We start from the raw sequence: 144179 nt of genomic DNA, 5'->3' as shown, positions 1-144179 counted from the left end.
AAAGCTTCAGTTTCCTCATTTGCAAAGTGAGGCTGAGAATACTTTCTTCATAAGTCTCTATATAAGATCTAAATGATTCAGGAGGAGCAGTCACCATCTAGCCCCCTTTTTAATCCACTAATCTGCCCCATGCAAAAATCAAACTGCAGTCACTGTGTTGGATGAGGCAGCTTTACTAGACAGATTAACATAGCTTTAAGTTCATGGTATCCAACCACTGATCTGGCTTATACATTCTTTTTCATCCCCAATAGGAAAACAGATCCCAAAACAGTTCACTGTTACATGGGGCAGACAATGATACATGTTCACCATCTACCTCCAGGCTGTGTTCTCTCTCCTGCTCTCTGTCATAATAAAGGCTGAAGGAACTGGACCATCCGGACCTCGGTAAAACATCACATTGGTCTGTTCTGTTAGTGAAGTAGGGTTTGTAGGACTGGATAAAGAGGACGTGGCTCTATAGATGCAAGGACTCTAGAAGACAGGCTATTCAGCCTATTAAGTTTCAGGGGCTCACCACATTGGTGTGGTTTTGAAGGAGTGGTCTGGGGCCTGCTGAGATAGTCCCTGCAAAGTAAGGAACATGTGATCGTATCTTGTACCTCTCACCATTCAGAAGGAAGCGCAATACCTGGTAAATTTCTGCAGGCGGGAGTCAGCATATTTTACCCTAATGCAGCCTATTTTCTGAATGACATGGAAGGCTGTCATTTCCTGAGCAGATCCTCGTGGAAAAGGGCTCTGTAGTAGATCCAGGCCGGACTGCCGGCTTCTCTGCCTTCCAGGTCACATGGCCCAGAAGATCCTATGGTATTATATGTATCTGTGGTGGCAAAAGGTACCACATGTTTATGGCAAGCCCAGTGAAATAAACACGATCAGGACCCCTAGTGCTCTGGAGCAGAGCCATTCAATCAGCAACAGAGAATTATTGCCTTTTGAGAATCTCCTTTTGGGGTGGGCACTGGTAGAGACCTGACTGTGGAACATGAAGTGACCCTGTAGCCAGAATGGCCCATTACAAGCTGGGATCTGTCAGACCCCCCCCAAGTCATAATGTCAGGTGGACTCGACAGCAATCCAAAGTAAGATGGTGCGTTTGGGATCAGGCACAAGCAGGGCCAGAGGTCACAAATAAGCTGCACAGGCAGGTGGCCTAGAACCCATGTCATCCACCAACGTTCCACCAACACCTCTCCTCCATCTCACACCCACTGCTGCATGAGGCTCCCTTCTGGCCAGCTGACAAGGAGGGAGAAGGCCACGCACGATTCACAGACAGGTCTGTTTGGTAGGTGGGGATAAGCTGAAAATGGAGGACAGGGACATTACAGCCTCACCCAGAGGTGACCTTTAAGACAAGAATGAGGTGAATCCTCCCAATGGGTAGGGCTTGGGGCAGTGCACTCGGGCATCCATTCTGTGGACAAGAGAAGTAGCCTGAGGTAAGAATAAATACAGACGATGGGCAGTGGCAAAAACAGGAAGGATAAATATTGAAAGACTGGGGACAAGGCAGTCTGGGAAAGAGGATTGTGTGTGGGCCCATGGAAAGGGGGACAAAGTGTGAAGATCTTGCATCATATGTTGACACCAGAAAGTATCCATCGTGGAAGAGGTACTAAACAACCAAGCGGGCAGCATGACTCAGCCAGGTCATCAGTCAGTCTGTGCCACCAGCTGTGACATAATAGGCTCACAATGAAGAAGCCATGTGGCAGGAATAGAGGTCCTGCATTCACTAAGAGTGATGTAGCTACTGCCACTGCTGAGTGTCCAATTCTCCAGCAACAAAGGTCAACATGGAGACATCAGTGTGACACCAGCCTTCAAAGAGCCCCACCAGCCATTTGGTGGCAAGTTAATTAAATTGGACCTCTTCTACATAGAAGAAGAAGTAATTCATCTCGACTGGGACACATATTCCTGATGTGAGTTTACCTTTCCTGGCTACTGGGTCTCAGCCAATCTAAAGACTTGCAGAGTGTTTGATCTACTAATGTTTGGTCTCAGAAAGTATCACATTAACTTGTTGGGATGAGCACTGGGTGTTGTATGGAAACCAATTTGACAATAAATTGTATTTAAATTTTTTTTTAACGTTTATTTATTTTTGAGACAGAGAGAGACAGAGCATGAATGGGGGAGGGGCAGAGAGAGAGGGAGACACAGAATCCGAAGCAGGCTCCAGGCTCTGAGCTGTCAGCCCAGAGCCCGACGCGGGGCTGGAACTCACGTACCACGAGATCGTGACCTGAGCTGAAGTCGGACGCTTAACCGACTGAGCCACCCAGGCACCCCAAATTGTATTTAAAAAAAAAAAAAAGAAAGAAAATATCACATTAGCCCAAAGGACTCACTTTATAGAAAAGGAGGTGTAGGGGGTGCCTGAGTGGCTCAGTTGGTTAAACGTCTGACTTTGGCTCAGGTCACGATATCACGTTTTGTGGGTTTGAGCCCCATGTCAGGGTCTGTTCTGACAGCCTGGAGCCAGGAGCCTGCTTCGGATTCTGTGTCTCCCTCTCTCTCTGTCCCTTTCCCCTGCTCACACGTGCACTCGCTCTCTCTCTCAAAAATAAATAAACATTAAAAAAAATTTTTTTAAAGAAAAGGAGGTGTCGTAGTGACATATGACCATGGTATCCACTGAACTTAAGACATTCCACATTGCCCAGAAGCTGCTGGCCTTTGGAGGACTTTGGGGCTGAAGCCTACATCTAAGCTGGTCAAACTTGGGCTCAAGGGAAGAACAGGTTTGGGGGCTCTCCCAGTCCCAGCCTAGGAGTATCTCTACTTCACAGACCTCTAAGAAGCAGGTACTTTAGTTCTTAATTTTTTCTGACTTCTGTTTCTCTCCTCCATATATTCAATAAAGTCTGCCTAAAAGCCATGGTACCATCATGGTGTCTTGAGTACCACTGGCCGTAAGCTGCTTCCCACAGACCTCCCTCGTCTGCTTAGAGGCTTTCTTGGTCAAGAGCCGGCAAGGTTCCAGCCCTTTTGGGCCCAAATCTCTGTCATTCCTTCCTTTTCCCAAACATCTGAGCAGATCCACGACTCCAGCTTTCTAGAGTCATAGGCAAGGAATCTTGGTAGGAGGTAGGCGCAGATTCAATTTCTGTTCTTTTCCCACATGCATTTTAGCTCTTGCCAACCTAAAAATCTCTAGAAAACTCTATTTTATGCCCCAAAGTTGTGATGAGCAGAATCCGGAGGAATGATAAGGGTCCTCTCAGTAACAACCACTTTCCTGTTGTCTCCCAGCTGGATCTGGCAATGGATCTACAGATGGCAAGGATGTCATGTCAGAGGGGCCTACCGAACTGAGGCCAACTTAGAGCAGGCTCAAGGCCCCTACGCCTCTGGCTACTCTGACTCGTCCTCTGCTAAGACCATGTTCTCACAGGCAACATGCGGGACTGTGGGTGAAAGAGGCAGTTAGGAACCTGAAAACCTGCCCTCCCCCCTCTTCCCCCTTCTCCCCGACTCCTGCTGTCCTGTGGATGCTGTTGTGATCCCAGTTTGTATATTAAATTTTGTTATATTTAAAACATTTGGTGGATCTAAAAATAAAAAAGTACTTTAGCTAGAAAAAAAAGAGATGCGTCTGAGGCACCAATTTGGAAATGATACCCTGCAAAGATGCAGTTCCCACGCTATACTGATGCCATTGATGGGTGCGGTCTACAAGTAGAATAAATGGATTGGGGAATCAGGGGGTGGGAGTAAGAATGACGACTCTCACCATGCTCCCAGTGAGCCACTGGGAAAATATGGGCTCCCCATCCTCACAGCTCTGGGCTCTGCAGGTCCACAGGTCCTGGTTCCTGGCAGGGGGTGGGAGGTGCAGGCATAGGGGGTGCTTCCATCAGGAGATATGAGAGCCCCATTGCACTTTAAGCTATAGCTGCTACCTGATCATTTCAGGCTACTGGTGCCAAGAGGCCAGCAGGCAAGAAGAGGAGTCACCCGGGGTACCTGGGTGGCTCAGTCAGTTGAGTGTCTGACTCCTGGTCTCTGCTCAGGTCATGATCTCGTGGTTTGTGAGTTTGAGCCCTGAGCTTGGAATTTTCTCTCTCTCCTTCTCTCTCTGCCCCTCCCCTGCTCGTGCTCTCTCTCTCTCTCTCTCTCTCTCTCTCTCTCAAAATAAATAAATAAATAAACTTAAAAAAAAGAAGAGGAGGAGTCACCCTCCTGGCAAGTGAATTGACTGCAACATCAGAAGGAAGCAGAGCTGTTGTTACACAAAGGACAGAAAGAAATACATTTGACACTGGAGGTGACCCACTTGTGCATTTCTTGATGGCAAATAGATGCAGCAACCATGAGGAAGACGAGCACGGTGACCAGGGCCTTGGACCTCTTAGAGATGGAGGTCTGGACCATCTCGCTAGGTAAGCCACTTAGACTGGCACAGGCATGAGCTCAGGGCTAGAGAGTCTAGAATGGGTAGTTAAAGGAAGGAGACAAGTAGACTAGCTGCAGTGTGGGAGCTGTAGCTCATTCCACCAACCTGCTAAAATTTCCCCAGGAAAAGAGAAGAATCAGAATCCTGGAGGAGTCATTCTTCAATGGCGTTAGCATATTTTACAAAGCAGGGCATCTAAATGGTACAGAAGTGTAGCGAATAGTGTAGTGTGTGTCCACATCTCCTCTATCAGGACCAGGCACACACTCTCCAGCTGCCAGGAGTCTTGCCCTTTAATGGACAGGACTGCCTTGTCCAATGTTATGACTCCTCCTTGGAGATAGCCCTAGCCAGTGATTGGCCAATGTAGGGGTCTCTTCCATCAATTCAGGACAGCTGTGATGAGCCATCCATTTTTAGAGCTCCCAGTGACTAAGGTCTCTATTACAACTCCCTTGCAGTTCATCTTCTCACCGTGTGAAATTCTGCTGCCCTCACCCCTTCACAAGTGTTGATCCCGAGAGTACTCCAATAAATCTCTTGCAGACAAGCCTCCTCTCAGAGTTTGTTTCCCAGGGAACCTGGCCCAGCACACTGTGCACATCCTCAACCACACTAGTTAATGTCCAACCATTCCCAAGATGGTTGTACCAGCTTACATTCCTACCAACTGTGCATGAGAGTTCTATTTGCTCAACATCCTCGCCAAATCCTGGTATTGTTAAGCTTTTTATTTTTAGCCAATCTGGTGGGTGTGAAATGGAATCTCATTGTGGTTTGCATTTACATTTCCCTGATGACTAATAAGGTTGGGCACCTCATGGGTTTACCGGCTACTTGGGTTCACTCTTTGGGAACAGCTCCCTTGCTTTGGCAACAGCTCCCTTGCCAAATCCAGTCCCACAGACCCATTCATTTAATGCTGTCTAATAAGGGAGGAAGGCTACCAATCTCAATGAATCCTTCTGCCCTCTTCTGACTTGACATCTGAGCAATGTGACATTTGGTAGACCACTTTGTCCACCCATCACTTTCTTTTCTTGGCCTCCTTGACATTACGTGGTCCTCATTTTCCTCTACCTCTCTGTCTGCCCTTTGTCTGTCTCCTTGGAAGGAAAAGGCATGACTGTTACATGTTGGGGTTCTCAGGGCACAGTCCATGCTCTTTTCTCACTCACTCTGACCCCCTCTGCAGGTAAGCTCATGTACACCCTCAGCTGCAGTTACCATAATTACACACCGAGCATTCCCACATTCCTCTCTGTTGACCCTGCCACATGAGTGTCTCAAAGCCTTTCCACCTCAATTTACACAAAACAAAAATCGTGACTTTCCCTCCCAAACCTGGTTGTTGGTCAGCATTTCCTGCTTCGGTAAAGGTGTTGCAATCCTCCTGATTCTAAACATCAAATACACAGGAATCCCCCTCTCTCTCATCCAATTCAAGCCATCATGTTCAAAATTGGTTATCTTTGGGGTGCCTGAGTGGCTCAGTTGGTCAAGCATCCGACTTCGGCTTAAGTCATGATCTCACTGTTCATGAGTTCGAGCCCCACATTGGGTTCTGTGCTGACAGCTCAGAGCCTGGAGCCTACTTTGGATTCTGTGTCTCCCTCTCTCTCTCTGCCCCTCCCCCGCTCGCTCGCACATGCACGTGCACGCTCTCTCTCTTGCTCGCTCTCAAAAATAAGTAAACATTAAAAAAAAGCCAAAATTAGTTATTTTCAGTTTACTCCTCCAGATCCACTTTCCACCCTTCTCCATTCTACTCTCTGCCTCAGGAAGTTGATTATATGGCCACCATGAATGAGCTTCCTTGTTCTTTGGTTTCAGATTGGGTTGGGCCAATGGTGTTTTACTTACAAGCTACCTCATAACTTGGTGACTTAAAAATACCACTATTTTATGATCTCTCATGATTCTGTGGGTTGACTGGGGTCATCTGGGGTCAGTTCTGCTCCACCTGATGTCAGCAGTGGTGGCAGTCCCTTGAGGACTCAATTCTGCTGGAACATCCAAGATGGTGCTCTCATGTCTGGCCAACTGGTGGGGATGGCTGGAAGTCTGGACTGAGCAGTAATGGGCAGGCTGAAATTCTCTCTTTCCAAGTCCTTTCATGGCCTCTCTCTCTCTAAGGCCTTTCCCTGTGGTCTTTCCAGCACAAGGTAGACAGACTTCTAATAAAGCAGTTCAGGGTTCCCCAAACTGCAAAAGCTGAAACTGCCAGGTCCTCTTAATCCATAGGTCCAGAGCTGGCACAGTATCATTTCTGCTGCCTTCTGTTAGTTAAAATAGATCACAGATTCAACATGGGAAGGGACTACAGCCCAGATTCAACATGGGAAGGGACTGCACAAAGCCATGAACATCAGGAGGCACGGTTCATTAGGGCCCATGCTTGGAAACTAGCCACCTTAGTCTACTATCTTGTCCCCAAGTTCCCTCTAGCATGCAAAATAAAATCCCCCCCTTCCCATAATCCCCAATTTCTTATCCATTACAGCCTCAGGCTCAGGCCTGAAGTCTAGTTTTTCAACAACTAAATCTCACCCAGTTGTTGAGGAGGCACTTGGGCATGGTTTCTCTTGATCTGAAGTCCTGTGCACTGAAGGGAGAAGTTATCTGCCCCCACATACTCAACTTATAATGAGACAGGAGCTGAGCATCACAATATACACTCCCATTCAAAAAGGGGAAACACAGAGGACCCATGGGTCCATCGCAATCATGAAATTCCTCCAAGTACAGTTCCCTTTGCTCCAGGGGTAGGAAATGTATGTTGACTAAAACTGAGGTCAGCTTGCTGGGATTGGTTCTATAGGCACATCTTATTTTATTGCACTTAGAAGATATTGCCTTTTTTACAAATTGGAGGTTCCAGACTTGACTGGAAGAAGTCACTGCAGCTGTGGTGGAAACAGCAGGAGAACCAGAATTAGAAGTGGATCCTGAAGATCTGATGGAATTGCTGGAATCTCATGATCACACTTGAACAGATGAGGAGTTGCTTCTTATGGATGAGCAAAGAAAGTAGTTTCCTGGTGGAGATGCTGTGAAGACTGTTGAAATGACAACCAAGTATTTAGAATATTACATAAGGCTTAGTTGATACAGCAGTGGCAGGGTTTGAGAGGATTGACCCCAACTTTAAAAGAAGTTCTGCTGTGGGGAGAAAGCTATCAAACAGCATCGCATGCTACAGAGAAATGGTTCGTGAAGGAAGAGTCCATCAATGTGACAAATTTTATTGTCTTATTTTGAGAAATTGCCACAGCTACCCAGCCTTCAGCAACCGCCACCCTGATCAGTAAGCGGCCATCATCATGGAGGCAAAACCCTCCACCAGCAAAAAGATTACGATTTGCTGAAAGCTCAGATGATGGTTAGCATTTCTTAGCAATAAAGCATTTTTTTAAGTTTATTTATTTTTGAGACAGAGAGAGAGAGAGAGAGAGAGAGATCATGAGTAGAAGAGGCACAGAGAGAGACACAGAATCCAAAGCAGGCTTCAGGCTCTGAGCTGTCAGAGCCTGATTCAGGGCTTGAACTCTCGAACTGTGAGACACGACCTGAGCCAAAGTTGAACTGACTTAGCCACCCAGTCACCAACCCCCCTTTTTTTCTAAGCAACAAAGCATTTTTTAATTAATATACATTTTTTAGACATGTATTGCACACTTAAAACCACAGTATTGTATAAACATAACTTTTATATGCACTGGGAAACCAGAAAATGCACTCGACTCGTGTTATTGAGATATTCACTCTACTACAGTGGTCTGGAACAGAACCCACCATAACTCCCAGGTATGCCTGTGTTTGGCTCTTGGCTCCACACTCAGAATCATCCTTCTTTTCCATAAGAAACACCCCACCTTTGCCTGTTTTCTGCTCTTAGGAAGCTGGGGTCACAAAGGCTACTTTTCTGTTTTATACTGTCTCTGTTCTTTTCAGTCCAAGTTAGAAAAATAAAAATTTGTGAGTTTCCTGTGTATCAAATTATCTACTCCATTAGACAAAAGCCAGACTTCTATTTCTTCTTGAAATAGTGCTTTTCTACTTTGGGCCATATGCAAGCTGCTAGGGGACAACTCCTTCAGAGATTGTCAGAAGCCTTTCATCTAGCTGAGAGGATCTACCTGATATACTCTTAAATCCATCTGAAGCCTCAACACAGGGTTTTATAGCTGCATCCTTGTTCTAACCTTGACCCTGAGGCCACATTTACCATCAACACCCTAGATTTGATTCTTGCCCCCAGATTCCTTCCCTCCCTTTTGGTTTTTATTTTCTTTGAGAATCTTTTTTTTAAAGCTTATTTATTTATTTTTTAGTAATCTCTACACCCAATGTAGGGCTCAAACTCACAACCCCGATATCAAGAGTTGCATGCTCTACCAACTGAACCAGCCAGGTGCCCCTCCTTGAGAATCTTTATTGGGCTGCATGGGGTGGGAATGAGAAACAGTTTTATTTTCCAGCCCAGCAAGCTGGAGGTTAGAAACTTTTCCTTTAGAGTCACTTGAATACCAAATAGTTCTTTCTTTAGTTCATCTCTCTCTCTCCACACCTCAGCTAAAATGAACCATTGGCTCTTTCAACATTTTGCCTTGGAATCTTCTTAGCCAAATCAACAAGTTCATGAACTAAATTTTCTATTTTCCACATTACAAGGAACAGCTTAACTAGATTGTTCTGTCAGTACTTAACTTATGTTTCCTTTCCTCGGCCTTTTATAATAATCTCCTCACAGTCCTTCCAGATTCCAATAACAACCTCATCAAGACCCTTTGAGCCTCTGCCCACTGCCCTGTCCTGAAGCCAACATCCCATGCTTTTGGTGGTGTTTATTGGAATCCACCACTTCTCGTTTTGGCTAAAGCTTAAAACAAAAACCATCTATGATCCTTCATGATTCCATGGGTTGACTGGGCTCGGCTCCACACGACGTTGGCCAGGGCCATGGTCATACAGGATCTCAGCTGGGCTGGAATTTCCAAGATGGCTCACCCTCATGGCTGCGCCTTATGGGGACAGCTTGAAGGCTGGGCTCAGCTGGGTACTGGGACACTGGGCCTCTCTCTTTTCATGTCTCTCTCTTTCTACTTGCCTTCTCCATGTGGTCTGTCCTGGTGGTATCTTCAACAGGGCAAGAAGACCTGGGACAAGTTTCATAAGTTCTCTGCTCCTCGCTGTGTGTATTCCTCACCTGTCCCTGTTCTCCTCAGGAAGGCTCTGACTCAGTATCCTTCTGACAGAGCAGATGTCTTGTCTGAGCCACCATTAACTGGCCCCTTGAGATTGTTCTGTCTTGTGCTGAACCTGCTGGGGACTTGACATATATTTTTTGCCTTTAAGCCTCAAGGCAATCCCTGTTAGGCAGGTGTGCTTCCTCATTTAATAAATCAGAAATGTTCTGTGACTTGCCCAAGATCACAGGGCTAGGTAAGGAGCAGAGCTGAACTGGAATCCAGGTCCATCTAACTTCACAGTCTCTATCCCCTTCAGGTCACTGCCTAGATGTTCAGGGTCAGTCAGGGAGCCTCAGGACTCGGTCACTGTTGGTTGAGGAGCTTCTGGATTTTTTAGGTACGATGTACATGTGGTGAAGTACACAAAGAGCACTAACCTTCTGCATACAGCTTAGTGATCTCTACATATATACATGCCCATGCAACAACTATCAAGATCAAGGTATGTATATAACACCTCTGGCACCTTAACAAGCTCCCTCATGCCTCTTCCCAGTCTATACTCTGCTGGCTTCTATGATCATCAATTAGTTATGCATGTTTTTGAACCTCAGAGAAATGGAATGAATCATAGAGTATGGGCTCTTTTGTCTGGCTTCTTTTACTCAACATAGTATCAGCGAGATTTGTTCTTGGTAGGCAGGTAACCCTAGGTCCCTTCACTGCTGTGTGCTGTTCCATCATATGGACAGCAGGTATCCTGTGGATGGATATTTAGGTTGTCTCCAGTGCAGAAATATTATGAATAAAGCTGTTATGAACATCCATGTACATATTTTCGCAAGGACTTAAGCACTCCTTTGCGGAATACAGATAGGAATAGAACAGCTGTTTCATAGGGTGGGTATAAGCTTAACCTTATACAAAATGCCGGTTTTCTAAAGTGGTTGCTCCATTTTATACTGCCACTAAACATGTATGAGCACTCCAGTTAGCAGATTGAGATATAATTCATCTACCCTAAAATTCACCCTTTTAAGGAATACAGTTCAGTAGTTTTAGTATACTCCCAGAGTGGTATGACCATCCCCGCTAATTCTGCAACATCTGGTCACCCCAAAAGAAGCCCCATATTCATTAGCAATTACTCCCCATTCCTCCCTTCTGCCTCCACCACCCAGCCCGCCCCCTGCACTGGCAAACACCAATCTCCTTCTTGTCTCTATGGATTTGCCTGTTCAGGATATTTCAAGTTAAGAGAAGCATACAGTCTGTGGCCTTTTGTGTCTGGCTTCTCTCCCTTCGCATAATGTTTTCAAGGTTCGTCCATGTTGTGACATATGTCAGTACTTCATCCCTTTTCATTGCCAAATCATATTCTGTTATATGGCAATATCACATTCTGTTTACCCATTTATCAGTTATGGACATATGAGTTGTTTCCACATTATGGCTATTATAAACAATGCCGCAATGTAACTCTGTGTGCAAGTCTCTGTGGGGACATTTGTTTCCAATTCTATTGTGTATGCTCCTAGGAGAGAAATTACTAGATCCACTTGGGTCTTGTAGATTCAGGGGAAAGGATCCCTGATGGAGAAATTTCCAGCACGAAGACAGTCCACTCATACATCTGAGCCTCCATCGTCCACTCTGCAGAAGATGATTCACAGCTGGGAAGCACCCAGTCTTCTCATGACCAGTAGCAAAGTTAAAATCTAGATTTATCTCAGAGATAGTGTGTAGAGCAACCTCCTGGGGTTATAAAGGAAAACAGACCTGAAATCACAGTTCAGTATTCCTTAGTTATGTGAACTTGGGCAAGTTACTTAACTTCTCTGAGCCTCGATGTTCTTATCTGCATAATGGGCACCAATAATTTCTACTTTACAGATAGCATAGCTCCTAGCACTTGGGTGCTGACCAGCAAGAGAAGCATGGATCCAGTAAGCTCTAGTTTCCAGTAAGTTCTATTCCCTTCCCTCAGTCAATTCTTCATGCGTCTGAAAAATGTGCTACTCAGAGCAAAAAATAACTTGCGGCAGGAGCACGGGCTCTCTACTCTGCTTGCATTAAAATCACAAAGAGAATTAAAAAAAAAACAAAAAACATACCAGTTCCCATATCCTAGCTCCAGAAGTTCTGATTTAATTCACCTGAGTTAGTGAGAGGGCACCTGTTTTTCACTGAAGCTCCCAGGTGATTCTAAGGTGTGGCCAGGGCTGAGACTTACTGTGCTAAGTAATGAATTAAATGTGATTGAGAGGCTATAAGGAGGTTATAGTGGCCAACCATCTGGTTTGCCCAGGACTGCCCAAGCTTAGCACTACAATTTCTGTGTCCTTAGAAACCTCTAGATTCTGGGCAAACTGGTGTATTTTGCCACCTATCAGGAAGAAGATAGACAAATGTGGATGTGTGGTCTGGTATTTAGGATCCTTTTAAGTTTCAGGTTTAAAGCCAAAACTCTTGAATTTAGAGCATAAAGACCAGAAGACTGCTTACTACACCCCAGCTCATTTGGGGCATCGCAGCACAGAGTTGGAAGCGCACAGGGAAGCTACCAGCTCTGCAGCCCCACCACAAGCAGTGGGGAGGAGACAAACGTCAGGAGGGAAGGGACTCATTATGGCAGGACTTGCCAAACTTTAGCGTGCACGAGAATCATCAGAGATTCCTATAAAATGTAGCTCGTGACCCAGCAAGTCTGCGGCCAGCTTGTGAGTATGCTCTTCTAACAGGCTCCCAGGTGACTCCAATGCTGGTAGTCCAGGGACCACACTTGGAGTAACGAGGGCTCCAGGGACAATTTTGGGAGTACAAACTTTGGATGTAAGATGCAACTTCTCTCTCTTACAATCCACATGACTTTGGAGAAATCTCTTCTTTCATTTTCTTCCTTCTTCTTGCAATTTATCAGCTATAAAATGGGGATAAAAATATCTACACTTCAGGGAACACCCAGAAGTTCCACAGTATTTAGAAAGTGGGTTGTTGGGGCACCTGGGTGGCTCAGTCAGTTGAGCGTCCGACTTCGGTTCAGGTCATGGTCTTGTGAGTTCCAGCCCCGCGTGGGGCTCTGTGCTGATGGCTCAGAGCCTGGAGCCTGCTTCAGATTCTGTGTCTGCCTCTCTCTCTGCCCCTCCCCTGCTTGCACTCTGTCTTTCTCTATCAAAAATAAATAAACATTAAAAAATTTTGTTTTAAAAACAAAAACAAAAAAAAGAAAGTGGGTTGTTATGAGGATCCCACGTGCCTTGCATATATTAAGAGCTGACTGAATATTTGTTCCTTTCCATCCCCATCTCCACACAATTTTAGCCTCTCCTTCTTGAAGAGCTCTGATCAGTTTCTTAAAGTGTATTTTTTTTAAGTCTGTTTATTTATTTTGAGAGAGACAGGCAGAGAGAGTAGGAAGAGAGAGATAATCCCAAGCAGGCACTACACTGTCAGCATGGAGCCCAATGCAGGACTTGAACTCAGGATCCCATGAGATCATAACCTGAGCTGAAATGGAGAGCCAGATGCTTAACCGACTGAGCCACCCAGGTACCCCTCTGATCAGTTTCTTAACACCACAGTTCTTTATGTAGCAGTGAGCATTGTATTGCCCAATGTAGAGTAGGCATTGAATTGCCCACTAAAAAACTATTGCTGAATTGTTGACAGATGCTGAGTAGAGGCAAGTGACTACAAACTAGTGCCAGAGTTGTGTGGCCAGCTGCACCTTTAATTTAACTATTTGTGTGCCACACAAAGAAAACCCTCTTTTCTTTTAGATATGATGTTGGTAGTCAACAGTTTTTATTTCAAAGAGAGAGAGAGGGGTGCCTGGGTGGCTCAGTCAGTTAAGCCTCCGACCTCAGCTCAGGTCATGATCTCATGGTTCGTGGGTTCGAGCCCCGCATCGGGCACTGTGCTGACAGCTCAGAGCCTGGAGCCTGCTTTGAATTCTATGTCTCCCTCTCTCTCTGCCCCTCCCCCTCTTGCACTCTGTTTCTTTCTCTGTCAAAAATAAATAAACATTAAAAAAAAAGAAAGAGAAAGACCATGGAAGACATTTTTTTTTAATTTTTTTTTAATGTTTATTTATTTTTGAGACAGAGACAGAGCATGAATGGGGGAGGGGCAGATAGAGAGGGAGACACAGAATCGGAAGCAGGCTCCAGGCTCTGAGCCATCAGCCCAGAGCCCAACGCAGGGCTCGAACTCATGGACCTCGAGATCGTGACCTGAGCTGAAGTCGGATGCTTAACTGACTGAGCCACCCAGGCGCCCCGGAAGACATTTTTTTAAATTAGCTGTCTCAGAACGCTGAGGTTGGAGGAACTGAGAGGAAGTACTAGACTCCTAGATGGCCCTAGAAGCACTGGTTTTGGAATCAGAAATTTCTGAGTTTGAATCTGGTTGCATGGGTCGCTATGGTGTATGAACCTGAGCAAATCACCACCCCTCTCTGGGCCTCAGTTACCTCATCTGTAAAATGGAGAGAATGATCCCTACCTGGTTGCTAGTGCCCCCTCCCTGCAAAAACATGCATCTGTGACTCCTGCCCACCTCTCAACACTCTGATGCTGGGTGTCAAGGTTCCTCTGGGGAGCTAGTTGGGCCACTGGAGCAGGAGGCCCCTGGGAGTGAGGCTTCAGGCTGGCAGCCTGGGGCCAAAAGGCTCTGCATCTTTTTTTTTTTTTAATGTTTATTTATTTATTTCGAGAGAGAGAGAGGATCCCAAGCAGGCTACACACTGTCAGTGCAGAGCCCGACATGGGGCTCGATCTCATGGATGATAAGATCGTGCGTGACCTGAGCTGAAACCAAGAGTCGGATGCTTACCTGCTTAACCAGCTGAGCCACCTGGGTACCTGGGGCTCTGCATCTTATGTTGTTCAATTTGAGCCAACATTAAACCTTCAGGGACTTCAAATAACATTCTAGAGTTACATCTGCTGTGGAAAATGTGTTGGACCTAAAAACACTGCTGCCCCTTCCAGCCACAATTTTACACTCTCCACTTTGCTACAGCCCTTATCCTTCGGAGCACTGATACTCTGGCTTCTCTACTGCCTCCCCACACCCACTGGGCCCCTGTGGGCCTTTGTCTTTGCATGCCCTTGACTTTCCCCTACAGGCTGAGGTATCAGGGGGTGGCCGGCCCTCAGGCAGTCCTTACTGTGAGCCAGATATTGCCAAGAGCACTTTTTACACAGTAATCCTCATGCCCCTGTTCTGAGGTAGATGCTATTATTAGCCTCCATTCTCGGAGTAAGGAAACAGAGGTGCAGAGATGCTAAATGAGCTACCCAAGGTCACACAGCTGGAAGTGGCCGGTGCTAGGATTTACATTCAGGAGGCCGGGCTCCCAAGTGTGTGTGTTAACCACTGCCTTGCACTGTCTCCGCCAGGACGGTTCAGTGCTTGCTCCTACTTTTTCTCAAACTAGCATTTCTTTTTCTGCTAATAAAAAAATATATATGCTCATAAAAAATATACAGGAGGCTTTAAAGAAACAAGTGAAGAAAAAGCCTAACGTTTTCACTCCCCATCTCTCCCCAGACGTAGCATTTTGAGGTCATCTCTGCAGAGGGACACAAAGATAAGTTATTTTAAAAAAATGGGATAGTAGCCCCACAAACCAAAAACATACAAAGGTGAGAGAATGATCCGGAACTCACACTTAGGACCCATTCAGCCTCGGTTCAGCTGTCCCAGCTCATCCGCTGCCTGTGTGACCCCTGGGCCGTTCATCTAAGTTTCGGATTTCCTTCGGCAAAATGGGGCTGATGATAGTCTGAGCTCACAGAACAGACCTTAACATCCAATGATGATGCACGAGAAATACTTAGCATGGCTCTTGGCATCCAGAGAACGCTTAAAAAAAAAAAAAAAGCTTCAATTATGGTTATTCATGGCTTATGTATGCTCCTTAGGTCAGTAAGCCTCCAGCCCAAGCAAGATCTGGATTCTGGACACGGAGAGAAGCAAAGAGTGAAGGCTGCACACAGTCTGAGGGCTGAGGTGAGGCATCCAGCAGAAAGCCTGTGGTCAGGATCTGGAGGTCCAGGAGCAGTTTAGAAAGTGAGGTGAATGGGGTGGGAGGGGAGGGTGTGCAAGATACAGATTATGTAGGGGAGTGGGGGGTGAGGGCTGGAGATGCTCGGAGGGTAAAAGCCAAAAAGAGCCGGCCCTCTGATGGGGAGGATACTCTCTACTGAGTGTACTCGTTCTCCCGAGTCTGGAATAATCACCCAGCGCTGAAACTCCCCAGCAGCCTCCTCCCTCCAAGTAAATAGGTGTTGCTATTCCAAGCAAGGCCTGTGATAAAAATACTTGCTTTGCTTTGGAGAGATTTTTTTTCTTTTTTTTTTTTTAAGCCATGAAAATAACAGGGCAGTAGGCTGTCTATTTTAGGTTGGGGCCTTTGGCTGGCTTTCAAAGTCACAGCCCAAATGAGATCTATTTAGAAACAGGTCAGTGCACACACTCTGCACGCGTTGATTGTCCGGTAGAACCAGCCTGGATGGATGCACCTAAGAGACTCTGGGGCCTGTACCCGAAGGGCAGAGTTGGAGGGAACTGGATTGCGAGCCATTGTTTACGCCCGAACGTGACAGCGAACCCTGGCGTCTCCCCGGACGCGGGAGGGGGGGGAGTGGGGGGGATTGGGCAGAGTCCTCCCCACGCCCCGAGTTCTCAGGAGGCGGGGCCACCAGCCAGCCTCTCTCTCCACTTCTAGAATGCTGGGTCAGGGTGGGGCTGGGGTATGGGAATGCTCTCCACCTTCTCTATAAATCTTCGGGACACACAGCGGCCTTGAAGCCAAGCAGGCGCTCCGGTTGGTTGGGGCTCGCCATGTGGAACCGGGCTGAAAATTTTCCATCCTCTGTAGACCAAAAGGGTGCCTTGGGCGACGGAGAAAGACGCTCTGGAGAGGATGGCCTGAGATGGAGTGGAAAGAACCTGAGCAGATTGAAGTTTGAACGTTGGTTCTGGCACTGACTAGGTGTGTGACTTTGGGGACGTAACTTCACCTCTCTGATCCCTTGCTTTTTATTAGTGAAATGGAGGTAATAAAGCAAACCTTACAAGACGGTTGTGAGGGTTAAAGAAGAGAATGTATTTTAAAGCATCTAGTACATATAGAGTGGCCATCAAGTCTGGAAACACAGGAATTTTCAGAATAGATGGTTTATTGGTAATACATAACAAAATTCTGTACATTTCCAGACTTTAGAGTCACTTTGTGGTAATATTAATTTCTAGCATTGATATGGTACTTATCATGTGCCAGGCACTGTTCTAAATGCTTTACATGTATCAACTCATTAATTCTTCTTAATAACCTAGGAAGTAGGCGCTACATCATTTACATTTTACAGATGAGGAAACTGAGGTTCAACAGTCAAATGACTTATCCAAGGACACACGGCTAGAAAGTGGCAGAACCAAGAATCATACCTGGGCAATTAACCGTTGCACCACAGTTAACCATTATGCTATACTGGCTTTTTCTAATATAGTAGATGTCTTGACACTCAGATAATGCCAATAGGTGAAAATAATGTAATGACAACAACAATTATGGGTCCCAGAGTGCAGCATTGCAAAAAATCTTAAGAAGTCACCCAGTAATTGTGGTCTTAACCTTCTGCCTTTCCAGTCGAAAATATACCAAAAATAATTGGGAGGTAGTTACCAAATGAATTTTGACTTTGCCCAATCTGAGAGGTGAGAAGTGGTCTCTCAAAGCCATTTCTCTTATTATGATGGTGTCTATCTTTCTATATGTTGGATTTATTTGCATGTGCCTTTCTGTGAACTGTCTGTACATATCCTCTGACCATTTTTCTGTTGGGTACTTAGTCTTTTCTTATTGATTTTTGGAGCTCTTTTTATATGAGAAAAACTAACTCTTTGTGAATTGAATTGCAAGTATTTTTCCCCTAGTGTGCCATGTGACCTTTGATTTTGCTTAAGGTATTTATTACCAGGCAGAAACTTGACTTTTATGTGGTTGAATTTATTAACCTTCTCCTTTACAGCTTCTGGCATCTGTATCATGCTTAGAAATGCCCCTCCTATGCTGAAAAAAAAATTTTTTTTTAACATTTAGACGTTTTCCTCTGGAACATCTATGGTTTCATTTATACTTAAGTCTTTTAGTCATTTGCGTTTCATTTTGGTGTTTTGGTATTTTCCTAGATGCTAGGAAAACAGTATTTTTGGCCCCATTCTTCTCCACGCCTGGCATTTCCGTGTTCAGCATGAGATCATTTCTGTCCAGTTCTCCTTGGTTCCAATTTTGATAGGAAAATTTGGCCTTAGCTTGGTGTCTATATTAGTTTCTAGGGTTGCCATAACAAAGTCCTACAAACTGGGTGGCTTAAACAATCAGACATTTATTCTCTCATGGTTCTGGAGGCCAGAAGTATGAATGAAATCAAGGTGTCGGTGGGCCTGTGCTCCCTCTGAGACTCTGGATGAGATCCTTCCTTGCCTTTCCCTTAGCTCCTGGCGGCAGCCGGCAAGACCTGGCGTTCCTTGGCTTGCAGCCACACCACTCCAATCTCTGTAACTGCGGGGGGGTGGGTGGAGGGGTGGAGTATATCTGTGCATCTGTCTTCTACTCTTAGAATAAGGACAACAGTCATATTTGGCTAGTGCCCACCCCACTCCAGTACGACTTCATTTCTGCTTGGTCACATCTGCAAAGATTCTACTTCCAAAGAAGGCCACATTAGCAGGTGCTGGGGATGAGGACCTCCACATATTGGGCAGACCCAATTCAACCCGAGGCAGTTGGCTCCTCAGAATTATCTACACTTGCAGAGATACAGCTTAGAAGTTGTATAGAATAAATCATAGAGAAAAGCATCAAAGTAAAGATGATAGACATCTGTAGCTTAAAAACCTCTCAAACTACCACAACAGTAATAACAATTATGAAGACAAAATCATTACAAATAAGTGAAACAGCTTCAAAATGAAAAGGTGAACAAAAGTCTAGGAACAAACATTTGCCATCAATATTTCAGAAGTTCATTTCTTCACTGGAGCACCTGGGTGGCTCAGTCAGTTAAGCATCCGACATCAGCTCAGGTCATGGTGAGTTGGAGCCCTGCACCGGGCTCTGTGCTGAAACTCAGAGCTTGGAGCCTGCTTCAGATTCTGTGTCTGCCTCTCTCTCTGCCCCTGCCCTGCTCGCACTCTGTTTCTCTCTCTGTCTCTCAAAAATAAATTTAATAATAATAATAATAATAATAATAATAAAGAAAGACGTTAATTTCTTCATCGCAAACAATGATGCACAAATATTGATAAGAAAAAATGCCAATACCCCAACAGTCAAAGGTCATGAAGAGATAAATCAAAAAACAGGGAACATAGATGTGGAAACATATCTGACTACATGACTAATCAAAGAGATACAACTTAAAGTAGTGATAAAGTACTTTTCTTTTTGTAATAACCAACAGAAAAATAATTATAATATTTTGTGTTGGCAAAGTGATAGGGGAACTGGCAATCTCACATAGGGCTGGTGGCAGCACCCTTTTGGAAAACAAGCTGGCGATATAGATCAAGGGCCATAAAAATGTTTATTCCAGTTGGTCCAGTAATTCCACTTCTAGGGCTCTATTCTAGGGAAATAATCTGAAGTGTGGAAGCTATTTGAAAAGGTGGAGCAGAAGGACTTGTATTAAATCCCTGCTTGATGCCAAGCTCTTTACGTATCTTATCTCAATTCTCTCAATAACCTTGTGAGGTCAGTATTTGCTCCATTTACAGATAAGGAAACCAAGGCTCTGTGAGGTTAGGCCCCTGTCCAAGGTCACATAGCTTTTAAGTGCCACAGCTGGGCTTTGGTCAGAATTCTTTTTTTTTTTCCTTAAGGTTTTATTTTTAAGTAATCTCTACACCCAACATGGGGCTTGAACTCACGACCCAAGATCATGAGTGGAATACTCCACTAACTGAGCCAGCCATGCTCCCTTGATCTGAGGGTTGTTTTTTTTAAATTTTTTTAATGTTTATTTATTTTTGAGAGAGAGGGAGAGACAGAATCCAAAGCAGGCTCCAGACTCCGAGCTGTCAGCACAGAACCCAATGTGGGGCTTGAACTCATGAACTGTGAGACCATGACCTGAGTGGAAGTCAGACACTCAGCTGACTGAGCCACCCAGGTGCCCCTCCCTTGATCTGAATTTTAAAGCCACTGGGCTCTCAGCTGCCCCTGGCTGGTTGGGAGGCAGAATACATGGTCCCTCCTTCAGGCCAAAAGCAAGAGGCAGTGAGGTTGGCACCAAGTGTCTCTAAGATTTATCTAGGTTCTGAGGTTTTGCAAATCTTTTTATTGTCGTGAGGAAACTACAGGAAGGATAAATACAGAAACGAGTAAAAATTATGCAGACAATATTAGACACACTTCGTTTCCCCTATCAGCTTTGGGACTTTCAGCCAACATGGATTTTTGTTTTGGGGTATATTGACGTGTTCTTTTTTTTTTATTAGTTTTTTTTAATGTTTTTTTTTTAATTTATTTTTGAGACAGAGAGAAACAGAGCATGAGCAGGGGAGGGGCAGAGAGAGAGGGAGACACAGAATCTGAAGCAGGCTCCAGGCTCTGAGCTGTCAGCACAAAGCCCGACGCGGGGCTCAAACTCACAGACTGTGAGATCATGACCTGAGCTGAAGTCGGATGCTAACCGACTGAGCCACCCAGGTGCCCCGACATGTTCTTAATTAAGATTACTTACTCTGTTTGCATGCCTATTTATTTATTTAACAAATATATTGTAATGATTGAACGTATAGGTTCTACCTATGTGAATTCATTATAGTACTATTGCAAATTTTCTCTTTGAAATTACATAAAAATAAGTAGTTATTAACAAAAAATAAGGGGGAAAAACTTGAAAGAAAAGGAGGCACCTGGCTGGCTCAATTGGTAGAATATATGACTTTCGATCTTGGGGTCTTGAATTTGAGCCCCACATTGGGCATAGAGTTTACTTTGAAAAGACATTGAAAAAATAAGTAGGGGGTGGGGTTGAACTGCTTGAACTGCATCCAGAGCTCATCTGCTCTTAGCTTTGTGTCCTTGGCTCAGTTCCTTCATCTGTAAAATGGAATGGTAATGGTACCTATTTCACAGGATTGTTATGAGACTGAGATTCACTCTCATGATTTACTACTATATGTCTTATGACATTATGCTTGGTATATAGTTAGTTCTCAAACACTGTTAGCTATTGTTACTATAAATTTCCTTTCTGTGTTAAGCAACTTGTTTTGGAGTCGCTTGGCTTCTGAAATTGTTTCTAAGAGAAAATACTGACTTTTCTGATAGAGCAAATGTGGATGGGACACCAACATTACTGAAAGGATTCTGAGAAGGAAGATAAAACTAAAGTTGCCCAGAACCATAATGAGGAAATGAACTAACAGAAAACGATCTACAGTTTTAAATGTGCAAATCATATCCAAACCTGAGAAGAGGGTTCTACAGATGAGCCCAAACCCTATTAATCTAGTGTCAGAAGATTGACTTCTTGTAACATCTCTAAGTCTTTCCCTCCTAGAGAGGTAGGTGAAGGGGTACAAATTGAAGCTGGTTACCAGAGGACCCCCATCCTTACTTACTGAACAAACAAAACTCCTCAGTTCTCCCCTACTCAATGTTACGGGGCCAATGTCTACTTGTAAAGGATACAAATATTGCTAATAATATAATACCTAGATTCTCACAATGTACTAATCCTATTGCGGTGAAGGTGGAGAGGCCAATACCAAACTCTGAATCCACAAGAGCCTCAGAGTCCAGCAGGGTGACACAGGTCATTTGAGGGCACAGAACGGTGGAAGGAAGGCTGAAAGGCACTGAGCAGACCTTTCCCTCAGTGATCTTTGGAGCCTGGGACACTCTTCAGTTCAAAGACGCTGTCTCTGGAAGTGAGTGCATAGCTACCCCAGTGATTTTCATGTTCTAGGATATCTCTCTTCAGAAAAAGAAAAAGAAATGACCACAAGTAAACGTCAATATTGTCAGAGGAAATCAATATGTAATTGCTGGAACATTTATTAGGACTGTTACAAGTGACAGAGAAACTAACTCAATGGTTTTAAGTTCAGAAAAGGGGAATATCATGCTGCATGGAACTGAAAAAGCAGTTCCAGGTCTGGCTGGTTGCAGGTCTTGTTGGTTTCAGGGTTTAACAAATGTCAGCAGGACCCAATAAGACTCCAGGCTCAGCTCTCATTGTGCAAAGGTAGCTGAGGCAGGCCCAGCTGTCTCTCCCCCAACAGTTTGAGTCCCTGGGAAAATTCAGAAGACTCATTTGGGAGCTTCTTCAAAAAATCTGGCCATTCACTTCGATTGGATCTGGTTGGGTCATGTGTCCATCCCTGAACCAATCACAATGACGAGGGCCATGTGCCGCTAAGATTGACCAGTCCTGAGTCACATGCTCTGTGTAACACTGAGCGCTGAATAGATGAGACTATTGTTTGTTTAAGTTTGAGTTTCTCTCACGTGGCTGTGCTTAATTTGTTTCCCCCTGTGCTCCCCCCATCCCAACCTCTGCCCATTGAGCCCCTGGAAGGCAGGGACCATGCTGAGCATTTTTATATCTCCAGTGGCAGGGTCAGTGAGTGGCTCCCAGCATGGAGTAGTGCTCACTCAGTAAATGTTCATTGAAATAAACTGAATTAATTGCAGATAATGGAGAGTGAACTGGAGAACTGAGATGTGTGTCCATAAGGTTTATGCAAAACAAAGCAACACAAGCACACCTCTGGCCCTGATTATCTGGCTTTCATTCTCCCTTTGGAATCACCCAACCCAAGCCAATGAAGGAAACTGTACCCATTTTAGATTCTGGACATCGATGACAATGAAATAATCTGAAATTAAAGTTTTAGTTGTTCAGGGGCGCCTGGGTGGCTCAGTCGGTTAAGCGGCAGACTTCGGCTCAGGTCATGATCTCGCGGTCCGTGAGTTCGAGCCCTGCATCGAGCTCTGTGCTGACAGCTCAGAGCCTGGAGCCTGTTTCGGATTCTGTGTCTCCCTCTCTCTGACCCTCCCCCGTTCATGCTCTGTCTCTCTCTGTCTCAAAAATAAACATTAAAAAAAAAATTAAAAAAAAGTTTTAGTTGTTCAGTAAACCTTAGGATTTGCTTGCAAGCTGGAGCCAGAGTTTCTCTTCTGCCTTAGCAAATAGTGAAATAATTAGCAAATAGTGGTACATGCTGGGGAGATCAAGGTGATAGAATGTTGCAAAAATGAGTAATACGGCCCTTATTCTAGAGACTGAGAGAGGCCTGAGCCACTTCCATTTTTTGATGCTCCTGGTATATATTTTTTAATGTGGAAGTGCCAAAGTAGATATTAAAAAGTGGTGATGGGGTGCCTGGGTGGCTCAGTCAGTTAAGCATCTGACTCTTGATCTCAGCTCAGATCTTGATCTCAGGGTTATGAGTCCAGGCCCCATGTTGACCTCTGCAGTGGGTATGAAGCCTACTTAAAAAAAAAAAAAAAAAGTTGGGGCACCTGGGTGGCTCATTCGGTTAAGCGTCTGACTTCAGGTCAGGTCATGATCTCGTGGTTTGTGGGTTTGAGCCCCACGTTGGGCTCTGTGCTGATGGCTCAGAGTCTGGAGCCTGCTTCGGATTGTGTCCCCCTCTTTCTCTCTCTCTGCCCTTCCCCTGCTGACACTCTCTCTATCTCAAAAATAAACATTAAAAAAATTTTCTTTCAGGTTTTTAAAAAATTTTTTTTAATGTTTATTTCTGAGATAGTGAGAGAGCGCGCGCGCGCACACACACACACACACACACACACACACACACACACACACACACACACGAGCAAGCGGGGGAGGGGCAGAGGGAGAGGAATACAGAATCCAAAGCAGGCTCTAGGCTCCAAGCTATCAGCACAGAGCCTGAGCAGGGCTCAAACTCACAAACCACCAGATCATGACCTGAGCCAAAGACAGATGCTCAACCAACTGAGCCACCCAGGGGCCCCTTAATGTGTTTAAATCATAATCCCCCCTTTCCAGCATAACATAAATTAATAATGTTATTTACAAGACAGTTACAACATTTATTTGGAAACCTAATGCATAGTTGTGGCTGATTGTACTTTTCGCAGATGGCTGTATCCCACATGAGTTTTTGTCACCTTGCCCAGTCTCCCATCAAGAGATGGAGTCTGTGTTCTCTGCCCTTGAATCTGGGCGGGACTGTGACTGCTTCAAACAGCAGAGTACACTGGAAGTGATGCTGGGTGACTGAGTCATAAAAGACGGCAGCTTCTGCATTGTTTACTGGTGCTCTGCACCGCCATGGAGGAATTCTGACTACCCTGAGGCCACAATGCTGGAAAGGCCAGGTGGAGGTGCGTTGGCAGACTGTCCCAGCTAACCACTCCCCATTCCCCCACACATCCCTTCCAGCCATCTCCACGGAGGTGCCAAACATAGGAGTGAAAAACCATCTTGGAAGTGGACCCTCCAGCCCCAGGTATTCAGGTCACCTGCCATCAGAGTCCTTCCACCAAAGGCCCAGACATCGCAGAGCCAGCCATGCTTGCCAGGCCCTGTCTGCATTCCTGACCCACAGGAATAACATAACAAAATGGTTGCTCTTTGACACCCCTAAGTTTGGAGTGCCTTGTTACACAATGGGCGGCTGGAATAATCGTCTGCCACAGACAATGTGGTCCACTGATAAGGCTTCAGATTAAGTCGAATGATGAGGGCTTTCTTTTATTCTTGTTGGTGTAACCTCTACAACTTTGTTTGGGGAGAGCTGGCAAATTTTAACATGCTTCCAGGACTATATGGCCCTCCTGACCTCTCTCTGGGGTCACCTACATAATTTGTGGTGCCTAGCACAAAAATGAAAATGTGGGGCCCCTTGTTCATAAAGTAGGAAAAAGTGACTTTATAGGTATTCAAATGTAGAACTTTTCCCTTTCTCTCGTCTTGTCATGGTGTTTTGTACGTGCTATTTAATGCCAGGCTCCCCAGGTACAGGGACACTCACAGCTCAAGTGCAGACCCTGATGGCTGTGTGGGTCTGCTGGCTGCGGGAGCCCGACTCTGGTCTGGCTGCCAGACTGAAAGGCTAGAGCTGGACTGGAATTAGGAGAGTCACCCTCCCCTTCGCATGGACCTACCATCTCAACTCTGGGTGGATGGGGACCCTCCAGTTGTGCTCAGTACCTGGATCAATGGTGGAAGTGAGGCACCTCCCATGTTGCCTGCCAAATGTGCAATGGTACTGCCACCCAGGGGAGGGCACATCAAGATCAAACATGCCCTCTCCCTCACCAGTGCCTGGGCCTCCTCGGGGCCACAGGACGGCAAAGGTTGCTGGGCGGGAGTGGAGACACTGGGCAGGACTTGGCTCAGGTTGGGGGTGGAGGGAAGTGGCAGAAAGGAAAGGGAACAGGCAGCTGAAAAGCCCCAGAAAGGCAGGAGCACTTGTGACCAGAGATTCCAAGCCCCTAGGTGTATGCTTCATGTCCCATTGGACTTCACTTTAACAAAACACAAATTCAAAGATGAAATTATTACGCATCTCAATACAGAGACCACAGAGCATTAAACCCCAAGGGCTGGACCTTCTGAGTGCAGGGGCCCTGTGTGACTGCATTGATCTCATGCCATGAAGCCCACCCTGCATCTCCCCAACATACGATGATGTTTTGAAAAAAAATTTTTTATTTATAAGTAATCTCCACACTCAATGTGGGGCTCGAACTCAAAACCCTGAGATCAAGAGTTGCACGCTTCACTGCCTGAGCTAGCCAGCACCCCTCCCCAACACAAAATGCTTTCCTAAGGATCTCAGCTTCACCAGTCTTATGAGGTGGGTGTATTGTCCCCATGTCACAGATACGAAAATTTCTCAGACAGATGTAGTAGCCTGTTTGCCTGGCCCAGAGTTGCACAGCGAATAGAGTAAGGAGATGGAAATTCAACGTCTGCTTCCAAAGACTGTGCCTTTCCTGCCAGCTGAAGCAATGAAGGGATGAGAAAAGACTACATAATAAAGTGTGGGCTAACGCAGGAGATATATGGAAATTCGGAACAAGGACAGAACACTGGAGGCCACAGCTGCCAGGGGAGGCTCCGTGGAAACATGGCCCTTGAGTTGGGATTAAAAATAGGGAAGGGCAGGGCACCTGGGTGGCTCAGTCAGTTAAGCATCTGGACTCTTGATTTGGGGGTCATGATCTCACAGCTTGTGAATTCAAGCCCCATGTCAGGCGCTGTGCTGACAGTGCAGAACCTGCTTGGGATTCTCTGTCTTCCTCTCTCTTTGCCCCTCCTTCACTTTCTCTCTCTCTGTCTCTCTCAAAAATAAACAAACACTTAAAAAGTAGGCAAGAGCATTTCCAGCAGATGGAATAGCATGAGATGTTTCACCTGGTGGGCTGGGTTCCATAGGCCTGAGAGGAACAGGTTCTGTTCCTGGGACAGGAGGAGTCCGACCAGTGAAATAGGAGAGAATTTCAACAGGAAGAGGATGCCCTTTACCAAATGTCATGAAGGGCACTGAGGCCTGGGCTTGAGAAACCCTTCTGGAGGGATGTTTCAGTGAGAAGGAGAGACATTTTGAAGGTGGCTATGGGAGGCAGACGACTGGGGCTTAGTGGAGGGATGGTTGAGAAAATTGAGTTGGAGTCCAGACCATTTTTTGGACAAATTTGGATCCAAAATTTAGGGGAAAGGGGAAGAAAGAATTAGGGTGGTAACTGGAAGGGGGAAAAGGACATTTGAAAGTGCTGGTGTTTTTCTTTGTCAAGATTGGCACACTTTTCCATTTAGAACAGAAAGTAGTAAGTTGGGGAGAGGTGTTGGAGACAGAAGGGAGGAGGAGGAGTGCTCCCTGAACACCTACTGCGTGCCAGGGCCTGTACCTTCCTGTTTTATTTCCTCCCAATAACGCCCGATGGCAAGTCTTCCTGCTCCTACACCACCTGAGGGAGAGGCTACAAATCACAGCAGTGAGGGCAGGGCTATCATTTGGTCTTTTATTTGTCTAACTTTGGATCCCAAGCCTACCCCTCTGTGCAGAGGAGAGGTGAAAATTGGGTTTATCAAGGGGAAAAAATATGTGTCTGTGTGTTCTCAGCAACTGCTGTAGGAATTTGATGGAAAGGGGGCAGTGAACAGGGGCTCCGGCCCCTGTTGGGAGTGAGTCATCAGCCCTGAGGTGTGGTCCAAGGCTGGGAGGAGGCAGGTAGAGGTTAGCCAAGGAGGTGGTGGGAAAAGGCTGTGCATTGGCCACACCCAAGAGACGGGTTGGCCCCATCAGTTGCTGGAGTCAGGGTGACTTTTATCTCGGGGCTCTGTAGCTGAGGAGCTAGGATGAAAGGGAGATGGTTCTGGGAAGCATGGCAACATGGGTCAGGCACCAGAGGTGCCTTGGTGAAGGCAAAATTGAGTTGAAGGCTGGGGTGGGTAGTGTGTGTGGAGTGTGAACAATGGAGAAGGCGAGAGGGCTATGGGACAGACTGGATCCCCCCTCCCCCCACCCTCTATCTTTTGTTCCCCATTCTTTTTTTTTTTTTTTAAGTTTATTTATTTTGAGAGAGAGCAAGAGTGAGGGGGGAGGTGGGAGATGCAGAGAGGGAGAAAGAATCCCAAGCAGGCTCCAGGCTGTCAGAGGAGACCCTGACATAGGGCTTGATCCCAGGAACCATGAGATCATGACCTGAGCCTAGATCAAGAGTCAGGAGCTTAACTGACTGAGCCACCAGGTGCCTCTAATTTCCCCATCCTCAATCTCTGTTTCCAGTGTGGACCATTTCATTTGTTCTCCAGGCCTGTTTTTTTTTTTTTTAATTAAAGTTTTGAGTGGGTAACATATTCACATGGTTCAACAATGAAAAATTAAAGTTTAAGAAAAAAATTAAAAAGAATGCAAATAAGATATAAAAGTTTTTAAATTAAATTGAAAAGGAGGGGCACCTGGGTGGCTCAGTCGGTTAAGAATTCAACTCTTGATTTTGGCTCAGGTCATGATCTCATGGTTTATAAGTTCAAGCCCCACATCAGACTCTGCACTGACAGTGTGGCACCTACTTGGGGTTCTTTCTCTCCCTCTCTCTGCCTCTCCCCTGCTTGTGCTCTATTTCTCAAAATAAATAAACATTAAAAAATATATTTAAAAAAAGAAAACAAAAGAAACAAAAAAACCAAGTAAATAAAAATTATAAAAAGGCAGTACAAACTATTTTTACCAGTCCTATATTCCATAGTTCCATTCCCAGTTCCCACCCTCCCCCTAGCCTGTGATCACTGTTAGTAGCATTTTGTGTGTCCTTCAGACTTAAACAAATACTTTTCTTTCTTTTCCTGAAAAGTAGCATACTGGTCACACTGTTTTATCCCTAGGCTTTTTTTTTCCCTCCTTCAACAGTACTTCTTAGCTATCTTTCCATATCAGTACATAAGAGAGTTCATCTTTCACCTAATTGCATAACAATTCTTTGATTATAAGCAATGCAGCAAGGAATAATCTTGTACATACATCATTTCACGCACTTATAGGCATATTTATAGGATAAATTCCCAGGACACTTTCTTTAACAAAAGGTATGCACATTTATAATTTTGATATTGCCAAATTGACTTCCATAGAGATTGTTCCAGTTTCTATGTCCCAAGTAATTTCTGAGAGAGTCCAGGCCTTAATTTTGACTTGATTTCCAGGATGACTCTGCATTAGGCTTTTCTGCATATGACACCACAGCATGTATTGTGGCTGACACCCCAATAACTAGCCCCTTAACCACCACCCCACCCCCATTATGGACTGCCTCATTATGGCTTGTGGGAGATTGACCCTTGGTCAGACGTCTTTTTGCCCCTCCAGACATCCCCTTTACCATTCTCTCATGTTCTCTGCTCAGGGAGGCAATCTCCAACTGAGAACTACTGTTCCCCAAACCTATATGTTAAGTCACATCTCTATGCCTTTGCCTGTATGGTTTCCACCTCCTGCCCTGCCCTCCCACCCATCTCAGTATGGAAAATTCTGACTCCTCCTTAAAGGCTCAGCTTAAGTGTTGCCTCTGTGGAGGCCTCTCTGACAGAACCGGTCACTCCCTCCCTCCTCTGCTGTGGTACCACAGAACTCCTGTCAGCTGGCCCTTAGGGAACACTTGGGTCACCTGGTGGGGTAACTGTTTACAAGGCTCTGTCTCTCTCGGCACCCAGCCCAGGTCAGGCCCATCTTTCAAACTCGTCTGTAACTAAAATTAAACTCAGTGGAGAGGTAGGGTGGCATGGAAAGGCATGGAAAGGCATGGAAGTTGTGAGAGTCAGACTGGGTATGACTCCATCCTTTGTCCTCTTCCCACCTCGCCCTCCCTCATTCTCTGTGTTCTAACCACACTGGCCCATGTTCCTTTCCCACTTCATGGCCCTTCATGTGCTGTTCCAGCTGCTCTTTCCGTGGTTCTTTTTCATCCATCAGTGCCCAGCTTAAGTCTTACTTCCTAAGAGAGAACTTCCATGACTGCTGAGCCTAAAGATACACCCTTTTCCCATTCTGTAATTCTCTAGTCATTCTCTTCATTGACTGACCATGATCCTAGTTTTTATGTTGATTTGTTTACCAGTTTGCTGCTTGTCCTCCCCCACTGGAACTTTAAGCCCTTGAGGGCAAGGACCTTGGCTTGTTCACTGTCATGGGTCCGGTGCTAACACAGGAACTGGCACATGTGAGGCACAACAGAAATCTTTATCAACTGAATGATGAATGAACAAATGAACAGGTCCAAATCCCTGCTCCACCATTTCCCAGCTTTGTGCTTGGATTAATTGCCCTCTCAGAAGAGTTCCTCATTTGAAGATCGGGACTTATTGGTAGTGATGTGTACTGGTGATTGTACAAAACGCCTGCATGAAAAGGCTTTGTAAATGGTAGCTATCATTTGTTTTTGTTTCCTTCATCTAAAAAATGCATTCTTTTAGCCAGGCTTAAAGACCTTATTGTGTATCTTTACCAAAAAAATTTTTTTATATTGAGGTGTAACAAATGTATAGAGAGAACACATACTGATTTCTACACACACACACACATACACACACACCCATGTAACTACCCCCCAAATTAACTAGAACATCCCAACACCCAGGTAAGTTTCCACATTAGCCTCCCCCACTAATGATACCTATTCTTTCTCTCTGTGTGATCTGAGATTATGGCATGTCCATTCTTTCTAGCTCTTCTGACCTTTCCTACCACCAAGCCAGAGATTTCTAAAGTAGAGGATATGCAACCCAGTGGGGTATAAGATGATGCCTCCAATTCTACTCTTAGGTATATGCCTGAAAGAACTGAAAATAGTACATATATTTGCATACTCACAACAGCACATATATTTGCATACTCAACAGCACTATTCACAATAGCCTAAAGACAGAAACAGCCCAAATGTTCATCAACCAACTGTGCTATATACGTATGGTGGAATATTATTGTCATAAAAAGAAATGAAGTACTGATACATACTGTCATGTGAATGAATCTTTAAAACGTTATGCTAAGTAGAAAGAACCAGACACAGGGGCTCCTGGGTGGCTCAGTCGGTTAAGCGTCTGACTCTTGACCTTGGCTCAGGTCATGATCTCATAGTTGTGAGATTGAGACCCGTGTTAGGCTTCGAGCTGGGCATGGGGCCTGCTTTAAGATTCTCCCTCTCCTTCTGCCCGCCCCTTTTATTCATGCTCTCTCTTAAAAAAACAAAACAAAAAGAACCAGACACAAATGGTCACATGTTCTATGAAAGATCCAGAAAAGATAAATCCTCCGTTGTAGAATGCATATTGGGGGTTGTCAAGGGTTAAGTGGGAATGGGATGGGGAGAAACTGCTTAATGGGTAAGGGGATTTTCTATGGAGTGATAGAAATATTTTGGAAGTAGAGGTGCACAACACCGTGAACATACTAAATGCTACTGAATTGTCTTCTTTGAAATGGTTGAGTTTATCTTATGTGAATTTCACCTCGATAAACTGTTTTGGAAAAAAATGAAATAGCCAGTCTTACTGGTCAGCTGAGGGGTTTGAATGAAGCACAGGCTCCCTAAGCTGTGAAGTGCTGGGCAAATACCAGCTGGGAGCCGCTGAAGGAAGAAATGGCCTGGGGGTCAGCAAGTGTGGTTTGCTGCTCTACCCCAAGTAGTAATATTACGATAAGAGATAGCTATAATAATTACAGCTAACACTTCTATAATGTTTAACATGAGCCAGGCACTGTTCCAAGTGCTTCGTATTAAACTCATGAAATCCTTACAACTCTGAGAGGTGGATACTATCACGTTTTCATTACAGATGAGGAAACCGAGGAACTGAGGTTTAAAAGACTGGTCCCAGTCACAGATGAGGAAGTGGCAGAGTCCAAATTTAAAACTAGGCGATCAGACTCCAGGTACTGAAGTCTCAACCCCCAGGCTCCTGTGCTAAGTGCTTTCCATGTTTAATCTCATTTAATCCTGTGAGGTAGATATTATTATTACTCCTATTAAAAAAAAATGCACACACACACAAAACTGTCATGGACTTTCTATATTCAATGCCTTCCACTCTTTCTTCTGCATTTATTTTCATGTTAGTCCTCATCTTGCTTCATCTTCAGTTTTCGATATATTGCACATATTACTACATGAATTTATTATTTCTATTTTCTTTTGGTCTCTCATCACTAGAAGGCAGGGCTTCTGGTTGTTCATTTCCCAATACCCAGAACAATGTGTGGTACACAACAGTCATAACAATTTAAATAAGCGAATGTTGCACATAATAATTGGGCTATTTTGTATGCCTGTGTTTGAATAAAGATCATACCATAGTGTTCTACTTAAAATGTGATGTCTTGGATTTAAAAAAAAAGTCAGTACACAGATCTCCCTCATTCTTTTTAAGATGGATAATATCCCATACTGTGGACGCAGCACTGTTTCAAGTTTTCTACTTAATTAACCCACATCTTTCCCAGAGTATCTCTAATGCAAACAACATGACAATAAACATCTTAGTACATGCCTCTTTGTGCCCATATGAACATACTTCTCTAAAATTAAGTGCCTAAAGGTGGAATTGCTGGTAGGAGGGGTATACACATTAAAAAAAAAAAAAAAGTCAGTGGGCAATGCCAAATTGTCCTCCCCATAACCATTCCTGCCAGCGATGAATTAGGGGACACAATAGGTTTTCATGTACTTTGTACCAGATTAGCTACTAACAGTCTTTTTAACTTTTTGCCAACCTGAGGGGAAAAAGGACTCCGATCTACAGATGAGGAAACTGAGGCTCAGAAAACCTGAGGGACTTTCCCCACAACTGGTAAGTGGCTGAATCGCTTCTACGTGCTGGACTACCGATAGAACGCGCCAAAGTTGTACACAGCTTGCTGTGTCCTCCCGTACGTCTGCTTATCTCTAGGCCTTGTGATGCTGGCAGGCTAGCCTTCCCCTCTCGCTAGCCCTCAGACACCTCCGAAGAGCACAAACCCCGCCACTTCTCGATTGCCAACCCCTGACCCCAAGAGCCGCCCAGTAACCGGTCCTTCACTCTCCACTAGTCCGAAATGGCGACCAACGAGAAAGCAAGACCACGCCCCTTCTCTGGGAGGCGGGGCCTGAGTTCAGGCTAGAGTGATAGATGCCCGAGCCAAGTTTGAAGCCTGCTGCCAGGCGGGCTCACGCAGAAGCAGAGAGCCGGTGGCGCCGCAGGTCGGGAGGAGGAGCACCGAGTGGAGGGCTCGTTTGCCGGGGCCGCCCGAGAGTCTCTTCGTCGCGGGCGTTGGGGCCGCCATCTTAGATGGCGGGAGTAAGACGAGGACGGGCGTGAGACAGGAGGGCTTCTCTGCCGCTCTCCTAGGGCCCGGAAGAGGGCCAGCTGGCCGGGCTTTGGGGCGTGTGCCCCGAGGCGCGGAGCGCGAGTGCGACGATGCGGGGACTGCCCGGGGCCCCGTCCCCTGGGCTGGGGACACGCCGAATGTGACCGCCTCCCGCTCCCTCACCCACCGCGGGGAGGAGGAGCGGACTAGACGCCGCCACCAGACGACGGGACACGGAGGCGGCTCGGCTCCTTCAGGTAGGCGGCAGGGCCAGGCCCTGGATGCCGGGGGAGCTGGGCGGCGGGGCTGAAGGGGCCGGGTTCCTCGGCGGCCCGGCCTGGGCAGCGTTGATGGAGCGACCCCGCGGCTGCCGGGTCGAGGGCCTGGGCAAGGCCGCTGTCACCCCGGGTGGCGGTGGGCGGGCGGGAGCCCTGGGGCCCGGTGTCATGGCCGGCGAGCCGAGTTTCCACATCCCCACTCAAATTTCCTTGTGTTTCGGGGAAACGTGCTAGCGCCACCCCTGTACTCGGTGCATATTCCTTATATTTTGGCAATGGGAAAATCTGCCCAGAATTGCCCCCTATCCGTGTTGTCATTCAGACGGGCGAATTCCTTTTCTTTCTGGGCGCGGAGGGGTCCCGGGCTTGCATCCTCACTCAGAGTCTGTCACTCAAGTGACACTCTTACAGGGAGGACGAGAAGAATGGGGGACGAGAGGCGGAAGTGGGTCAGTTCCCCACCACAAAGGCATAGGGGCCTCGCCTTGGGTTTCGGGACTCCGTGGGTTACTAATGAAAGGTTTGGGATGCGTATGCTGAGGTTTGGCCCTGGGATGCTTTGGAGTGAAGATCCAGGGCTGTCCTTTGTGTGAAGAGAGAGCCGTCTGGACGCTTCAGTTGTGCAGCTGCAGAGGTTCTGCAGAGCTAGTCGATGCCCAGAAAGAGGAGTTTGGACATCTTGAGGGGAAAGGCGGCTGTGTTCATTCATTGTTCTCTTTCCAGGGCTCTGGGTGTGCCCTCTGGTATTCATTTCTCTGGTGGGAAGAATGTTAGTATCCCTCATGTCTCCTTGAGATGTGACCGGGTTCTAGAGGGTCAGTTAATCTAAGCAGGGATGAATTCAGCTCACGTTCTTTGAGTGTTTCTGCCTGCCTTGTCCTCTGTGGGCTGAGCGGAGGGAGCCTGCTCTTCATTCGCTCCCAAGGCGTGAAAACAATGCGCTGTGATGAGGATGGACTTACCAAGTGTTGTGGGAATTCGGAACGGCTAGTTTGCCTGGAGGAGTTGAGGTAGCTTGGACACCGGAGGGAACTTTTGCGGCCAGTTTTGGACTTGATGAGTAAGTGCTCACCAGGTGAGGAGGAGGGGAGAGCGTTCTAAGCTGAGGAAACCGCTGGTACAAAGGCATAGAGACATGCAGGAGTTGGGATGAGTTTGGGGTGCAGCAGAGAATCTAGGGTGCAGGAAGGAAGTGGTGAGAGATGGGTGTCTAAAAGAATATTTGTCTAGATTGTGAAGGCTCTTTGTTCCAGAGTGAACTAGTTGATATAATTTGATTAAAGGAGTATTGCTATTTTTTTTCTTTCTGGTAAGTATTTTTATCCCTTGTCTTTATATTGAAGCTGATAGTAATTGAAAAGACTTACTTTGTTAAAACCATTTAAGAACATTTTTGGTTAAGTGCTTTTATGTCAAATGTTTTGCACTTACACAATGGTGAATGAACTGAGCTCCTGTTCTAGGTGTTCCTGCAAGAGATTCTTCTGAGGTTTTGCTTGCTCACCAGTAAAACTTTATACATACAGTGCACACTGCTAATACTGCATTTTAAATGGCTGTTGGCAAGAAAAACCATGCTCCCTGGTCATGTAGAAATTGGAAGATTATATAAAAAAGCTGAAAAGTGTAGAATGCAAGTATTTTTAATTTATTAAGTGTGTTGTATATAGTAAACTTTCTTTGCATAGATTCCGTGGTTTCCAATTTTGTTATAAAGTCTTCAGCTCTGTAAACATAATTTACCCCAAATTGTTGTATTGTTGTGATTAATGCTTATGCTACAGTGATTATTATTGTCTTAACAGACTTCAGCTTGAAGTTCCTAAGTTTGTTGTCTAGGGTTGTGATGATTATATGCCACTGAAGAACATTAAGATACTTTTGGCTTGTTTTCACCCTTATCACTTCAAGGGCTAAGCTGTTTAAAATGCAACAGAAACATTTGACCCAGTTGAACATTGGATACTTGGGGAAATAAACCTGTTACTGTTTCTGCTGGAAAAGCTTATCTTTTAGGTATGTGGTGTTTGTGATTAGAAATTGTAGTGCAGTTGCTTAGCCTTGTTAATAAAACTCTTGTCAGTTGAAGAGTGTAAGCCTTCAAAGTAGAAGGCTTCAGTGAAATACATTAGAACATATTTTATCGGATTTGGTTTAGCAGAAAACAGGGAAACATTAAACTGGTCATTTGCGATCAAAAGTATCTAAAAGATGAAGTGGAGAGTGGGTAATTAAACATCAAGTATGGTATTACAACTGCTCTGAAACTAGTTGTAGTTAGTTTAAAACATGCCATTTGTGAAATCCAAAGTAGGTGGTTTGCTCTGAAGTTTAAACAACTTGTTAGAAGTTAAATTTGGCTTTTCCATAAGCAGTAGTGACTTATTAAATGGAAAATACAATTAGTAACTTTAAATTACTATCTCAGGTAGTTTGTTAGTAAATATATGATACTACATTTTAATTTCAGATAAAACTTTGTTAGTAACCTACTTCCTAAAAATAGAAAAATGTTACATGAGGGAGGGCTTTTGTTTGCATGTTAGGAACATAATAGGCCATACATAATAATCCTGATCTTGGGAGGAGCTTGTTAACCAAACAGCATGCCTTAATGTTGACTTGCAGAAGAGAATTTTAAATATTGCTTTTGAAAGGCAGTGGACTGTGTGACAGTAGGGGGTTATGAAACCACAAAATGGAACTTGCAAGGGTTTTTCGTTTTTCAAATTGTACAGATCGTGGAAATCATTTCTTTAAAACTATGGTTGGAAAATTGCTCACCTTGACTAAATTAATTAGAAAACCAAGGAATACTGGGCTTATTTAGGATGAGGTTGTGTAGAATTTTAGGTTACCTTATCTTGTATGTATATGAGTGTTTATGTATGTGTATCAATGGCGAAAAATTCCTATTTGCTAAACTGACTAGGTGCTAAATGTAACCCTAGATGTTTGTGTTACAATTTAGTTAGTATTTTTAGTATAAGGCTAAACTACCTTGCTTATCATCCTCACAATTGTAATGACTAAGGTATTCTTGCCTTAAAAGTTGAGTAAAAGTTCCTTAATTACATATTAAAGTTTTCGTTTTTTATTTTGCAGTGGTTGAATCATTTTGTTCCTCCATTTCTCCTATAATACTTGTGTAGCTCTCAATGATTTTAGTGTTTAACTTCACATCTGTTAGCCTTTCTTCTAAAATTGCTCCTAAAATCTCAGTTTAACCAAGGAAAATGTCAAGTGGGTGTTGTTTCTTTGTTATTGGTTTTGGCCCAGGCTATCTGAAGTCTCTTTGGCAAATCACTCACAAAGTGTTAATTGCTTCACATTCCAATCAGTGTACATAGTTTTTCTTGAGGAACAGTTGACACATAGTTTTATTTTTAGACCAGATTCTAAGGGATCTTATTTGGTGGGGATTAGCAATACTAAAGCTAGTTTCAAATTGTAAAATCGTTGTGATTTTTAGATTGTTTGCATTGGTTAAGGAATGGGAAGCAGCAGGCAAGGACATTGTTTTAGGGGAACTCAGTATGTTAATTGCTGGTGAGGACCTTGTGGACTGTACAGGTGTCCTCTTCCTCCTCTTTCTACCCGTTGGATCTCATTTATTGTCATAAAATAACACGCGTAAGAACATTTTGACTGTTGTAATCAAGGTGTTCTTTCCTATTTATTTTCTTTCATCCTGCTATGGAAAGCAAAAGTGATCTGATTCTTTGAAGCTGCCCAGTAGTAGGCATCACATTTGGACAAAGTGTTTACCTTTTTTCATCCATATACCTTTTTTTTTCTTTTTTAAATATTTATTTATTTATTTATTGGGAGAGTGCAAGTGGGGGAGGGGCAGAGAGAAGGGGACAGGATCTGAAGCGGGCTGAGAGGCTGACAGCAGTGAGCTTGATATGGGGCTTGAACTCATGACCCGTGATATTATGATCTCAGCCAAAGTCAGATGCCACCCAGGTGTCCCCATCCATGTACATTTCTGATGGAAGAGTCAGCCTAGTTAATGTTTATGTCAGTGTCTTTAAAATGATGAGTTTTCTTTTTTTTTTATTGGTTGTTTTTTAAAGTAATCTCTATCCCTAATGTGGAGCTTGAATTTACAACCCCGAGATCAAGAGTCGCATGCTTTACTGACTGAGCCAGACAGATCTTAATCTAGGTGTTTTTGAGGCATCCTTTTAGCCATGGGCAGCTTTTAGCATCTGCCCTTTACCTAGATTTGGGATGGATGAAATTCTGAATTTTCCCTGGAAGGATGTGACTTTTGTTTTCTGTAGCAAATCTCATTAAGCTCAGAGTTTCTAGGAGAGGCATTTCTCTGGATCCAGAAGATCATTCAGAAAGGAGCTATCATTTGCATTAAAGAGAATTTGTTACAATAGAAAAGACTGGAAAGAGTTCAAAAGCCCAACAATAATGACTAAGTTAGGGGCACCTGGGTGGCTTAGTGGGTTAAGTGGCTGACTTTGGATCAGGTCTTGATCTCCAGGTTTGTGAGTTCTAGCCCTGCATCGAGCTTTGCACTGATAGTGTGGATTCTGCTTGGGATTCTGTGTCTCTCTCTTCTTTGTTATCTCTCTCCTCCCCTTCCCCCTTCAAAATAAATAAACTTTAAAAAGTGATTAAATAAACTGCAGTACAGCCATTTGATGGAGCACTATACTTGTCATTAAGTATGGATTATATGAAACATTGATGACATGGAAAATGCTGAACACAAAATTACATATCTGGAATGATTACAGTTGTATATAAAAAAAAACAGTGGAATGTTATTCAGTAGTAAAAAGAAATGGTGTACTGATACATTCTCCAACATGTATAAACCTTGCAAACATGTTAAATGAAAGAAGCTAGTCATAAAAGTCCACATTTTGTATGATTCCTTTTATATGAAATGTCCAGAATAGGCCAATCCAGAGACAGAATGTAGGTTAGTGGTTGCCAGGGACTGGAGGGAGTGGGGAGTGGGCAGGGGCAGTGATAGTTGTTTTTGTGGGTTTTTTTGTTTGTTTGTTTTTGTTTTTGGTGGGAGTGATGAAATGTTCTAAAATTGATTGTGGAGACGGATGTGCAACTCTGAATATAATAGCCATTGAATTTTACATTTCAAGTACTTGATTTGTATGGAATGTGAATTATATCTCAAGCTGTTTTAGAAAAAATCTCAAAACCTACATATAGGAAGAAAATACATGTAGATGTTAACAATGGTTGTTAAAGAGTAGAAATAAGGATAATGTTCTTTATACTTTCTATATTCTCTGAATATGTTACTTTTATGATAGAAAAATACATTTAATAAAGTTAATTGTATTCATGGTCTGGGTCTTCATGTTTACTCCAAACATTCAGTCACTGTCAGATTCCATTCACAACTATATTTTTGAGCTTCTTTCAGCCATTTTCTGCTTTCTCCAGATTAATTCAGGCTTTTATTACTATTTGCTTTACGTATTGTTAGAACCTCTAAAGTAAACTCCTTTTTCTTCTTAATATGCCAGGGCTTTCTCCACATTACTGTCAGATTCACTTTCTTACTGTGCAGATTCTTAAAAATTAAAAATTTTAAAATTTATTTATTTTGATAGGGAGAGAGAGCGCAACAGAGGGAATGGAAGAGAGAGGGAAAGAGAATGCCAAGCAGGCTCCACAGGCGCTGTCAGCACATATCCCGAAGCAGGGCTCGAACCCATGAACCATGAGATCATGACATGAGCCTAAGTTAAGAGTCAGATGCTCAATTGACTGAGCCACTCAGGCCATCCTCTTAAAAACTAAATTTTATTAATTTTCTTGAATAGATAATACTGTCTCATGCCACAAAAGTCAAAGGATACAGAAAGTTAGGCTGAGTAAATAAAGTTGTGCAGAGTAATTCTACCTCCCCCGTTGTTCCCCAGCTACCCAGCTTTCTTTCATGGAGGGAAATAATGGGGTTTTTATGTATCCTATTTTGTGATGATAACAATATAGTGAAGATGTGCTGGTCTTACTTCCATTGCCTATTAGACTAAGCAGTTCTTGTTTTTATGTCTTACTAATAGAGATTCCTCATACTTTTTTTTATTTTTTTTTAAGCACTTACGTAGGTGCAGGCCATTGTGCTTCGTGCAGGATGAGTAAGGCAGATTCCTGCCTTCTGCGACCTTATCCTAATTAGAGAGTGACACAATTTCCTCACTTTTATCTGTTCCTCTTTTAAGAGCCATTTTGAACACCCATCTTCTAAATATTTCCTGATCTTTTTCTCTTTTTCTTTTTTTCTTTTTCTCACTCATTATGTTTCCTTCCTTGAGGCCCGCCATAAAACCCTTTGCATTTATTTTTCTTATGGCCTTTATCATATAACCATTTGTGAGCTCACCATCCCATTAGATTATAATCTGAAATTAATGCTTCCTACTCAATATGCAATTTCTCTTTTATTAATATTTGTTAAAAATTTTTCCCTTTCAGAGGCTGAGGAACCAGGCCCAGGTGCTTCAGTGAAAGTGTTGTGTCTAAATTCCAACACTTAATTCTAGGGTTTTTGAGAGAGAAAAAAAATGAGTGAGTGCATGAGCAGGAGAGAGAGAGAATCTTAGGCAGGCTCTACACCTAGCATAGAGCCCCCTGTGGGGCTCTGATCTCCCGACAGACAGAATCCAAAGCAGGCTCCAGGCTCTGAGCTGTCAGCACAGAGCCCGAAGCGGGGCTCGAACCCATGAACTGTGAGATCATGACCTGAGCTGACGTCAGACACTTAACTGACTGAGCCACCTGGGCGCCCCTCTAGAAGATTGTGTCTTAACTTTGACTACCCAGAGTTTAGCATAATGGCTGACACCTGATTGCAGCCATTTCATTGACTGGAAGGTGCTAAATAGTGTTTATTGAATTGAATTTTTGTGTAGATGTCTTACAACTCTGGCTAGACTTAACTTCCTTAAAGGCGGAGCATATCTTACTCTTGGTTATGAATTCCCAGTTCTTAAAACTTTGTCTTCATTACATAACATTAATTGAATGAGTGGAGATTCAGAGGTTAATCACCTGTGGACTTAGTTCCTACTGCCCATCACAAGCACACAAATGCTTACTATTAAAAGGATATACTTACTAAACTTGTACTCAGAACTTTGTTACTTAGGATATATGTTGAAGGAGTTATTTTGCTTAGCTTCCCTTCTATGAGGCATTATTTGTAGACTGCTCTGGGTTCTCACTGCCAGCTCCTTGAGGATGTTTGCCTGCTTTAGCACCTCCTTGATTCATGGGCTCAAGCACTCTTGTCGTGCTGGCTGTTTCCTTCTGCATTCATAGGCTTTATACACGGAACAGCATTTTAACCAGAGAGAATGTGAGGGGATACATGATGTTCTACCTTCCTTCGTGTTAGTGTAGACTGGAATTAGAGTGCAGTTGTGAATTGTGAGAGTAGAAATCATGACCTTTATGACTAATATTTAGCTGACAATGTGAAACGGGCCCCTCAGGCTTTTTGGGGCCTGGGACAGGTAAACTATATATAACCTAAAATTTACCATTTTAACCGTATTTGAGTGTACTATTCAGTGGCATTATATTACATTCACAGCATTGTGCAACCATCACCACTATTTATTTCCGGAACATTTTCGTCATCCCAAAGAGAACCCTGTACCCATTAAACAAAGCTCCCCATTCCTCCCTTCCTCCAGCCTCTGGTAAATTCTACTTTCTGTCTATGAATTTGCTCATTTCAAGTACCTCATGTAAGGGAAAATCATACAATGTTTGTGATTTTGCATCTGGTTTATTTTAATGTGTTTCTAAAGTCTATCCCTATTGTACCATGTATCAAAATTTCATTCCTTTTTATGGCTGAATAATGTTTCTGTGGGTGTGGTTGCATGCTAAATATTTTGTTTATACAGTCATCTGTTGATGGATTCTTGTTTCCACCTTTTGTCTGTTGTGAATAATGCTGTTATGAATATTTGTTTATAGGTATCTGTTTGAGTCTTTGCTCTCAGTTCTTTTGAGTGTACTAGGAGTGGAATTGCTGGTTCATATGATAATCTGGTTTTAACTTTTTGAGGAACTGCCACTGTTTTCATAGCAACGGCCCCATTTTACATTTATACCAGTAATACACAAGGGTTCCAATTTGACAAGGGTTCATATCCTTGTCAACACTTTTATTTTTCCTTTTTTGACAATAATTATCCTAACGGATGTGAAGTGGTGCTAAGCTTTTTTCTTACTGCTGATTAAATCTAATGAGCAAACAGGAAGCTTAGAAGTTGGCTATATTTGCATCTCTTGGACTTTTTTCACCCTTATAAATGTATTTGTATGTAATGCTCTTTAGAGAGATATCACACAATTAATGACTCATCTTTTTTGAAAAGAATAAACTTGGGGCGCCTGGGTGGCTCAGTCGGTTAAGCGTCCGACTTCAGCTCAGGTCACGATCTCGCGGTCTGTGAGTTCGAGCCCCGCCTTGGGCTCTGGGCTGATGGCTCAGAGCCTGGAGCCTGCTTCCGATTCTGTCTCCCTCTCTCTCTGCCCCTCCCCCATTCGTGCTCTGTCTCTCTGTCTCAAAAATAAATAAAGGTTAAAAAAAAATTTAAAAAAAAAAACTTTTATCATCCTTTTATTTTTTTATTTTCTTTTATTTATTTTCTTTTATTTTTTTTCATCCTTTTAATCTAAAGTGTATTCAGTCAGGGACGCCTGGGTGGCTTAGTCGGTTAAGCGGCCGACTTCGGCTCAGGTCATGATCTCACAGTCCGTGGGTTCGAGCCCCGTGTCGGACTCTGTGCTGACAGCTCAGAGCCTGGAGCCTGTTTCAGATTCTGTGTCTCCCTCTTTCTCTGACCCTCCCCTGTTCATGCTCTCTCTCTCAAAAATAAATAAATGTTAAAAAAAAAAAAAAAAAGTGTATTCAGTCAACCAGTGAAAGATGATTTCAGTTAATCCTGAGTGATAAGATCTATAAAGTGAAAAAAGGAGGGTACTAAAATTAGTATAAAAAGATCTCATCTTTATAAAGAAAAATATTTACAAGTATATATGCATAGAAAAGATTGGATGCATATGTCCATAAGTGTTGGCAAGAGCCATCTATAGGTTAGTTTTTGTATTTTTCCATATTTTTAAGCCCGCTCCTCATGAACATGTATTTGGTAATTAGTCATTGTATCTTTTAAAAAAACTAATAGGTTGGAAAATATAAATTATTATGAAAAGCTTGTGTATGTATGTGCTTATGACGTCTGTACGAGATTATAAGCATGGAGAAAGTACCAAAGAATATTATTGGGTTGCTAACATAGGTTACTTGTTGGGGTTAGATGGGGGAAGAAGGGAAAGGTAAAGCAAAGAAGGGATATTTAAAAAAATATCATTTAGATGCTAAAGAAAAAATAAAGCAGAGTAAAAGTTTTAGAGGGTACCGAGGATGGGGAGGGGTTGCTATTTATAATGGGTATGTTTGTAAAATCATTAAGTATGAAGATTTAAAATAAAAGGGAAACAAAGTTGTCTAAAAAGTTAAAAAGACTGTACTACACGCTCATTTCCAGACTTTTCCTCTACTCTTATTTCCTTGATACAGTTTGGCTTTTGTTTTGCCTCTGCATTTATCTATTGAAATGGTACTCCTTCTAGTTCCAATACTACAGTGAAGTTATCCTTAACTGTCTGCCTCTTCCTCCACTAAGCTAGAAGTGATCTTTCCACACTGCAAATTCATAGTTTTATATGTCACTGCCTCCCACCCCGCCAAAGAAGGCTGCCACATTTTGTCGTAGGATTGCTTGTCATCCTGAAATCTCTTAGCACAGTGCCTAGCACATAGTCAGTCTTGGGTAAATGATGGTTTTTTTCTTCTACTTTAAAAGCTTCTGGAAGGCAAAGGGCAATGCCTTTCTGAACTTTATATTCTTCAAAGCAACTAGCAGTTGCAAGTAGGTTCTTAGAAATTGAATGAATAGTGCTCCTTATTCTTTTCTTCTCAGTTCTATGCCTGGGTGCAGTATATATGGAAATATCTGGATCCTTAGATTATATGCTAATATTTTTATGTGGTAGGTAGTGATTTAGTATTCATGAAAAAAATTAGGATAAATATTGTAATTATGTCTTTTCTCCATTAATATTTTATTCAGATATTTGAGCACCTAATTTTATGCAGGGTGTGCCGTATCGAATGATGGAGTGTAACAAGATGTAGAAAATACATATAATTCTTCTCCTAAGGCATTCATACTTTGATATATAATTATATAGGTTATATTTTCATGTTTTGTTTTTTTAATCCTATAGTAGAGTAGCTGGGTATAATTTAAAGCTTCAATGAATTAATGGTCTAGTTACAGGGAAGACTTGCGCACATATCCTTGTCTTAAAATTATTTTTTTTAAAATTTTTTTTTAACATTTATTCATTTTTGAGAGTGAGAGACAGAGCATGAGCGGGGGAGGGGCAGAGAGAGAGAGAGGGAGACATAGAATCAGAAGCAGGCTCCAAGCTGTCAGCACAGGGCCGGATGTGGGGCTTGAACTCAAAGACTGCGAGATCATGACCTGAGCTGAAGTCGGATGCTTAACCGACTGAGCCACCCAGGTGCCCCAAGAAAATTATTTTTGAAAAATTGATTTAAAATACTTTCAGAGGGGTGCCTGAGTGGCTCAGTTGGTTAAGTGTCCGACTTTGACTCAGGTCATGATCTCACGGTTTTTGAGTTAAAGCCCCATGTCAGGCTCTTGAGGACAGCTCAGAGCCTGAAGCCTGCTTTGGATTCTGTTTCCCTCTCTCTCTGACCTTCGGCTGCTCACACTCTGTCTCTTCCTCTCTCTCAGAAATAAATGGACATTAAAAACATTAAAAAAAATATTTTCTGAAAAGTATTTCAGGCACCTGGGTGGCTCAGCTTTCGACTTGGGCTCAGGTCATGATCTTACAGTTTGTGAAATTGAGCCCCGCATCAGGCTTGTGCTGACAGTGCGGAGCTTGCTTGGGATTCTCTCTCTCCCTCCCTCTCTGCCCCCACCCCCCCAAAGGAATAAACTAAAAATATATATTTCCTGAAGAAAAAAAGTTACTGTCGATTTTACAGGTGACTTAGCTATAATTCTTACAAGTTCTTTTTTTTTTTTTTTTTCCTTTTGGTTCTTCCAAGTTCTTAAAGCAAGCAAGGTGTGTACCTTTGAGGGTAGAGCGAAAGACTAAGGAAATCTTTTCTATGTGAGAGCCATTGACTCTGGAAGGAATTATAGGAGAATCAGATGGTTACTTCCTGAAATTGTTCTGACAAGTTGTAAACATGAAGGAATACCTCCTATGTCAAGGGTAAATTCCAGTGTCTGCCTGTGCTAGTGTGCAGAATAGTGGATTTACTTATTTTATATATCATGTCTTTATTCTTTTTTTAAAAAAAAATTTTTTTTTTGACGTTCATTTATTTTTGAGACAGAGAGAGACAGAGCATGAACAGGGGAGGAGCAGAGAGAGAGGGAGACACAGAATTTGAAACAGGCTCCAGGCTCTGAGCTGTCAGCACAGAGCCCGACGCGGGGCTCGAACTCACGGACCGTGAGATCATGACCTGAGCCGAAGTCGGACGCTCAACCGACCAAGCCACCCAGGCGCCCCTATCATGTCTTTATTCTTGAGGAAGGCAGATGCTATTTTTTAATTGCTGATTATGCAAGATTTGCCACTAAAATTCATGCCTTTTATGTGGAATAGAAATTAGTGATCCCTAGCTGGCTTGGTAGAGCACATGACTCTTGATATTGGGGTGGTGAATTCAAGCCCCACAGTGGGTACAGAGTTTACAGTTAAAAAAAAAAAAAAAGGAGAAGAAATTTGGTGGTACAAGGTAAAGTCATTTCCAGGCATTAACTCAGCAGAGTGAGGTATCTGGGTGGTTTTTGTTTCCCTTCCTTCCTCTTTGACTACGTGTCCATCTTTATTGCCTGGCCATCCGAATGATCATAGGCCATATTTCATTTGTGTGAGGTATATTTTGGTACTTGTGTTAATGGTATACTTTGTAAATGGGTCTGTTCATTTTAAAAATTAAAAAAAAATTTTTTAATGTTTATTTTTGGAAGAGAGAGACAGAACATGCATGAGCAGAGGAGGAGCAGAGAGAGAGAGGAGACACAGAAACTGCAACAGGCTCCAGGTTCTGAGCTGTCAGCACGGAGCCTGATGCGGAGCTCAAACTCCTGAACTGCAAGATCATGACCCGAGCTGAAGTGAGACACTTAACCCACTGAGCCACCCAGGCGCCCCAAGGGTCTGTTCATTTTAAAATTAGCAGTTGCTGCCTCAATAAAGAAACTGACAGGTTTGGAGATGAAAAGTAAAACTTTGGCTAAAAAAGAGTTCAGAGTGACTTTAAATGAAAAACTAATTTGTGTCAAGAATTAAAAATGAAATTGTTCTCAGAGGTCCTTTACTGTGGAGCTGATTGCTTTAACATATTGTTTTGAACTAGCTAATTTTTAACTTCTATTTTTAAACTGATTACCTTTTAAAAATTACAATCTTTTATAAACTTGGGCAGCTCCTGCTTGCTAACTTCTAGAAGGGTAGAGTGTCACATTTCCTCATGTGCCTTTATGCTGCCCAGTCATCTGATGAAGTTGCCAATTTGTGGTCAGAAATTGAGAAAGAGGAGTGAGGAAACTCAAAATATTGACACACACACTACCTTGCAGTGCATCAGAATGCCCTTTTGGACTGGTTGGAAAACTGTAACCTAAGACTTTTCCAAACTAGACATATTATTTCCTAGCTTGGATGAGATGACATTTGATTTCTTAAGTATTTGAGCATGTCTGTCAGAAACATTTTATGTGTGAGAATGATTTTTTCCAGGATTGTGTGACCAATTGAATTAAAAAAAAAAAAAAGAAAAGAAAGAAAAAACAAAACACTTACTAAAGAAAGTTTGGGAAAATTTTGAAAAATTGATCACCAAATGTCTCAGGTGGATCGAAGCTGGACAGAAGAAAGGAATGAGCTTAAAGGAGAAGTGAATAGTGAAGTTGCATTATAAGCACATTAAAATATGAGCATTCAATTATGTTTTCGCTCTGCCGCCAAAAAAGATTTTTAATAGTGCAGGCAGTTTCAGCCACCGTTACTCATAGTATATGTTCTTGTGAGATTTTGATTGTATTTGAAAAAAGTGAATCTATTCTTTTGTTATTCTCAATTCTCACAAGCCTTATAGTTTGACTATGGCACAGTTAAGTGGGATTCTTTTGTTTAAAGATCTTTTGTTTTTTAAATGATAATAGCTTACCTTTGTTGACTGACTACTACCTGCCGTGTTCTTTTAAAAGTTGGCCTTAATTCATTTAATCTTCCTGACAACCTGATGATGTAGTAAATTATGATCTTTATTTTAAAGAGGAAGGTGCAGAGAGATGGAGTAAATACCCTAAATACAGGCCATCTACTTAGGCAAAGATTAGAGGGATTTTCTAGGGTAATTTTGACTCCATCCTACACCCTATCTTCACCCTAGAATTTAACCTCTAGGTATGCTGCACACTTAGTGTTTGTGTTAGAATTCTGGGAATGTCATCCACTTTATACTTTTCTTTATGATCCATAGTAGTTTTATTTCCTTCTATTATTAACCCCTCCTAATCTTTGTATTACTTTTTTACTTTTAAGTTTATTTCTTTATTTTGAGAGACAGAGTAGGGGAGGGGCAGAGTGAGAGAGAGAGAGGGAGAATCCTAAGCAGGCTCTGCACTGTCTGCGCAGAGCCCAATACGGGGCTTGAACTCACAAACTGAGATCATGACCTGAGCCAAGATCAAGAGTTGGATGCTTAACCGACTGAGCCACCCAGGTGCCTCTTCCCCCCCACCCCCCGCCCCGTATTACTTTTTAAACTAAATTATGAAATTATTTGAGGGCGGGGATCCAAGACTTAAACTAATTTGCCTGTCCAAGTACTCATTTTTCATAGAACCCTCAGGTATATCCTCTTTGAAGAGTTTTCTTTCCTAAACTTTTGTTGACCTAAATAGAAATACTTATTGCCTGTATTCTTTTTTCCTGTAAGTTGGTAATGAACCATTTTGCTATTACTTTATATGTGAAAACTTTTCTTCAATATTTGATTTAGGGATTTAGTTTAAGATTCTTCTTTCTAAAATATGTTTTATTTCACCACTAATCAGTGTTTTTTTTTTTCTTTTTTTTATTTTTTAACATTTATTTATTTTTGAGACAGAGAGAGACAGAGCATGAATGGGGAAGGGTCAGAGAGTGGGAGACACAGAATCTGAAACAGGCTCCAGGCTCTGAGCAGTCAGCACAGAGCCCGACGCAGGGCTCGAACTCACGGACCGCGAGATCATGACCTGAGCCGAAGTCGGCTGCCCAACTGACTGAGCCACCCAGGCGCCCCACTAATCAGTGTTTCATAAACTTCCAGGAAATATCCTTATCACTTATGTGTAAAGTGGACCCAGTTTATGCAAGTGCTTTGGGTGAGGATTGTGAGCCTACACTGAAGCCTTTAAAGCTTGGGGTGATTAGGGGTACTCACCTAATGTTTTATCTTAAACATTTATCATTTAATGGAGGGACTTCTGTCTTTGGAAAGTTTTCTGTGGTAATTTTGCCAACTTTTTTTAAGTTTATTTATTTTGAGAGTGAGACAGAGTGAGTGGAGAAGGGGCAGAGAGAGAGGGAGAGAGGGAGAATCCCAACCAGGCTCCATACTGCCAGCACAGAGCATGTTGTGGGGCTTGAACTCATGAAATAGTGAGATCATGACCAGAGCCCAAACTGGTGGGAGTTGGATGCTTAACCGACTGAGCCACCCAGGCTCCTCAAATTTTGCCAGTTCTTATGCTTGGAATTTTATATGATAGATGATATTGAAAAATGAGCATAGTGGAAGGATATCTAAAATGATTGTGTTGGCTTTTGTTACTTTAAAGCTTCATTATACAATTAAGTAATTAAAATTCAGTAGAGAAACATCTTTGGAATTGTATTGTGATCAGAATGGCTGTTAGTCATTAATAATTATGAACTACTTAATTTCATTGTTACCATTTGTCCTACTTTATATTCACAGTTTATTTTCTAATTTTCTGATTTATCAGAAAGATACTTAAATATTAAAATACTTAATTAGTTTACTGGTTAAAATGCAAACTGACATACACTTAAAACTGTCTACCGGGGCACCTGGGTGGCTCAGTTAAACGTCTTGACTTAAGTTCAGGTCATGATCTCAGGGTCCATGAGTTTGAGCCCTACATCGGGCTCTGTGGTGAGAGCCTGGATGGAGCCTGCTTCAGATTCTGTGTCGCCCTCTCTCTGCCCCTCCCCCACTCAGTCTCTCTCTCTCTCTCTCTCTCTCTCTCTCAAAAATGAATTTAAACGTTAAAAAAAAAAAAAAACAACTCTGTACCGTATAATGCTACTACAGCTTTTATCTGTATTTTACTTAAAGAGCAGTGAGTTAGGATATTACCTATTTTCCTTAAGCATCAAGTCACTATAAGTTGTACATGGTATTTGGCTTATTTTCTCTTATCTTTGATATTAATTTTTTTAAGTTTATTTATTTTTGACAGTGTGAGCATGTGCATGAGCATGGGAGGGGCAGAGAGAGAGAGAGAGAGAGAGAGAGAGAGAGAGAGAATCCTAAGTAGGCTCCGCGCTCCGCAACACGGGGCTCCATCCCATGAACCGTGAGATCATGACCTGAGCCAAAATCAAGAGTTGGGTGCTTAAGCGACTGAGCCACCCAGATACCCCTCTTATCTTTGATATTAAATCTAATTTCTCCTATCTTGGCAAAATAAAAATAAACTTTTTGAGGAAATAAGTCCAAGCAGAGAGGCATTTTCCAAAAAGTTACATTGGTTAATTGTAGGTAATTTAGCGGTGTGTTGATATCATGCATAAGTCCAAGTTATAGACTAATGGGTAAAGCATTCGGAATTGCCCCATGCAGTTTCTGCAGAGGATCTCTGGGAATATGTAGACACTTTGCAAAGAGCAAATGAATAAGATCGTGTATAGCTAATGTTATTCTAAGTAATGTGAAAGATAAGGTCTTTCACAGTTGATCTGTACTTTGGAACCTAGTGCTTACTTTTGAACACAGTAACTTAGTGGTTAAGAGCTTTAGGCTTTGAACTCAGAAAAACCTAGGTTGGAGGTTTAGGGACTATTAGAATAGTTTCTGATTATTGTAATCAATAGAACCACCATTGCTTGTATACCAAGTGGTAATAGGTAACATTTCTTTCTCAGGCTAACACTATGTGCTTCCCATATATTATTTAACCTTTACATGTTATAAAACATGCCAAGTAGAGGAGAAAGAAATATAAGTAAATCTTAACTTTAGATGTCAGTAAGTAAAAGGCTATTTAAAAATACAGGCACCTTAGGGGCACCTGAGTGTCTCAGTTGGGTAAGTGTCTGACTTCGGCTCAGGTCATGAACTCACGACTCTTGAGTTTGAGCCCCTTTGTTGAGCTCTGAGCTGCTTCTGATTCTGTGTCTCCCTGTGTCTGCCCCTCCCCCACTCACGCTCTGAGTCTCTCTCAAAAATCATTGAAAAAAAATTTAAAAAACGATAGGCACACTAGTGTAATCAGGTCACTAATGCCAGATGCAGACTTTTATTTTTTATTTTTTTATTTTTTTTAAATGTTTATTTTTGAGAGAGAGAGAGAGACAGAACATGAGTGGGGGAGGTCAGAGAGAGGGAGACACAGAATCTGAAGCAGGCTCCAGACTCTGAGCTGTCAGTACAGAGCCCAATGCGGGGCTCAAACTCATGAACCGCGAGATCGTGACCTGAGCCAAAGTCGGACCCTTAACCGACTGAGCCACCCAGGCACCCCCAGATGCAGACTTTCAAAGCTCTTGCACCAGTTCTTCTTACTCACTCTTTTCAAAACAGGGAGAAACTCAAGGCAGCTAGATAAAATTACAACAGAATTTTAGCTCTAGAGTTGTGCCCAGATTATTTTGATGTATAGGAATTCTTTCATATTGACTAATATTCAGAATTAGTGAGTCATGGTTTATAGTTCAGTCTTCTATTTACATGGAGATTTATAAAAAATATTTTTTTAATGTTTATTTATTTTTAAGAGAGACAGACTGCGAGTGGGGGAGGGGCAGAGAGCACGGGAGACAACAGAATCCAAGGCAGGCTCCGGGCTCCAGAGCTTGCATCAGGGCTCGGGCTCGAACTCACGAACTGTGAGATCATGACCTGAGCCGAAGTAAGAAGCCTAACCGACTGAGCCACCCAGGCACCCCATGTTGAGATTTTATCCAACCTGCATTTATTACTAACTCTGGAGAGAACGTTTTTGGAATGAAGGTAAAAAAGAATGACTTAAAAGGAGTTTATCGAGTCTTCACTGTATTTGTCTTAAATCCTTATCCATTTGTTGCAGATTGTAAGAGTTAGCTTTCTGGATAACAGATTATATATTTTTGATACATGTTATATTCTATAACATTTAAAGAATAGAAAGGCAGGCCAAGTTAGAAAAACCAGTAGAAATAAAACTGGTCTAAGGTAATGAATTTAAATGAAACTTAATTATTTAGAAGTGAAGTAAAAATCTTTTAAATATGAAGAATAAATTGCTTGCGATATATAAGACATGGTATGTATTTTTCTGTCCTCCACAAACAGGTATGATGCATTACTTATAAACAATATTTATTTCAAAGTAGTATAATAGCAATAGCATTAAATATTTTTTTTTAATTATTTTTTTAAATGTTTATTTATTTTTGAGAGAGAAAGAGAGCGTGAGCAGGGGTGGGACAGAGAGAGAGGGAGACACAGAATCTGAAGCAAGCTCCAGGCTCTGAGCTGTCAGCACAGAGCCCAATGCGGGGCTCGAACTCATGAACCATGAGATCATGACCTGAGCCAAAGTTGAAAGCTCAACTGACTGAGCCACCCACGTGCCCCTTATATTTTTTATTTTTTGAATCAGTTATAATAGAGCTGTAATTTACAGTCTGAGGATTTTAATTTTTTGTTTGTTTTGCTTATTTTAAATTGAGACTAAGTCTTTTGAATTTCACATTTTCTTCATCTCAGGAAGAGATAGGAATATTACCTGCTTTAGCCTGATTCTAACAAGCCTGTGAGGTAATGGAGAGGAGAGCTGAATAAATTGTGAAGCTTGTAAAATTATAAGTTCTCTTGATTGAAATATACTTTCTGAAATCAGTTTCAGCTGTACAGAATGCATTGCTACATTCTCAGAAACTTAAGTTTTAGGGGTGCCTGGGAGACTCAGTCTGTTAAGTGTCTGACTCTTGATCTCAGCTCAGATCATGATCTCAGGGTCGTGACTTCAAGCTCTGTATTGGGCTCTGTGCTGGGTGTGAGGCCTACTTAAAAAAGAAAAAAAAGAAACTAGGTTTTAGATAGATTTTTAAGAAGTTCCTAAAGCCGTATTTAACGCTAGCGTGCTGGCTACCTTAGGTATTTTTGCCTTACCACTTTAATAGTTTCAAGTGAAATATAAGATAGTATTTGAAGAAAAACTCAGAAATGAGGTTTTTCTGAGTGTCTAATTATAACTTCTGATTTGTTGAGACATTTTTGAAGAAAATTTAAAACGTGATTGAAGTATTTACATTTTTGGGGTGTGTGTGTGTGTTTTCCTCCTCAGAGAGGCAATAAATAGTTAAGATTTATTTGGCACATTGGCTTGGCTGATGTAGGGAGAGGGTGAAACAAAGTCAGCCTTGAGTCCAAGTTCGCCCACTGCTTCTTGACTCTTAGACATAAGGTATTAGGACTTTTTGATTCTTGTATGCCGAACTCCTGAAAAGCTACCTGGTTTGATCAGGATTGTTATAATTGGTCTTTCTTTCTTTCTTTCTTTCTTTCTTTTTAATTTTTTTAATGTTCATTTATTTTTGAGAGAGAGAGACCGAGCGCGAGCGGGGGAGAAGCAGAGAGAAAGAGAGGGACACAGAATCTGAACCAGGTTCCAGGCTCTGAGCTGTCAAGCACAAAGCCTGATGCAGGACTCAAACTCTTGAACCACGAGATCATAACCTGAGTTAAAGTTGGACGCTTAACCAACTAAGCCACCCAGGTATCCCTAATTTGTTTTTCTTACCAGGGTTCAAAGGAATCAAACCCTATCTTTCAGGAAATGAACTGTGATAAAATGAGAAGTGTTCAGTGAGTGTCCTAGTCTATCTCTAGAATTTGGTCGAGTAGCATTTCCAGACAAACATTTATGCCTCAAATTAGGCTTTAAGGTGGGAGATGGACCTTGAAGCAGAGGACTTAGATCCCTTAAAATTATACACTAAGTACTGGTAGTTACATTTTAATAATTGTAGACTTTCCAGATTTTACTTGTCCTCAGGCTACTTGTACTTTAAACATGGTCTTTGAAATCATCTGCTAAACTCAAAAACCAAAAACAACAAAACCCTCCTAGGGCTTTAAAAAAAGTTGATTTTGTTTTCTAACTTGTATTTTATTGGGGTGTCTGGGTGGCTCAGTTGGTTAAGTGTCTGACTCTTGATTTCAGCTCAGGTCATGATCTCATGGTTGTGAGATCTAGTCCCGGCCTGAGTTGAGCTCTGTGGAACTCTGTACTGGGCGTGGAGCCTGTTTAAGATTCTCTCTCCCTCTTTTTCAGCCCCTCCCCTACATGTGCCTGCTCTCTCTCACAAACTTATGTTTTGTTAATTTGGCGTGATTTATTCATTTTTAGAAATGCCTCTGAATGCAGCAATTCACTGAAATATTTCCAGAGCTAGGCCACAGAGTGAGAATGCTGAAATGAATGTGTTTAGTTTAAAATGCCTTTATCATAACCTGGTGTTCTTCTGGATTATGAGCATTAGAATAAATTTATACAAGTGTTTTTTCTAAGATCATTTCTCAACAGCTTATTAGGAATTGTACTAGGAAATAATTTGATTTCTTTAAAATTTTTCACAAACATAGTATGGCCCCTATATTTGCTACCCTCTTTGATCCTTAACACGTTTACATACTCAGTGTAATCGGTTTCTCAACTGTAAGTACTTTGTATAGATTGGGGCATGAGGATTGTGGAAACAGTTCTCAGAACTCTGCAGCCTCTGGAAATAATAGTACAGCTTTTTGCATTTGCCAACATAATGTGAGTTCTCTGCTGAAGAAGGCAGGTGTTGAATGGTAGGTACAATGCTCTTCATAGCCATTTGATTTGTTGCCTTAGGACAGAAGTGCAGTATTATGGGGAGAATTTATACCTTGCCTTACCAATGTTTAGATGTTTAAAAAGTTAATCTTATTTCTTGAAAGTGTAAGCAGATGAAAATCACTGGCTTCTCACTTCTGGTTTTTGTTTTTGTTTTTGTTTGAGAGAGCGAGAAAGAGAGAGAGAGTGCACACACTCAAGCAGAGGAGGGGCAGATAGAGAGGGAGACAGAGGGGGCCCTAAAGCTAACTCTGTGCTGACAGCCTGATGCAGGGCTTGAACTCATGAACCATGAGATCATGACCTGAGCCAAAGTCAGACACTTAGCTGACTGAGCCACCCAGGTGCCCGTTGCTTCTGATCTTTTCAGAGGTTTCTGCTTGGCATAGAGCAGAGAATTCATTGGCTGTACTGGTGTGTGTTTCATGGAAACCCTCAGGATTATATTATATTCCTGATTTTAAAAAATATGAATTTACTATGTAAGTTGAGTTTTTCTTAACATTTCTGTGGTTTTTAATCAAGAAGGAGTTTGAGAAATTTATGTTGAGCCATAGAAATAATAAGCTCTGGCTATAAACTGTTGACATTCAACAGTCCCTTGTTTTATTCTCTGAGAAATTGGTTTTAGCCTTTTACTAAAATGGAGAATTATTCATAGGGCTTCATTATAGCCTGTGGTATTTGAACCATAGCAAATACAGAGAAAGAAGTGACTACTATCCAATTTTAGAATTATTTGCAAGCATGATGTGAAAATGTAGTAGCTTCCCCAAATTTTAGTTTTTGGACATTCTGGAAATTGCTGGAAACAGTAACAAAATGTTGTTTGTTTTTTCTTCTTAATTTTACTGAATGTTTTGTTGGTTTTGTGGTTGACAACTTATGTATATGAAGAACATTTGAAATTAATATCCAAGACTGTAAACCATAATTGGCATTGTATGGTTATGCTTAAGAAAGTATTCTTGGGGCACCTGCGTGGCTGAGTCAGTTAAGCATCCAACTCTTGTTTGTTTGTTTGTTTTAATGTTTGTTTATTTTTGACAGAGAGAGAGGGAGAATGAGCGGGGGAGGGGCAGAGAGAGAGGGAGACACAGAATCCAAAGCAGGCTCCAGGCTCTGAGCTGTTAGCACAGAGCTTGATGCAGTGCTGGAACCCACGAACCGTGAGATCATGACCTAAGCCAAAGTTGGATGCTTAACCGACTGAGCCACCCAGGTGCCCCAAGCATCCAACTCTTGATATCAGTTCAGGTCATGATCTCAGGGTTCATGGGTTCAAGCCCTGTTGGGGCTGACAGCATGGAGCCTGCTTGTGATTCTCTCCCTCCCTCTCTGCCCCTTCCCTGCTCATGCTCACTCTCTCAAAATAAATAAATATTTAAAAAAAGATTTTAAGAAAGCATTCTTGTTTTGGGACATGTACACAGTATATTTGGAGATTATTATATTTTCTTTAAGCTGAACTCTTCCCACTCTCACATCTGAAATCCTTCTCTTTCTAGACATTCTTTTGCATTCTACGTGATCTTATGCATGTTTAAAAACATTTCTACATTTCTTTAGTAGGGGCACTGTGGTTTAAAACCACTTTTTATTTTCAGCAGTGTATATTTAGGACAAATTGGATATGTGTGTAGGTGGAAAATGTTTACAGTTCAGTGTGACAGCAGGTGAACAAGAATGGTGCTTGGTTTTATTCTTAAAATAAAACAACTGTGAAGGGAAATGCCAAACAACACTAGTAAATCAAATTTTGGAAATAACTCCAGCATAGTAGAATTCCATAATGACTTCAATTAGGTATTAACAGCTGGTTTTGGTCTGTTTGGAACCTTATGATGAACTATTATATGACTTGAGCTGACTGCCACTCAACAGTTGTACTCTCCATATTCTACAGTTGTAGAATTCCACAATTTGTCAGTGTTTTAGTCCCAGAGTGTAGCCCCTCAGCATGGTGTGATTCATAAATGACTGCACTGATGATTTCTGTTAGAACTCAGCCTTCATTGGACCCAGTTGCCAGCATTTGTTATTCAGGAAATGCCTTAAGGACCTACTGTATGCCAGATGCTTTTAAAGGGGATGTAGTTGGGAGGCAGAGGATCATCATTGGACAGATAACTAATATAATTTCAAAATATTCTGTTAGATGGTGTAAACTTATGAAAACCATACAGCTGAGCAAAGAGAAGAATGATATAGGGGCAGAATACACTTGAAAAGGATGGGCAAGGGTAGTATATTTGGAAAGCTAGGAAAGCATGTTCTTTATTAGAAAATTTAATATATGTTACGTTATCATGACTAGAATCATAAGATGTTAAAGCTAGAAAGTTCAGTATAGGTCATCTCATCCAACTCCATATTCTGCAGAGGAGATAACTTGAGGTCCAAACAGGTAGTGACTTATTTATGATCTAGGTTGCAGAGCTTAGATTTAAACTCAGGCAAGGCAAATTATGTTACTTTTTAAGTATTTTATCCTTAATTGAAGCAAAAAACATCTTCCTCAGAGTTATGTGGATTAAATAAAATAGTAGAGAAACACCTGTATATATGCTGATGGCCTAATTCATGATAGTTGCCTAAAAGATGCTAGGTTTTGTTTTTCTTTATTTCTTTTCTATTAGGTCTCATATTTCACTTTTTGGAAATTTTATTTCCCTGGTCCTAGTGACAGATGTGTTCCAGAGAAGCAACTGAGTAAGAAAGCTTTTGGTATCATGTCCCCTGCCTGCTTATGGGGCTGTAGTCTTCCAGGGATTGTCCCCTGATATTTGCTAGAGAACAGAGCCACAAGGCTGTAAGAAGACCTATGTTGCTTGCTTGCTTTGTCATGGGCCGGTGTTGTATGAACAATGGCAATGTTTGAGAAGCTTGAAGTTAAACGTATTGTCTGAGTTTTGATTGTACCATTTAAGAGTATGCTCAGTGGGCCAATTTAAGGTTATTTTTCCAAGTTTTCTCCTTTAATCCCTTGATTTTGATAATTGCCACCTGTAAACTATAGAAGTAGACACCTGTTACCCATGTTACCTGTACCCATGTTACGGTACCCATGGTTACCACCAGTAGTTACCCATGGTAACTGTATCTTATATTTTTCTCTGAGGAACTGTCAATCCTTATTCCCTATTATACATTCAGTTTTAATGACATTGACACCATCCTTAGCTTTCAGGGAGTTTGATTAGCTTAAAGCAATTAGCCATTTGTAATGATTTGTTCACAGTGACTCACTGAAGGTCAGTGAGATGTGAAGTCCTGTTTGGGGGTTCCTTATTCCAAAGAAATTCCTTGAGAAATGTTGTTTATCTTCTAGAAAGATCAGTATAGGTCATCTCATCCAACTCCATATTCTGCAGAGGTGGTAACTTGAGGTCCAAAAAGGTAGTGACTTATTTATGGTCTAGGTTGCAGACCTAACTCAGGCAAGGCAAATTATGTAACTTTTTTTAGATTTTATCCTTAATTGAAACAAAGAACATCTTCCTCAGAGTCTGCTTGTAGTCACTAATATTTATAACCTGGGGTGGGGGATTGCCAGCCTTAGAACAAAACGCCAAGGAAGGCAGAGGAGAAAACAGAAGAAACCAGATCTTTAGTGATACCATTGAATCTTTGGACTGCGCTCTCCTGAAGCCATTCTGTCTTTGGTCTTGTTAGTTAAATGACCCAGTAAATTATTTTTATTTGTGCAGTTTGAGTTGGGTTTTCTGTTAACTTGCAACCTCAAATTTTTATTTATTTTTATATGTTGATTTATTTGAGAGTGAGAGTGTGTTAACAGGGCGGGGGAGGGGGGGGCAGAGAGGAGGGAGAGACAACCCTAAGCAGGCTCTATGCTATCAGCGCAGGCTTGCTCTCACAAACCAGAAGATCATGACCTGAGCCGAAATCAAGTGTCAGGTGCCTAACTGAATTACCCAGGCACCCTGCAACCTCAAAAACTTTAATTTATTTATTAAAAAAATTTTTTTAATGTTTATTTATTTTTGAGAGAGAGAGAGAGTGAGCAGGGGAGGGGCTGTCAGCACAGAGCCCAATGCAGAGCTGGAACCCACCAACCAGGAGATCATGACCTGAGTCTTATGCTTAACTGACTGAGCCACCCAGGTGCCCCTCAAAACTTTAAATAATAGCACCCAGCTTACCCCTAAACCACCTATATATACTTCATTTCAAATATGGTCTAGGAGCCTATACTTAGGAAAATGAGTTCAAAGAGCATGGTACCAGGTGAATTAAATTTGTCAGCAAGTACTCTTTGAGTTACTCATCCATTCATTTATTCAGTTTATGTTTGGGCACCTACTCTGTGCCAGACCCCATGCAAGGTGAAGGAGCTGAAGGTTGGTTCCTGCCCTCAGGGATCTTACAGTTAAAGGAGGCAAGTCCTATGGTTAAATGTCTTTTTTCTTGACATAAGTTCCCCCCACCATTGTTTCAATTTTCTTTGTTTTAGAATGTTCTGTTGCATCATATTTGTATCTCTTTATTGTAATATTTCTACCTTATAGTAGAGTATATAGTTTTACTGCAGTTAAATAATATGTAGGTATGTATCCCTCACCTCATTTGTTAGTCTCCATAAAGGTATAGTGGGTAAATATACTTGAACTGTTAAAATATGTTACTGGTATATAAAACAGCAAGTCAGAAATGAGCAAAGGAAGAGTTGGTCAGAGTGTTTCTAATTGCTGCTGACTCTTATCTTGGTGATACTCAAAACCTTATGGATCATGCACTGCTTTTAAATGTCAATAGAAGCTGAGTATGCTTCCCAGAGAGATGTAAATGTGCACATGCACAAGATTCTGCATTCAATTTCTGGGAGTTCCTGCATTCACTAAAGCTCTCAGAATTTGAAGGTCTCAAGTTAACCTCCATACCTGCCACTAAATGAGTCTATAGTTTTTTTTTTTTAATTTTTTAAAATGTTTTTATTTTATTTTTGAGAGGGGGGGGCAGAGCATGAATGGGGGAGGGGAAGAGAGAGAGGGAGACACAGAATCCCAAGCAGGCTCCAGGCTCTGAGCTGTCAGCATAGAGCCCAGTGTGGGGCTTGAATTCGTGAACCATGAGATCATAACCCGAGGCAATGTCTAATTAACCGACTGAGCCACCCAGGCGCCCCTCTAGTTTTTTTTTTTTTTTTTTAATTAATTTATTTTGAGAGAGAGAAAAAAAACGTGAGTGGGGGAGGGGCAGAGAGACGGGGAGAATCCCAAGCTCCCCTGCACTACCAGCACAGAGCTTGATGATGGGGCTTGAATTCACAAAACTGTAAGATCATGACCTGAGCCGAAACCAAGAGCTGGGCACTCAACCAACTGACTCACCCAGGCGTCTCTATGATGCTCTAGTTTTTAAGCTTGCTAGTGAACAGAATCTACTACTACCCACCCACAAAACTGGGTAAGTTCAGCTTCCCACCTGAACAATTTTTGCTCACTTTCAGATTGCTTTTTATGTATTAGAAATTAAGTTAGGTATTTTACATACATTATCTTACTCATTCTTCACTGTACTTTGGTAATGTTTGTCCTATTATTATTTTAATTTCATAACTGATGAACCTCAGACCCAGATAGTTTAAACAGAAGTTGCTCAGGTTTAGACACACCTGTAAGCAATGAATTTAGATTTCAAACCCAGTGCCTTTCCTCTTCCCACTAACTGTTCTTCTCCTTAAGTAATTGATAGAAAATAGTTTGGTTCCCAGGTTGTTGTAAGCAATCAAATTTTTGCTGCCTTTTTGTTCATTTATTTAGCAAATATTTTTTGAGTGCTACTCTTCTTTGTACCTTTACTTCTTAGGGATAGAAATGTTTTTTCTTAGGACCCTTAGATTCAAGGAACTTAAAATCCTTTTCAAACTAGATTAAATATAGTGAATTTTGTGGGTGGATACTGAGGTTTGGAGCAAGAAAAATTGGCAGGATGTATGAGAGAGTGGTTAGGAAGTAGAAAGTTCAGAAATCCATATGGCCCCTACTGAATTATTGCAGACATGCCCTTTTGTTTGTTAAATAAAAGTTTTATTAAGATATAATTCACATACCATACAATTCACCCACTGAAAGTATATAATTCAGTGTTTTTTAGGGTGTATTAACAGAGTTGTGCAACCATCACCATTGTCAAATTTAGAACATTTTCATCACCCCCATAGAGAAACACCTTAACTACAACCCTCCAAACCTCTGCATCTCCCAGCCCTGGACATTACTAATCTACTTTATATGTCTGTGGACTTACCTACTTTTATATGAATGGAATCCTGTAATATGGATTTTTGTGACTCGTTTATTTCATCATCCATGTTGAGGCATGTATCAGTGCTTTATTCCTTTCTATGACTAATATTCCATTGTTTGGATGTCCATTCATCAGTTGATGGGGCATTTTGGCTATTCGTAATAATATTGCTATGAATGTTCTGGAGTTCTAAGGTTCTAATAACCTACAAGTGCAGCCTGAAGGCCTGTAATTCCAGTCTGCAGGAAAGAGAGAAGCCTGATGTTTTTTGCTCTGGGCAGGCTTTTGGAAGGGAAAAGAATAATTTTATTAGGTTTTATTTGGAAATATTGAAAGTAATGGGAGGACACCTCTTTTTATTTAACAATTAGAGTCCACAGGAGTCCCAAGACTCTAAGCTAAGAGTAGGACTTATCTAATCCTACCCACCTCAATTATAAGATGAAACCACAAAGTCCAGGCAGGTGCAGGGGCTTCCTTATTGCCTCCAAATTTAGTATCGATGGCTAATAGTTTTCTGATCTGTAATAATCAACATTTTTTTTTAACGACAATAGATTTAGGCAACTGTCTAAACTTAGGCAACTGTAAAAATCTATTTAAAAAAGAAAACTATTGTGGTAAAGTATACATAACATAAATTTACTATCTTAACCATTTTGAAGTGTACAGTTCAGTGGCATTAAGTACATACACACTGTTGCAACCATCCACCACTATCCATCTCCAGAACTTTTCATCATCCCAGACTGAAACTCTGCACTCATGGAATTTCCCAGTACCACCTCCCCCCTGTTGCACCTGGCAGCTATAATTCTACTTTCTTTCTCTATGAATTTGACTGTTCTAGGTAGTAATATAAATGGAATCATACAGTATTTGTCTATTTATGTATGTAAGTAAGTAAGCAAGTAAGCTCTGTACCCAACATGGGACTTGAACTCAAGACCCTGAGATCAAGAGTCACATGTTCTACTGGCTGAGCCATCCAGAGGCCCCATTACTTGCTTTTTGTTTATTTGTTTGTTTTTTAATTTTTTTTAGTGTTTGTTTATTTTTGAGAGAGAGAGCGAGAGAGAGACAGAGTGCAAGCAGGGGAGGGGCAGAGAAAGGGCAGAGGGAAGCACAGAGTCTGAAGCAGACCCCAGGCTCTGAGCTGTCAGCACAGAGCCCGTTGCGGAGCTCAAACTCACGAACAGTGAGATCATGACCTGAGCCAAAGTCGGATGCTTAACTAACTGAGCTACTCAGGCGCCCCTCTTTTTTAATGACTGACTGATTTCACTTAGCATAATGTCCTCAAGGTTCATGCATGTTGTAGGATGTATCAGTACTTCATTCTTTTTTTTTTTTAGCTATGTTTTTAATTAATTATTTTGAGAGATAGAGAGTGAGCAGGGGGGAGGGGCAGGGAGAGAGGGAGAGAGAGAATCCTAAGCAGGTTCTGCACTGTGAGTGTAAGCCTGATATGGGGCTTGATCCCACAAACCGTGAGATCACAACCTGAGCCATGACCAAGAGCCAGGCTCCTGACTGAGCCACCCAAGTGCCCCTACGTCATTCCTTTTTTTTTTTTTTTTTTTTTTTTTTACGACTAAGTAATATTCCATTGTTTGGATGTACTACGTTTTATTTATCTATTTATGGGTCTGTGAACACTTGAATTGTTTCCACCTTTTGGCTATTAACAATAATGCAGCTAGGGCGCCTGGATGGCTCAGTCGGTTAAGCATCCAACTTCAGCTCAGGTCACATTCTCATGGCTCATGAGTTTGAGCCCTGTGTCGGGCTCTGTGCTGACAGCTCAGAGTCTGGAGCCTCCTTTAGATTCTGTGTCTCCATCTCTCTCTGCCCATCCCCAGCACATGCTCTGTCTGTCTCAAAAATAAATAAACATTGAAAAAAAGAATAATACTGCTGTGAACATGGGTGTGTATGTATTTTTTGAGCCCCTGCTTTTTATTCTTACAGTTCTGTCCAGAAGTGGACTTGATGTATCATAGATTAATTCTATTTTTAATTTGTTTTTGAGGAACTGCCATACTGTTTCCCATAATGACTGCACTATTTTACATTCCTACCAACGTGCACAAGGGCTCCAGTTTTTCCACATCCTTGCCAACGCTTCTTTTTTTTTTTTTTTTTTTTTTTTTTTTAACGTTTATTTATTTTTGAGACAGAGAGAGACAGAGCATGAACGGGGGGGAGGGGGGTCAGAGAGAGGGAGACACAGAATCCGAAACAGGCTCCAGGCTCTGAGCTGTCAGCACAGAGCCCGACGCGGGGCTTGAACTCACGGACCGCGAGATCATGACCTGAGCCGAACTCGGCCGCTTAACCGACTGAGCCACCCAGGTGTCCCAACCAACGCTTCTTTTCTTTTGTCTTTCTGGGTAATAGCCATTCTAATAGGTGTGAAGTGGTATTTTGTGGTTTTGATTCGCATTTCCGTAATGATTAGTGATGTTGAGCAGCTTTTTGTGTTCTTTCTGGCTATTTCTATATCTTCTTTGAAAAAATGTCTATTCAGATCCTTTGCCTATTTTTTACATTGTGTTGTCTTTTACTGAATTGTGGGAATTCTTCTGTATTCTCTAGAATATTTGTATTGCATATGCAAGTCTCGTCATACATATTATTTGCAAATATTTTCTTCCATTCTTTGGGTTGTCTTTCATTTTTCTTTATGATGTCTTTTGAAGCATGAAAGTTTTTAATTTTTTTAATGTTTATTTTTGAGAGAGAGAAACAGTGTGAGTGGGGGAGGGGCAGAGAGAGAGGGAGACACAGAATCCAATCAGGCTCCAGGCTCTGAGCTGTCAGCACAGAGCCCGATGTGGAACTCAGGCTCACTAACAATGAGATCATGACCTGAGCCGAGTTGGACGCTTAACCAACTGAACCACCCAGGTGCCCCTGAAAGTTTTTAATTTTGATGAAGTCCAGTTTATGTTTTTTCTTTTGTTGCTTGTGCTTTTTGGTGTTGATCTTAAGCCACTACCAAATCCAAGATCATGAGAAGATTTATGAGAAGATTTACTGCTGTGTTTTCTCTTTTTAAAAAAATTTTATTTAAATATAAGTTAGTTAACATATATTGTAATAATGGTTTCAGGAGTATGGTTGAGTGATTTATTACTTACATATAACACCCAGTGCACATCCCAGCAAGGGCCCTTCTTAATGCCCGCTACCTGTTTAGCCCATCCTCCCCACCCAGCACCCCTCCAACAACCCTCAGTTTTTTCTCTGTATTTAAGAGTCTCTTATGGTTTGCCTCCCTCTGTTTTTATCTTATTTTTCCTTCCCTTTCCCTATGTTCATGTGTTTTGTTTTCTTAAATTCCACATGTGAGTGAAACAATACGATATTTATCTTTCTGACTGACTTAATTCACTTAGCATAATACATTCTAGTTCCATGTTGTTGCAAATGGCAAGATTTCATTCTTTGTAATTGCTGAGTAATATTCCATTGTATATATATACTCTACTTTCTTTATCCATTCATCAGTTGATGGACATTTTGGGCTCTTTCTATAATTTGGCTATTGATTATAGTGCTGTTATGAACGAACATTGGGGTGCATGTGCCCTCTCAAATCAGCATTTTTGTACCCTTTGGATAAATACCTAGTAGTGCAATTGCTGGGTCATAGGGTAGCTCTATTTTTAATTTTTTGAGGAACCTCCATACTGTTGTCCAGAGTGGCTGTACCAGTTTGCATTCTCACCAGCAGTGTAAGAAGGTTCCCCTTTCTCTGAATCCTCACCAACATCTGTTGTTTCCTGAGTTGTTCATTTTAGCCATTCTGACAGGTGTGAGGTGGTATCTCATTGTGGTTTGATTTGTATTTCCCTGATGATGGGTTATGTTGAGCAGCTTTTCATGTATCTGTTAGCCATCTGTATGTCTTCTTTTGGAAATGGCTGTTTATGTCTTTTGCCCATTTCTCCTGGGATTATTTGTTTTTTTGGGGTGTTGAGTTTGATAAGTTCTTTATGGAATTTGGATACTAACCCTTTATCTGATAATGTCATGTTCTTTAAAAAAATTTTTAAAAAATGTTTTATTTATTTTTGAGAGAGAGAGAGAGAGAGAGAGATACAGAGTACAAGCAGGAGAAGGACAGAGAGAGACAAACACACACAGAAGCAGGCTCTGGGCTCTGAGCTGTCAGCACAGAGCCCAGTGCGGGGCTTGAACTCATAAACTGCAAGATCATGACCTGAGCCGAAGTCCAACACTTAACTGACTGAGCCACCTAGGTGCCCCGATGTGTCATTTTCAAATATCCTCTCCCATTCCATCAGGTGCCTTTTAGTTTAGTATTTCCTCTCTTGTGTTTTCTCTTAAGTGTTTTATAGTTTTAGCTCTGACATTTAGGTCTTGAGCCATTGGGCTAATTTTTGTATATGCAGTGAAGTAGGGGTTCACCTTTATTTTTCTGCAGATGGATATCCAGTTGCCATAACCATTGAATTATTTGGCACCCTTCTCAGTTCTGTTCCACTTATCTGTGTGTTTATTCTATGCCAGTACCACACTGTCGTGATTAGGGTAGCTTTGTAATAAGTTTTGAAATTGAAGGTGAGTCCTTCAACTTTGTTCTTTTTTGAGATTGTTTTGGCTATTCTGGATCCCTTGAGTTTCCATATGAATTTTAAGGTCAGCTTGTCAGTTTTAATCAAGAAGCCTATTCTGGTAGGAATTGTGTTGAATCTGTAGATAAGTTGGGAGACTGTTACCATCTTACCAGCAAACTTCTTTTACTGTTTTGGATCTACATGGACCACCATTCTCATCTTTCAGCTCCTGAGTTTACAAGTTCTCAGTTCAAAGGACCATTCTGTCTAGTCTCTCAATTTCATATCAGGTCCCCAACTTGGATCTTTGTTGCGTTCAGTTGCATTGGGGCGTAGAGGGGCAGGATCATGAATATGAACATATAAATATTGCTGCTCTGGACTTAATTCCTTTGGGGAAGGAAGTTCTCAAAAGAGGAGTGTGGGTTTGAGAGACAACATAGAATTGTCTAGCATACTTTTCACTAATGGAGGCAGTAATTCAGAGTAGAAAGGCTATGGAACTTTTGGAAAGTATAGTGAAATAGAGCTTTGTGGTACATCCATGGTTGAGGCAGGAGGAATAGAAGCTAGCAAAGGAGATAGAAGAGATACAGTTGGAGACAGAAGAAACTCCTGGGAAGTACAGTATAATGGAAGTCTTCCTATCTGTCTTTAAATATTCCTTCTTTGTTGAAGTATTGTCGACACACAATGTTACTTAGTTTCAGGTGTACAACATAATGACTATATGTTATGTTATGCTCACTGCAAGTGTAGCTGCAATCTGTCACCATATAGTGCTGTTATAATACCATTAACTATATTCCCTATACTGTGGCTTTTAAGCTTGTGTCTTATTCCATAACTGGAATGAAAGTCTCTTTAGGAGGAAGACAGAAGGAGCATTAGGCAAGAAAAACTCTAGATTTGATTGCTAGAATTTTATAGACTTGCTTAAAAGCCTGATAGATAAGTAATGGCAAAATACAAGGTCATTTATTTAAATTTTTTTTAATGTTTATTTTTGATAGAGAGAGAGCAGGGGAGGGGCAGAGAGAGAGGAAGACACAGAATCTGAAGCAGGCTCCAGGCTCTGAGCTGTCAGCACAGAGCCCAATGTGGAGCTTGAACTCACGAACCGTGAGATCATGACCTGGGCCGAAGTTGGCCGCTTAACCAACTGAGCCACCCAGACGCCCCAACAAGGTCATTTATTTAAAGAATATATTGCCGGGGCGCCTGCTGGCTCAGTTGGTAGAGCATTTGACTCTTGATCTCTTGAATTAGAGCCCCACGTTGGGTGTAGAGATTACTTAAAAATAAAATCTTTAAAAAGGAAGGAAGGGAGGGAAGGAGGACATAGTTCCTTTGCTAGACAAGATGCTCAGCATAACTAATCATCAGAGAAACGCAGATCAAAACCAAAATGAGATTATCATCTCACAGCCATGATAATGACTATTATGAAAAAGACATGAATTAACAATTGTGGGTCAAGATGTGGACAAAAGGGAGTCCTCATATATTGTTGGCAAGACTATAAATTGGTGCAGCTACTATGGAAAATAGTATGGAGGTTCTTAGAGATAAGGGTGCCTGCGTGGCTCAGTCAGTTAAGTGTCCAATTCTTGATTTTGGCTCAGGTCATAATTTCATGGTTTGTGGGACAGAGCTTTGCATTGGGCTTTTATCTGACAGTGAGGAGCCTGCTTGGAACTCACTCTTTCCCTCTCTTTGCTCCTCCCCCACTTGTGCGTGCTCATTCTCTCTCTGAAAATGAATAAATAAACTTAAAGAAAATACTTAAGAACAAAATAGAGATAGAACTACCAAATGATCCAGCAATACTACTTCTGGGTATTTATCCAAAGAAAATGAAAACACTAATTTGAAAAGACATATGTACCTCTATGTTCATTGAAGCATTATTTACACAGTAGCCAGGGTATGGAAGCAACCTAAGTATCCGTCAGTAGATGAACAGATAAAGCAGATGTCGTATGGGTGTGTGCACGCACACACAAACACGGGAAATTATATTATTCAGCCATAGAAAGTAATGAAATCTTGCCATTTGTAATGATATGGATGGACCTAGAGGGTGTTACACTACTTACATGTGAAACCTAAAAATAAACAAAACAGAAATAGATTTATAGATACAGAGAACAAACTGATGGTTTCCTGAGGAGAGAGGAGTGGGGGAATGGGCCAAATAGGTGAAGAGGATTAAGAGGTACAAACTTCCAGACAGGGCCACGTAATTATGGATTCTTGTCCCTGATGCACGGTTGTTATCTAGGGATTTCCCTCCACTGGCCTCGTGGGGATTCTGTTTGCTGCTTTCCTGTGTGGATGCTGTTTCCTAGATCTCAACTCTTTCTCTTTGTTGATCTGCTTTTGTTCATCTAACAACTTCCTTGAGAAAAGGATCATGAAGAGTCAATATTTTGTAATTATGAATACCAGAAAATAACTCCTTTAACTTTGTTGATAGTTTTGCTAATTATTCTATGGTAGAGATCATTTTTGTTAAGAATTTAGAAGGCTTTGCTCCATTATGTCTTCCAGTATCGGGAAATTTGAAGCCAGTCTTATTCCCTATCGTTTTTTGTTTTTTTTTTTCCTCTAGAAGTTTATAGAATCTTCTGGTCTCCCATTGTAAAATTTAATGGGCTAGGCATGTGATGGGCTATCTTCTGATAACTCCACTTAATCTGAAAGCTCAAGTCATTCTGTCGTGGGGGTTTTTTTCCTGTGTGTTTTGGTCTTTATTATCCATGTTAGAGGTTTTCTTGAAATGTCTGGTAATCTTGGTGGTCTGTTTTTATTTTTAAACAGGTAGGATTAAACAACTGATTGGAATCTATCTTTGAGTGTAGTGGGTTAGGCTTCTTGACTTTGAGCTTCATTGTAAGTTAGGGGAACTCATGTCAGGTTCATTGAGCCTAGTTGCCCAGCTATGGAAGAAGCTGTTGGTCTTTGTATTTAGTTAGCTTCGTTTTCAGAATGGTGTCTATGCTTTCACCTGTACCTGGAATCTTCCACTCTAGAGACCTTCCATTTTACCTTTTCCAGGAATAAAGACCTGGGCCTTTTGCTAGATGGGTTTCAGAGAGCTCTTTGGGGTCTAGGCTGCTTTTGAGTTCTACCTTCCTTTGAGGGAGTATAAAAAACACGAAATAATCTCACTCAGCACTTAACCTGCTGATGGAAAGCTGACCTAGTACGAAATTCTTACAACATCCACTGGTGTTGCCTTTATCAATATGTTTCGTTACCCTTTCTGAACTTTTAGAAGCCTTTGTCACTTCTAAGAAATTGAAGTAGCATCACAACCCTTCTTTTCTGGGTTAAACCCCTCCCCCCACCAAAAAAAATCAGAAAAAAATAGATAGTGGCTGATTACTTCAGAAAATAAACTTACCTTAAAAAACAAGAAGTCATTCAAGTCCAGTTTTAAAATGTCAAAAATATGACACCAGCACCCACACATAATTCTTTTTTACTTAGTAATTCCATACTTAGGTTGTTAGGCAAAATACCTATATATCTGATGATGTTTATTTCACGTTCTCTGTTAGGACAAGTAAGACACACCATTGTTTGTAAGATGGGTTCTGATTTCAAAGATTTTAAAATCTGAAAAAACATGTGACTTAAAAAATTAAGAATTGCATCCAACACAATGGAGTATCATTATTAGAGAAATAATGATCAAATATTTAAAATGAAATTGGAAGGAGAGTAATGTAGCACAGGATTTGGATTGATATTGCAGTTGTTCATTTGTATGAACAAGGATTAAGGCCACAATTAGCTCCGAGGCACCATTGCTAAATGCAAAAGGTCCATAGCTCATACAGCAGGCTGCCTCCTTCATGTGAATTAGGAGAATTCCCTTTCTCTAGGCTGATGTTATATGAGTACCAGGCACATTGCTTAGCAAATGAAGCGTGGGCTGAATTTCTACTCTCTCTCATTTCCTATGCTAGGTGTCCTTGTGTAAGGCAGAAGCTATTAACAGTATCATTTACTATGTGCAAGGCACAGTGCTAAGTGCTTTACAGACAATGGACAATTTTCATAACAACTCAATGAAGTATTTTTATCTTCCTTTACAGTCAATTCTTCAACTCAGGCATCTTCTGAACTCCCTGATTGTGTACCTACTGCCTGTGTATTTCATTTGCAATATACCAACCGGAGTATTCCTTTTATTAATATCTAAGGCAGACTGTGTGTCTTCTCTGTTCAGAACCTTTCAGTGGCTTCCCATTTCACTCAGTAAAAGGTAAAGTCCTTATGGTGACCTACAAGGCAGTATGTTATCTGCATTCTCCGCCCTCCCACATCCAATTGTACTCTGACTTCATGGAGTTTTATGATACCTTTGCTGTTCTTTGTACACAAGACACTCCTGCTTTAGGATATTCTCTGGCTGTTCCTTGTCCCTTGAATGTTCTCCCAGTTATCTGCAAGTCTAACTCCTCCTTGACTTTCAAGTCTTGACTCAGCTGTTACCTCCTCACTGAGGCCTACTCTGACTAATATAAATTGCAACTTGCCTCCATTCCCCCAGCACTGATTATAACCCACTATCATATTGTACAATTTACTTTATTGTGTGTCTCTCCACTGGAAGGTGTGCTTCTGATATCAGGAATCTTTGTCTCTTTATTCATTGAGGTAACCTAAGCATCTAGAACAGTACCTCGTACATACTAGGTGTTTATTAATGTTTATTGCATGAATGATTGAGAAAATGGTGTGGAGAGAGTTAAGCATTTTGGCAAAAAAATAAAAGGTGGAGGTAGATTTTGAACTGATATTTATGTGTTGTGTTTCTACTATTAGAAGATAATATCCAAAAAATGTGTTAGGATGAATATTAAGATTGTGGATAACTTTTTTCCTTTGTGCTCCCTCCTCAAATTTAATTATATTTTACATAAAAGTATAATTAAAAAGTAAGTTACCAGAGTGGAAGGAAAAAGCTAGCTATCAGGAAACTAGAGGAGGCAGCCACAAGGTTGAAATCTGACACTTCATCTGAGCAAGAGCTTGTCCCACAAATGCACTGATCTTATCTGCCTTAAGAATAGAGAATGATGGTGTGATAAAGCTGTGGTAAAAGTTGTGAGTGCTTTTGACCTTAGACATTTTGTGAGTAATCTTGGCACTCTGTGTAACCCTGAACAATTTTATTTAACCTTTTTGGTCCTTCAAAATCAGGATAATAGTCTCTCTTAGAGTTGTTGGGGATTAAATGAAATATGGTATGTGAAGAACTAATGCTTATTATGTATATATTGAAATGTAAAGAGCTCATTATGCATAATATATGTCCTCAGTAGTGTTGTACATACTGAAATGTAAAGGCTCAATAGGTATTAGCTAATGTCATTATTATCTTTATTGCTGCTGCTTGTTTGGTACAGAATTTTTAGAAAAAAAAGTTTTTAAGGTATTTATTAATTTATTTATTTAGAGACTGAGACTGTGTGAGTGGGACAGGGAGAGAGAAAATCCCAAGCAGGCTCCATGCTGTCAGTTGTAGAGCCCAACATTGGGCTTAAACCCATTGAACCATGAGATCATGACCTGAGTGAAAACAAGAGTTGGACACTTATCCAACTGAGCCACCCAGGCACTCCAGAAATTGATTTTTTATGCATGTATCTTGTTTCCTAGTGAGTTTTGGCACGTGTCAAAGTAGAAAGTAAACTAATATTGTTCAGATAGCCATACAGGCTTTGTTGAATATATGTGTTTTTCCTAGATGCTTGTTTGTGGTTCAAATTTTATGTTATATCTTACAAATAGCTATTGCTTCCTTAATAATTTATATAAATTTTAGGTTATCTAACTATGATCTCATTGTTTTTGAAGTCTTGGTTGAGTAACTCCTATAGGTCAGGTGTCATACTAAGTTCTGAGAGAACTAATGAGAACAAAGAAGGCATGCACTGTGAATCCTTAAGCTTACATACAGGTAGGTAAGGGAGGCAGACATGTAAATAGTTACAAGGTAGGAAGTGCTGTTAATATATATGTAAATAAAATGACTATGAAAAAGAGTTGGGAGTAGTAAATTACTTATGAATAGGGAGCAATGAAGGGAGGCTTTATGAGGGAGAATATTTGGTGCTTTATCTAAAGAACATTACAGAGGACCCAAGGCTTCAGTAGAGTCATACAGAATTCTACTGAGGGGCTGCCTTCAAAGAAAGATTTCCAGAAGCAAACTTTGTACATGTTAAGGTTTTCATACTGTACAAAGACTGCGATCTCTGAAACCTTATCTGGAAGATTTTTTTTTTTTTTTAATTTAAGTTGCAAGACTGTAAATGAGTATAATCTTTGTTGTGTATGCTTTGGAGAAACATTTAAATTGGGGAAGGAATCTACATTAAGTTCAGTGAAATGGTTAACAGGACACTCTGATTTGGTATTTTCTTTGAAAGCAGAAAAGAACATCATCTCAGCAGGCAGGAAACAGAAGGCCTCATGGCAATAAAGATCATTTTAAGAAATGATAAATGAGAAAGAGAAAAGTCTATTTTTAGAGAGAGATGAATATTAGAAATTCAATATAGGGCAAGAAAATTTAGTAAATGGACTACATAGTGTATACATTGCATGCCTTAAAAATGGCGTGTTATTTAAAAGTTAGGGAACCGTGTAACCCAATCAACATTGGAGAATGGTCTCAGGTTACTGTCAGTGTATCCATTAGTTCATAGTAAATTTGGATGATAAATAAGGTCACAAAATAACTGTACCTGAGGAAAGAATGAAAATTAATATACTGAGTTTTTTAAATTCACATAGCAATGAAATACGTGAAAACTGGAAGAATTACATGAGGTAGAAGAGATGTCTTTCTGAATGTAATGTGAGATAGAATTAGCACATATGGAGAGAGTTCATTGGTAGAGCTAGGAAAGACACTTTAACCCTAGATGGATCCTTGAAAGCAATCATTCAAGCATAAGAAGATGTACTTTGAATGGGTTAATGCATTTGGAGAAATTGATGTAGGTCTAGAGATTCTGGGCCTTGGAACTACACCAGTAGCTTTCAAATTTAGTAGTGATTCACATTAAACAGTACATTTAAAAAAAAGATTTATTTAAGTAATCTCTACACCCAGAACAGGGCTTGAACTTACAACCTTGATATCAGGAGTTGCACGCTCCTCTGACTGAACCAGCCACGTGCCCCTAAACTACATTTTTATAATGTGTGTGTACCTAAATCAAAGATTTCTGAAAATAGTACTTACCTGTACTATGTATGATGATACATTGTGTTCTACCTTATTTTTGAAGAAAGCTGGTCAAAATGATTTCCTGCCAACTATTGGAACATACCCCATGGTTTGAAAAAATACTGAGTTACACTGTAAGAAAGAAAGAGACTTGAGTTTCTGAAGTCTCTTCTCTGAAGAATCTGGCTGTTAAGGTAGTGATTCGTGGGGCGTGTGGCTGGCTCAATCAGTAGAGCATGCATCTCTTTATCTCCAGGTTGTGAGTTCACCACATTGGGTGTAGAGATTACTTAAAAATAAAAAAATTAAAAAAAAAAAAAAAAGGTACCGATTCTGTCCTTTTTTGAAACCATATTGGTGTTGTTTTAGTTATACCTTGAAAACGGCCGAGGCTGTTTCACTAAACAAGTTTTTAAGGTCAGGGAACTTTTGTGATAATAAAGCTACTATTTCTTACGAGTGAAGAGTGTTATCTAAAAGTTTATTTTTTATCATTGGACAAAAATGAGCTTTTAAAATTAGATTCCATATAAACTCTTTGTTACCAAAGCTATCTTCAAATGATGTCTATAACGTTCCCCTTTTAAACAATATACTTTTATGTGAGTGTTGAAAAGGTTGTATACATATCAAAAAATACATGATGAATATTTTTAATTTGTCTTTTTTTGATGTTTGTTTACTTTTGACACTATATAGCATGTATAGTCCTTTAAAGTATTTAAAAAATTTACTGCTGACTGATACATGACATTGGCCCCATTCTTCTGTTATGGAAAATTACCATTTTATCAGTGAAATCCAAATTTTTTTTTCTTAAGTGTAAAAGTATATAAAATACTCCCTATTTAAAACTTTAAATAGCTTTCTCAAAATAGAGTTTTTCATAACTTCAAATAGTATTTTTCCTAGACAAAAAAGTCTGGTTAAATATTCTTTATTTTAAAAATTTTAGGGGCACCTGGGTGGCTCAGTCGGTTGAGCTTCTGACTTCGGCTCAGGTCACGATCTCACCGTCTGTGAGTTCAAGCCTCGCGTCGGGCTCTGTGCTGACAGCTCAGAGCCTGGAGCCTGCTTCGGATTCTGTGTTTCCCTCTCTCTCTAACCCTCCCCCACTCATGCTCTGTCTCTCTCTGTCTCAAAAATAAAACATTTAAAAAAAATTAAAAAAAATTTTTTAAGTTTTATTTGAAGTGTAATTGACAGAATATATTAGTTTCAGGTGTAAAGCATAGTGAATTGACATTTATATATTACAAAATGTTTACCATAAGTGTAGTTACCATCTGTCACTGTACAAAGTTATTACAATATTATTGACAATATTCCCTATGCTGTACTTTTCATTCCTGTGACTTATAACTGAAAGTTTGTACCTCTTAATCTCCTTTACCTATTTGGCCCAGTCCCCCACTCCTTTCCCCTCTGGAAACCACCAGTTTTTTTTCTGTATATATGAGTCTCTTTCTGTTTTTGTTGTGTTTGTTTTGTTTTTTAGATTCCACATATAATTGAAATCATATAGTATTTGTCTTTTCTCTGACTTATTTCACTTAGTTTACTACCCTCTAGGTCAATCTCTTTTATGGCTGAGTAGTATTTGCATGGTGTGTGTGTGTGTGTGTGTGTGTGTATGTGTGTGTATGTGTGTACATGTGTACACACCACATCTTCTTTACCACTTCATTTGTCGGTGGACACTTGGGCTACGTCCATATCTTGGCTATCGTAAGTAATGCTGCAGTGAACATAGGGGCGCATATATCTTTTCGAATTAGCATTTTTGTTTTCTTTGGATAAATACCCAGAAGTGGAATTACTGGATCATGTGGATCATCATCGATTTTTAATTTTTTAAGGAACTGCCATACTGTTTTCCATAGTGGCTGCACCAGTTTACATTCCCACCAACAGTATACAAGGGTTCTCTTTTCTGCACAGTCTTACCAACACTTGTTTTTATATATGTATATATGTATGTGAAATCATATATATGGTTTCTTATATATACATTAGCCATTTTGACAGGTTTGAGGTGATAATCTCATTGTGGTTTTGATTTGCATTTCTCATATGATTAGTGATGTTGAGCATCTTTTCATGTGTCTGTTGGGGAGCTATGGTTGTTTTGTTTTTTGAAAAATGTCTATTCAGGTCCTCTGCCCATTTTTTTTTTAATGTTTATTTTTGAGAGAGAGTGCGTGTGCGCACGCACGAGTGGGGAAGGGGCAGAGAGAGAGGGAGACACAGAATCTGAAGCAGGCTCCAGGCCCCGAGCTGTCAGCACAGAGCCCGATGCGGGGCTCAAACCCACAAGCCATGAGATCATGACCTGAGCTGAAGTCAGACAATTAACCGACTGAGCCACCCAGGCGCCCCATGCCCATTTTTTAATCAGATTTTTTTTAATGTTTATTTTGAAAGAGATCGAGAGCATGTGTGTGTGCACAGGCAGGGAAGGTGCAAAGTGAGAAGGTGAGAGAGAGAATCCCAAGCAGGCTCTGTGCTGTCTGCATGGAGCCCAGTGCAGGGTTCCAGGTGGGGCTTGATCTCATGAACTGTAAGATCATGGCCTAAGCTGAAATCAAGAATGGCCAGAACTGAAATCAAGAGGTGGATGCTTAACCCACTAAGCCACCCAGGCACCCCTGTTTGAGTTCTGTTTGTTTGTTTATATTTTTAGAGAAAGCGAGTGGGTGAGTGGAGGAGGAGCAGAGGGAGAGGGAGAGAGAGAATCCTTATCAGGATACATGCCCAGCTTTGGAGCCCTATGTGTCACTCAATATCATGACCTGAGCCAAAATTGAGAGTCGGTCCCTTAAGTGACTGATCCACCTAGGTGCCCCTTAGAGTTCTCTATATATTTTGGGTATCGACTCCTTATTGGATATATTATTTGCAAGTATCTTTTTCCATTTAGTGGGATGCCTTTTCATTTTGTTGATAGCTTCCTTTGCTGTGCAAAAACTTTTTAGTTTGATGTGATCCCAATTGTTTATTTTTGCTTTTGTTGTCCATGCCTGAGGAGACAGATCCAAAAAAATATTACTAAATACCAGTGTCCAAGAATGTACTGCGTATGTTTTCTTTTAGGAGTTTTACAGTTTCAGGGCTTATATTTAGGTCTTTAATCCAATTTGAGTTTGTGTGTTGGGGGGGGGGGTGTATAAGATAGTGATTTCACTCTTCTGTGTATAGCTGTCCAGTTTTCTCAACACTATTTATTGAAGAGACTGTCTTTTCACTATTATATATTCTTGCTTCCTTTGCTTTAGATTAATTGACCACCACATAAGTGTAGGCTTATTCCTGGTCTTTCTATTCTGTTCCATTGATCTATTTGTCTATATTCAGTTTTTTGGAATAGTTTGAGATGGCTAGGTGTTAACTCTTCTTTAAATGTTTGTTAGAATTCACCTGTGAAGGCATTGGGTCCTGAACTTTTGTTAGTTTGTTATTATTACTGATTTCATTATTAGAAATCTGTCCATATTTTCTGTTCCTTCCTGATTCAGTCTTCAGATTATATATATCTAGGAATTTATTCATTTCTTGTAGGTTGTCAAATTTGTTGGTGTATAGTTTTTCATGGTCTCTTATAATTCTTCGTATTTCTGTGTGTTGACTGTAACTTCTCTTGGTTAATCAGTTTTGTTTATCTTTTCAAAGAACCAGCTCTTGTTCATCTTTCTATTTTTTTGTTCTCAATTTATTTCTGCTCTTTATTATTTCTTTCCTTCTACTAACTTTGGACTTTGTTCTTCTTTCTTCTTTTTCTAGTTTCTTTAGGTGTAAGGTTGGATCATTTGTGCCTTTTCTTTTTTCTTGAAGTTAGCCTGTGTTGCTATGAACTTCTGTCTTACAACTACTTTTGCTGTGTCCAATAGATTTTGAAACATTGGATTTTCACTTTCATTTGTCTTAAGGGTTTTTTGTTTTTGTTTTTGTTTTTGTTTTTAGTTTCTCTTTGATTTCTTTGTTGGCTCATTGGTTGTTTAGTACCACATGTGTAGCCTCCACTTTTTCCTCCATTCACTTTTTCCTGTAACTGATTTCTAATTTCATACCTTTGTGGTCAGAAAAGATGCTTGATATGATTTCAGTCTTCTTAAATTTATTGATACTTGTTTTGTGACCTAACATGTGGTCTGTCTTGGAGAATGTTCCATGTGCACTTGAAAAGAATGTGTATTCTGCTGGTTTTGGATGAAATTTTGTATATAATAAATATGTGTGTGTACGTATAATATATGTATATAATAATAATGTGGTATAATGTGTCATTTAAAGCCACTATTTATTTAATGATTTTCGTTCTGTATGATCTATCATTGATATAAGTGGAGTGTAAAGCCCCAACAATTTTTATATTACTGTCAGTACCTTCTTACCGTGAACTCTGTGTCCATTGTGGGGCTTCAACTCAGGACCCCGAGATCAAGAGTCACATGTTCTACTGACTGAACCAGCAAGGCATCCTGTCGATTTCACCCCTGTAGATATCTACAGTTGGATATCCTTTGTTGGATTGTTCTCTTTATCACTATGTAATGCCCTTCTTTGTCTTGTTATAGTTTTTTGTTTTAAAGTCTCTTGTCTGATAGAAGTGTTGCTACCCCATTTTTTTCACTTCCATTTTCATGAAATATCTTTTTTTTATTCACTTTCAGTCTGTATGTGTCTTTAGGCCTGAAGTGAGTCTCTTGTAGGCATCATATAGATGGGTTTTGTTTTTTTATCCATTCAGTCACCTTATGTCTTTTGATTAGAGTGTTTAGATCATTTACATTTAAAGTAATAATTGATAGATGTATATTTATCATCATTTTGTCAATTGTTTTCCTGTTGTTTTGTAGTTCTCTGTTCCTTTTTCCTTCTCTTACTCTCTTCCCTTGTGATTTGATGACTTTTTTAATGTTATGTTTGGATTCCTTTCTCTTTATTTTTTGCATATCTATTAAAGGTTTTTTTTTTGGCTTGTTACCATAAGGTTCATATATAATTTCCTGTGTATATAGCAGTCTATTTGAAGTTGATGATCTCTTAAGTTCATACATTGTAAAAACACTACATTTTTACTTCCTCCACATTTTATGTATATGAATTCACATTTTACATGTTTTATTTTGTGTATCCCTTAACTAATTATTGTAGACATAATTGATTTTACTATTTTTGTCTTTTAACCTTCATACTCACTTTATATATAAGTGATTGATCTTTTAGCTTTATGGTATGTTTGCTTTTAGCAGTGAAGTTTTTTTTCTTTCATAATTTTCTTACAGCCTTTTCTTTTCCACTTAAAGAAGTCCCTTTAACATTTCTTGTAAGGCCGGTTTTAGTGGTTATGAATACCATTTGTTTGTCGAGGAAACTCTATCTCTCCTTCAATTTTGAATGATAACTTTGCTGGGATGAGTATTATTCTTTATAGGTTTTTTTTTCCTTTTAGTACTTTGAACATTCCCTCTGAACTGCAAAATTTCTGCTGAACAATCAGCTCATAACCGTCTGGTGATTCTCTTGTATGTAACTAGTTGCTTTTCTCTTGCTGCTTTTAAGATTATCTGTTTATCAGATAATCAGATAACTTTTGACATTTTAATTTTTATGTATCTTTGTTTGGATTCTTTGGGTTTATCTTGTTTGGTGCTTTTTTTTGCTTCCTGTCTTTGGATGTCCATTTCCTTTCCCAGGTTAGGGACATTTTTAGCTGTTATTTCTTCAAATAAGTTCTGCCCCTTTCTCTCTTCTCTCGGAACCCTATAATACTAATGTTATTACAGTTGACATTGTCTCAGAGTTCTTAACCTATCCTCATTAAAAAAATGTTTTTTTGGGGGGCACCTGGGTGGCTTAGTCAGTTAAGCATCTGACTCTTGATTTCGGCTCAGGTCATGATCCCAAGGTCATGAGATTGAGCCTTGTGTTGGACTCTTCGCTGGGCCTAGAGCCTGCTTAAGCAGGCCTTGAGCCTGGGTGGCTCAGTTGGTTAAGCATCTGACTTAATCTTAGGTCATGATCTTGCAGTTCATGGGTTCGAGCCTTGTGTTGGGCTCAGTGCTGACAGCTTGGAGCCTAGAACCTGCTTTGAATTCTCTCCCTCTGCCCCCACCCCCCACCCCACCCGCTTGCATCTCTCTCTCAAATAAACATTAAAAAAAAAAAATTCTCTCCCTCTACTTCTCCCTCTCAAAAAAAATTTTTTTTTTCCTTTTTGCCATTTAGCTTGGTGATTTCAACTGTGCTGTCTTCAAGATGAGTGATCTGTACTTCTGCATCCTCTTATCTGCTGTTGATTTTCTGTAGTGCATTTTTCATTTCAGTTATTGTATTTTTCAGCTCTGATTTGTTCTTTTTATTTTTTTTTTATTAATTTTTTTTTTTTCAACATTTTTTATTTATTTTTTTGGGACAGAGAGACAGAGCATGAACGGGGGAGGGTCAGAGAGAGAGGGAGACACAGAATCGGAAACAGGCTCCAGGCTCCGAGCCATCAGCCCAGAGCCTGACGCGGGGCTCGAACTCACGGACCGCGAGATCGTGACCTGGCTGAAGTCGGACGCTTAACCGACTGCGCCACCCAGGCGCCCCTGATTTGTTCTTTTTATATTTTTTCTTTGTTGAAGTTCTCACTGAGTTCATCTACTCTTCTCTCAAGTCCCATGAGTATCTTTATAACCATTACTTTGATTGCTTATCTCTGTTTCATTTAGTTCTTTTTTCTGAGGTGTTGTCTTATTCTTTCATTTGGCACATATTCTTCAGTCTCCTGATTTTGTTTGACTCTCTCTTTCTGTGTATTAGATAGGTCAGTTCTATCTTCTGGTCTTGAAAGTAGTGACTTTAAGTAGAAGGTGACTTATGGGGCCTAGTAGTTCAATCCCCCCTGGTCACCAGAACCAGGTGTTTCAGAGGTGTCTCCTGTGTGGCCCTCCTGTTGCAACTGGGCTGTGACTGCTTTAGGCAGGTTGATGTTGCTAGTCCTCAGCCTGTCTGGCTACCGTGACTGAGTGTGACTACGGTGGACACACTGGTTGGCAGGATTGGCTCCTAGCACAGTTGGCTGTTGTGGGTGTGCTGGTGAGAGGGGCACCAGTCATGTCTGAGGCTGCCCACTGGGTGTGGTGGGGCAGAAGTTGTTTTAGGGGGCTGCTGGTCCCCACTGAGGATGTCCACTTGTTGTGGCAGGATGGGAGCGGTTTTGGAGGGTCACCTGCTATAGCAGTGGGGCAGGTTCACTGGGGAACACTGGGGCAGGTGACTGGTGGTAGCAAGGTAGAAGGAGGGTGTCAGAACTGACTCCCACCAGCTAAGCTGAAGGGGGTGGGGTAGGGGGGAGACATCCACTAGGCTTTCCCTTCCTGGAGAAAGATCCTACAGATCCCTGCCCTTTCAGCACACACCCTAAAATTAGTCAGTAAATTTCCTTCATAAATAATCCAGGTTCTTTTCAGACTGCTGTCCTTGTGCTGAGTCTTGGAGTGCATGATATGTGCTGGCCATTTAAGAGTAGAGTCTCAGTTTTCCAAAACCCTCTGGCTCTCCTGGAGTTAAGCCCTGCTGATTTTTTTTTTTTTTTTTTAATATTCATTTCTATTAGAGAGAGATAGAGTGCAAGCAGGGGAGGAGCAGAGAGAGAAGGAGACAAAGAATCCAAAGCAAGCTCCAGGCTCTGAGCTGTCAGCACAGAGCCTGACACAGGGCTTGAACTCAGGAACCGTGAGATCTTGACTTGAGTTGGAGTTGGATGCTTAACCAAATGAGGCACCTGGTGCCCCTAGCCCTGCTGATTTTTAAAGCCAGATGTTGTGGGGTTGTGTGGGGTAAGGATTGGGGTGGGGATTGCTTTATGTAGGGCTAGATTCTCTTGTTCCCCAGGGAAGACCTGCTTGCCTGTGATATCCCTTCTGCTTGTGAGTCACCACCCTGGGGGTTTGGTTCCCAGCTGTCTCTGCCCCTCTTAACCTTTTCAATATGGCCCTTAAAAAATATCTTTAATTGAGACAGTACTATTCTGCTAGTCTTTGGGTCATTTTCAGAGTGAGTTGCACTTGATGTTGGTGCAGCCTTGATGTTGCTGTAGGAGGACGTGAGTTTAGGATCCTCCTACTCCACAATCTTCTCAAGCTTCCCTGGATAAATACTCTCTAAATTAGACCTTTAGCCAGTACATTGCGGTGGCAATCCTTCCCTGGGAGGTCTTGCTTTTGTAAACTAGTTTTCAAGTTGTTTCTTGTTTAGCTCTATGGCTTTGGCTCTGATAGGAGTTTGTTGACAGTTTATTGACATTACAAATAATGCTGCAGTAAATATTCCAGTGTACTTTAGTAGTGCTGGGTATTTCTGTAGTGCTGGCTGGGTTTTTTTCCCTTATAAGATAGATTGTCAAATGGTATATGAATTCAAATATTTAAACGGCTAATAGAAACTATTAGATTGTTAGATTAAGTTTACAGTCTTGCCAGCAAGTATGAGAAGTAGATTTCCTCAGATGCCTGTGATGGATATTTTCCTTTTCTGTCTTTTATATTTTATAAATCTGATGTTAAAAATAGTATTTTACTTTTCAAATTTCACATTTTTCTACTATATGTGTGTGTGTGTATATATATATATATATATATATATGTATATATATATATATACACAAATCACGTATGTTTATGGCCTCTGTGTTTCTTTTTTTAAAATTTTTTAAAAAATGTCTTTGTTTATTTTTGAGAGAGAGAGAGAGCACAAGCAGGAGAGGGACAGAGAGAGAGGGAGTACAGAATCCGAAACAGGCTCAAGGCTCTGAGCTGTTAGCACAGAGCCCAACGTGGGGCTCAGACTCGTGAACCGCAAGATCATGACCTGAGCTGAAGTTGGATCCTTAACTGACTGAGCCAGCCAGGTGCCCCCGTGGCCTTGTGTTTCTATTCTGTGAATTTAATTCCCTGTTTTTTTCAGTGGCATTGTTCATGTTTTTGTTAATTTTTAGGAGATCTTTGTATATTAGAAATAGTAATCCTTTATAGGGAGATACATCTTTTTAAAAATGATTGATTTCGGGATTCCTGGGTGGCTTAGTCTGTTAAGCATCTGACTTCAGCTCAGGTCATGATCTCATGGCTCAGAGGAGTTCAAGCCCCACGATGGGCTCTGTGCTGACAGTTCAGAGCCTGGAGCCTGCTTCAGAGTCTGTGTCTGTCTCTCTCTGCCCCTTCCCCTCCCTCCCTCCCTCCTTCTCTCTCTCTCTCTCTCTCTCTCTCTCTCTCTCTCTCTCAAAAATAAATGAACATTAAAAATTTTTTTTAAATGAATGATTTTTTTTTCTAACATAGTGAATTTCTCCATTCATAAGAGAATGCATTTGTTTTGAAACTTTTCCTTGGAATTGTGAAAGACTTCACATTTAGAAGCTGATTTCTGTTTTGGACTATCTAGTTTTAGTATGTCTCTAGATATGTATTGTGAGTGTTTATGTGAATTTTAGCTGAGATTTGGTCAGCATATCAGGGAGAGATAAATACAGAGGCTAGATTTGCATTTATGTTATATTAATGTTTATTTGAGGGTAGTATTAATGGGGTTTCTGAATGTCTTCAGTTAAGACAAGTAGGTTGATGCTGAATGGTTTTTAGAAGCTTTTTCTTATTTTCAGATGTGTGCCCTTTAGTAAACTGGTTAAGGAATACCTTGGCTTAGAACTTCTAATGAGGAACAGGTTAGTGGTGTCTCTATCACTATTGGAGGGCAGGGAGGGCAGTTAGTAGGGCTCTTGGCCTTTCTAGCCTCTCTGTTGACCTGAGTATGCCTTACAAATAAGAATCATCGTTTTGTATGAGTGATGTGAGAAAAGCTGGGAAACACTCTTAACATGCTTCTTAGCCTAGTAAGTGAATTTGATAAACACACAGAAAAATAAAAATAATGAATGAGAAGTAATCTAAAACTTGAGAATTGAAGTGGGTGTACTTTTGGTTAACAGTTATTGTAGTATATTCTATAGTAAGCACTGGCAGTGTTATTTTCTAAGTGCTTACAAGACTTAGAATTCATCATAAAATAAGTATGTTTTTGGAGTTAGGCCACATTTAAGTCTTGTAATTGGGTTCTTTAGCTAATAGTTTATAGTACAGTCTCTACCCCCATCCTCAATGAAATTTAGGATGCTATTACTACAGTTTGTCGTTTGCTAGTGGTCGATATTTTTTTAAAGGTGTACTACTAAATGGAGATTTAATTCACATTTACTAGTTCTAACAGATCTGTTTTATAAAAAAATTATGTTTTGCAGCATCATTCTGGTCTCTAACTTAATTCATTTAATAAATATTTGAGTGCCTTCATGTCCTTAGTCCATTCTTATGGACTAAGAATACAGTAGTGAATGGGATTTGGCAGGGTCCTGCCCTTGTGGAGCAGAAGGAGGGTGGAGGGTACTAACCTAAATCTGTGAACAATTTAACATAGTAGTAAGTGCCATGAAGAAAACAGGCAGGGTTATTTGATGGGGGTTGGAAAGGGTGGGGTATTTTGGCTGGGATGACTAGGGAAATCATCTCTAAAGTAATCTTTTAGGTGAAGTCTTTAATCATGTGAAAAAGCCAACTTGCTTGTTTCTGAAAGTGTCAGCCTTCCAGGTGAAGGGAACAAGAAATTCAAAAGTCCTGAGACTTTAAGCTTGATGTGTTCACAAAGGAGTTTGGCTTATATTCTGAGTCTTCAGTAGAGGAGGAATATGTTGAGTTGCATCTTTAAGGTTGCTCTGGGTGCTCTATATCTAGATCATAAGAGCCACATAATTTCAGACTAGTGAGATGCTCAGATGAGCCCTCATTCTTCATCTTTCTCCCTCTCATCTGGTTCTAAATTCATTCATCTCTTAGTTGGGGAGAAAGATATAGGGAAAGGAAGAGCTGTGGGTGCCCCTAAAAAATGACCTCATGGTAATGGAGGGATAGAATTAGGATTGTGAAGGGGGCTCAGGTTTATATGTCAGAGGAGGTGGGAGGCAATGTGTGACAGTCCTGACACTTGAAGGCTGTGGTATTTTGTCCTGCCTCCCACTTAGACAAATAAAATAGGCTTTATAGAAGTTTACAGTTGTAATAGTAAAACACACACACAAAAGATCCCCCCAAAAAGAAGATAGGTAATATATAAAAAGTAAAAATTTCTCACAATCCTTCTGAAACAATCACTGTTAATACTTTATTATTGTAGGTTTTCTCACCTCTTTATAAATCAAGATTTTCCTCCCTCTTTCTAGATTAATATAAAAGATTCAAAATATATTTTGCATCTTTTATTTTGTCTTGGATGGCTTTTTTCCATCTGCACATACAAATTACTTCATTTATCACATAGATATTAACGTTTGTTGAATTCCCTATTAAGTATTTGGTCCCCCAATTTTTTTAAGTGTATCTATTTATTTTTTTTTTGAGAGACAGAGGGAGAGAATCCCAAGCAGGCTCCACGCTGTCAGTGCAGAGCCCGATGTGGGGCTCGAATTCACAAACCGTGAGATCATGACCTGAGCTGAAATCAAGAGTTGAAGGCTTAACCCACTGAGCCACCCAGGTGTCCCTGGTTTCCCAGTTTTTCAAGGATATGAACAGTGCTGTAATGAAGATGCTTATACATGTATCTTTTTAAGTTCTTATTTAAATTTAGTTAACATACAGTGTAATATTGATTTCAGGTGTACAATTTCGTGATTCAGCACTTAAATACAACACCTGGTGCTTATCACAAGTGTGCTCCTTAATCCCCATCACCTGTGTCCCCCCCACCTGTCTCTCCACTGGTAACCATCAGTTCTCCATAGTTTCTTGAGTCTGTTTCTTGGTTTGCCCCCTCTCTTTTTCCTTATGATTGTTTGTTACATATATCTTTAAACACTTGCCTTACACTTCTGTAGGATAAATTCCTAGAGTGCAATTGAATACTAAGTCAATCTTGAAAGTTTCTCAGATGTAAAATGGGATGTGAGTCCTACCTAGAGTATTTCTCTAAGGATTAGGTTGGATAATGTGAGTGGGATGTATGTAGTATGTATTGCCTCATATAGTAGGCAAGTAGTAAATGGTAGGTATTATTAATAATAAGACAAAATAAGTTTCTTTTTTTTTTAATTTTTATTTTATTTTATTTTTAACGTTTTTTATTTATTTTTGAGACAGGGAGAGACAGAGCATGAACAGGGGAGGGTCAGAGAGAGGGAGACACAGAATCTGAAACAGGCTCCAGGCTCTGAGCTGTCAGCACAGAGCCCGACGCGGGGCTCGAACTCATGGACCACGAGATCATGACCTGAGCCAAAGTCGGACGCTTTAACCGACTGAGCCACCCAGGCGCCCCAAGACAAAATAAGTTTCTAAGGGAGGAAGGTGTGAGAAGGATGGGATTCCCTATCAATCTCACCCTTTTCTAAAGAAGGAGATAAACCTCACTTCTGCATGATTGCTGACTCCCAGTCAGTGTCAGGGTGTTGTGTGTCCTAACTGCACACTCTTTGTCTTACCACCATTGTGTGACTGTGGACTACTGTTGCAGTTTTCTTGTTGCCCAGTTAAAACATTTGGTTATTTTTGGTTTGGTGACTGTCTCTGCTTGCTCCTGTTTGTAAGCTTCATTTTTGTACCAAAACTGAAATGTGAATGTTATGGTGGAAAGTTTATGGACTTTAAATTTAAACATATGTATATCTGGTTATTTTACCTATCACCTGGGTGCTCTTCAGCAAGTAGTGGTGATTTTTCTGTGCCTTGTTTAAAGAGTGGATGGAGGAAGGAATTTAAAATATTTGGGATCTTCATAAAAAAATTAAATGAGATAATTTATATATCAGTGTCTAATACACATCCTAGACATACTAATTTCTTTTTCTTCCTTTAAGGCAGAAAATTATGGCTTACACATTTTTTTAAAAAATTTCACCTGTTTAAATTTCACATGTTACTGATATGCAAGGGTAGTCACTCACACTTAAAATACAATAACTAAAGAAGAAGAGAAATGTAATTTAAAAAGTGTTAGACTAGAAGTCAGGAAACCTGGCTGGGCCCATGTTCCAGGTTGGTATAAGTGGTGGTATAACCCTTGATACATCTTTTGATCCCTATTCCCTATTCTCGTTTTTGAGTTGTCTATGAAATATTTTATGGAAATATACTAACATAAAAGTTTTTGATTAATTGAGTTAAGCAGAGGGTGTTACTTATGAGAACGTCCACATACTACTATTTTCACAATTACTCTATGTTGTTGAGTTGCTTTTTTCTAGAATTAAATTTTTGTCTTTTTTTTAACTAGGTTTAAGTGTTGTGTAAGCTGCATCAATGGAGCACATACAAGGGGCCTGGAAGACGATCAGCAATGGCTTTGGATTCAAAGATGCAGTGTTTGATGGCCCCAGCTGCATCTCCCCTACAATAGTTCAGCCATTTGGCTTTCAGCGTCGGGCATCAGATGATGGCAAACTTACGGACTCTTCTAAGACAAGCAACACTATCCGTGTTTTCTTGCCAAACAAGCAAAGAACAGTGGTATGTAAATGTTCCTCTCAGTAAGTTTAGCTGGCCATCTGCCTATAAAAAGCATTTTGGATAATTTCACTCACTTTATAGACAGGCAAAATTGTCACTTAGTGTCTTTATTAATTGGCTTTCCAGTTGCAGATTTTATTGCTTTATATTACTATGTTCCTTCCATACCTCCCACTTTTCCCCACCCCTTGGCCTTCCTTCAGTTGTTATTCTCGCCTGGAATGTCTTCTTTTGAAAAGCTCCCTTAGACTGTTCCAGTCAATTTTATGTATATATGTATTATGGATATTAAAGCAAAATGCTCACTTAAATTTTTTGGATGTTATAGTTGAGTATATAGAAGAAAATAAAATTACCTAGAAAAAATTATTTTGGTAAGTTTTGTAGGCCCTGGGCAAAGCTGGAGGTAGCTTAGAAAGCACAGCATCTTCCTCTTTTCCTGGGCACTGACACTAGCCAGTTATGTCTGCACAGTTCATTTTTGTAGTACCAGCAACAGGTTCATACTAGTAGCATCATGGTGGGACACTGCCACTTGGTTTTCTGACATAGAGTTCTAACTTTTCTGAGAAATAACTGCTCAAAATAGTTCCTTACTATCTTGGTGGAAAAAACCCCACCTGGTTAAAAAAGGAAAGTGAAGTTGTGCTAATTTTGCTTGGTGGAACATTTGAGAAAACCTTAGTTCAAAAACTTCCACGCTTCCTCCTTTCCCACTCCCCATTCTTTGAGTAAAATCAGTGCATTGGGCTTTTCTTTGTACCTGGGTGAGACAAAGTTCTGAGGTTGGAAAGTCCAGTCCAGAGTTCTGTTTTTGACAGTTCCACTCCCCTCTCCCAGTTTACTAATAAATTCCTTTATACTTCTTTTGTGAACTTAAGAAGGAGACTCCCAGTTATAGTGTTGTACCTTTACATACATTTTAAACTGAAGGCAAAACTCAAAAGGTATTTGAGTATTATTTTTGTTCCCCTTCCTAAAAATAAAAGTTGAATGGCTGGCAAAATAAATAGTAATAACCTCCTTAATATTTCAAAAGTGGCCTTTCATTTGCAAGGTGATTTTTTTACTTACTGTTATTGTTCATTCATCTTCTTATTTTTTTATTTTTTATTAAAAAAATTTTTTTTAAAGCTTTATTTATTTTTGAGACAGAGGGAGACAGAGCATGAGCAGGGGAGGGGCAGAGAGAGAGAGGGAGACACAGAATCCGAAGCAGGCTCCAGGCTCTGAGCTGTCAGCACAGAGCCTGATGCGGGGCTTGAACTCACAAACTGTGAGATCATGCGCTGAGCCGAAACGCTTAACTGACTGAGCCACCCAGGCGCCCCCATTCATCTTCTTTCTAACCTTAAATGGAGAGCCCAGGTGGGAAGTGTGAATGTAATGGGAAGCTAAGACTAGCTGAAGACCGTGTGGTACTGCTTCAGGCTAATACTGTGCCTGTCTTCCCCATTCCCATCTCCTGCCGGGTTGCCTGGAAGACTGGGAAACTTAGTTTGGCATAATGATTAATTAAGTATATGGACCTTTAAGACAACCACGCTCAAATATAAATCCCTGTATTGCCTTTTATTATCGTCTAGATAAGTTACATAATATTTTGAGCCCCTGTTTCCTCACCTTAATGAAATGAGGCTCATGCTGAATATACAGTAGCTGATTCATAAGTAAAATGGTAGCTATGATTATTTGAATTTTTCTACATCTTTGTAGCCCTTGACAGCTTTCAGTTGAGCACAGTCGGTAGTTGGGAACAAGTGATTTGGAAGCTTGGCTTCTCCTAAGGCTCTAGCAGATAAAATTAGTTTCTCCCATTTCTTTGACCAGAGATGGACCATCTTCTTTCAGCTGGCACGTATCTTCAGGGGAGCATTGGTGGAAGGAGTCATTTACTGGCCAGCACCATGAGTCAGCAGTTTCTAATCATTCCCAGGTTACTTCACTGCTTGGAACCTAAAATGACCCTCCTAATCACTTAGTAGGCTCCAGAAATAAGATTTAACTAATTTCAACATGTATCCATGGGGAGGTGTAGAGAGGAGAATGGCAGAAAGTGTATATATATGATTTAAATAATTGTAGGAGTATAATTGGTAGTTGCTTTTTCTTTCTTTTTTTTTTTTTAATTAAAGTTTATTTATTTATTTTGAGAGAGAAAGAGCACAAGCAGGTGAGGGGCAGAGAGGAGAGACGGAATCCCAAACAGGCTCCATCAGCACAGGGCCTGATGAGGAGGCTCAAACTTATGGACTGTAAGATCATGATCTGAGCTAAAAACCAAGACACTTGCCGACTGAGCTACCCATGAACACCATTTTAGAGTTGCTTTTACAAAAACTTTTTTCTTGGGGCGCCTGGATGGCTTAGTGAGTTAAGGGTCCGATTCAGCTGAGGTCATGATCTCACGGTTCATGGGTTCAAGCCCTGCGTCGGGCTCTGCTGACAAGTCAGAGCCTGGAGCCTGCTTCAGATTCTGTGTCTCCCTCTCTGCCCCTCCCCTGCTCGCACTCTGTCTCTGTCTCTGTCTCTCAACAATAAATAAAAGTTAAAAAAATTTTTTTTCTTGTCATTTATTTTGTAAATATGTGTCTCTTTGCCACTCCTTGTTATTAGATGGGTGCTTGGACCATAGCTGAGGACCATTAATTACCATTACAATCAACTGACGGCTAAAATACAGATTCCTGGGCTTCATTCAAGTTCAACTTAATCAGAATCCTTGGATGTGTTGGAGGGGAGAAGCTGGGAATCTTTATTTTCATAAGTTCCTTGGATGATTCTAATGCCAGCCACATTTGGGAACCCCACTTGGATTAGAGAATATTTAAAGAACTATCTAGCTCTTAGAGTATTTGGTTTTTTTTTTTTTAATGTTTATTCATTTTTTTGAGAAAGAGCATGAGTGGGGGAGGGGCAGAGAGAGAAGGGGAGACACAGAATCTGAAGCAGGCTCCAGGCTCTGAGCTGTCAGAACAGAGCCTGACTCGGCTCAAACTCATGAACTGTGAGATCACGACCTGAGCTGAAGTTGGACGCTTAACCAGCTAAGCCACCCAGGTGCCCCTAGAGTCTGTGACTTTAATGAAGATTAATGATATAGCACCTTATATTTTTCAAAGCTCTACTGCATAGTATTTGATGCAAGTAATGATTCTGTTAGTGTGTGTTTGTTAGTCTTCATTGTCCTCATTCTTGATGTCTTATCTTCATAGTTCAGATCAGTATATCTCACTTTTACTTAGTTTTTTTTCCTGAAAACTGTAAGTTAGTGGGTCTAAGGGTATAACTACTTCAAGAAACCTAAAATAAACTTGCTATGGAACATTTTAAATAAATACTTTAGACTTTTCAAATAGATCCAAACATATGCTCTTACCTGCCTTTGGGAAGGAGCTGGTTTGGCCACTGTCAGCTGTCACACTTTAACTGAGCACAGGAGCTCCACTGTGGGCAATTTACAAGTACCATAGATCTACATTTTGTTCTCCTTACTGGCCATACTCACTCTAGTTGCCTCAGTTTTAATTAACTTTATTGGCTTTAAAAACAAAATGTATGGGGCTTTTATCAAAACTCTTAAAGTCTTATTCAAAAAAATTTTTTTAATGTTTATTTTGAGAGAGAGAGAGCACAAGCAGGGAAGGGGCAGGGAGAGAGGGAGATTCCCAAGCAGGTTCCTCACTGTCACCGCAGAGTACGACTAGGGGCTCAACCTCACGACCCATGAGATCATGAACCAAAATTAAGAGTTGGATGCTTAACTGACTGAGCCACCCAGGTGCCCCATTAGTTGAAATTTTTATATAGCTGCCATTGTTAGTACTCCAGGTACTCATACTTCCTACTAGGCCTCTGAGTGCCTGCCTAGCTTTTGAGGATGGGGTACAGGACAATGTGGAGGGACATACACTAAGGCTACTTGAAATGGTGTGCATGTTTATTTAAATTAACAGTGGTCTGCTTGCCTTTACTAGTGTGAAATGTATATGAGATGGAATTTTTGTTAGGAAGATAACAAACCTGTTGTTGAAAACAGGTTGAAACGCAGTTTTGATCAGAAAAACTCATGTTTATAGATCAGATTGATTGATTTTCTTTTCTGGTGGATGTTCCTGCTTGCATGTACATTTCAGTCAGTCAAACAAATTAGACCAGTGTGAAGGGAAATGTGATAATTTTATCTTTCTCAACCACTCTCTTCTGATAATAGCTAGAGGTATGTCTTTTCATACTCATACAATATATGTAAACATATATGGGTTTCCCTGCCCTTTAAGTAATCTTATTCTTTGTATTATTCTGAAAAATATTTTCCCACAATTGATAAATCATGGACATCCTTCCCTTTAGGTCATTATAAATAATATAGTAGTGTCTTAATGTGACATATACAGATATTTTAGGCTTTATTTAAGCATTCCCCTATTGCTGGACATTCCAGCTATTTCCTGTGTGTGTGTGTATGTGTGTATTTATCATTACAAACAATGCTGTCATAAATCTTCTTCACATACCCTTACAGACTGGTGCATTTATTACTATGCTTATCAAAGGATGTGCAGCCTTTGTTGGTTCTAAAGATGGCTTTTTGTTTGTAGGTCAATGTGAGAAATGGAATGAGCTTGCATGATTGCCTTATGAAAGCACTCAAGGTGAGGGGCCTGCAGCCGGAGTGCTGTGCAGTGTTCAGACTTCTCCATGAACATAAAGGGTAAGAACTCAAAAGTCAGTCAGATTCTCTTTCATACTAGTAAGGAGCTGCTGGCTTCAAATAATAAGTTTGTATTTTTAAAAAAGTGTGCTAGCTTGTCACAGAATATTATGTATTTATATACCCTTGTTCATAGACAACTGAGAAAAATAAAATACTAAAACTTGAAATTATTGCTGAAACATTGCACTGAAAAAAGAATACATATTAGGTGTTGATAGTATTCCATAGATGGAAACAGTAGTGTAAGGTAATATGTTTCTTGAAAGCAAAAATTTTTGTTTTTCCTGGAATGCAGTAGACAGAATAGATACTCAGAAAGTGTTTGCATTATTATGTATAGTTAAAGAATCCTATCCTCAAGAGATTAACTCTCTTGTAATTCACTCCATCAGTCTTTTTTTTTTTTTTTTAAGTTTGTGTTTAAGTAAGCTCTACACCCAGCATGAGGCTCGAACTCACTACCCCAAGATCAAGAGTTGCATGCTTTTCTGACTGAGCCAGCCAGGTGCCCCTCATTCATTCATTTTTATAACAGTTAATGTTTACTCAATCTGTATAATTTGTAATTTCTGCTTCAGGAAAGATCCATAGTTCATCTTCTTTCTAATGCTGGTGGCTTGATAGAAGCATCCCATCAAAGGCTAGGAGTAAACCCTATAGCTTCCATAATTATCCATTATTATCCCCGCAAATTGGGGGAAATAATCTTTACTTTCTTCTTGAAAAATGCTAGTTCTGTTATTGATCTTCAGCTCACCATCTTTTCTGTCTCAAGGAGTTTCCCAGTTTGAGAGAATAGCCTAGGAAATGAGTTAACTCAAAAGGACAAGCAAAAATTCCACTATGCTGTTCCCCTCAGTGTAGGAGGTAGTTTGTTGAAGTGCAGATATTTGAAGCATATGTCAGCTTTATCTGGGTATAGCCCCAGGTTGGTCCAGAGCCAATCTGTAGTGCTCCTTAAAGACTAGAAGGATTCTGAGACGTTGAGTGGCTTGTCCAGTCTTGTCCAAGGCTACGTTGGTTTAGAGCTACCCTAGCTTCTCTACTGGACGGATAGCACCTGAAGACTAAGGACACAGGGCTGCCCCTGTCTCTCTCCATTAGGATGAAGTAGGACTTTGGAGTCCTTGTATAGGGAATTATATTAAGGAAAGGATTATTTACTATTGGATAACCAGAAGAATGGCTGGAATCAGCTTCTGGTAGGCAAAGGGAGAAATTTGAATTATGCTATATATGTGTTCTCTCCCTACATGAGAATATTCTTTCTTTAAGAAGTGGGCCTGATGGACTTGATGGACTACACAAGACATGAGAAAGGAGCTGCTTTTTTTTTTTTTTGAAACTTTTTACTTTAGTGTATCTATTTTTCTGTGTTGTTTGTTCTAGGCACAGAAAGAATGGTGTCAGAGTAAATGTTGAGACAGTTAAGTCCCCTGTCACCTTACAGACCTTGCAAACAACTCTACAGATGTGAGCCTGTTGTTAATTTCATTTGTGATTCCTTTGTATTTATGTATCTGCTAGACTGAAGTAGGCTATTGAAGATTAAATTTTGCTATTACAGCAATATTTATACCCCACTGTAGTATTTTAGTATTCTTACAGGATTTTAAGGTCACAGAGTCCAATTTATTGCATATTTACTTTATCATGAGAGTGTTATAGTTCATTATTTTATTTTATTTTTAATTAATTTAAATTTTTTTTTTTTTAATTTACATCCAAATTAGTTAGCATATAGTGCAACAATGATTTCAGGAGTAGATTCCCTAATGCCCCTTACCCATTTAGCCCATACCCCCTCCCACAGCCCCTCTAGTAACCCTCTGTTCTCCTTATTTAAGATTCTCTTATGTTTTTGTCCCCCTCCCTGTTTTTATATTATTTTTGTTTCCCTTCCCTTATGTTCATCTGTTTTGTCTCTTACAGTCCTCATATGAGTGAAATCATGGTATCTGTCTTTCTCTGACTAATTTCACTTAGCATAATATCTTCCAGTTCCATCCACGTAGTTGCAAATGGCAAGATTTCATTCGTTTTGATTGCCAAGTAATACTCCATTGTATGTATATACCACATCTTCATTCATCCATCGATGGACATTTGGTCTCTTTCCATACTTTGGCTATTGTTGATAGTGCTGCTGTAAACATGGGGATGCATGTGTCCCTTCGAAACAGCATCCCTGTATCCCTTGATAAATACCTAGTAGTGCAATTGCTGGGTCGTAGGGTAGTTCTATTTTTAGTTTTTTGAGGAGGCTTCATACCGTTTTCCAGAGTGGCTGCACCAGCTTGCATTCCCATATAGTTCATTGTTTTAAAATAAACTTTATTCTGGGGCACCTGGATGGCTCAGTTGGTTAAGTGTCTGGCTCTTGATTTTGGCTCAGGTCATGATCTCACCATTCGTGGAATTGAGCCCCATCAAGTCCTGTGTCTGTCTCTGTGCTGACAGCATGGAGCCTGCTTGGGATTCTCTCTCTGTCCCTCCCCTGTGTGTGCTCTCTCTCTCAAAATAAAAAATAGACAATAAAAAAAAAAAAAAAAAAGAAACTTTATTCTAAGAGTATAAGCTTTGGAGTCCAGCTGAGCTGGATTCCAACATAGGCTCTTATACTTGGTGTGTGGCCTTGAACAAGTTACTTTCTTGGGGCCCTAATTCTCTCATTTTTAAGATAGGGATAAAATGCTTACTTCATAGCTTTGTTGTATGAGTTAAATAAGTTAGTATTGTCTGAGATTAAGTTTTATATTTATATAGTATGAGATAAGTGGTAGCTGTTATTATTTGGCGTTGAACTCTTACCTTGTTTAAATATTTGCCTTTTATATATGTTTTTAAAAATTGCCTTTAGTAAAAAAGCGCGTTTAGATTGGAATACTGATGCCACCTCGTTGATTGGAGAAGAACTTCAAGTAGATTTCCTGGATCATGTTCCCCTCACAACACACAACTTTGTAAGTTGTGGAGCTCTTCTCTTTTTGTGGTGTGTTGGGTGTTTTAGCTGGTGTAATTGGACCTTCTCAGAGGTAATAAGCAAAAGCATATGCATTGTTGGATTATCTAAAGCTGTCGTTTTGTGATGTTTACAGTAAGGCAATTTAAGTTTAATTAGTCACATATATACTTTAATTTCTAGGAGTGAATTTTACAAATGTTGGAAGTATGATTCTTTTTTATAAAGGTCTCTTTTGGATGTATGGGATCTGTTGGGGGCCAAAAAAGAAATTATTTTGTCTTTTGTCATTCTTCATTTATTTACACCTCTTCCAGGCTCGGAAGACCTTCCTGAAACTTGCCTTCTGTGACATCTGTCAGAAGTTCCTGCTAAATGGATTTCGATGTCAGACTTGTGGCTACAAATTTCATGAGCACTGTAGCACCAAAGTACCTACTATGTGTGTGGACTGGAGTAATATCAGACAACTCTTGTAAGGCACCATTCTTTTCTCAAAGAATATAAGCAGGTGGGGAGGTAAAAACTCTCTTGAAGGTATTATTGTATATTTGACCAACGAGTCTGGGTTTTAGACTTACTAAGTAAATTGTCATGATCTGGATATCATCTACTTTAGCAGCATGACAGTTGTGAAACCAGGGAGTTTGAGTGTGGCATACCTCTAAAGCAAGCAGATGGGATTGCTGTTTGTCAAATGGAGATTGGTGTACTGTGACTCACTGAGGCAAAGAGCAAAAGGATAAGAAAACCAAAAGACTTGGCTTTTCTCTCTTAACAGTATCATCTTTTAGGTTATTGGCGGGCACAACTCTTTATTTTGTTAAATGATGTTAAACATTTGTTATTGAGAAGGAGCAGAAAGCATAGTTGGTGCTATTGTCTTCACCTCAAACTGGAGACGTCAGTTTTAAAATGATATAAATGTAGGGGAGTCTGGGTGGCTCAGTCGGTTGAGTGTCCGACTCTTGATTTCAGCTCAGGTCATGATCTCATAGTTTATGAGTTCAAGCCCCACATCAGGCATATGCTGACAATGTGGAGCCTGCTTGGGATGTTCTCTCACCCCCTCTTTCTCTGACTCTCCTCTGCTCATGCTCTCCCTCTCTCTCAAAATAAATAAACCTAAAAATAAAATGAAATGAAATAAAATGATGTAAATGTAAAACCTCAAAAGGTACTTGAATCCCTCAGGAGACAAACCAGTTCCCAAAATATATTTTCATACAAAGTGTATTTTAGTAAGGTTTAAATTGAGAATACATGAAAAGTCAAAGTTTTATCCCTTTTTGAGAGTACTAGAAAAACAAAGGGAATGTTATTAAACCCTGACGGGAACACCTTTTTTAAAAGCTTTTATAGTAGTCACATTGTGTTTGCTTGCGTAGCCTAACTGGCACAAGCTTGGAGTTTAGTAGAAGTGGGTGAGAATCTCAGTGTTTCCATTAACTAACTAACCACCTCTGAGCCTCAGTTCACTCATATGAGGAAAGGGGATTGCCTTCCTTGCAGGGTTCTCGTGAGGATTAGCTGAGGTAGCTAGCACGTGAAGTTGCCGAGCACAAGTGCTCATCTTGTGGAAAGAAGATGCCCAATTAATGTTGTCATCTCTTTTCCTCTTATTTATGACATTTGGTGCTGAATGACATTTATTTTTCATATTCAGTCTTTTCATTTATGTGTTTTCAAGACAGAATGTTTCCAGAAAGGCTCTTTGTGATTTAGGTTATAATGTGCCCTACTTTAGAATTTAAAAAAAAAAAAAAAAAAAAAAAAATTATTTTGATATAGTGGGATATTGGACCAGTACTTTTTAGAAATGCACAGGGGCGCCTGGGTGGCTCTGTGGTTGAGGATCTGACTTTTGATTCCACTCAGGTCATGATCTCCCAGTCATAAGATCAAGCCCCATGTCAGACTCTATGCTGACAGCATGGAGCCTGCTTGGGATTCTCTCTCTGTCCTCTCTCTGCCCTTCTACTACTTGTGCTCGCTCTTTCTCTCTCCCCCCTCATTAAAAAAAAAAAAGTTCAGAAATGTACACTAGAAGCTATTATGTTCATTGGCAGGTCAATATTGTTCATATTCTGTACTCATTCAAGCCCAGTCATTTGGATTGGTGGTCCCTCTACTCTAAAATGGTTGATGAAAATGTGACTAGAAAATGTGGTTTAAAAAAAATTTTTTTACATTTATTTATTTTTGAGAGACCGAGACAGAGCACAAGTGGGGGAGGGGCAAAGAGAGAGAGGGAGACAGAATCCGAAGCAGGCTGCAGGCTCCAGGCTCCGGGCTCCAGGCTCCAGGCTCCAGGCTCCAAGCCGTCAGCACAGAGCCCTACATGGGGCTTGAACTCACAAACTGTGAGGTCATGACCTGAGCTGAAGTCGGACACTTAACCAACTGAGCCACCCAGGTGCCCCTGAAAATGTTTGAGTAGCTGTTTGCAAGAGTTGCAAGACAAGGCAATTTGACTGTAAAATTACTGCCATTATAAAAAACCATAAACTCAGTCTTCCTCTGATTTCACTTAGATTGTTCCCAAATTCTCCTATTGGTGATAGTGGGGTCCCAGCACTGCCTTCTTTGACAATGCGTCGGATGCGAGAATCTGTTTCCCGGATGCCTGTTAGGTAATTTTTTTTACTTACGGCTTTTCTTTGGAAAATTACATTGGGGCAGGTGGGACTGAAAGCCTGAATATAAAAGACCAGAGTTCCTTTGCATTCCCTTCTCTCCCTGTGTAAACGCTTTACTATTTCTGTGGAACTTAATACTAGTATTAGAGCAAAATGTAGTCTTGTAGTTTTTATATTCTGAAAAGTGACACAGACTGCAGTTTTCTTCTGCTATCATAGCATATCCCTTAATGTCTCATCACATTTTAAAGACCTTCAGATTTTGCTTTCCTCAGTATGTAGTAAGTTGTGCCTCAAGGAAAGAGTCCCATAACTATATACGGTGATCCAATAAAAATAAAACTCCTAACTTTGAAATGCTATTTATCTCCTTACATTGCTGAAACCATGGTATTTAATAGACTGTGATCTTTAAAAAGAGTCTAGTTAGATTTTTAATATAAATATCCTTTCTAATGTGCTTGTGAGTTTGCATGTAACTTGTCTTTTTTCTGTTCTCCTGCTTGGAAGTTAGAGCTTTGTTGAGTTCACATGTCTTATTCAGTGTTACACATGAATTTGGAACCTAAAATAAAATCTACATCTTTTTCAAAATATCTGACTTTAATGTATATACAATTGAATAACATTTAATGATCTTTTTAAAACTACCATGGAAATTGTTAAAGGCAGCATATCTCAGAACAATGAATTTGTATTGAAATAATATCTGGATATACATTTGTGTATGGCTTATTTTTCTTGAAATTTCATCAGAAATTGTACTTGCTTCTGAAGATTTCATTACTAGAAGACAAGCTTTTGAAGGCATAAATACTGAATTCCTGAGAAGGCAATTTTTCAAGGCAGTAGAACAGTTTCTCAGAAAAACTAGCCTTCTGTTCCTTGAATTCATGCATGGTGTTACTTGCATCTGAACAAAACTCAAAATAATTTGTAGAGCAAATAATGAAAATGTTATACTTGCTGCGTGTTCCCATTGTGGTTGATAGGGGAGTGGGCTTGACTGGAAGAGGCCAGTGATTAATTTTACAGTTGTGTTTTGGCATCCTGAAAACTGAATTCACATTAACTGACTTTTAGAGCTGGTTAAGTGGGGAGAGGGTGCATAGTAGCTAAAATGCTGGCCTTTTTGCGGACATGCTCAATAGTCTAACCGTCTTAAATTTAAGACTTCTCCTTTAAGCTCTCTCAGTCAGTCTCTAAACTGGGCAAATTCCAACTAGGTTGGTAGTTGGTGGCATGGTTGGCAAATGTTAGTCTGTTCTTTCCTAGAGATGGTCTAAAAATTTGGGAGTATTCTGTAAAGGGGATCTATTGAAAAGAAGGCAACTTAAAATGTATTGTTTTCATATGAGTTCCAAGCATGTGTATTATTTCCTTTTCAAAACTTTGCATGCAGAAGCACCTAGACAGAAGAAAAATTGTAAGTGGAGCCTCTTAAAAGAGAGAAACATTTTGTCCAGGATTTTAGTACAAGTAGGATTTGCCCCAGAGCATCTTACGAAGTAACTAGTTGAAAGATTTACAGTGGGGAGGCCTGCATGTCATTCATGGAGTTTTCTTTTTCTTCCTCGCCTAGTTCCCAGCACAGATACTCCACACCCCACGCCTTCACGTTCAACTCTTCCAGCCCTTCCTCTGAAGGTTCCCTCTCCCAGAGGCAGAGGTCAACATCCACACCTAATGTCCACATGGTCAGCACCACCCTGCCTGTGGACAGCAGGATGATTGAGGTAATAGGGCCCCTTGCGGGTGGTGAGGAGTATCAGTCTGTTGTTATTGGGGTGGGGTTGACTGTTGTGTTTAGAGAGTTTGGGGTTTCAAACCTGATAAAGAATGTTGCTGCACTTTCTCAGGACCTTGGAATTTTTGAATTTATTGTTTAAGCGCTGTATCTTTAGACTGGCTGAATAATCCAGTTGGTATATCATTCAAGTGGAGAACTAAAATCTCCTAAAGAAATGGTAACATTTGAACTCCTTTCCATTTTAGCTTTGAATAAGATGTCAGTGAACTAATGAATGAGCTAATATAAAGAGTAGTTTCATTTTTGTGTGGAAAAGAGAATAATAGTGATGGAGAACTACAAACTCTCTGAGAGACTTTTAAGTGATTTTATTTAGAAATAAAAGGGTGGAGTCATTGGATTTACCAAGCAGGTTATTTAGGGAGATGTAAAAGTACCCAAAGCCTAGTGTTTTCAAACTGCTTTTTCTTTTCTTGGCTTTTTGGTATGTTCTATTTATTTGCTTTGCTTTCTAATTCGTCTTTAATAACAACTGAATACACTTAAAATACTTCCTTTGTTCTTTATTCTTCTTTATTTCTCATTGCTTTGGACTAGAATAACAGCCTGAATGCTTCTCCCAGGGCGTGGTCCAGACGATTTTGTTTGAGGGGAAGAGTAGGTATTCTTCTTCATGCCTTTGCTTTCTTGTAAATTAACAGGATTGCTAAGACTGTCAGACAGTAGCCTATCAGAAATGAAAGAATCACTAAGTTAAATTTTATATTTCTTGCAAGACTTGATTTCCTGCTTTCTTTTTTGACAATAGAGTATAGAGGAGTTAAAAAAAAAATACTGTATGTGGGATTGCTGACAGGTGAAATAAGTTTCTCAAGTGAGATTTTGAGGCCAAAAGTAATAAAGTTAAAAAAAAAAATTTCGACCAAAGCTAATGCTAGATTTATTTAGTTGGTGCTCAGAGCATCACTGTTGTATTTATACCTCGTTTAGAAACCAGAGGTGTCGGTTTGGTTGATATGCCCTGAAAATCTTTTGTTAAAAGTTCATCAGAGACAACTGTGTTCTCTCTGCATTATGAATTGTTCCTTGGAAAACCTCAGGGACACCTGCCACTTGAGGTAAAACTTTATCTCACTCAGACCTTGAATCACTTTCCATATGCTTGTCCTCCCATCAGAGGTGGCAGGGACTCAACAAAAATGTTGGTTTCTGAATGTGGAGTCTGAACTGGCCATTTGGGGGGCATTTTGAATATCACAAGATTATTGTGAGGAGGTCATGTGCATGCTAGCTATGAATTTTGTTTTCTCTTTTATCGTGGTTAGCCCTGATAATAAATAATATCCTAGTGACTTCTGTTACATGATTTGTTTCTCCGTAAATACTGTAATACTTGGGACATTAAAAGTGAAAATTCTTGAATTTTTATTATAAAATAACTGGCACTATGTTAATTCTCTTCATACTTTAGAGGCAGAGCAAGTTTTGATTCCTTTTTATTGCATGATTCAGCTTTTTTAAAGTACACATTCTTTGTTTAAACCATTTGTAGTTCTCTTTAATATTTAGATTCCAAGATATTTGAAAGGTTCCTTCTAGGATAAATCCAACTATAGAAATTAGCACACAGTATAATATGAGGTATATAATGGATACAGGAAGAAAATTGCTGACATTAAGGAAAAAAATCCTAGGGCATGGGTATATAATTTTGGTCAGCAAAAATACATTGTGCCATGGTTTGACTAAAAACAAAGAGGTCAGTTGGGTAATAAAGCTATAGCCGCTGAATATTCTGTTGAAATTCTCGTTATTTTTGGCCAGTGTTTTGCCAACTGACAGTTATCCAGTCTACTTAAAAACAGAGATTCCTGGACTTCCAACCTTCCCTCCCAGAAATGCTTAATCAGTCCTAGTTGGGGGGAGGAGACATCTGTATTCTCAAACACCTCTCCAGGTGATTCTGAAGATTGGCCAGGTTTGGGGACCCCAGAACCAGGCTTTATTGCTTGGGCGGGGCGGCCAAAGGTAGGGGGAGGGACAGCTTGGTTTAGGATACTTTTTATCTTTTTAACATTTTTTAAATGTTTATTTTAATATTTATTTATTTTGAGAGCGTGTGTGAGAGGGGCAGGGGCAGAGAGAGAGACACACAGAATCTGAAGCGGGCTCCAGGCTCTGAGCTGTCAGCACAGAGCCCGACGCAGGGCTCGAACCCGTGAGCTACGAGATCATGACCAGGGTCAACGTCAGTGCTCAACCGACTGAGCCACCCAGGCACCCCTAGGATACTTCTTGTCTTGTAAAAATGTTATGGAGTGGAAACATTCCATTAATAGTTGTGTGAAAAAGGTATCTTGTCTTTATTGTGGTTACATAAAATAGTAGGTTTCCCAGAAAAATCTCCTTTTTGAGGATATGGAGGCCTAGTGGTTTTATGTAATAATTACATATTCAAAGTAAGGGTTTATAAAATGAATATTTAGGTCTTATGGAAGCCCTTGTGGTTTAAACTGTTCTACCCAGTTTCTAATAAGCTCTAAAGGTAGCTTTTTGACTTCTCACCTGAGTAGAATGTAACTAATTTCAGAGCTTACCTATAAGGTTTCAGGAGCATTTTGTGGTGAATGAGCTCAGGGCTAAGATTCATGGGTGATGGTTTCTGGTTCTATTTCTGCCACCTACTGGCTGTGTGATCCTGGCCAAGTCTCTTTTTTTATTTATAGGTGTTTTCTTGTATGTGAAATGTAGATTTTGGACTGGGGGATTTATGGTCCTTTTAGCGTTTCATGATTTTAGGCTTGGATTAAGTTCTGTAGTTGTGGTGCTTACCCTTACCAAACCCAACTCTGGTCAATGTGCCCCCAACTCCTAGAGGAGTATGAGTGAGCTTGCTACCTAATCCCCAAGTTTTGTTTTTGTTTTTTTTTTGTTGTTGTTGTTATTTTGAGCCTCAGTGGAGCAAGATGCCCAGTTACTGGAAAGATCTCAGTTGATAGTAACTTTGCTAGTATTCCTTAATGAGAATCACTTTGCTATATATGTGTGTTGCTTTCTTCTGAGAAAAAGTGATTTCCATTCCAAAAGAATGTGGTATATGAAAAGCTAATACCAGTTCTAATAATTGATAATCTTGGAGATAATTGGCCATTGACATTGGTAAATTTAATCACAGGCAATTTAGAGTATGTAATTAGACCTTTTGTATTTTAGAGGTTTTATAATCTACTTTGTTTCTGCAAATTCTCCTCCCCCCCTTTTACTTCCCCCTGAGAGCATCTTTTGTGGGGCAGAAATTGACCAGCTTTCCTTTTCTGTTTCAGGATGCAATTCGAAGCCACAGTGAATCAGGTACTTGTCCAAAGTTATGTAGCAAATAATAATGGGCTTTTTCTCTTTATGCTGTGTATCTTCTGTTGGCTTATCCATGTGTGGATTCTGTTTGTCTTGTCTATTAAGCCTCACCTTCAGCCTTGTCCAGCAGCCCTAACAATCTGAGCCCAACGGGCTGGTCACAGCCCAAAACCCCTGTGCCAGCACAGAGAGAGAGGGCACCAGGATCCGGGACCCAGGAGAAAAACAAAATCGTGAGTATGGCTTATAGTACCTTCTGCATTGTATGTTAGGGTTTACTAAGAAAAACCTAGTCAGAAATGAGAATATTTTTAAAATGAGAATACTTTTAATTTGGTGGGGAGAGGGGAACTGTAATAAAACATTTAATTAAGGATGTTATAAATGTCAGTGCCATTTTTGGTATGCTTGCATTGGAAAATTTGTTGACTTGTAAGGGAGGGCACAACTAAAATGGTATTTTTCTCAAAATATCGAAATTGGAATTACAGTTAATGTCTATCTTTAAAAGATAGGGGAATGGGTCGGTTGGGTTGATCTTTTCTTTGACACCCTCATCAGACAGAGCTTTACCATTCCATGGAGTGTGTTAATGATCACTGCTGGTTTCAGAGGCCTCGTGGACAGAGAGATTCAAGCTATTACTGGGAAATAGAAGCCAGCGAAGTGATGCTTTCCACTCGGATTGGATCAGGCTCATTTGGAACGGTGTATAAGGGCAAGTGGCATGGTAAGTTTGGGACCCTCCCTTTGTTGCAAGGCCTAGGTTGAAGTCAAGTTTCAGTCCAGAGAGGGCCAAGAAGGAGATAAAATTCATTGTGCTGTGTGGATTACAGTGGCACTCCGGGGAACTTGATTACATCTGAAGATTGAACTTAATATCTCAGTGACATTTCATAGCATTCTTTTTCTATTCAGTGATGCTATAATTGGTATGATATGGTTTCCAGGATAATTAGAAATTGGTGAATAAGAGTTGAGCATGATAGTCAAATGTCAGGAACTGATTAAACACATACTACACAGGGGACATGCTTTGAAATTCTTAAATGGGTTAAGAGCCTGCTGCTCTGAGGGGAGCATGGATTCTAGAAATGTAAAGCTGGAAAGAATGTTAGAGATTTGCCCACAGAAAACTGTGAGGTCCCAAGAGGGCAGATAACATGCCCATGGTCAAGCAGCCGAGCCCAGGAAAGCCAGGAGCCTCCTGAAACAGGTTCTTTGCGCTCTGCCTTGGGTTGGTTTTTGGGAATCCCCATCAAAGAGAGAATGCACAGACTTCATTCTTAAATCTATGTGGAGTGTTAGTGTAGTGTTCTTATTATAATGGAGACTCTTTGTCACTTGGAAGAAAGGTACTGTTTTAATATCTGTAGCCACAGCTTGTGTATTTTGGCAACATACTTAACATTTCTCCCTCAGAGTTTTAATGCCTCTGGCTTTAGGATGTCTGCAAGTATAGGGAATACTTTCTTGAGAATGCTACTTCTTCCCAAAAAGGCATCCTTCTAAATTCAAATTTTAATGAAGCAGACAGTAACAACAAAACAAACCCCTAAAATGACTAGGTACTTACGTTTCCAGTTTGGATGGTATCATATTTATTTTTATATATAAAGGGGCAGAGATTGAGAGAAATTAAGACCATCACATGAATGGAGCATTAAAATTCAAGGTGTTGAAAATTGAGATCCCTCCATCTTTTGAGTACCTTATGTTAATTAGTATATGGGTTTGCCATTTGTAACTATAATCATCTGATAAATTTCTCATTGTTTTTTTTTTAAGCATATTTATTTTTGAGAGCAAGACAGAGTGCATATTGGGGAGGGGGGAGAAAGGGAGACACAGAATCCAAAGCAGGCTTCAGGCTCTAAGCTGTCAGCAGAGTCCATCGCAGGACTCAAACCCACAGACTAAGATCACGACCTGAGCCAAAGTTGGACGCTTGACCGACTGAGCCACCCAGGCGCCCCAATCAATTTCTCATTCTTTAAGGCAACTGGCACAGGACTGAATATTTGATTCCTTTCCTTTGAAAATTGTATCTAATGTACTACTGGCATGCCTCCTGGGTCCCAGAGAAATTTATGCTGTTGCGGAATATTTCCCAAATGGGTGTCATAAATATCTTGGCGATTCCTTCAGAAAAGAAGAAAACAATTTGAAGTCTTTTATTATTGAAATATAGTTGACATACAATGGTATATTAGTTTCAAGTGTACAACTTACTAATTTGAAAATTCTGTATATGATACTCACAACACTAAATATAGTTACCGTCTGTCACCATACAGTATTATTAGGACATTATTGACTATATTCCCAATGCTGTACTTTTTATCTGAGACTTACAACTGGAAGTTTGTACTTAATCCCCTTCACCTATTTTTCCCATGCCCCCACCCACCTCCCTCTGGCAACCACCAGTTCTCTGTATTTATGAGTCTACTTCTGCTTTTTTTGTTCTTTGTAAACTTTTACTTTTACTTTTTAGATTCCACACATAAGAGAGATCATATGGTATTTGTCTTTTTCTGACTTGACTTCACTTAGCATCATGCCCTCTAGGTCCTACATCCATGTTGTTGTAAATGGCCAGATCTGAGGTTGTTTTTTTTTTTTTTATGGCTATGTAATGTTCCACTGTGTAAATATACCACATCTTTATTTATCTATTAATGGACACTTAAGCGGCTTCCATTCCTTGGCTATTGTAAATAATGGCTGCTGTAAACATGGGAGTGCAGGTATCTTTTCAAGTTAGCGTTTTTATCTTCTTTGGGTAAATACCTAGCAGTATAATTACTGGATCTTATGGTAGTTCTATTTTCAATTTTTAGTTTATGTACTTATTTTGAGAGAGAGAAAGAGAAAATGTGCATGCAGGTAGGGGAGGGGCAGAGAGAGGGAGAGAGAGAATCCCAAGCAGGGTTCTGCACTCAGTGCAGAGCCTGATGTGTGGCATGAACTCATGAACGTGAGATCATGATCTCAGCTGAAATCAAGAGTTGGACGTTTAACTGACTGAGCCACCCCAGGCGCCCCCTATTTTTAAATTTTTGAGGAACCTTTTTACTGTTTTTCATAGTGGCTGCACAATTTACATTCCTATAAACTGTGCACGAGGGTTCCTTTGATTCCACATCCTCGCCAACACTTGTTATTTGTCTTTTTGATACTAGCCATTCTGACAGGTGTGAGGTGATACCCCATTTGTGGTTTTGATCTGCATCTCCCAGATAACTAGTGATATTGAGCACCTTTTCATGTACTTGTTAGCCTGTTATATAACTTCTTTGGAGAAAAGTCTATTCAGATCCTCTGTCCATTTAAAAAAAAAAAATTTTAATGTTTATTTTTGAGAGAAAGAGTGTGAACAGGAGAGGGGCAGAGAGAGAGAGAGAGAGAGAGAGAGAGAGAAAATCTGAAGCAGGCACAGAGCCCGACGCGGGACTCGAACCCATGAACCATGAGATCGTGACCTGAGGCGAAGTTGGACGCTTAACCGACTGAGCCACCCAGGCGCCCTTTATCCTCTGTCCATTTTTAAATCAGATTGTCCTTTTGGTGTTGAGTTGTGTGAGTTCTTCATATATTTTGGATATTAACCCCTTACTGCATTTGTGAATACCTTCTCCCATTCGGTAGGTTTTCTTTTTGTTTTGTTGATAGTTTCCTTTGCTGCACAAAAGCTTTTATTTTGGTGGTATAGTCCTATGGAAGAAGAACAGTCTTGTGGGATACAATGCTTAGTTCTTGTATCTGACACATAGCTGCTGGTAATTGTAGGAGATGGAGCAGTGAATATTGCTTTTAATGCTTCCATTAGCACTAAATCATTTTTATACCACATTTTAAAGCATCAGCTGAAAGCCAATAAATGTAGTTAAGGAGTGCTCAAATTTAAGTTTCCTCTTGTTGAGCACTTTGCGGGGGGAATTCATAATTTTTCAAAGCATTACTTACATTCAGCACAGTACTGCCTATGAGCTTGTGTTTTCTCTAGATTCTGTGAGCTTTTGGACTATGGTAAGGAGATGTTATTTGATACAGTGTTACTTCCATTAGAATGCAGATAGCATGTATAATACTTTTAAGGCTCTAGTTTTTTCTAAGATAAGTGTTTCAAAAGTCATAGGAGTAAGGAGCAGTGGACTTTTGTGTCAGCCCCCCAGGAAACAAAGCCATCGTCTGTGAATGAAGAAATAAAATGAGAGGGTCAGGGAAACCATAATTTCTGGATTGTTTGTGCTATACTTTGTGTGTGTGTGTGTGTGTGTGTGTGGTGGTTGTTGTTGGTGTGGCTGCGGCTGCTGCTGCTTTCCTGGTATCTGTTATATAATGTTTAATCAGTTTCTTAGGAATTACAGTGGTGATGATTTTTAAAAGTTTTTATTCTGCCTAGCAGCTGTGAAAGTAGAGGACCTCAGAGCAGTCAAGATGGAGACCTCAGATCCATGAACTAAAGCTCACTTACTTTGTGTTAAGTAAGTGCACCCTTGGGTGCACACACAGAGCGTAAATTTGGGATCTGATTTGCCAGCCTTTGCACATCATAAACAACCCATTGAAGGGGATGCAGACAGCAGGACTGATGGCAGCTGGGATAGTCACTGATGGCATGACGAGAAGGCAGCAAACCCTCTCAGGCTTGGGCTGCTTAGTGTGAGGCTACCAGCCTGGTGGAACCCATGTATGGGTGCCCATCCCATCCTAACGCTGAGGATAATTTTGAATCAGAAGAACAGAGTGGTGTTCATTCAGTTGTGTTCTAGAAAGCAGGGATGTATATATTAGGTTTTAGACAACCCTAAATAGTTAAAACAAGAAACAGGCATTTAAAAAGGTAAAAACATTCCAGATTTACTAACTGATAATAGTTTTCTTCTTCAGTGGTAGCTGAACGAGATACCAACACCTTATTAAAAACATGATAACCAACAGTAATGTGTCTTAACTCATTTGTACTACCTTTACCTCTCTCTGACTTTACTATTAAGGGAAAGTAAGAAGTTTTAGTGTCATGAAAAATAAGCATCTGACTCAGGATTTTGGTTCCGGTCATGATCTCACGGTGAGTTCGAACCACACGTTGGGCTCTGTGCTGGCAATGTGGGGTCTACTTGGGATTCTTTCTCTCTCCCTCTCTCTACCCTTCCTGGCTCAAGCTCACACTCTATCTCAAATAAATAAGTAAACTTTGAAAAAGTAAAAAAAAAAAAATACCTACTTGGTGTAGTTGTTTTGGACTACCCTCCATAAAATGTTCCTTGGCCGTTTACCTTCGTCATTTATATTACGTGCTAAAGGAAATAAATACCATTCTTTATATGTGCTAAGATTGCCAGCTATAAGGGTATGTGGATAATTCCAGAAAGGCTAATACTATATATTAAAAAAAATTTTTTTTGTGATATTTATTTATTTTGAGAGACAGAGAAAGAGCTTGAGCCAGGGGGGAGGGGGGAGCAGAGAGAGAGGGAGAGAAAGAATCCCAAGCAGGCTCCACACTGCCAGCACAGAGCCAACACAGGGCTCAACCCCATGAACTGCGAGATCATGACCTGAGCTGAAATCAGGAGTCAGATGCTTTTAACCCACAGAGTCACCCAGGTGCCCCAGTACATACAATTTTTTATACTCCTCTTAGAAACGTGTTCAAAAGAAGAGATTAGTAATAAGCAGTACTACTAAATGCCTGTTGCATGGAGTGCTGGAGAGGTGGACTTGAATGGTGTACCTGGTCCTGAGACTGCCAGGGCAAGTTGGAGAGCAGCCTTTGTTTTGGGCCCAGACCTAATTGTGCACACCTGGAGGCTTCAGGCTGGGTACTGAGTCTCCGCTTCCCTGTCAGCAGTGGATTCTTGACCTGTGCTGGGAGCAGCTGGGTCATTCAGCAGCTAGTATTCTGTGCCAGAGGCTGTCCCTACTTCCACTCCAGAGCTTGAGACAGCTTGTCAGTTCATAACATGCCTTGCTGACAGTTGCATCTTAGAATTCATTCATTTCTTTATCGGTGTTTCCTGAATATATTCTTCTAATACCAAGCATTCTTTTAGCTGCTACAAGTGAAGCAGTGAACAAAACAGATGAAAATTCTTTCTCTTATGGAGTTTCTATTCTGGTGGGGACAATAACCAACCAAAGTATATAGTATGTTATAATTGCTAACGAGGAAAAAGGGAGGAAAGCAGGTAGGGAGTGGCAGTCCCTGTGCACAGGTTTTGGTGGGTTAGTAGGGAAGGACTCTGCTGAAGAAGTAGCATTTGCATGATGCTTGAGATGGGCAGATAACCTGGGGAAGCAGCAAGGGGGGCTGTGAATTGGGCCATTCACCTGACCTGTTTGAGGAACTCAGGGAGGCTGATAGGAGTGCAGTCCAGGGATGGGGAGTGGTAGGGCCCCGTAAAGACTTTAGATATCATTTTTGGGTGAAATAGGGTCTCAGATTGTGCAAGACCTTCAGGAGACTTGGCCAGTCTTAGCCTGAAATTCAGAATGCTGGTGAGGGAGCTGGTTACTGGAGAACTTGTTCCAGTTCGAGGCAGTCCTACTAGTAGAAAACCATTCTTTATAAAAGTTGAAATCCATTTTCCTATAATGTTTGCCCATTGCTCCTAGCAGACTGAATCCCTGTCATGGCAACGCTAGGAGTATTTGCGTGAAAGTGAGGGAATGCTGTAGTATATAGTCTCTGGGTTTCAGTAAGAAATTGCATATATACTCTTGTTATCTTAACTGCTAACCATGAGCTGGAAGGCAGATGGGTCCTTGCAGGCATCATAGGGTTTTGACTTTGGTTCAGCCCTGTTCAGTCTTCCAACCCATGACTTGCATGAAGGCGTGGGTATAGTGGATGACTTACATGGAATTGTAGTGCCGATTTGGGTAATAGGATTTGGAAAGAGGAGAGGATTTGAACTGGCTGTGGTGATGGAACAAAGAGACTATGAACTCTGAACAGGGATAATAAGTCTGCTCACTGGGCCAAAAAGTAGAGGCTGGAGGTGGAGGACATTCAGCTGACTGCAAGGTCAGAATGAGTCACTCTCAGCGGGCTTTGGCTGCTGGTGAATCTTCCGAGCTCTGAGGTTACATTATGATCAGGTCCAAAATGGGTGATATGGAAGGTGAGTTCAGTGACAACTGGAACACGCCCCTTGGAGAGCTATATATAAAAAAGGGAAGGTCTTATAAAACTAGACTTGTGAACTAGTAAGGTCCCAAGGAGCAAACCATCCTGAGGGCCCATCCAGCATCTCCCCAAGCCTTCCTCCACCCACCCCGGCCTATCCCTCTCAAGCCTTGTCCAGTGCCTGGGCCAACAGCGATGTCATCTCCTGGCCCCACCACTCAGTTGACTGCCATGTCAGATCAGCCCACCTTCCTGGAGTTTCTTGCCTTCACCCCTTCCTTTCTGTCCCCACTGTCACTGCTGTCCCTGTATTTTGTCTGCAGATACAGGGCTCTTGGGCCAGGACTCCTTCCTCCCTGGCCTCTGTCGTAGACTGCAGGGGCCCAGGTCACACATCAGAGTTCACCAAGCACAGCTCCTGTTTCCCTCTTCCCCCTTACCTTACCTTACCTTACCTTACCTTACCTTACCTTTGTTCCTGACCTATGTAGTTTGGAACAGCCTGTCCCACTTAGTAAAATCCTTCCCTTGGCATATATCCCATTTGTTTCAGGAAACCTTTCTCCATCCTCTCTGCAAACAGATTTTGTCTTTGTCCCTCACGCCCAGCATTCTTATCTTGGCTCAGACTGCTCCAGAATGAGCAGTTCTGCAGGAGACTCTTATCCTCCTCCTCAGTCATAAGGAGCTTAAATGGAGCTGCATGGTTTACCAGCTCCATCTTCCTGGAGAGAAGGCAGCTGTGACTGCAGAATGCGTCTCCCAAGAGGCAGCCCTGGGCCCTCGGGAAATACATGTGCCAGTGAAGTGAATGAGCCCCTACTGTTAGGTGGGGACTTTAGCTTTGGATGATAAAACCAGAGATGACGACAGGACAACAGTTTGGGACCTGCCATAAGAACCATCTCTTTGGGGCGCCTGGGTGGCTCAGTTGGTTGAGTGTCTGAGTCTTGATTTTGGCTCATGTCATGATCCCAGGGTTGGATTGAGCACCCCCTCACCCCCACCCACTTCCCGCTTGCTCACATGTGTGCCCTCTTTCAAGTTAAAAAAAAAAGATAAAATTTTTTTAAAACCCATGTCCTTACCAGTTGGTACTCCAGTGAAGTGAGGAATGCTCCCACAGAGGCTGCACAGGGGTGCTGCCAAGGGGGCATGCTTGATAAGTGGAGGAATTCTGTTACCTCCAAGGTGCCATCAACCAACTCCTTTATTTGATCACCAGAAGGCTATGGTTTTGTTTGTTTTTAAGGTGACTTTATTAAAGCACAGGGACAGGACCCGTGGGCAGAAAGAGCTACCCAGAAGGCTATGTTTTGATAAATTCATTTGCCAAGAAAATCTGAGGTCCTAATAGGGCTTCATGTAATTTATTAAAATGACCGTTATAGTGTAGAAACATTTCTGAAAGTGCCTTCTAAATCAGTAGTACATATAAAGTAGAGTTAATCTCTGGATGTTTCTAAAGTTAAGTAAAGAGGCTCATAGTGATTGACAGTCTGTTGTCAGTATGGAAGTTAGAAGGGCAGCCATTGGAGTCAGACTGGCATTCTAATCCTGGCTCCAGCACTTTTGTGTTTTGGTTAAATGACCTTGGAGAGTTGACTATGCTTCTCTGTTCCCTGTAAAATGAGGATAACAGTATTTACATCACAGGGCAACTATGAGGATTAAAGGTGACAAGGCCTGTGAAGGCACATGTGGCGCAAGGGCGTAGTAAGCAATCGATATTAATCATTAGGATTGCTTCTTCATGGTATTAAAGGCAAAGAAGCTTAATTTCGATATGTATCTTTGTGTACAAGGGACCATCTCAGGTCTCATTAGAATGTGGCTGCTGAGTTTGGCATCACCTGCTTGCCAAATGGCCTGTTTGCTGGCACCAGCCTTCTGACCCCCAAACTCCTGTATCTGCCGGCCATTCCAGTTCACCTGCCAGTGCCGCCCTCACAGGCCCAGGTTTTCACCTATTCCCCAGTCACACTGGGGATGCCAGGCTTGATAGGAAGAGTTTAAACCAAACCCATATTCAAGGCGTGTGTGGTGGTATTTAAAGGATAGTAGTATAATATATTTAACTTTTTTTAAGTACCTGAATAATTTGGAAATTTGCCTATTCCACTTGTGTAGGCACATGATATCTGAATAAGTGATTCACTCTTTCTCAGGACGAGGGTATGTGGAAAATAACAAAGTAAGTTCATTCAGCTGATCATACTGACTATAATTTGCAGGAGATGTTGCAGTGAAAATTCTAAAAGTTGTCGACCCCACGCCAGAGCAGTTCCAGGCCTTCAGGAATGAGGTGGCTGTCCTACGGTGAGTAGAAAGCTAGCCTTTCCGGCCTCTCTGGAGCAGCAGGGGACGGGTGTGGGTGGTGGTGTGTCAACTGCAGATAAGCGGGCCGCATGGCACGGACCTGTCTCTGAGGGCCTATGGCCAGGACTGGTGGTTAGTGAGTGTTCACTGCGGAGTCTTGCGGTGGAAACTCCTTCCTTACAAGTGAAAGGGAATGCATGGGAGGTTTCCTTCCAGCTTACGGGGTTGTCAGACCTTTAGAAGAGCCCTCTTTGATGAGCATACCCCCCTCCACTGCTTCAGGTCTCTGGGCACACCACACACAGTAGCCCAGGTTCTTCTCTGGGTTCTGGTTTGAGATAGTGAGAAATAGGTTCTGTTTTCACGTTTATTTCCAAGAACTCTTTATAGCCAATTTGCTTTCTTTTGGACTTCAAAACCTTTGAGTCATTGTTTAGACCTATAGGAATAAGGTGAATAATGATGGATTCCCCAGACGAGGGTTCCTTGTGACCCCCTGTGGGAGGAATCATGTACAATGTGAATGTCCTCTCTCTGAAGGCTAGCACTGAGGGGTCCTTTGTCACAACCCCAACTCAATTATCAGCAGGCTTGTGTGTGCTTTGCCAACCACCCAGATTGTAAGCACGGTGGCATTGAGGACACTCAGGATCCGGTGTCAGTGGGAAAGCAGAGTAGATCTCTCTGTTCTGCAGCAACAGAAGATTCAGAGAATTCAGAGACTTTTTTCTCCTCCTTCCTCCAGCAAAACACGGCACGTGAACATCCTGCTCTTCATGGGCTACATGACAAAGGACAACCTGGCAATTGTGACCCAGTGGTGCGAGGGCAGCAGCCTCTACAAACACCTGCATGTCCAGGAGACTAAGTTCCAGATGTTCCAGTTGATTGACATCGCCCGCCAGACTGCTCAGGGAATGGAGTGAGTAGATGGCTTGTCGACTAGAAAGTCGGGGGTCCAGGTATCAACCTGCCCTGAATCGGAACCTGGGTTAGCAAAAAGCCAAGTCTCCTACGTGATTTCTGTGATGTTGCACAGCTGAAAGTCAGCCTCTGGTGTGGGCTGAAGGAATGAGAGCTCCAGGTTCTTCGTCTGAGCTGAGGCTGCTCCCCTAGAGGCTCAGATTCAGGTTGAAACCACTTCCCTGAGAATTTACCCAGACCCCCAAGAGCTCAGTAGTGTGGGCTCAGTACCTTCTGCCCAGACAGCCGTGCACTGCCCTCTACAAGTGTGCAGTCTCAGGTGTGGCCCATGCGCAGAGCGCTTGTTGCACACGAGGGTCTGAGCGGATGTTTTTGGATAATTTATTTTCCTTTTAGGGAAGGCTGAAAAGTCCTCCCTTGTGCCTCCATGAAACACTACCTGTTTGAATCTCTGCTTGAACACATCTCTCTGTCAAAGGGGGTTGTGGCGTGTGGTGGGTGGGTGGGTGTGTGTGTGTGTGTGTGTGTGTGTGTGTGTGTGTGTGTGTGTGTGTCACACTTTTCCTCTAATTTATCCCTTAGTGGGAGAGTGAGAACTCATAGCGCTACATGTCTGGAGGCGTAAGCTAAAGCGGCGCTTGCAGGTGCCATGTAAAATCTCATGTTCTGCTTTTTAAAATCCATACGGAATTAAGAAATAGAATTACCTTTTAGAAAAAAATTATAGATATAATCCACAGATTATAAAATTCACCCTTTAAATGTGTACAACTCAGTGGTTTTTTAGTACATTCAGAGTTGTGTAGACTGAATGTGTAATTTTAGAACAATCGTCAAGATAGAAAATGAGGTCTTTTGTGTCTGACTCGACTTAGCCTAACGGTTTTGAGGGGTTCATCCACATTGTAGCACGTATCACTTTATTCTTTCTGTAGCTGAATAAGACTGCGTTTGTACGGGTGGGCCATGTTTCATTTATGCATTCATTAGTTGATGGACATTCAGGTTGTCAGAATTACTTTTTGAGTAGAACTGATGCTTAAAGAAGAGTCGTCCCGTTTGTGCTATGACCTCACCTCCGGGTAACACGCAATGTGGCCTGGCCTGCATCCGCACACCACCAGTTCCTGCATGTAGCCCTCGTTGGGCATCAGGTGGCCAGGTGGCTTCCTTCCTAACTGTCATGTGAAGCTGCTTTCTACCCATGTCTCTTAGATAACTGTTTTTAATAGATTTTTTCCCTTCACAGCTATTTGCATGCAAAGAACATCATCCACAGAGACATGAAATCCAACAGTATCCTTTGATGGTTATTTCATTTCTAAATTTAGAAAAACCGAAGAGAGACTTTTTAAAGCTTATCTCAGTAAAAGTGATTTTGGAAAGTTTTCCACAGGAGATAGGTGTTTGGGTTATGCTTGTAAGTTTCATTATGCTGTTTGTTACTAAATTTAGCTTGGAGGAATGGGGCTTTTGTCTGTCATGTTCATCTCTAGCGTGTGGACCATGTGTGTCTGGTCAGAAGGGAGCTGAAGGCCAGATGTTGCAAGATTGTCAAAGCGCTCACTAGGTCACTCACTGTTGGAACCAGCCCTTCCTCTTTCTGAGACTTAGTATGTTTTTATAGAAGGGGAATAAAGACTGGAGAGTTTTCATGCTGTGGGGCAGGAAACGTAACCTTTATACATCTGCCTCCCACCTGCAGCCTGTGTCTTGGAGAGGAGTGTGTAGCGTTACAGCCTTGCTCTGCTTCTTGGCCAGTGAGAGGCACTACAGTTGTGTTGAGTTGGATAATGGGACATGGCCTATTTGGGCCACACGTCTGAGGCATAGATACTTTTTTTTTAACATTCATTTTTGAGAGACTGAAAGAGAACACAAGCGGGGAAGGGGCAGAGAGAGAGGGAGACACAGAATCCGAAGCAGGTTCCAGGCTCTGAGCTGTCAGCACAGAGCCTGACATGGGACTCAGCTCACGAACCGTGAGATCATGACCTGAGCCAAAGTCAGACGTTTAACTGACTGAGCCACCCAAGCGCCCCTATGAGATACCTTTTAACGGTGGGTTTTTGGGAGTGATACGTTATGCCATGAAAGCAGACACCACAGATTTGATGGTGGTATGTATTACTGGGCATTGGCAGATCACAAGTCACCTTGTGCCTGACCTCTTTACCCAGAAATGAGGGGAGTTTGGTCCTGATGTGAAGTCACCAAGTGGTACCTATTCTAGTGAGAGATTTCTTTGGATAGCATTCAGTGCTTAGTGAATGCTGAATTGTTATTCACATGTTTGTCATTTGAGGGCACACAGCAGGCAGAAACCAATGTAAGCCATAACACTTGGCTTCTGGTAAGAAGCTGCAGATGGCAGCCTGTTCTCTGAGAAATCTTCGGGTTTAAGATTCCCTTGTTATATGGGAAGGTCAGAAGGCCAGGGACCTGGCACCTAGATGTGTAAATGGGGAGAAGCAGCAGGGGAAAATAGCCTGATTTTTGGCTGGAGCCAAATAATCTGCCGCCCTGAGCAACTGCTACATGCCTCATGGAAGAAAGGCAGTTTGGAAGCACTTTTTAAAACTGTAGAAATCCAAGCAAATCAGTGCAAAGGAGGCTGGGGCAGTCAGAGGGGAAGGGAGGGGCGGGGCGCAGAGCAGAGAGATGGTCTGCTCTTCAGACCTTTGGGAAGTGGTTTAAAATTAACTTGACCATTCTTTTGAAACCAGAGTCCTTAACAAGCATTGAGATATATTTCTCCATGAAGGCCTGACGGTGAAAATTGGAGATTTTGGTTTGGCAACAGTAAAGTCGCGCTGGAGCGGTTCTCAGCAGGTCGAACAACCCACTGGCTCTGTCCTGTGGATGGTGAGGAGGCGAGGCTCCCCCTAGCAGAGTGCAGGTGGAAGGGGTACCCGGAGGTCTGTGTGTAAACTTACATTTCTCGACATTTTCCTGGAAGTCCAGATACCTCAGTGAGGCCTTCAGTGATGTCAGACAGCCTGAGGCAAATTTGGGTTTTCTGGAAGCTAGCGATCAGAACCATACTGAGGCATCAGTGCTGGGTACCAGAGACTAGGCTTCCCGAGCTTGTGTGAGCCCGAGTGGGGAAGAGGTGCAGAGGAAACTGCAGAAACTGAGGAAAGGACTGTCTTATATCCAGGGGAAGGGACAGCCTGGCACCTGGATGTCTGTGGGGCCCACATGGTGATGAATGAATGCATTTTGTCCCTGTAGGCCCCCGAGGTGATCCGAATGCAGGATAATAACCCATTCAGCTTCCAGTCTGATGTCTACTCCTACGGCATTGTGCTCTATGAGCTCATGACAGGGGAGCTTCCTTACTCCCACATCAATAACCGCGACCAGGTACGTGCACTGGTGCTGGCTGCTGCAGATCCAGATTCAGCTGCGGAAGGCCCTGGGCCTCCTGCCAGTGTGAGCAGGAGGTTCAGAAGTTGCTGTCTCTGTTGTGCCTCCACCCAGTCCCTCAACGGTTTCCTTTCTCTTAGATCATCTTCATGGTGGGCCGAGGGTATGCCTCCCCAGACCTCAGTAAGCTATATAAGAACTGCCCCAAAGCAATGAAGAGGCTTGTAGCTGACTGTGTGAAGAAGGTTAAGGAAGAGAGGCCTCTTTTTCCCCAGGTAAGACTCGGCTCAAGGGGTGGGAACGGATTCCAGCAGAAATTCCTAATGACAGAAAGGAGGAGGGAGGTGTGGGTTTTCTATAGGACAGGGCTCGTGTTCTGCACCAGATGCTGCAGGTGGGGTGGGGACAAGGGCCCATGTTTGGACTCCTCACTGAGAGCTGCTGCTGCTGCTGCTGTGACACCAAACCCACCTAATGACACTGCTTCATTTTAGATCCTGTCTTCCATCGAGCTTCTCCAACACTCTCTGCCGAAAATCAACCGGAGTGCTTCTGAGCCATCCCTGCACCGGGCGGCCCACACTGAGGATATCAACGCCTGCACGTTGACCACATCCCCTAGACTGCCTGTCTTCTAGCTGACTTTGCACCTGCACTCAGGCCACCAGGGGAGGAAGGGAAGTCAGCAGGCACCACCTTTCTCCTCCCTTTTGATGGAGGCAGAGAGCTCATTTTCAGAGAAGCTGCTGCTAAGGACCTTCTAGACTACTCACAGGGCCTTAACTTCATGTTGCCTTCTTTTCTACCCTTTCTGGCCCTGGGAGAGGGAAGCCATTTGCAATGCTGGTTTGTCCTGCTCCCTCCCTGCATCCCCCCCCCCCACCACGCTCATGAGCCAAGCCTTCTCCAGATGCACCAGTGGCTACAGTTGGCAATACATGGTCTGGGGCCCCAGCTATTGGCTAAATGAGTACTTTTAGGGCAAGAAAAAGCACTCAGAGGGGAAATGAAGGTAGCAGACAAACCAGCCCTGATGTGGACATGTGGATTTGGGGCATCAGCTCCTATGTGGAATGCTTGTCACGGAAGGACCGTTCTTCAGAGCTAGTGGTATGGCGCCAAACAGGTAGTTTTGCACATAACGCACCAAACAGCCCAGGACTGTCGAGACGACGGCCGCCTGAAGGAACCTGCGTTGGTACTATGGAACTATGGACCTTGACTTCGGGGGCACTTCCTTTCCTTGGAGGTCTCCAGTGCATTGGGACGGTTTTCCGAAGAGGCGTTTGGCCTGCCCCTCCCAGTCTCCGCCCTCTCAGGGAGCAGTCTTCCATCATGCTGAATCTGTCTTCCAGGAGCTGCCCCTATGGGGCGGGGCCGCCGGGCCAGCCTTTCTCTTCAGTCACATCACGTGTATGCAAGGAAGCCAGGAATACAGGTTTTCTTGATGATTTGGGTTTTAATTTTGTTTTTATTGCGCCTGACAAAATACAGTTATCTGATGGTTCAATTATGTTATTTTAATAAAATAAATTAAATGTAGGTTTAATGGCTGTTTCTTCCTTTTAAAGTAATACTGAGCTTACAGCTTGAACTCTCCCATTTGTTCATCCCTCCTGGAGCAAGAACTCAAGCAGCAGGAAACAGGCCCAGAGCCTCCGCTGGGAAGGAATCTAATTCAGTCTTTGTGCTGTCACCCTTCACTAAAGAGTTAACTATAAAAAATGGAAAAAGCAAGCATTCTAAACTCAGGTAAGAGTAAACCTTTTTCTACCTACACTTTAATGCATTTTATAAAATATTTGGTATCTACACCTATTTATAAAAATAGATTAATTCAGGCCTGGGGTGAATTTGTTCTGATTCACAAAGTTACGTTCCTTCAATTAAAGTCACAACTGATGACAGAGGACTTGTTCTGTTCAGGACCACTGCTGGGTCAGAACCAGAAACTGCTGCGTGCCATTTCACTTCTTACTAAAAGTTCAAATCAAAGCCAGGCTTACAGAACACGTGGCTTTGAGCAGGGGCCACACGGAAGAGCATGTGTGTGTGTGTTGACCCTCAGTAAAACTACCCTTGGGGCATGAGCCCAAAGAGAGCCCCAGGAAAGCCCACCGGTGACAGCCGGGGACGTGTTTCCCTGGAGCACGTGGCCCCAACACCAACCAGAAACGAGGGGCCATACCTCTGCCCTACACTGCCTGCTACTTCAAGAGCCCCCTCCTTACAGGGAATTTATTGAACACACGGCAACGGGACTCCTGCTCTGATTTGGGACACTGAAGAGCACAAGTTTTAGGCTAAGGTGTGTGGTGCCCACTTGTTGATTTATACAGCGCTTTTCAAGAAACAGTTTTGACTACACACTAAGTACACTAGGGAAATCGACTAGAGAGGAATCGTTTTATAAGGGTGAGGAATACTTGGTTAAGAAAAACGAATCTGCACGGTGACTGTTTCTAGGGAGCTAAAGCTCAAGGATAAGAGCCAGGTTGCTTTCAAAAGCAATCAATCAAAACTCCATCTGGCTGGTCAGCTGGTCCCTCTGAGGAGCTTGAGATGCAACTAAAGAGATCAACTATAAAAGTAGCAATTCCATATACTTGTTGGGTTATTTTATATCCCTTCACTCCTCCCACGGCTGTAATAATGGAGTGGATGAGACCAAGGTCAGGTGCAGCTCAGGCTGCAGTGAAGGAAGCTCCGCACACCCTAGCTTGGGAAGGCTTGGCCGGCAGAGCCCAAGGTGCAGGGGTAACTGGCTACTCCTTAGGGTTCTGACGACTCCACTCCAGACAGGTGCATGAAGAGGTCCCCAAGCTCTGTCATGTCAACGTCTTCAGTATTGGGGACATGCCGGCTTTCTCGGTTCTCAATGAAATCCCAGAGTCGCACTGAATTAAAGAACTGCAAAAAGAGCCAGCAAACATGCCTGGTGGTTATTAGTGGTAACGTGAAGGCCAGATGCTGTTTTTCTTTTGCTCACCCCGTTCCCTGGTACCAAAGCTATTAGGGAAAGCACCAGTGCCCGGAAATGCCACCGCGTAAGTGTCCTTGACAGAGACGGCAAAGTCCTTACCCTCACAGTGCCCTCAGAACTGAGCTGCTTCCGAGGTTTCTCAGGCTCTGCCAGCCGCCCGTCAGGGTAAGCATGGCGGTAAAGGCATTTGCTTCCAAATGGGCAGGTCCCTTTGCCTTGCTCAAAGTATTTACAAGCTTTTTTCCTGAAAAGCAGAAAGAAAAAGTCAACAGGATTGTGGGAGAGCCTGGGCCCCAGAAGAGCCAAGGCTTTCCTCCGTCCCTGCCCACAATGCCAGAGCTAGATGAGCCTTACTTCATAGGTGGGGAAACTGAGGCTCCGTGAGGTTAGGATGCTGATTTCCAAGTTGGATAGTGTTGCCATTGTGACATGTGGCCTCACACAGAATTGAACTTGCACGGGGGACTTCACTGTTTTGAGCTTGCAGTACTCCAAAAAGGCATTCGGGGGAGGACAACCTGATGGCTGCTGTGAGCCGGTTGTCAGGGCTCCAAGGTTCTGAAGCTGGGCTACTTGCCTCAGCTCAAAGTCCCAATAGCAGCACCACCCAGGGAAATTTCCCTTCCTCCTAGCCAGCAATGAGGTCAATGTGACCCCAGGAGCCTTGACTTAGGAGGCACAGGAAAAGCAGTGAATTTCAGCAGCTGCCCAAAGTTAGAGGTCTTACTCCAATTTTCCTTGGTCCCCACCCTCTAGATCTAGAGCAGGGCTTCTTAACTCTGTGTTATGTTAACTCTACGGACCCCTTCTCAGGAAAGTTTTTTAAATGGATAAAATGAAATACACAGGTCTAAAAAACACAGCAAAAAGTTCGTCCCCCTTCCCCCCCATCTTCAAATTCTACCCACAGATCCCTACATTAAGAACACCTGTTCCTCAGGAAAAACACAACCACCAGAAAATTCTTATTTCTTCTTGCTTACAGGAAATTTGGCTTATATATAATCAAATGATCTCATGGTGAAGAAGGGGTGAAGATGCCCAAAAAGGCAAGAGGGCATCTGGGAGTCCTGAGGAAGGGAAGAGAAAGCAAGATCACCACAGAAAGGGCAGGGTACTGCTACCAGGGGCAGGTGGGGGGTATGTGACAGTGGCTGATAACAAAGAAGGGAGACTCTTGACACCAGTGTCTGTCTTCTCAGACAAGAGGATGCCAGAGACTGGTGGTGAGGGTCTCTGAGACCTCAGAGCGGCACACAGAAAGCCCCCTAACAACTGTCCAGTGAAGGACGGCGTGCTGTGCTTGCCTGGGCACCTACTCCTATCAGGTGTGACCCCAGCACGGGCTGGGGAGGGGATCCAAGCAGAGGTACAGAGGTGCGGGCACAGACCTGTCACAGCCTCCACCCCTGAGGCTCTGAGATCTTCAAATGACTGCTCAGGCAGTGAGTTCTCACCAATCTGCTGGACACTGGCTTTAATAAACTCAAGTTCAAAAAGTGATTCTCTAGTCCTGCCCCCCAATAACTGTGCTTTTTTTCTCCCCCAGCCTTACCTGGTCACCAAGGACAGTGCACTCTGCCTCTTTGCTCTCAGCTCTCCCAATTGTTAGGCCTCCAATCACTCCATCCTTTCTGCCCCCACACTACTAAAGCCCCTGGGGGTGCTGTCCTCTGCTACCCGCCACAGTCATTTCTTAATTGGCCTCGCTCCCACCAGGTTCCAGCCTCTTCACATTACCACCAAGGAGCATGCCCAACAGTGTGTCGCTTGTTCTTCACCCCCCCAACCCCCCGAGATTCCACTCCAACCTATCTGTCCCTGTAGGTCCTACCACATCCTTCTACACACCTCTCTCAATCCCAGGGCCACTGCTACCCAGACACATTTGTATCATTCTGTACCCCTGTCATTCCACTCTGTCCTCCCCTCTCTACACACAGATAGCTGTTCATGCTTCATGGTTCAGGGTCCCCATGCTGCTTTCCCTGATGCTCCCAGGTGGATCCAAGTGCTTTCTCTGTTGTGACATGTGGCTTGGTACTCTCATTAAGAATTTGTCACCAAAAAACATGCAATAATATTGCCCTTCTGCAATTTTCATTGAAATTACTTTACTAATCTATGCTTGATGTCCTCCATTGGTGCTTAGCTTGAAGGTGCCTGGCCTGTAGTAGGTGCACATTAAATGTGTGTGGAACACATAAAAACACCACCATCAATAGAAACTAAGGCCAAGACCAACCCAAAGAGCAAGAACATGAGAATTTCCCAACTCCAGCACAGCTGCTTTCTATAGTCCAGCCCCTCCACCTTTGCCACTCCTGCCCTCTGGTGGAGATATAACACATGGTGGGGGGGGGGGGGGGGAAACTGGTAAACCAGGAAAATGACCAGCTTTTACTAAGTAAGTGACAGGCAATCTGAAGGAACCATTAAAAAAGGTGACATACGGCGCTCTTTAGTACAGCCAAGCACACTTCTACCAGACCTGACCCTCCTGCAGATAACTAGCAATACAAATTTTTTTTAAAGACCTGAAGGCAGCAGGAGGATCCTTCAAGAAATTAGGCACCGGGAAGAACAGAATGTCAAGACGCTTTTTTTTTTTTTTTTTTTTTTTTTTTTTTTTTTTTTTTTAGAAAAAACAGCTTTTTGCCTCAAGCATGCCAATGTTGGGTGTCTAAACCTTCAGGGTCAAATCCAGTTTCTTGGGCCTGAAGGACCAACAGAAAGAGAGGAAATCATCCACTGGAAGCAATCCCACACAGAAAAGTACACGAGAGGAAGCATGCCAATACTATATGTTAACTCAGCACAAATGGCTGGCCCACACATCAGTGCAACAGGCTCTCAACAACTTAACCAAGGATTAAAAAACAAACTTGGGGCACCTGGGTGGCTCAGTCGGTTAAGCGTCCGACTTCGGCTCAGGTCATGATCTCACAGTTCGTGAGTTCGAGCCCCGCGTCGGGCTCTGTGCTGACAGTTCACAGCCTGGAGCCTGTCTCAGACTCTGTGTCTCCCTCTATCTGTCCCTTCCGCTCACGCTGTCTCTCTCTCAAAAATAAATATTAAAAAATTAAAAACAAAACGAACTGAGATTAGAAACGTTGCTTAAGGGGCACCTGGGTTGGCTCAGTTAAGTGTCTGACTTCGACCCAGGTCATGATGTCACGGTTCGTGAGTTCGAGCCTCATGTTGGACTTTATGCTGACAGCTTGGAGCCTGCTTCGGATTCTGTGTCTCCCTCTCTCTCTACCCTTCCCCTGCTCATACTCTGTTCTCTTTCTCAAAAATAAATAAATACTAAAAAAAAAAAAAAAATTGGAAAGAAATGAACAGACCCCAATGCTCATTAGGGTAATATCAAAAAGTCTATCACATGTAATTAAGAGTCCCAGGAGAAGAAGAAACAGGGCAGGGAAAAAATTTGATGGCCAAAATTTCCCTAAATTTGGTGGATGATGAAACCCTACATATTCAGAGAAAAATACATAGTACAATATGAAGAAAACCATTCCCAGGCAAAAGAGCAAACTGTTGAAAACCAAGATAAAGAGACAATCTTGAAAGCAACCCTAGAGAAATGACATGTGAATGACCACTGACTTCTCAGAAACTAGAGGCCAGAATATAATAGAACAATATTTGCAAAGTACAAAAAGAAAATAAACTGTTAACCCAGAACTGTATTAACTGCAAAAGGAGACAAAGATGGAAATAGGGCCGATCAGACCAATATTCAGTGAAAATATCCTTAATGAACAGAAAAGCAATTTCAGCTAAAAAGAAAACTAAAAATTCATCACCAGCACATCAACAAACGTTAAAAGCAGTCCTTGAGGCTGAAGGTAAATTATACCAACTGGAAAGAATTATAAACCAAATCAAAGAGCACTGGAAATAGTAAATTATCTGAGTAAATATAAACTTTTTCTCTTAAAAAATATGTGAGTTTTCAAATGCAAAAATCATATTACCTTGCTGGGTTCTAACATATGTAAATGTTATATTCATACTTTATACAGTAAAGTTGCAGGATGCAAAATCTATAAAAAGTCATCTGCCTTTCTATATACTAAATGAACTATCAGAAAGTGAAATTAAGAAAACAACCCCATTTACAACTGCATCAAAAAGAATAAAATACCTAGGACTAAATTTAGCAGAGGAGGTGAAACAGACTTGTACACTTGAAAAACTATTAAGACAATGAAAGAAATCAAAGGCATAAATAAATGGGAAGTATCCCATGCTCATGGATTGGAAAAATGCCATTAAAATGTTTACACTGCCCAAAGCAATTTGCAGATTGAAAACAACCCCTATCAAAATTACAATGGCACTTTTCACAGAAATAGGACAAACAACCCCAAAATATATATGGAACCACCAAAGACCCCCAATGGCCAAAGCAATCCTAAGAAAGAACAACATACCTGGAGACATCACATTTCCTGATTTCAAGCTGTACTACAAAGCTATAGTAATCCAAACAGTTTAGTACTAGCATAAAAACAGATACATAGTTCAGTGAAACAGAATAGAAGGCCCAGAAATAAGCCTATGCATATCTAGTCAATTAATTTACGACAAAGGAGCCAGAGATATTCAATGGGGAAAGGACAAGCTCTTCAATAAAACATGCCAGGGAAACTGGACCACTATCTTACACCATACACAACAGCTCAAAACTGACTGAAGACTTGAATGTAAGCCCTGAAACCATAAAAACTCCTAGAAGAAAACATAGGGGGTAAGCTCCTTGACATTCACCTTATTTAGCAAATGTTCTTTGTGGATTTGCCCACCCAAAACAAAGGCAACAAAAGCAAAAATAAACATGTGGGACTCCATGAAACTAAAAAGCTTCTGCACAGCAAAGGAAACCAAACAAAATGAAAAGGCAACCTACTGAATTGGAGAAATTATTACAAAGAACTCATATAAGAGCAAAAAAACAACCACCACATTCCATTTAAAAATGGGCAGAGGAACCGAATAGACGTTTTCCCCAAAGAAGACGTACAAACGTTCAAGAGACACATGGAAAGTTGCTCAACATTATTAATCATCAGGGAAATGCAAATCACAACCACAATAAGATATCACCTCATGCCTGTTAGAAGAGATATCTACACTCCCGTGTTTGCTATAACATTATTCACAACAGCCAAGATACAGAAACAACCCAAGTGTCTGTCAACAAATAAAGAAGATGTGGAATATACATAAAATGGAATATTATTCAGCCACAACAAAGAAGGATATCCTGCCATTTGTGACAACACAGATGGAACTTGAGGGCATTATGCTAAGTGAAATCAACCAGACAAAGAAAAACAAATGCTGATATCACTTACATGTGAAATCTAAAACAAACCCAAACAAATGAAAACAGTCAAACTCACAGAGTAAAAAAGTGGTCCCCAGGGACTAAAGGTTAGGGTAAATAAGGAAAGGTTGGTAAAACAGTACAAACTTTCAGCTATATGATGAATAAGTATCTCATGTAAAATATGGTGACTACAGTTGATAACACTGTAAAACTGAAATTTGCTAAGAGCAGAACGTGGATGTTTTCACCCAAAAATGAAGCAAAAAAAAAAAGGGGTGATAGGTGTATTATAATTAACTGGATGGGAGTATCCTTTCATGATATGTGTGAACTCACCGTGACACTTTAAATCTTTTAAAATTTTATTTGTTAATTACATCTCAAAACTGAAAATCTAAAAATTACATTATTACCTGTGGGGTTCAAAGGTATGTAAATATAGTGCATTTGCGCGGCAGGCACAGGCATCATGCCTGAACTCAAAGTACTTACCCCATTCCCTGTTTGAAAGCTTCAATCAACTCGTTCTTTTTATTCTGATCTTCTACCCAGTACACACTTGGGATTACAAACTCTGATATCACACGGCATTCTGGACAAGACCTGAAATTAGAATCAGATCAGTATGGGCCAGATGAATTACAAACCCTGTGCGCACTGCACCACCAAACCCCTTGCTCAAATGCATGGCCACTCCAGGTGTTTTCGTAACCCAAAATTCCAAAAAGTGCAATCAGAATCATCTAAGAACCTTATTTACTACATTTTTTTTCAAGTTTATTTAAATTACAGTTAGTTAACATATAGTATAGTAATAGTTTCAGGTGTAGAACCTTATTTACTGTTAAAAACATATTCTTCTCAACAATAAAAAGACAACCCACTTTGGAATGCCTGGCTGGCTCAGTCAGTAGAGCATGTGACTCTTGATTTTGCAGTTGTGAGTTCAAGCCCCACCTTGGGTGTAGAGATTACTTAAAATCTTTACAAAAAACCCAATTTTAAAATGGGCAAAAGATCTGAGTAGGCATTTCTCCAAAATGGCTGAAAAGCACAGAAAAAGATGCTCAATATCATTAGTTATCAGGGAAATGCAAATCAGAACCATAATACATCACACTTCATACCCACGAGGATGGCTAATATCAGAAACAGAGGGGCACCTGGGGGGCTCAGTCAGTTAAGCTCAGACTCTTGATTTTGGCTCAGGTCATGATCTCATGGTTCATGAGTTCAAGCTCAGCACAGAGCCTGCTTAGGATTCCCGGTCTCCTCTCTGCCCCTTACCTGTTCGTGCTCCCTTTCTCAAAAATAGATACACTTAAGAAAATAAATAAATAAAATCAAGATACAACCAGTAACAAGTGTTGATGAGGTGGGGAGCAAGTGGAGCCCTCATCTGTGGTGTGGCCGCCGTGGAGAGCAGCCCGGCAGTTCCTCAATAAGCTGAACAGTTACCCTATGACCCAGCAATCCCACTTCTGGGTATCTACCCAAAAGAAATTCAAACATACGGCCACACAACAACTTGTATGTGAATATTCATAGAGGCATTAGTTATTATAACCCAGAGAAAAACCATCCAAACGCCTGTCAACTGATGAACAAACAAAACGTGGACATCCACACAATGCAATGCTATTCGGCCGTGAAGAGGAATGAAGCGCCGGCACACGTGCAAAATGGGCGATCTCTGAAAACCTGCTGAGTGAAAGTGCTGCACAGAGAGAGGCCGCGTACCGGAGGCTCCATTTACAATCAATGTCCACAATAGGCAAATCCACAGGACAGAAGGAGCAGGGGGAAAATGGGCAGGGAATGCAGACATGGGTTTCTTTTTGGGGATGATGAAAATGTTCGAAAACTAGATTGAAGTGATGGTTGTACAACCGTGAAAATACTAAAAACCACTGAACTGCACACTTTTATTTCAATAAACCTGTTATTATTGTACCACACAAATGTGTGACTTGAGGCAAATTACTTGACATCACTATACCCCAGTTTTCTTATCTGTAAAAGAGAATGATCATCACTGGGTCTGAGAGAATTATGACAAACGGTTGTGAAGAGTTTCTAACAGTACACAACACACTTTTCAATATGACTAAGTTCTTCCCCCATCCCTCCGCAAAACTGAAAAATCCTATGTTGTTTTCTGTCAGTTAAATCTCAATAAAGCTGGGGGGAAGAAAAGGATCCTGTGTTGGCTCCATTGACCACATCCTACGTGTCAGACACTACGTGCAATGTGTTAGATGCATTATTCCATTTAATCGCCAACAACCCTATTTTACATATGAAAAAAAAGTTTGAGAAGGTGAACAGGTAATCAGCCTAAGGGCAAAGAGGAGTCAAATAGGCCAGTGCCATTAACACCTTATCACACAGCCAATCCTTGCTGAGTGTCCCCAGACACCCTAAAGGCCAGCAGCAGGCGGCAGGAGTTGTGAGGTTGTGACCAGTGTTTTAAAGGAAAAGGCACTCGGGCTCAAGAAGGATACCTGACATGCCCAGGTCCCTGCAGTCAGGGGCTAGGATTCACACTAGTTACCTTCGCAGTGCAAGACAAGGGAGGGATGAAAAGTGGACAGAAGGCCCCAAATCGAACCCCTAGCTGAACTTACTTAATGATTGGGTTCTCAAACTGCTTGGCACACCTCCACTGCCGAATGCAGGACAGGCAGTACGTGTGATTGCAGTTGGAGAGAATCCCGAACCTCCTCTCAGAAGCAGACGCCTTCTCAAGGACCACTTCCATGCAGATACTGCACACTTTGTCCTGACTTGCTTGGAAGGCAAAGGCCTTTTCCATCTCGTGTTCGAATGTCGACATGCAGATCTGAAGTATGGAGAGAGAGGAGGGAAACTTCTTATTAGGTTCTGGGCTGCTGGGGAGCAGGCTGCGGCCACACTGCCATAGCCAAGATCAGCAAGGAATGCACACTCTGACAGCCACAGGCAGAGCCCAGGCAGCCCCTGCCTTGAGGACACAAAGCTCTCTCAGACAACAAAAAGAGTTCAAACCAATGCCGGCCCAGCCCCTTGCTTTCCCAGCATGTTATGGTCACCCCCAGTTTAGAGCTGAGACCACGGAGGTCCCAAAAGATGAGAGGACCAGTGTGGGATCACAGAGTTCACAAAGCCTGGGGCCATGATCTCCTGGCTCTTCTGGGTGCTGTCCTTGCCCACTCTGAACCACACCAATTACCAGAAGTGCTGAATAATCCTTAACTTCAAACATCAGGCCAGTAGTCCACAATCAGAGGGAAGCAGCACCGCTTCTCAAGAGAACAAGTTTATTTAATGAATGTACTCATTCAGTGAGCAGATGCTGAATACCTCCGGTGTGAAGCACTGTGTATCAAGTGTGAGAGCCAATGCAAAGAGTATGAAGACCTAGGCTCTGCCCTTGGGAGCTTGTGGTGGACACAGATGGGAGACTAACCAGTATGTATAGGACAAAGACCAACTAACCTGGGTGCACAGGAAAGCTCTAATTCTGTGCTCACCTGAACATCCCTGCGGAGACAATGGACAGTGGCAGACTCCCCCTCACACACCATGGCCTGCTCGTCCTCACAAGCTCTAACACTATAGCTGTGGGCTCCTCTCTATCTCTCTCACCCCATCTTTATTCCGAGCACAGAGCCTAGCGGAGGCAGCACCTCCATGAACACTGGGGACCTAATGACCTGAAAGGTTCCTTCCAATACTTGGCTTCTTAAATTCTCTAGAACTCAGCCTGGCTGGATCTCAGCCACAAAGATATGTAAACCTAGGGAGGGTGAGGGTGTGTGTGTGTGTGTGTGTGTGCGCGCGAGAGAGAGAGAGAGAGAGAGAGAGAAAGAGAGAGAGAGAGAGAGAGAGAGAAAGAGAGACACATACATGTCTTCTGATGCCTCTACCCTTTTTCTTTATTCTAAATAATCAAAAATTGTCAAAATGACAACAGGAAAAAGGACTTGAAAATAGAGTATAAATATGCCAGGTACACACTGCAGGTATTGGCAGAAAGATGGCTTACAGGAATACCAACAATTTTGTCACCTGGCCCATTTCAAATTTCTTGAAATGAGCTCATGCAAAAGCTTGTGATTTTACCTTCTCATGAGCTTTCCTTTGCTCTGGGTCGAAGGGGTGCAGCACTCGTAACCTACAGATTTCACACACTTCCCCGTGCAGGTAGACACAAGCATCCCCAAATCGGCACTCCCCAGCAGCTGCGTAGGGGCACAGCTGCTGCTCACTGCTGTAGGAGCTGCTGGCTTCTAAGTCATCAAGGCCACTCCTGATGGCATCGAGGTAGGAATGTGGCTTCATCTCTGGGCCATTCTGGAGATCGCTGCAGCCTCCTGGATTACTCACCACACTTGGGCAAGTCTTTTCTTCAGCCATGCCAGAGAGATCTTAATACAAAACACACGGTACACACAAAAATGAAAACTGGCCCAAAATTTCTGGTAAGCACTTAGTCAAAACCTAACAAATTAAGTAACTCTGACCTTGGGAATTCTACTCTTTGGATCATACAGAAATAGGCCAAGAGGGAAAAAATAGAAGGAAAAGTATAAAATGTTCTTGATGACATTCCTGCAACCATGATTTTTTAAGAAAGGAAAAACATTAATTGGCAACACAGGAAAACAGCAAACCAGACCATGATATCTGTATACAGAGGAACACTCAAGTTGCGGTTTAAAGATGACAACTATGGAAATGTCAACCATGGACCCATTAACACTAAAAAACAATCATGAGAATTTTTTTTTTAACACCATAATAGAAGTCAAATGGAATTTAGAATGAAGTCAGTAGAACACAGTACTTTCCTTTATATTAGGAAAGTTACCTATCATTTTAAAGTGAACGAGAATCAAAATCTAGAGCGAGCCTCTGGGTCCTGAAGCCAGTGTTGACTCCCCTATGGCCCCCTCCTCACACCAGGAGCTGTACCCTCTGCCGCATGCGCTTCTAGCCTTTTTAGAGAGGACACATTCGATTAGTGCGATTACTTGTTTGCTTAGGATGGAGACTACCTAGCTAACGCAACACAATTCCAAGAGCTAGAAATCCCTTCACCTGCTGAGGACCAACCAATAAAAATAACTTGTATGGTTTGTAGCCTACTTCCTCCACAAACCCCAAAATGCTATTCTATTACCAAAGCTGTAACCTAACATACCAAACAATGGCTGAGCACAAGAACTAAGACTATGAACTGACCTGGAAGTAAAACAGTGAAACATGCTCTTTATCAAAATATGTAGCTCTGAAAGCCTGGTGCTTCTCAGAACCACCCCATGCAGACAGCAGTTAAAAACTGACAAAAGGTCACTCCACATGTCTTGTCAGGCCGAACTTGGCAATCAGCCCAACCCGAGACCCACTGCATCAACTGAATGCTCTGCAGCCAAATGCAGCTGCTCTCAGGACAGTTCTGGGCTCCACCCTTGAACAGCTTGGAGGGGACCAGATTAGGAGCCCTCTGACAAGAGAGGGCCAGAAAGGAGCATGACGAACAACCGAGACTGCTTTTCACTCTGCTCACTCACTTCGGTCTCGAAGTACCAGTGTTCTCTTTTCACGTTTCCCAGGCTCATGTAAGTTAGTTTTCACAATAGATGCAGTGAGGTCAGAAGCAGGGTGAGGACTATGGAAACCCGGGGAGGACACGCCATGGGGCACAGTGCCCACAGCACCACCAGCTGCAGCAGAAGGTCTCGTGTGATCGTATCTAAACAAAACACAGAGCAAACATATGAGGGACACACAACCTGCACATGGAACATCCTTTCTTCTCCTTTTGTGGAGGTGGAGAGTGAGACAATCATTTCCCATATTTTAAATGATAAAAGGCTTGGGGACCCTGGGTGGCTCAGTCAGTTAAGCATCTGACTCTTGATTTCGGCTCAGGTCATGATCTCACGGTTTATGAGATAGAGCCCTGTGTCGGACTCCATGCTCACAGCACGGAGCCTACTTGGGATTCTCCCTCTCCATTTCTCTCTGCCACCCCACTGTTCACACTCTCTTTCTCTAAAAAATAAATAAATAAATCTAAAAAAAAAATCCTTAAAGAAAAGTGAGAAAAAGCTTATCAATTAGCTTTGCGCAGTGGCAGTATTGTAGCCAATGAGGTTTATCTGACATGCAATTATTGCTAATTGAAAAGTTTTCCCAAAAGCTTATCAATTAGTACAAAATGCCTGGCAATTCAGACTGAGCGGTACATTGCTATCTATCACCTACACTTAAGTGGCCTTGTGGGATGTGCGTGGGACAGACAAAATAACCCACACCACACACAGACATCCCCAAAAGTCCACCCAGACGTTGAACTGAAATCTTCTGAGACCCAAGCCAGTGTTCTTCTGGCAGGTGTCCCCAAAATGTTAATGATGGCCAGTGTAACAGCCAGGCAGGCCTTTCCTGGACTGTCTCTCTGGGGCACCTGCCGGTGGGGCAGGGGCAACTTCCACCACCCTCCAGGCGGCACAGGAAAGAACAGATCAGCTCTTCACCATAAAAGCACTTGAACTGAGTTTTGGCATGTTTTTCTGTTTAGAATTCACAAAACTTGCCTACAGATGTCAGTGGAAAAAAGGCAGACTCTATATGCATATATATGTTCACTGCAGGGGTACTCATAGCAAAAAAAACAGGAAACCACTTAAATATCTAAGAGAGGAATAGTGAATCAGATGATGGTATGTTAGCACTATGAAACATAAAATTACATTTAGGAAATAAAGTAGCAGCTTAGGGAAAAACTTGGACATGTTAAGTGGGGAAAAAGGCAAGAGATACACACTGTGAGTGCGATTTTATAACTAGAGACCCATAAGAATAAGGCCTGAAAAGTGATTTTGAAAAATTACAATTATTTTCATGGCAATAAAATTGAGATTTCAAAATGATTTTGCCATACTTTTTGTTGTCATATTACTTTCAAATTAAATCTTTCCTCTCATCAATACCCACACTCCACGTGAGGAATCTGAATCCCTGACAGTAGTTAACTTGGGAGAAAAGCTGGGAGTAGCTGTGGAGCCCTTGCCTGCAACGAGTCCCATAGGCGCAGTAGCCCTTCTGATAGTACTTGCAGATGGTGGATGGCTTGCTGTTGGCCAAGTCATGTGAGAACAGGCACTGGTTTCCTTCCCGACACACACCATGCATAAAATACCTGAAGAGACAAGCAGAGGCATAAAACTTTTAGAAGCTTTCTAAAACTTTACTTTATAAGATCCCCATATTCTTGAGCCTAGCATATAAATGCTTATTATGCATATATTATGTATCAAGGCTCTATTAGGCACTGGAGATGTCCATATTTCCTGGATTCTAGGACAGTGATTTTGGATGCACAACTAATTCAACGAGATTTCTGGAAAAAAAATGATCCCATAAATTTCTGTTTCCAGATAACCCTCTTGATTTGAGGTGTTGCATATGTAAATGTGAGCCTCAAAACTGAGAAAATGCTCTCTGAAAATCTGTTCTCTCTGTTCTCATGGGGTTTAAAGCGTATGGTTGTAATGGAATTGCAAGACCTGAGCCCAAGATCCAGCCCTGCCACCTATGAGCAAGGCACAAAACCAACTTCCCTATGCCTCACTACTTCCATCTAGAAAATGAAAATTACACTTCCTACTTTACTGGGTTGTGGCAAAGATCAAGTAACGGAGTGCAGCACCAAAAGAAGTATGTAAGATGTTCCACCGAGAGGTCTAATTCTGGTCCTGAAGAAGTAACTGGGAAGCATTCTAATTCTGTCCAGCCAGAGTAGAGACACCTGGCAAATGGTAGAGAGATCCCAAAGGGACATGCCTTGGTAATAAGGGTAAAGAGTCCTAAAGTAAAGAGTAATTTAAAAAAGTTTTTTTTTTAATGTTTATTATTTATTTTTGAGAGAGAGAGAGGAAAGCACAGAATCTGAAGTAGGCTCCAGGCTCTGAGCTGTCAGCACAGAGCCCAACGCAGGGCTCGAACCCATGAACCGTGAGATCATGAGCTGAGTTACCCAGGCGCCCCAAGAGTATTTTAGACCCACCCTAATAAAGCTTAAAAACAAGCTTCAAAAGGATCAAGCTGACAGCAAATAACTGTCAGACAAAACCTACTTTAACAGTCTTTGAAGGAAGACCATAAAATCCAAATGCTCAAAAACACTCACAATGGCATCCAATAAAAAATTACTAGAGATGCCAAAAAGCAGACAAATGTGACCCATAACCAAGGAGAAAAATTAGTCAATAACAGGAATGACAGATGATGGAATCAGTAGACAAGGACTTTAAAAACAAAGATCATAAATATGTTCAATTATGCTGAGTATGAAAGAAATGGAAGATATAAAAAAGAACTAAGTGGAACTTCTGGAAGTGAAAACTACAATATCTGAAATGCAGATTACACTGCAAGAACTTACTGTAAATTAGAGAGTACAAAGGAACACTTCAGAAGACCTGAAGACACAGCAACAGCAACTATTCAAACTGAAGCACAGAGAGGAAGAAAGAACAGATTTTTGCTTCTAGCTATGAAAGAGCCCTCCAATTAAAAACAAACAAAAAAACTAGAAAGCAGAACACAATATAGGAAACAACTGCTCTGAGACAGGGACAAAAGGCAACACAAGACTGGTCCTTGAGAGAAGGGAAACGAGGTAAGCCCACATTCAGCCTGGCTTTCTGCTGAGAGGCACACTCTGGGCCTTGGTGCAAGGAGATGAACCCCAAGCAGAGCACAGCAGTCTTGCTGAGCTGAATAGACACAGGCTGGAGTTCAAGGAGGCTGAGGGAATCTCTTTAAAGAACTTGTAAATAGTCACATACACATGGTCAATTGACTTTGGTAAACTTGTCTGCGTAACTCAATGGGGGAAAGAATGGTTTTTTCAACAAACAATGCTGGACCCAATATCTACATGGAACAAAATGAAGTTGAAATATTACGTGTCTGCTGATGTGACCCAATATGGATTAAGTACACAGCATAGCCTGTGATACATTCTAGCCAAAAAAATTTAACTTGAATCCAACAAAACTCCAGATCTAACCCCCAGTTTATAGGAAATGCAGGGGACTGAGAACAAGCTAAAAGCCGTCACGAGAAAGCAATCAGATAAATATAAAAGAAGAGGCGGTATGTGGGCCAGGTTTCTTTAACAAGTAAGTGTCATGGAAGGAGTAGAGGGAACCTGAGTTTGGAAAAACAGTTTGGTGGTTTTTTTAAAAACTTAAATTTACCATATGACTCAGTAATTCTACTCTTGGGTGTTTACACAAGAAAAATAAAAACGTATGTTCACACAAATACTTGTACATGAATGTTCATATAAGCATCATTCATAACAGCCAGAAAGTGTAAACTTTTACAATTCCATCAACTGGTGAATGGATAAGCAAAATGTAATATATCCATACAATGGGAATTATCTGGCAATAAAGGAGTGAAGCACTGATGCATGCTATAACGTGGGTGAACCTCAAACACATTAGGGTAAGTGAAATAACCCGAACACAAACGACCACATGTTGTATGATCCTACTTATATGTAATGTCAAGAAGAGGGGCAGAGGTGCTTGCTGGCTCAGTTGGTAGAGCATATGACTCTTGATGTTGGGGTCATGAGTTCAAGCCCCATTTTGGGCACAGAGCTGACATTTTAAAAAAAGGTCGGGGGTGCAAATCCATAGGGACAAAAAGTAGGCAAGTGGTTCCTCAGGCTGGGAGAAGGGGTAATGCAGAGTGACTGCAAATGGGCAAGAGGGGTAACTCTGGGGTGATGAAAATTTTCTAAAATTTAATTGTGGTCTTATAAAACTCTAAATTTACTAAAAATCATTGACTTGTATGCTTAAAATGGCTAAATTTTATGGTATGTAAATTATACTTCCATAAATCTGTTAAGAAAAATTTAAAAAGGAGGGAGCTGTGCTAGGTTAGTAGACATTATATAAGGTACATAAGAACCCGATGCAATGTTTAGTCCAGGATTATATTCCAGTGTGAACAAACCAGATGTAAAAGACATGTTTGGAACAAATGGAGAAATCTGAGTATAGACTAAGATAAAATGAAAACTTACTGACATGGAAAGTTCAAGATTATTAACAAAAAAGCAGATTACAAAACAGCATTTATAGGGGCGAGTGAGTGTCTCAGTAGGGTAAGCATCCGACTTTGGCTCAGGTCATGATCTCACAGGGTGTGAGATTGAGCCTCGCATCAGGCTCTGTGCTGAGCATGAAGCCTGCTTGGAATTCTCTTTCCCTCCCTCTCTGCTCCTCCCCCCACCCTCAAAATAAATAAATAGATTTTAGAAAACAATCCAGAAAGATATATAATAGCATATTTTTAAATGTTTACTTATTTTTGAGAGGGAGAGAGACAGAGTGTGAGCGGGGAAGGGGCAGAGAGAGAGGGAGACACAAAATCCGAAGCAGGTTCCAGGCTCTGAGCTGTTAGCATGGAGCCTGATGTGGGGTTTGAACTCATAAACTGTGAGATCACGACCTGAGCTGAAGTCGGAAGCTCAACCCACTGAGACACCCAGGTGCTCCAATATATGATAACATATTAAGAGAGGCAATCTTTGTGGGTAAAGTATATTTACTTTCTTCTTTTTCCTGATCTGTACGTTCTAACATTTCTACCATAAACATATACTGCTTTTGTAATAATATATGGTTATTTTAGTTTTAAAAACATACACATTGGCAAGGGTATGGTTAAAAAAAATATAAAATGCTCAGTACAGAACCTATCTCACAGTAGGTACCCCCAAAGTCCAGCTCTCATTAAAGTCCAGTAAAGAACAATGACAACTAAGGTGATGTTATAAAAGTGACCTGTGCCTTATCACAAAGCATGCAGAGTGCTGAGGAGACACATACCATGGGCTGAGAGAGGGCAACATCCCAGAGGAGGTCAGGTCCAAGCAGAGTCTGCAAAGTGGTAGGGATGCCAGTGGGAGAGAGGAAAGAGAGAACAGCAAGAAAAATGCACAGAAGAGAGGCACTGCAGGGGGTTCAAACAGGCCTGCCGAGAGGTGACGCTGGAGCATCATTTCACTGTGCTCCAACTTACCCTATGTCAGCTGAGACACTGATGAGTGCATCTCAAAACAAGAGATAACAAATGTTCAAGTCAACTTAGGAAATGGCACAATCTAGTCTGTCTTAGAGATTTACAACAGAGAGTAGCAGAGGAAAGGTTCTGAGAGTTCTGTCATAAAGAAAACTGTTTACAGGCATACTTTGCTTTATAGTCCTTTGCAGATACTGCATTTTACAAATTGAAGGTTTGTGGCAGTCCTGCTTCGAGCAAGTCTGTTGGTGCTATTTTCCAATAGCATTTACTCACATCTGTCTGAGTCACATTTTGGTAATTCTTGTAAGACGTTAAACTTTTTCATTATTATTATTATATGTTATGGTGATCTGTGACCAGTGACCTTTGATGGTGCTATTGTAATTGTTTTGAGGCACCATGAACCATGTCTATATGAGATGGCAAATTTAATCAATTAATGTGTGTGTTCTGACTGTTCCACCAACAGGCCGTTCCCCATCTCTCTCTCTTTCCTTGGGTGGCTCCCCGTTTCCTGACACACAGTGTTGAAATCAAGCCGATTAATAACCCTACAGTGGCCTCTAAGTGTTCAAGTGAAATGAAGAGTCCTAAGTTTCCCACTTTACCCTAAAAGCTAGGAATGATTCAGCTTACTGAGGAAGGCATGTCAAAAACTGAGAAAAACCAAAAGCTAGGCCACTTGCACCAAACATTTAGCCAAGTTGTGAATGCAAAGGAAAAGTTCTTGAAGAAAATTAAAAGTGCTACTCCAGTGAACGCACAAATGATAAGAAAGCCAAACAGCCTGAGCACTGATATGGAGAAAGTTTTAGGCTGGAGAGAAGATAACACCAGCCAAAGCCTAACTGACAGCAAGGCCCTAACTCTCTTCAATTCTGTGAAGGCTGAGAGAGGTGAGAAAGCTGCTGAAGAAAAGTCTGAAGCTGGGCACCTGGGTAGCTCAAGTTAAGTGTCTGACTCTTGGAATTGGCTCAGGTTGTGATCCTGCAGTCATGAGACTGGGCCTCACATGGGGCTCTGCGCTAAGTGTGGAGCCTGCTTGGGATTCTCTCTCTCTCTCTGCCCCTCCCTAGCTTGTGTGCATGCTCTCTCTCAAAATAAATAAACATAGATAGATAGATAGATAGATAGATAGATAGATAGAAAGAGAAAGAAAGAAAAAGAAAGAGGGAGGGAGAAAGAAAGAAAAGTCTGAAGCTAGCAGAGGTTGGTTCATGAGGTTAAAGGAAAGAAGCTGTCTCCATTGCATAAGAGTGTAAGGTAAAGCAGCAAGTGTTGATGTAGAAGCTGCAGCACATTATCCAGAAAATCTAGATGAGATCATTAACAAAGGTGGCTAAACAACAGATTTTCAATAAAAACAAAACAGCCTTCTATTGGAAGAAGATGCCATCTAGGACTTTCTTAGCTAGAGAGAAGTCAATGCCTGGCTTCAAAACTTCAAAGGACAGGCCGACTCTCTTGTTAGGAGCTAATGCAGTTGGTGACTTGAGGTTGAAGCCAGTGCTCATGTACCATTATGAAAATCCCAGGGCCCTTTAGAATTACGCTACATCTATTCTGCCTGTGATCTATGAATGAACAACAAAGACTGGATGACAGCACAACTGTTTACAATGTAGTTTACGGAATATTTTAAGTCTACTATTGAGACCTACTGCTCAGAAAAAAGGTTCCTTTCAAAACATTACTGCTCATTGACAATGCACCTGGTCACCCAAGAGCTCTGCTGGAGATGTACGAAATTAATTATTATTTTCATGTCTGTTACCACAACATCCATTCTGCAGCCCAAGGATCAGGAAGTGATTTCAACTTTCAAGTCTTACTATTTAAGAAATACATTGTGTAAGGCTATAGCTGCCACAGACAGTGATTCCTCTAATGGTCTGGGCAAAGTAAATTAAAAACCTGGTTCCAGAAAGGCTTCCCCTTCTAGATTCCATTAACATTTGTGATTCATGGGAAGAAGTCAAAATATCACCATTAATAGGAGTTTGGAAGAAACTGATTCTAACTCTCATGGATGACATTGAGGGTTCAAGACATCAGGGGAAGAAGTTAACTACAGATGTGGTGGAAATATCAAGAGAACTAGAATTAGAAGTGGAGCCTGAAGGAGTGCCAGGGTGGCTCAGTTAAGCATCTGACTTCCATTCAGGCCATGACCCCACAGTTTGTGAGTCTGAGCCCGTCAGTTCTCCACTCTCAGCACAGAGTCCACTTCAGATCCTGTCTGTCTGTCTCTCAAATATAAGCAGTTTTAAAATTAAAAAAAAAAAAAAAAAAAAAAAGAGAGAGAGAGAGAGAGAGAGAGAGAGAGGAACCTGGATGGGTCAATGGGTTAAGCATTGGATTTCAGCTCAGGTCATGATCTCTCAATTCGAAGGTTAGAGCCCTGTACCGGACTCTGTGCTGACATCTCAGAGCCTGGAGCCTGCTTTAGATTCTGTGTCTCCCTCTCTCTCTGTCCGTCCCCTGCTCCTGCTCTGTCTCTTTCTCAAGAATAAATAAACATAAAAAAAAAAAAAAAAAAGTGGAGCCTGAAGATGGGACTGAATTGCTGCAATCTCATGATAAAACTTAAAACAGATGAGGAGTTGCTTCTTATGGATGAGCAAAGAACGTGATTTTGGGAGACCTATTCCTGGTGAAGATGCTGTGAAGATTGGTGAAATGACAACAAAGGATTTAGAATATTACATAAACTTGGTTGATAAAACAGTGGCAGAGTTTGAAAGGATAGACTCCCAATTTATTTATTTATTTATACATTTTATTTATGTTTGAGAGAGAGAGAGAGAGAGAGAGAGAGAGAGAGAGCGCAAGAGGGGGAGGGGCAGAGAGAGAGGGAGACACAGAATCCGAAGCAGGCTCCAGGCTCAGAGCCCGATGCGGGGCTCGAACTCACAAACCATGAGATCAGGACTTGAGCAGAAGTCTGACGCTTAACTGACTGAGCCACCAAGGTGCCCCTGGACTCCCAATTTTTAAAGAAGTGCTGTTGTGGGCAAAATGCTATCACACAGCATCACATGCTGCAGAGAAATGGTTTATAAAAAGAGAGTCAATGGGGCAAATTTCATTTTTGTCTTTTTTCCCCCTTAAGTTTACTTATTTATTTTTGAGGGAAAGAGAGCGAGCAAGTGAGGGAGGGGCAAAGAGACAGGGAGAAAGAGAGAATCCCAAGCAGATTCCATGCTATCAGTGCAGAGCCTGATGTGGAGCTTGAACTCATGACCTGAGTGAGATCAAGAGATCAGATGCTTAAACAACTGAGCCACCTAGGCACTCCTAAAAGTATTTTTAAATGAAGGTATGTGCATGGTGTTTTAGACATAATGCTATTGCACATTTTATAGACTACAGGATAAACGTAACTTTTACATGCACCGGGAAACCCAAAAAATTCACTTGATTCACTTGATTCCAAAATTTGCTTTACTGCAGTGGCCTGGAACCGAACATGCACTATTTCTGGGGCATGCTTGTACAGTTATCATACACACCTTTTCCCAGGCCTCTTTCAGAAAAAGCCACTTGAGCTGCAAGATGGAAGACAGATTTGAAGAGGACTGAAAGTGCAGGGGAAGAGCCTGTTAGGAGGCTGCTTTGTAAAGGAGCTTTATCTGTGAACCCATGTTTTAACTTATTTAAAAAGACATTTTATGGAGAATTCCAAACACATATGAAACATATACAAAAGTAAACCAAATGGCAGAATGAACTCTCAAGATGTCCCAGCACCAGCTTCCACATTATCAACTCACAACCTTCTGGTTTTACCCATTTCCTCCCTCTTCTATATGATTTTCACAATTTATCTTTTTTAGAGAGGGCTAGTAACTCAGATGCCTCTTGAATAAAGACTTTTGGGCAAGGAAGGTTCTCCCTCCCTCTGAAAGAGTATATTATGAGAAATACATGAAATGTGAAAAAATACCGAAGATCTACTGAACAGTAGATCTATCAATACTAGCCCATTCACTTCAATAGCTCAGTTAACCCCAGCAATACTGTAGTACCACTACACCCATGATGCAATTAGGGAAGCTGAGGCTCAGAGACCAGTGAAGACTTACAGAAGGTCAAATTGCTAGGAGGGGGTCCCCAGCTCCGATTTTCCCAGATACCCTGACCTTTTCCAACCAAAACTGACTTCCCTGTCACTCTGCCTTTACCCATGCTGTGGCCCCTGTCAAAAACACTGTAGCCCACCTTTTGCACTGAATTGTTTTCAGCGGCCTTCCTTCGTGGACCAGCCCAAGACTTCTCACTCCTTCAGCCTACTATGTGCACTTTCCCTCCTTCAACCCTTAAGACTCACCAGTGGCAGGAATAGTATGCTGCTTCCCAGCCTGAGGCCTCTGACCCGAGAGAGCTAGTGCTCTTAAACACACAGTTGGGAACATCTGGTCTCTAATGAAGCCAGCCTGGCAACAACTTCAGGAAGGCACAGCTGGAACATCAGGAAATGTGACTGAACACAGAAAGCCTAAACCTAATGGCTCTGCCTGGACCTGGAGAAAGGCTTGGCAACAGAAAGAAGGCAATGGTCTGTAAGGTAGGTCAGGAAGGCCCAAGAGGCTGAGAATGCCCTTTCCAGAGAAGGGATGCCAGAGAACACAAGTGACAATTCATGCGGCACATCAGCCTCTGCGATAGGCCTGGGAGGATGCCTCAGCTGGAAGCCACAAGATGTGAAGACCTTCAATCCCTCCTTGCTCACTAAACACAATTCCAACTTTCCTCACCTGTCCATCTCCCAAGAAGCAGAGGAAGTACTGACTAGGCCCACCTGACGGTTCCTTTTCTCCGAGGAAAATGAGGAAAGGGTATCTATTTTTAGGTCTCTTCTCAGTTTGACTAGCATGAGCCACCTCTAAGTTCACCAAGAGAACCAAATTACATGGGATGCCTGGGTGGCTCAGTCAGTTCGGCGTCCGACTTCGTCTCAGGTCATGATCTCACAGTTTGTGAGCTCGAGCCCCACATCAGGCTCTGTGCTGACAACTCAGAGCCTGGAGCCTTTTTCAGATTCTATGTCTCCCCCTCTCTCTGCCCCTCCCCTGCTCATGCTCTGTCTCTCCATAATGAATAAACATTAAAAAAAAAATTAAAAAAAAAAATTTCTGAGCCTACATGCGCTGAGTCCTGTGAATCTTTCCAGCCAATCTCTGGATGTACAGATCCTGGACAGAAAAGTATATTACACTTCTAAAGAGTTTAAAAATTCTTTTGAGAAACACTACAAGACTACATTATTTCAATAGTCCTTAAGTATGGCAATCTTAGATCTTTGGAGGTATAAAAGTTAAAAAAAAATTCAGCACCAAGAGCCAACTCTGAATGACAAAGAAAGACAGATTACTACCATGATTAGTAAACTCATAAATACTGGACGAGAACAGGCTCAAAGTGGCTATATAAACAGGTCCACAAAAAATAAGATCTAATAAATACTTCTGTAATAGTTTCCTTTGGAGACACTAAAGATTTCAAAAAAAAAAAGACAGAAAGGAAAGAAAGAAAAAGAAACAGAAACAGAAAAGGTGAGTAGGAGACTACCAGAGGTTCTCTACCAAATACTATTTGTTAACCAGGCATACAAGAGGACAGATTCTTCGTGGTCCTACAAGGGTGCCTTTTATAATTCTACCACCTCCCGTAAGTCTTCTTCAGACAATCTGCCTTCCAAACTCTGCTCATTCACTCTCTTCCCCATTAGGAAAACAAATACTTAACCATCAACTAGAGCTTCTAATTAGTCACTTATAAGCTGGTGACTTCATGCAAGACATTTCACTTCTGTAAGTGACTAAGCTGAGATTTAAACAGCTTCAAAAATAACTTCTAGACCACCATCAGTGCAGTGCCTTCAAGGGGAGCATGAAATAAGGGTTATGTAAGAAATGAAGCCAGCTCAGTCCTATTTTTGTAGCATATGTCATCATTTCCACTCCCCAGCAACAAACAGAAAACTAGTTTGAACACATCCTACCTGTCCTTTGGAGCATCTTGTCAACTGCTTAGAGCTATCCCTCCCCATCTATGTTATACTAAGTTTAATCCAGGCCTCTCTCATACTGCACCTTGTAATGAATTTCCAACTATTCAATCTTAAGGGATGGGTCAAACCATCCCTTATATCTTCCTAGAGAGAAGGCTGAGACATGAACTGGGGTGGGGAATGGGAAGGGGGTGAGTAGTATGAAGGGGCACAGTGCATAACTGGAGACTCAGAGTAGGGAGATTTCTCGGGGGGACTCCAAAAGGGTCTGTTATCCTGGGTGACCCCAAAGGACCGTAGCTACTATATGTTGCAAAGGACAGGGGGCACCTAGGTGGCTCAGTCAGTCAAGCGCCTGACTTCAGCTCAGGTCATCATCTCGCGGTTCATGGGTTTGAGCCCTGCATCGGGCTCTGTGCTGACAGTTCAGAACCTGGAGCCTGCTTTGGATTCTGTGTCTCCCTTTCTCTCTGCCCCTCCCCTGCTTGGGCTCTGTCACTCTCTGTCTCCCAAAAATAAATAAAACGTTAAAACAAAACAAAACAAAAAAATATGTTGCAAAGGACATCAGGTTCACTTCTAGCCACAGAACCACTAGCAGCTCTAGCTGCAGCGCAGGACTGAACCAAACAAATTCAATTTAGTTTCTTACATGCCTTTCAATGGTGCATATCTTTAGCAAAATGCTTCTGCAAATCATATCTGAGTATATGGGTAATCTGCATTCTCAGTGTCACTTTTCTTTACATTTCCTTACATATTTTCAGACTTAAATTTTATGGCTGTACGGCATGTGATAACAGATCCAGTGACAGGTAAAGGGGTTAATGCTGGGCCTGGTGATAGGCCTGAAACAAATGTTAAGAGACGTAGGGATGAAGTATAGTGTAATAGTTAACACTGTGAAATCAGAGAGCTTGCTATATGACCATGAGCAAGTTATTTAAATCTCCAAGCCTCAATTTCCCCAACCATAATATAATAATTGTACTCCCTAGACTTCTGTGATAGATGACTCTGAGGTCTGGCTGAGACCATGCATGTAAATGCTTAGCCTACCACCCCAAAAAACACTCTATGATGGTTTGCTGTTACTGTCTAATCCCTTAACTAACTCCGCGGGTTAGGCGTTACCATCTCCATTTTATAGATGAGTAAGTTGTGGCACAGGTGGTAGCAGGATCAGAATCCCGAACTGCCCAACTCCAGATTTCAAGCTCTTCTACCACTTACTGGCTGACAAGGTCCCTCATTTTTTGTGATTCCAAGCTTGATGTTCCAAGGAAACAAATTCTAGGTCTTTGCCTAGTGATGATAAGACAAAGGAACCTCTATCATAGAAGGAAAGAAAGTGGTTACCAAGCTATCATAAAGGCCTGCACCAGGACTTAAGAAAATTTTTTTTATGATTATTCATTTTTGAAAGACAGAGAGACACAGAACACAAGCAGGGGTGGGGCGGAGAGAGAGGGGGACACAGAATCTGAAGCAGGCTCCATGCTCTGAGCTGTCAGCACAGAGCCCGACACGGGGTTCGAACTCACGAACCGCAAGATCATGACCTAAGCGGAAGTCGGATGCTCAACCAACTGAGCCACCCAGGTGCCCCCCCCCCGACCTTTTTTTTTATGTTTATTCATTTGTGAAAGACAGAGAGACACAGAGCACAAGCAGGGGTGGGGCGGAGAGAGCTGCACCAGGACTTTAAAAACAGACTGGAAGACATGGGAAAATAGTTAGCAAGAAGAATCAGCAAAAATAATTCCCAGCTTGTTTGTGGATAGAGTGGCATGGGAGAAATCAGAAGAGCTGATTGACAGCACAACTGTGTGAGTAGCCATTCTTGCCATTCCAGGCAATAAACATATGGAGTGTCTTTGTCGTCAAATTTGGGAATCCTAGCATTTTAACATCCATCTCTTAGAGATGTCTGCATATCAGAATAAAGGCAAAACTTAAACTCTGTCCTGCTGCTATTCAGAATAAGCATGTACATCACATGCCACAGCCAGGAAAACAAAGCAAAAAACACTTTTCACCTTCAGATAAATCCAAAACAGCTGAGCACCCTGTTAAGGCCTGGTCTCCAAAATAAATCCTATCTTGGACATTTCCTGTGAGTTACCAATGTCTGGAGATAAGACTTTTGTAAAGATAATACAATGTGAGAAGCTTTTCCACCATGAAACACTGATGTGAACTTGGTACTCTAGGTAATACTGCAGTTTCTTTTCATTTAAATGTGTTCTACTTTTTTATTTGGTGACGCAGTCCTTGTGAGATTGGACTCCCTCACACCCTTTTGCAAGTAAACTTCTTTTACTTTCTATATATTTTTATGTGCATTTTCCTTACATAGGCACATATGAATAGCTTTAAAAATTCCTGTAGTGAAGAAACTTTATCATTTCTCAAATTTATTTGGATGTCATCGGGTCAATGAGCGCATGGGCTCCAATGCCACACCTTGGCCACTTAGAAGCTGAATGACCTCAGGCAATCACTTCAGTGCACAGGCTTGGTTTCACAATCTGTGGAACAGTGAGGGTTGCTGGGTTACAGGCGATGTGGCCGTTAGAGCACCCAGTGCATTTTAAGGGCTCCACCAAACATCAGTACTTAAACAGAAGTGATCCCTTTCCAACATTCCAACCCACTCTTGAGTTTATATGCAACAACATCCTGCAGGATGCCCCTGTTAAATTAAATTAAAGCTTTCAGGTTAGGCCATCTCAGTGCAGAAGGAAAAAAAAACAAGATGATCTTGATTTAAGTTTTTGCTCCTGCATTTAAATGTGAAGTTAGGAGTAAGTTCCAAGTCCTTATCTGTAAAACTAGATACTATAAAGAGTTAAAATTCAATTATAAAGCATTACACAAATGTGTACTCTTTTGTGGACACATCTTAAGAAGAGTAACCAAAATCTGCTATACAATTACACACAACGCTTGCTTCATACAAATAAAAATGAACACAAACAGGTCTCACAAAAGATATTTCTAACACAGATAACCTATTTTCTGTAGACACTGAGTGCAAATTTCTGACTACTGCTTCATATAAGCCATGGCCTTGGATAAACTGGTTGAACAGTTAATACATATTAATACTAACCGAAAACTTTTTACATAGTCCCTTCTCAATTATTCATGCTAATTAAGAAGTAACAACATAGATGAGAATTTAATAAACTGTTCATTACATAAACTATACAACTGATTTTGGGGGGCAATGTTTCCCACACACTGAAACCAGTTATTAAAATTTGTACTGTCCAAGTATCAGGCCAACAAGACTAGGAACCCAGGACTGGTAAGCCACAAGTTCACCAAGGAACGAGGGTGTTACACAACCAAGCTCTTTCTGCTTCACAGGAGCAGTCGCAGTGTAGCATCCGGTTTCGAATTTTCTACACCATCCATCCATTACCGTTGTACTTCTCCACATAAATGGGTGTCTCAGTAAGAGTGTCACTTAATCTCTTTCAATCTGAATTTCCTGTATTGTAAAATGGGAATTATATCTTCCTGGCAGTGTTATTGTGAAGTCTAGTGACAATGAATATAGAGCACTTGGAAATATGCGAAGCACTTCACCAACTTTCAGTAAATGCTACCCGACATTTTTATTTCCCCCGCACAATTCTTATTTGCTGAGTCTGCAAATTTAGGCCGCAGAGATCTTCAAACTCTTGGGAAACGAAGACCCCTTTCGGGACCCCAGCTCGTTCTAGGCCCTGATCATAGATCAATAGCCTATTCCTGCGTGGTATCCCCACTGGCAAACGATCACTTAGCGTCTCTTTACCCAATTCCAAATCTCCTTTTCCAGCTAAACTCCAAGTTCCAAGGGCTCCACCCCCACCCTCAGGCCTCAGCGACCTGCACGGCCCTGGCTAGCTCGTCCTTCCAGCTCACAGGCCCCGGCGCTGGCCTGACCTGGGGTCTCATCCCAAACACATAGCCACACACACGCCAGGTGACCGGTTCCCGCCGCAGCCCGAGCTCCGCCCAGGAAAGCCGGACCGCGAACAGCTGAGCAACTTTTCAAGAATCCGCTCAGCCTCAGTTTCCCTGGTAGTGGGGCTGCGGTGCACCAGCCGCCAAGGGGCCGGAGCGGGGGCTTGGGAGGGGCGAAGGGAAAGCGAAGTGGCCCGTTACTCCTGGACCCCCTGCACTAACCTGCAAGTGACTTGCTTGGTGCTCATGGTGGCCGGGCTTGAGGGCCCTTGTCGCGCCACCGTCTCTCGCTCTCGCCGCCGTCGTCGTCGCCTCGGCCCTGCCCATCCCGCGCGGCCGCGTCACGCCGGCGTACACCGCCCCTTCCGTGTGGCATCTCTGTAGCGCCCGCCGGAAACCTCACCGCCGTCATAATTGGTTCCGCCTGAGGGCTGAGGCTGGGCGACCTCCCATCCATGAGCTCTGGGTCAGGCATTTGCGAGCCTCCTGGTCCCCAAGCGGGCCTGGCTGGGGACCTACTCTTCCCAGTCTTATTCCTGTTGTCGTTTCTACCGGCCTGCCCTGTGTCGGGTCCTTAGAAACGCCTTACACCTCAGGAGGCCAAGCTCCCACCCCTCCAATGCGTGCGTAAATTACAAATGTGCCTTAGAACCCAAACTTGCATTCCCTAGGCCCCCATCTCAGGCCCTGCCTCGACTGTTCCCGCCAGGCCAGACCTCCACTCCCATTTAAGGAATTCCTTAGCTCCCTCCCATTTGCTCTTTTCCAAGATATCTACTCCCACCCCAGGTTTTCCATTCCGCCCCCCCCCCCCCCCGGCTTTTCGTCTTCCGTTTCCTGTGGTGGAAACCCCAAAAGATATTCGTGACACTTTCCTCTGGTTCTCTGTATCTGCAGATCCTGCTCCCATACCTCTCTCCAGTGCATCTTCTTGATGTGGACATGTTGGGGTTTCCGGAGTGAATGGTCAAGAAAGAATTCTT

At 41.7% G+C, this 144179-nt stretch overlaps 2 protein-coding genes, 1 long non-coding RNA gene and 1 pseudogene across 5 annotated transcripts; 2 read left to right on the top strand and 2 right to left on the bottom strand.

The window, feature by feature from the left end:
• Nucleotides 1–32322: 32322 nt before the first annotated feature.
• RAF1 (Raf-1 proto-oncogene, serine/threonine kinase) lies at nucleotides 32323–115341 on the top strand. Of its 3 annotated transcripts, none has more exons than XM_042911135.1 (17): nucleotides 32323–32723; nucleotides 84395–84627; nucleotides 89229–89341; nucleotides 92205–92307; nucleotides 92624–92781; nucleotides 94841–94939; nucleotides 96528–96681; nucleotides 100019–100046; nucleotides 100155–100282; nucleotides 100662–100779; nucleotides 109422–109506; nucleotides 110252–110428; nucleotides 111680–111726; nucleotides 113177–113295; nucleotides 113665–113796; nucleotides 113940–114074; nucleotides 114294–115341. In XM_042911135.1, exons 2-17 carry the CDS (start codon nucleotides 84421–84423, stop codon nucleotides 114435–114437), a joined length of 1947 nt encoding a protein of 648 aa, XP_042767069.1. In that variant the 5' UTR covers nucleotides 32323–32723; nucleotides 84395–84420; the 3' UTR covers nucleotides 114438–115341. The 3 variants fall into 3 exon arrangements, with proteins under 3 accessions (XP_042767069.1, XP_042767073.1, XP_042767074.1); XM_042911139.1 differs by lacking the exon at nucleotides 32323–32723 and adding an exon at nucleotides 32752–34760; XM_042911140.1 differs by lacking the exons at nucleotides 32323–32723; nucleotides 89229–89341 and having other exon boundaries at nucleotides 84551–84627.
• LOC122203980 lies at nucleotides 105609–108415 on the bottom strand. Its single transcript, XR_006195423.1, has 3 exons — nucleotides 108276–108415; nucleotides 107036–107220; nucleotides 105609–106114 (listed from the first exon to the last, which is right to left on the bottom strand). It is a non-coding gene; the product is annotated as an uncharacterized LOC122203980 (long non-coding RNA).
• On the bottom strand, nucleotides 115239–143533 carry MKRN2 (makorin ring finger protein 2). The gene is made up of 8 exons (XM_042911144.1): nucleotides 143419–143533; nucleotides 129184–129312; nucleotides 127679–127860; nucleotides 126228–126532; nucleotides 124751–124965; nucleotides 122616–122726; nucleotides 116882–117026; nucleotides 115239–116709 (listed from the first exon to the last, which is right to left on the bottom strand). Exons 1-8 carry the CDS (start codon nucleotides 143442–143444, stop codon nucleotides 116572–116574), a joined length of 1251 nt encoding a protein of 416 aa, XP_042767078.1. The 5' UTR covers nucleotides 143445–143533; the 3' UTR covers nucleotides 115239–116571.
• On the top strand, nucleotides 128230–128350 carry LOC122214732 (annotated as a pseudogene).
• Nucleotides 143534–144179: the final 646 nt, after the last annotated feature.

This window comes from Panthera leo, chromosome A2 (assembly GCF_018350215.1).
Source record: "Panthera leo isolate Ple1 chromosome A2, P.leo_Ple1_pat1.1, whole genome shotgun sequence".
Taxonomy (NCBI): Eukaryota; Metazoa; Chordata; class Mammalia; order Carnivora; family Felidae; genus Panthera; species Panthera leo.
Note: the sequence above shows the minus strand (reverse complement) of the source record. Positions and strands in the feature narration are given on the sequence as shown.

What these genes read in the sequence shown, in the direction of transcription:
- MKRN2 (XM_042911144.1), bottom strand. Translation starts at nt 143,444, where the DNA reads ATGAGCACCAAGCAAGTCACTTGCAG. An exon ending in GCCTATGGGACTCGTTGCAG is followed by an intron (nt 127,861 to 129,183) that starts GCAAGGGCTCCA and finishes TGTTTTGTTTAG; the next exon opens with ATACGATCACACGAGACCTT. An exon ending in GCTTTCAAACAGGGAATGGG is followed by an intron (nt 117,027 to 122,615) that starts GTAAGTACTTTG and finishes TCTGCTTTTCAG; the next exon opens with GAAAAAAGCTTGTAAATACT.
- RAF1 (XM_042911135.1), top strand. Translation starts at nt 84,421, where the DNA reads ATGGAGCACATACAAGGGGCCTGGAAGACGATCAGCAATGGCTTTGGA. An exon ending in CTTCTCCATGAACATAAAGG is followed by an intron (nt 89,342 to 92,204) that starts GTAAGAACTCAA and finishes AATTGCCTTTAG; the next exon opens with TAAAAAAGCGCGTTTAGATT. An exon ending in CCCTCACAACACACAACTTT is followed by an intron (nt 92,308 to 92,623) that starts GTAAGTTGTGGA and finishes CACCTCTTCCAG; the next exon opens with GCTCGGAAGACCTTCCTGAA.